This window comes from Mesoplodon bidens, assembly GCF_964165515.1.
Source record: "Mesoplodon bidens genome assembly, chromosome: 15".
In the NCBI taxonomy this organism is placed as follows: domain Eukaryota; kingdom Metazoa; phylum Chordata; class Mammalia; order Artiodactyla; family Ziphiidae; genus Mesoplodon; species Mesoplodon bidens.
Window position 1 is genome coordinate 82,833,688 of NC_138171.1, and position 139,817 is coordinate 82,973,504.

Consider the following 139,817-nt stretch of genomic DNA (forward strand, 5'->3'; position numbering starts at 1 on the left):
AGGGCCTCGCTCCGCCGGTCTCCTGACGCCGAGCCGGCTCCCTCCCACGCCAGACAGTTCCAGGCGCCCGGGAGAGCCTGCGTCCACGGCGCGCGTATCTGCGGGTCCCCGCGCGGCGCAGCCGTCGGAGCTTGAGGACGCACCAGCTGAAACCCCGGCAGCCCGCCCTGGGACCCCTTCCCCAGCTGCTCCCCGTCGCTTCCCGGCCCCGCTCTAGGGTGGGAGAAGAGAGGCGAGGTGGGACGAGGTGGGGTGGGTAGATTCTTCAGACTGCGATCGGCAGGGCCCCGGGGTTGGCCGGAGGGCGGGGTCTGGGGGCGGGGCCTGGCCGGGGCGTTGACCGGAGGGTGGGGCCGGGGCTGGGCGTTGGCCGGAGGGCGGGGCGCGGACACGCGAGGGCACGGCTGTCACAGCCGCGCGGGGCTCTGAGGCGCGATGGCGGCGCGCTGCTTGGGCCGCGGTGTCGTACGGCTCCTGGGCGGCCTTCGCGGGGTGGGCGCGCGGGGCCTGGCGGCCCCCCGGCTCTGGAGCAGCGCCTCCGCCCCCGCCGCGCCGGCCGGCTCCTACCAGGAGCGGATCGCGCTGGCCGCCAGCGAGCCGGCCGCCTTCTGGGGGCCGCTGGCGCGGGATGTGCTCGTGTGGGACACCCCCTACCACACTGTGAGCGACTGCGACTTCCGCAGCGGCAGGATCGGCTGGTTCCTGGGAGGCCAGTTAAACGTGTCCGGTGAGTGGGCCTGGGGGCCGGGGCGCCCCAGCTCACGCGGCCCGAAGGGACCCCGAGCCCAGGCGGCGGGGGCCCCACAAGCTCCCTCCTCAGCGTTCGGGACTCGCCCCCGGCGAGCTGCGCAGTCACCCCGCACCCAACCACTAGCCCCGGGGACTCCCGGCCCGGCCCGACTCCCCAGTCCCGGCTCGGGCACCCGGCGTCCCTCAAGTTTAACTGGGGCCCCCACCGCCCCGCACGGCGAGTGCGCCGGGCCTCGGTGGAGGCGGCGAGGGGCGCCAGGAGCAGGACTACCTGCTCTCGCCCCGGTGCCGCCGGAGACAGAACCGAAAAGCTTCTGGCCGATGTCACCGCCGGGTGCCGGCCGGCGACCCGCCTGCTCGTGTAAACAAATCGAGCCGTGGCGGGCGGCGGGGCGGAGGAAGCCCGGCCGGCAGCGGGAGTCAGCCCGCGGGCGGGAAGGAGGCAATGGTGGGGCCTCCCAATACTCAGTTTCACCCTCGCCCCCAAGACCCACGGGGCTGGCTTTAGACCTCGTGCGACTGAGATCCCAGAAACCAGCTCCACCGCCAGTCAGTCCTCTGGTCTCTGCTGAGATTGGATCCACTACTGTTTTGTCAAGATTTGGGATTGGGGTGGGGTGGGAAAGGGTGCACTGCACCCACCCCCTGCCCAGCAAGTGGAGAAGGCCCAGGAAGTGAGGGAGGACCCAGGCAGGCTAGGCCTGGGGTGTGGGCAGCCAGGTGGGGCGGTCAGAGGGGCAGCCTGTCGAGGAGGAAGGGGGTAACTGGGGATAGGTGGGGTCTAGGGGGTGTTTAAGGAAAGGATCTGTGGGTCTTGGTGGCCAAGGCCTGAACTGGGCAGTGGGGTCTGAATCTCCCAGGCTCCACCATTTACTGGCCCATTTTTTCTGTTCCTCTGAGCCTCAGTCTCCTCCTGTGTAGACCGGAGGCAGTAATGCCCACCTGAGGGACTGGTTGTGAGGCCAAGGCACACACAGAAATGGAACGGGCCCGGCACTTATTGGTGAGCAGTAAGTAGTAGTGATTTCAACTTGTGAAATTCAGAAATAGTCATAGAATTATAGGTAGTATCTTGCAGTTATTTTTCAAACAAAGAAACTTCAGGGAACTTCGGACCAGATTTTTTTTCGTATGGTATATTGCTTTGCTGGTTTAATAAAAATGACTCAGTAGAGAAGTGTTTTCTCTAAACTTGAGTCAGCAGCAAGTGGCCTTGAACTACTGGGAAAAAACCAAACCCTTAGGTTTGCAGGGTTGGCGGAATGCGCCCTGGATGGGGGAGAGCGGAGTGCAGAGGTTCGGCGCAGAAGGATGCAGCTCCTTTGGAAGCTGCCTTGGACTTGGGAGGCCTGAGGCTGCCGGGACATTCAAGGTTGGCTCTGAACATGTGCCGCCTTTCAGTCTCAGATAAGACGGGGTGGGGTGGGGTGGCGGGGGGTGGGTAACGACAGACATATTGGACAGGCAGCAAGGGCCTCCTGAGCCTCACTTGGTCAGGGTCAAGGTCAGGGTCAGGGTGCAGCAGCAAGCAACTCTTGTGCCCCTTTTTCTTCACTTATTTCTCCTTTATGGTTACCTTAGCCAGAAACTGAACTTCAGAAAACTGCCTTGTAGAAAAACAGCTTTTCAGCCGCATTCTCACCTCAGATGTGTATGCAACCCACTCATCTGTCAGGAATATCCCTGCTGTTCGCCAGTGTCTGCAAATCACCGAGGTGATGGTATGAAAAAGGACCAGGCCAAGCCATGGCTGCCCTGGGAGCCACTAGAAAGTTGTGGGCTGGGTAGGGTGTTTTGGCGTGATCTGTCTGTGCGACGATCGTGTGATGATGGCTTGTTCCAAAGGAGCATCGCTTGAAACTCCCTTTACCCCTTCAGGAAGGTCTGTAAATACAGTTCTCAAAGTGTGGTCCCTGGACCAGTAGCATCAGCACGACCTGCACACTTTTTAGAAATACAAGTTCTCAGGTCCCATCCTAGGTGGCCAGAACCAGAAACCCAGGGGTGGGTCCTCCAGGTGCTTCTGATATACACTTGAGGTTGAGAACCACTGACCTATGTCCAACCTGCTAAAGTGGGCAGAATTGGGAACTGTTTAAGAGACAACTCTGTTAAACAAACAAAAAGAGTCTGTGGGTGGTTCTGTACAGTTGAGCCGTTCCAGGTGTGTCTTTGGAGTCACACCTGGGTTTGAATCCTTGTTTTCCCCGACTGTTCTTTTTTTTTTTTTAAGTCTTGCCATGTGCTTTATTTTTTTTTAGTTAATTTTTTATTCGAGTATAGTTGATTTACAATGTTGTGTTAGCTTCTGCTGTACAGCAAAGTAAGTCAGTTATACATATACATATATCCACTCTTTTTAAGATTCTATTCCCGTATAGGTCATTACAGAGTGTTGAGTAGAGTTCCCTGCACTATACAGTAGGTTCTTATTAGTCACCTATTTTATATATAGTAGCATGTGTATGTCAATCCCAATCTCCCAATTTATCCCTCCCTCCCTCCCCTAACTGTTCTTCCGTGCGTCTCCTCTTCTGTAACACGAGAATAGTGCGTAACTGAATTCTGTTCCGGTTCCTCTCGCTGCCATTTGATTAGTCTCACGGATTCCATGGGTCAGGACTTTGGACAGGGCCGGCAGTGGCTTGTCTCTGCTCCCCGTCACCTACATGACTCTAGTCATCTACGTGCTGCTCACTCCCAAGTCTGGGGCCTGAACTGCAGGCTGGGCTCAGCTGGAGCTGTGGCCCAAAGCACCTACAAGGGGCTTCTCACAGGATGGTGACTAGGCCCAGGGTCGTTGGCGGCCAGAGGTCCCAGAGACCAAGGCAGAGGCTGCTAGGCTTCTGACCAGCAGCAGGTGACCTGGGGACACCTGGGGCTGCTATTACCATTGAATGAGAAAACACTTCTAAAGCACTCTGCACTGTCTTTAGAACATTCCTTGCACCCAATCACTGGCCTTTGTTATTTACTAATGAATCCTGGGAGGAGGCTGTGACCTTGAACCTGGTGTTCACCAGTGCTGCTGAGCCTGCTGTGCTTCCTCTGAATGGGACCATGGGGGTTTCCACCTGATCAGCCTGTTCCTGGAAGCAGGCTGGGGAGGGCACACAGGTGGCTGACATGGCTCTGAAAGCCCGTCTTGGATCCTGGGAGAGCCAGGCCGTTGTTGTAGGGGTAGGTAGGTCGTGGTGTCAGAGGCCCTGGGTGGGGGAGGTAAAGCCAACACCCCCTGCAGTGCCACGTTCTGAAAAGGATTCTTTCCAGCTTTTGAAGTTTGGCTCTTTCCCTTGTAGGGCTCAACAGATGTCTTTGCTCCTTGGGTATAAACTCCGAGGTGTCAGGAAGTTGCAAGTGCAGAACTGGAGGGTAGTGACGCATTGCTTTCAAAACACAAAACTAAACTCTCCTTTGAGTCTGATTTTAAAAAACAAGTGTGTTTATTCTTACTTTCAAGCTCGGGTATAGAGACACTGTTGTTAACTAAGCATTGAACACAGAGATTCCTTGGACGCTTTGGGGAACATTCCTTGCAGCAATGGAAACCATTTCGCTGTAGCTCTCTCCTCTTCAGGATGTGCCTCGAATAATTCAGATGGCAGACACGCTGAGATGGCAGGAGCCTGCCTCCTGCGTTGCATTTCCTCCCAGCGACTGAAGTAGCTCTCTCAGGTCCCTCAAGGAACTCTAAGTGGACACGTGACCTCAGGTCTCAGAAGGAGCGTCCCTCAGAAAAGTCTGAATCCTCCCCAGTTGTTAGAGACGCGACTTACTTTAAATACCAGGTGCTTCTGGGAAGTTGGCAAATACAATTTTTGTGACTGCTGTAATACCTCAAATTGTACCGAGGAGGTTTTCTATTTAAAGAAAACCTATTGTGAATTCTTTTGTGAATATTAACTCCCTTATCTCTTTGGATTGAAATTGAACTTCTGTAAAGTGGGGAGGGGCAGGGATGCATTTAAACAACCAGCAGGAGTTCGTTGAATGAAAATACCTGCCTTTGTGTGTACATGTTTATGATGGAAATGATGACCCTCTCGTCACCTTTTCTTAAAAACAAACCCAAACCCACCACACACACCAGCTTACCTGCTTGCAGAGCCGTGCCAGGCCCGGGTGCGGACCTGCCCTTAGGTGAATGAGATGATGCTTCATCTCCCCTCATCCTTGTGACACCAACATGAAGTGTCTGGTGGCCCCCTTGTACAGATGTGGAAATAAAGGCTCCAACTCATGTTTGGTGGTGAACGGTGCAGAAAATGCCCCAGTGCCTCGGAGACTGCATTCTAATGAGACGGACCACAGATCAGTAAAGGAGCAGGTCCACACTGGGGAACGTTCTCAAGGTTTTTACAGCTGCTAAGGGGAGAATTAGGAAGTGTGCTCCACCATCCCCTGCCCCCCTCCCGTGCTGAAGGAATCTTAGGGACGTGGTCTCTGCCTTCGGGGACGTTCTGACCCGGATGGGGGAGGGTTTAGCGAGCTGGGAAGATGAGTGAGCGCTGAATGGTGTGGTGGGAGGGAGAGATCACTGTGTGCTGGGAAATTTGGAAAAGGCTTGAAATAAGAGGTCCGGTTTGAGCCAAGCCTTAAATTGCCCTCTCTTCTTGCCCAACTCTTCTTGGAAATACTTGGAAAGGAAATTTCCTTGTCCCACTGCCCAGTTCTTTGGGTCGAGACTTTTTTAAAAATGGGGGATGTAAGAGTTTCCTTCCCTTCCTCCTTCCTCTTTTGTTTTTCTCTCTTCTGTTGCGGCAATAGCGGGAGCCATGCATACGTGTTAAGAGCCAACATACGTATTGGCATTGTAGAGCCACGTCGCCCCAGACCCTGTACTGTGCTTTTCTCTGGGCGCTGTGTCATCTGAGTGTTGTCCATGGCAGCTGTGAACTGTGTTTCCCTTGGGGACACAGCCACACCAGCTGACCCCATGGCAGGAAAACTCCAGTGGCATCTAATTACTACCGTGACTCCTAGAGTCTGGAACCATTTCCACCGCCATGGATTAGGAGAGTGAGATTTAGCGGTGCTGTTTAGAGATAAACAGGCGAGTCTGCAGTTAGCGGTTAGCGAGTGGTTGGACAGCGGCCTGGCTCTAGAGCATGGTTTTAACCATGACCCCAGGCTGCCATCCAGTGGGGGCGTGGCCAGATGTCTTACAGAGCTCGTAAGAGTCTTTAATTACTCCTGTCCCCACTGGAAAAAGAAAGCCCCCCTGGAATCGGGAATATACATACCAGGTAGACGTGAGTGCATGTGTGCATACGTCCGCCTGTGAGCGTGGTCCTGGACCACAGCATCATGTCAGATCTTGGTAGAAGTGAAATGCTTAGGCCCACCCCTACCTGCTCAGTCAGAGACTTAGGGTGGGGCCTCACTACATGCTCATAAGTCCTCTGAGGATCCTGGGGAATTTAGAAGCCCTAATTTAGACCAAAAAGAAAACTTCTTGAGGGACTAAGCCATGAAGATGAGAAGAGGTGTGTTCCCTCCCCTGGGCATGGGGCCAACCTGGGGTCATTTGGACCCCACATTGCCCTCCAGCTCAGGGACTTGGGAGGTCCATCCGTCATCCAGAGCTTAGGTGCTTCTTCTGCTCTGAGCCCTGGGTCAGGCTGCAGGTGTCCAAACAGGAACAGGGCATCTGGCCCCTGCCCACAGAGGGGCAGCAAGTTGGATATATCGCAGGAAGAGTTAAGAGTCTGGGAGGCACGAGGTCCAAGGGAAGAGAAGTGCTCCATAACAGAGTGAGGCCGTGTAGGCTGGGACCTGTGGGAGGGCGGGCACCAGACGAAGGGCAGGAGTGGTGAGGGTGGGACGGTGCACCCCGGGCAGGGTGAAACTGTGCAAAGGCCCCGAGGCAGGAAGGCCCTCAGCAGACTCGGCACGGCCAGTGAGGGGTGGGGACGGGACCCACCCCTGCTGAGGGTGGTCACCGCCTCAGCTGCCAGGCGAGGGTAGGGCCTCCTCTGCTGCTTGTTCAAGAGAAGCCAGAAATCTGTGGTTTTAGTGTGAAAACTCTTGATTTCTGAACTTTGGACCAGACTGACACACACATTGATGTTGGGTTTACTGTGTAAATCCAGGTTTTGCCACCAAGCCCCTTCTCAGTTTGTCTTCTTGCTTTCCTCTCTTCTATTTTCTTGGTATTTTTTCTCTTCTATTTTTCTAGCAATTCAAAGAACTTTCCTGTGTAAGGAGTCATTTTTCCCATGACATCTATCTTTATTTATTAAAATTTTTGAGGTATAATTTATATACTTGTTAGGAGCCAGAAAGTTGAAATGAAACTTTTTAATTTGTAAGAGTAAATGACAGATAAAATAACCTGAGAGGGAAAAATGTGATACACACACACACACACACACACACAGACACACACACACAAGCTAAAGTTTGTAAATGTTTTCATGTGAGTTCACCCTGTTGAGGATTATGGGGGTCATGTGGTTTGTTATGGGGAGGGCCTCCCATAACTTTTGTCAGAATGGTTTTCCATCAGGAAGTATTTGTAGTAACTCGCAGCAGGGTGACTATCAGGTGGTAGTTGACCTTGTATTCCTGTGGTAGCACCTCAGCGTTGCCTTCCATCTCATTCTGACCCAGCCCTGTGAGTTAGATGCAGCAGTGGGTGCATCTCCCATTTATGTAGGAGGAGATTGATCTGGAGAAGATAGTAACTGCCCCAAAAAGAAACAAAAAAGAAAAATGTATGTACCTGGACATGAGGGTGACCCTGAAGACCAGGTGAGCAGTGGCTGCTGCCCCCAAAGCTGTTTGTGGTATTTATTCCTCTGCTGACGGGGAAGTGTGTAATGAAAACAGGCCACGAGGGCCGGCTGGAAGGGGCTCTGGCACAAACCAGCCACAGCCAAGCTCACCTTGAAGTCCAGCCAGTGGTAGTGAATAGGAGGTTAGCAATGAACATGATCCTACTAATCTTCAGGTTGACGGTAGACCAGCACAACTGACCTGTTTTTGCGGGCAGTCACGTGACCTGAGCTTGGGTAATGGAGGGAAAGGGAGCAGAACCTCCCGGAAAACTAGCAAGGCATTTTGCCATCATCGCATCCCTTCTTGGGGCAGGATGCTGGCTGGGCACCTGAGAAGGGATGTGGGCCCTTGTCCTGGATCGCACCTCCACCACACGAGAGCCCACCCCGCGCACGTGCACTGATTCGGAGCGCCCTGTTTGCATCGAGTCTTCTTTCCCACAGCCCAGCCTGCGGTGCTCATCCCTGGCTGCGCACGTTAGAACCGCCAGGGAGCCTTGAAAACCACGGGGCCAGTCGGGTCAGGGTCCCCTGGGTGGGGACCGGGGTTGGGACTCCTGGTGTGAAGCACCTGCTTCAGAGCATTCCCAGGGGTCACCTGTACCTGCGAGGTCATCTTTGTGTAGTGACCACCTCGTTTCTGCGGGCTCTATCACCCTTCTCCTTGCAAGGAAGTAGAAACCCGCCTCTGATGAGGGAAGGGTCCACCCCAGTGAGAGCAGCGCAAACCACTGCAAACCTGACCCTCCCCTTTCTGACTCCAGTGGCACCAAGTGTAATGTCTATGAACCTGTTTTTGTGCAGTCAACTGCTTGGATCAGCATGTTCGGAAGTCCCCGGAGAGCATCGCTTTGATCTGGGAGCAGGATGAGCCTGGAACTGAAGTGAGGATCACCTACAGGTACCATGTGTCCCCTGAGGGAGGGCACCTCTGTCGCGCTGGACGTCAGCACCAAACGCTGCTGCCGGGCTGTTGAGAGGAGGAGCCCCGGCCTCCTTGCCTACCTGGGCAATATTTGTTGTCTTTCGATTCCCCTGGAAGGAACTGGGTCCTCAGAAACAAATATGACAAACGTTCAAGGCACAGGGCAGACTCTTGGTGCAGTCCCGTGTGACTGTGACCTGTTCTGGGCGGGGGGTTATATGAGTATCAGGGGCCATGTTTCCACTTGGGAAATGTTCTCTGGTCTCAGGAAAAGTAAGCATGAACATGGACTGAATAAAGTACACGCTGGGGTAACTCAAATCAGCCTCTCTTAGTGTGCTTATGACAGTGGCACAACAAATAAAATTGTCTTTAAAAAGGGGCTAAAATAAAACAAACAAAAAGGGGCTACACCTGATATTTGTATCTGTGACTCCTTAAATAAATTCGTCACGTATTCTGTACACCAAGCCTGTGTGTTGGGGGGTTTGAGCGGACCTGGCGTCTGGGGGCAGGTGCTGGCCTTCTCAAAGCCCTGCCCCCTCCCGGGACTGCCTTGCTCCGAGGTCTCTGGTCTGTCACCGCATCCCTGCGGGAAAACCCCTTTGCTCAAGCTTCAACTTACCTTTACAGCGCTATCTCAGGAGGAGGGTTCAGAGGAGCAGGTCCTGACCCCGGAGACCCCCTGGTTTCCTGCTTGTTTTTCAGATGCAGGTTTTATCACAGATCCAGTGCACCAAGCCTGGGGAAGCTGTGTTCAGTTGAACTTCTGGATGGAGCAAAGTGACATTCGTTAATCTCCTGTGGTTCCTAGTGCGCCCTGCCTTGCTCGTCCCTCCCCTGCTCCCAATACCCCTGGGCCGTCACAGTCCCTCCCAGCCTTTACTGCCAGTCACTGCACTGACCTGGGTCCCCTGGACAGATAACCCTCCTGACTCCATGGGGTTCACACATCAGCAGCATTGTGGCCTGGGACCCCCGGGCCCTGCACACTGTAGTTGGGGGCACTGCTCTAATGGACAAGCTGCTCCGCTGTTCTTCACCCTTATTGGCCCGACTTGATCTATGTGTGATTGTCCAGTAGATTAAGTCTCTATGGGTGGGGGTGGAGGAGGTAAGGGGAGTTCAGCTATGGGCTAATTTCCTCCGGTCCTCCTGTGGACCGGGACCCGGAACTGGGGTTGGGCTGAGTCAGGCTTCTGAGAGCCGCTCCAGCTGAGTGTGTGTTTGTAACTCGGGGCGAGTCTCAGGACTGCAGCCAGCTTGTTAAAACAAAGAACAACTTCATTTCCATTGCAGAGCAGCCCCGGGCAAGATATAAACCTATAAGTACAGGCAAAGAATTTATTATTCTCTCTTTAAAAATAAACAAGCTCAGCCTGAAGAAATGGTTTTACAAACTTCAGCCGGTCTTAGTGCCAGGTGACTGTTGTTTTTACTGTTTGAGGGAAAAGAGAAGTGTGTGGACGGGTTGTCTATAATTGCAGCTAGTTTTTTTTTTTTTTTTTTTTTTTTTTGCGGTATGCGGGCCTCTCACTGTTGTGGCCTCTCCTGTTGTGGAACACAGGCTCCAGACGCGCAGGCTCAGCGGCCATGGCTCACGGGCCCAGCCGCTCCGCGGCATGTAGGATCTTCCTGGACCGGGGCACGAACCCGTGTCCCCTGCATCGGCAGGCGGACTCTCAACCACTGCGCCACCAGGGAAGCCCCTGCAGCTAGTCTCTGAGGGACTTGGATTCATCATTTTCCTGGTCATGTTAGGTTTTTGACATGAGATTTTCTTCCTCCTGTCTCAGAGGAGAGCTGCCTACGCTTGGTGCTGGTCATCCTGCCAGCATACAAACTGCCACTAAAATAAAGTGCATTCCTGCCAAGTGTCTTACATGGTGGCACCCAAGGTGCCCCAGGATGGTCACAGGCCTTGGTGACCTGAAGACCAAGTTCCAGACCCATGGTCTGAGCCCTTGAAGGAAACTGCGTGGGGATGTGGTTCTCACGGGCTGGGGTGCTGGAGGTGGATTCCCAGGGACCACGCCTGCCTGTTCTGTCCTAAGCTTGGGGGGCCCATCTCAGTCCTCAGGTGCACAGAGCCTCTCCCTCCTGAGTCTGCTGAATTCTTCTGAAGAGGTGCATTTCTGAAGAATCATCGGAGAGCTTGTGACGTGAACTCACTCCTGTCCCAAGCCCTAGTGATATGTGGGTCCACATGTGTTGCACATGCCCTCGCACACACGCCCTAAACGTGCACGTGTCTACAACCTGCTCTTGGTGTTCAAGGATCCTCCTGAGCTGCTCTCCTGGGTTGCAGGCACCGCCCTGCTCCTGTTCTGGAAGTCGGGCCATTGCCTGGGGGTGGGCTGTCTGCTGTCTTCAAGGTTCTGAGCCCTGGGGTGTATTGGCAGCTGCACCTCCCTAGGGTGGGGGAGGGCTGGCAGGACCAGCTTTGGGAACCCCTGGGCAGCCGAGTGTCCTCATCCCGGCCCCACCCCACCTGCAACTGTTGCTTGGCTGGCGGCAATTCCCAGGCGTACCCTGGCAGACGGGCTGAGGCCTCGGGGGCCCGCTGGGCAGTGCGTGGGGGGCCTCATGCTGGCGCCGGCTGCGTGGCTCTGGGAGAAGGACAGCCTCGTGGGCTGGGGTTCTGTCCGTCCGGCGCGGTGCTCCCTCCCCGATGGGAGGCGAAGGGGCAGGACCTCTGCTGTCTGGGATCAGCCTGGGATGGCCTGCACGTGTCTCCCGGGGAAGAGGGCAGCCTGTGACCTGAGGCCGGAGCCAGGGCCAGAGGGCTGCCCAGCCGATTTCCGGCCTTCCTCTGCCCAGAAGTGTGTTCAGAACCAAACTGAGGGAGCTGTTCTCCCCAGCGAGCCAGCAGGCCTGCAAAGCTGGGCCCCCTGGCACCGCCTGAGGCCTCCGAGGCCAGGGCTGCAGACGCCAGGCAGGCACAGATAATCTGGGTGGCTCCCCGAGGCTGTGCAGCCAGATAGCACTGGGAGCAGTTCCTTCCAGCCGTCCACGTGCTTATTTCGCAAGAGGGTCCTTCACATTCAGTTTAAGCAGACAGATTCTAGAGGCCCTTGGCGATGGGGATGTGGACAAACACAAATCCCTGTCTTCTAGGCAGGTGGTGCGGGGGCTCAAGACCATTGCCTGCCTGGTGCCCGGGCTCTGGGCCAGGGGTTTCCAAGCTGGGGATGGGCAGAGGGCGTGGAGCAGGGCAGACCCTGTGGCTGGTCCTGGCGTCCCTGTGCTCAGGACCTCTCAGTGGCGGGTGCCTGTGCTCGGACAGAGGAGGGAGCAGCCTGAGAGTGTTCACCAGACTCTGAACCGGGATCTCCCGTGTGAGGCTCTCTGAGCAGGGGTCCAGACGTGAGTCCTTTTAAAAAAAAGTTTTTTAAAAATTTATTTTATGGAAGTAGAGTTGATTTACAATGTTGTGCTAATTTCTGCTGTACAGCAGAGTGATTCCGTTATACACATAAATATTCTTTTTCATATTCTTTTCTGTTATGGTTTATCCCAGGATATTGAATATAGTTCCCTGAGCTCTAAAGTAGGCCCTTGTTATTTATCTAAGATGTGACCTTTTAATTAATCTGTAGCAGGTTTTAGCCCTGGCCTGGCCCTCCTCTGTGAACGCGGGTTGCCGTGAGGGCAGCGCTGCTGTGGTCATGGCCAGGCTGTGCAGCTGAGCTGGGCATCTGGGCTGCAGCGGGGAGAGCAGGCCTGGCACCCGCCATGTGACCACACGTGAGCCGAGTGGAGTTTCCACTGTGGGTCCAGCCCTAGAGGCCGGGATTTCTGTAGTTGTTGCAGCTGGGCCTTCTTGTGGTGGGGCGTGCACAGTGGGGAGCCCCTACCCAGAGGCGCAGAGCGGACGGCAGGCCCCCTCCCCGCTGCCTGCCTCAGAGCCCCTCAGCCGGTGCGGAGGATGCCTCCTGCCTGGGCCAGCCGACCAGGCACTGGGTGTTAGTGGTGCCTAGCATGGAGGGCCCACTGAGAATACAGGATGGGGCCCAGCCCCTGGGGCGGCCCTCCGTCTGGGGCAGCCACACCAGCAACCCTGGGCAGAGGGTGCCGCAAGCTCTGAAGCCTGGAGGCACCTCCTGAGAAGCTGGCTTGTGCCCCGGGCCCCGGGTGTCTTTACGTGGCCACTTGTTAAGGTCACGGAAGGGCCCTGTGGGCTCTGGCAGGAGGAAGCAGGAAGTTGCTGGGACGCCGTTGGGGGGTTGGGTTTCGGGAGGCCGAGGAGGGGAGGCCTGAGGATGGAGGCAGAGGGCAGGGCCGGCCAGTGCACTGTGGGGTGAGGCGGCGGGGTGGGCGGAGGCCTGTGTTCCCGCCCGCTTTGTCCCCAGCTGTGTGTGACCTGGAGCAAATCTCCAACTCTCTGACTCTGTTTTCTCCTCCACTGGGTGCTGGGTGTTGAGCAGCACAGGGGAGTGAAAGCCCAGACCTGGGTCTGGGAGGATGCGGGTCTGATTTGGCTGTAGGTCGGGGCAGGTGAGGGGAGGTCAGTAGTGGATTTCAGGTCTGACGAGGGGAGGGGCGCAGGTGGCCCTGCGGCTGCTGCGGCCGGGAGGGCCGGGTGGGGTTTTCAGGGAGAGGTCCTCACCTCAGGAGAACAGTTCGGAGCCCGCTAAAAGGCAGCCCCCCGACCCTTGCACCTGGTGCTTCTCACCCCCAGATTAACTACAGTTTGCAGTGAGCAAACTCCTTTATTAAAATATTGGGGCAACTGAGGGGGAGGATCATTAACGGACATAGTGAGGCTGAGGGTGGGGTGCTTTGGGGTGAACCAGGGCCGGTGACCATGAGGCTCCAGGACAGGGGCCCCTGGCAGGCAGGGTAAGTGGGTTTGTCGGTGGGCTCTCCTCGGTGGAGGCACCAGAAGCTAGTGGCTGCCAGGCTTGTGTGCAGTGTCCCCTGATGACTTCTGAGTAACTCCGATCGCAAAACTTGGTCAGGAATCGCCGTGCTGGCTCCCAGAATCCGGTAGGAGCTCTGGGTTACTTGGATGGAGCTGGTTTTAAACCAGCATTTAACTTTCCTTTAAGACTTGGCTCCAGATTTTGAAGCTGGCAAGTGCTTTGAATCTTTCTATACGTGACACTTATTTTTCTTTCTCATTCTTTGGGGCAAGCTGAGGCTCTTGGAATTTCACATTTTACAATGGCCCTGTCTTGGGACTGCAGCAGGAATGACCTCCACAGAGAGTCGAACCTCCTTGACGGGGCCCTTTCTGGGAACCCTCTGGCGGACGTTTAGCTGGAGGACCACACATAACAGACGCCTCCCTTGGAGCTGGATGCCTGCGTTTTGTGAGCTCCCTTCTGCTGTGCAGGGGATGCTGGAGGGGCTGCACTGTGGGAGGTGGAGGGGCAGCGGCCTGCGGAGGGAAAGGGCGCTGGCCCCTGGGGGACCCGTCTTTAAGGAGGTGCTTCTGTTCCAGCTGTGTGGTTCGGCTTCTGGCAGCTGCAGACCTGGTGGTGGGAGGGGGGCCAACAGCCTTGCTGTGGCTGCGCTGGGTCCCCTCCGGGGCAGCACGGAGGCCTGCTCGGGTGCTTGTCACCCCAGGCCCCTCCTCCGCCCTCCCCACTCCCTCCTTGGCCACTTCCTCTTCCGGCTGAGGTGGAAAATCAAGGCCCCTGGAAGGAGCAGCCCAGCAGGCAGCCCTGAGACCCTGCAGGGCCGCCCTGATGCTCGGCTGACATGTAGCCCCCCGTGCCCACCGTGCTGGACCCTTCCGTCTGCTGCCCAAGACCCGCTTGCAGGAGGGTTCCCTGTAACCAGCCACGGGCTGGCTGTCCTCCAGGTCCCCGGACCCTAACCCTGGCCCTGACCCTAAGGCTGGGGCAGCCCCTGCTGTGTGGGCCACTGGCACTTATGATCTTAGTTTGGATTCCCGGTCACCCTGGGTTGTAAAGTGAGGGACCTGATGCCAGCGACCTTAGGGGGCTCTCAGGCTCACCCAGCTGGAAATGCCAGAAACAGGGTTTGGACCCAGCAGTGTCTGATCTGCGAGATGTGCTGTGGAATCTTGGAGGCGGTGAAGGTGTAAACGGCGGGCTGCCCTGTGGCGCTAACTTGGTGACAGGCCTGTAGGTCCGTGTGCAGACATCGCACCCCTCCACTGACCAGGGCCATGTGTTCCAGGACCTCCAAGACAAGCAGACGCATGTTAACCGCGATTCCAGCTGGGGAGGAGAGGTCAGTGCCTGAGGGCTCCAGGTGGCCTCTAGGAGGGACAAGGGATGGCTGCAGAACAAGGTGGGCCTAAGGACTGTGGAGTCCTGGTGTGACTGCGGGGCCCTGAGGAGCAGAAAGTGCATGTGCTGGAGGGGCTCTGTGGACCTCGGGGCCCTGGAGGCAGGAGGGGTCACTGTGGGTACAAGAGGAGGGGCAGTGGGCCAGGTTGGGGGGCCTGCCTGGCCCTTCATTCTGTCTCCTGACCCCCTGTGTCTGTCTTGGACCTCATCTGAACCTGGGAACAGTGGGGGTCCGGATGGGGTAGAGGCCTGGCAATTTCCCATCAACAGATCCAGTTAAACTTCCTCTGGGAAGCTGGAGCGAGGTTTCTGGGCCACTGGGAGGGTGGATTCTTTTGCTCCATCTGGGCCGACAGCCCCATTCTCCCTGCTGGTTGTCCTTGGACTGGGGCCTCAGACCGCTCTTGCCCAGGGCTACCGGCCCGCGGGAGCCTCTGGGGTTCTTCGTGTGTTGGCACTGGCTGCCTCGATGTGAGCGGGGCTCTGAGTCTGGAAAGGAAAGAACTTCTTTTCTGGAGACAAGACTCGGGCTGAAGGCCAGTGCCAAGGTCCAAGGGAAATCAGGCGTGAATCAGGGAAGAGGGCAGACCTTTTCTCAAGTCTGACCCGTCACTTCTGTTCCACCAGGGCTGCGTCAAGAGTGGGAGAGAAAGACTTAGGATGAGAGGGAGCTGGACCCTGGGGCAGGTGGTTCTGAACGTGGAGCCAAACACTGAAGCGTGAAGAAAAGCACGCCCACCCCGCCCCAGTTCTCCTCCGTCCTGATGAGAGGAAGGCTCGATTCGACCACAGTGAGCGGCTTTGAACACTTCTCTTGCTCATTTAAACCAATCCAAGGAAAGATGTTACATAAATAACGATGGAGTTGGCAGATGGCAAAAAATCCTCAGGTCTGGGAACCTTTGAAATAGGGTGTGAGTTGTTCTGAAGCTGTGGGTTTTGAGAGCTGCCCTTGGAGCCAGGCTTGGGTTTGAATCCTGACCTGATCCTTGACCCTTTCAGCTGAATAGCCTTGAGAAGTCACTTAACTCCTCTGTGCCTCAGTTTCCTCATCTGGAAAATGGGGTCGTGATGGTAGCTCCCGGCCCACGGGCTGTTGTGAGTGCTACACGGATGTGCCTAGGGTTCAGAGCAGTGCTGATCCTGCTGTCACTGAAGGAACTGTGCATGTGGTGGCAGTGGGCGGGCAGGAGGAGGCTTCTCCGGGCAGTAACACGAGCGAGTTGGGGAAGGCTGAGGAGGCAGGAGCCTGTGGGCCTGCAGGTGGCCGAGGCTGGCCTGGAGAGGAGGCTCCTTATGCTTACAGTGGGTGGCAAGCGTGGCTGGAGAAGACGGGGCAGCTGGTGGAGGCGGTGAGGTGACACAGCAGGTGGCGGATCGGCAGGGTGCACAGGCATGGCGGTGGGCCTACCTTCCCTCCAGGCTCCCGGAACCCCAGGCCATGGCCTGGAATCTGTAGCTGGCAGCAGCCCTGACTGTGGATGATGCATCCTCAGACCCACCTCCCACCCCAAACGAGGGCTTCCCCTCAACAACCACGGCAGGGCTCGTGGAGCAGGTGGCCCTTCAGGGGAGGGATTCTCGAACCACATTCAAATACACTGGTGACTCATTCACCCCGAGCCAGTGACACGACTGCCTAAGATTTACACAAAAGCAAACTGGCGTTTTCACTCTCCTTCCTGCTGTTAAGGAACTACTGATTTTCACCAATTTTATTTTTCTGCCATTCTGCAATAATTATAGCTACTGCTTATAGGATGCCTTTATATGTGCCTGGGACTTCACATTTGGTCTTGTCTTAAGTCTGTTTGTTTGGGCTGCTATGACAAAACACCACTGACCGGGGGGAGTGGGGGGTGCTTATAAATAACAGAGACTTATTTCTCACAGTTGTGGAGGCTGGAAATCCAAGATCAAGGTGCCAGCACGGTCACCTGCTGGTAGGGCCCTCCTCCTGGGTCACAGCCAGCGCCTTCCTTTTGTGTCCTCACATGGTGGAAGGAAAAAGGGAGCTCTGTGGGGGTCTCACTTATAAGGGCACTAATCCCATCATGGGGCTCCACCCTCGTGCCCTAATTACCCCCCCAAGGCCCCATCTGCTAATACTATCATCTTATCATCTTTGGGGGTTAGGATTCTGCAGACATTCAGACCACAGGAGTCCTCGAGACCACCTTAGTAGTGGTCCTATTATTAGGCCTTTCTATGGTTGGGACAGTCTAGACCCTGGGTGTATGGGGAGCTGGATGGGAGCCCCAACTCTGATCAGATGTCGTTCACTGAGGCACTCTCCTGAGAGGGAAATTCTCTGAGTCCAGAACCTTCTGCAGAGTGTAGCAAAGCCTCAAGGAGAATACATTTATTTTTTGTAAGAAATTTAGAAAACATTCAGCCTTAGTGATTGCAGGTTCACTGGCTGGCCTGGTGTCAGCTGTGGCCGTTCAGCTCTCGTTTCCTGTGAACGCTGAGTGTGTCCGGGGCCTTCCTTGGCAATGGCAGCTTGGGCGTTTTTGTGTCGACATGTGGCAGCTGCTTCATAGTTCACTGCAGCTTACCTTCGCTCAAGGTCATGGTCACGTGATCAAATCATGACGTGAGAGGAATTCCATACTTGGGGTATGAGCCCGCTCAGCTGAATTTCCTGGGCTTCTGTTCTCTCGGTGGCAGTAAGTAGCAGAGCAAGCACGTCATTACGTTAGATTAGATTTAGTGGCTACAGTAACGTCTGGGCCGGAGGAGTCTGCCAGAGGGAAGGAGTTGGTCCCGAGGCCTGGTGAGCTTCTCCCTGTGAGAAGGGGACCCTCTTGCCGTGCTCCGCTTTCCGAAAGCCAGCCTTTGCTTCTCTCACCACCTCCATCTTCCAGAAATGGCTTGCTGAAGAGAATATCAAAGTCTAGAGCAGTGTACCGAAGAAAGATGTGTCCTGTCCAGTCCTGCATCTGGACCATGGGGTTGACCCCTCCCCTCAGCACCAGGCTTGGAGGAAAGAAGTGACTGTCACAGGTCTTCCACGCACACATCGACCCAGTTCCCTGGGTTCCTTCCCTTATCGGCAGAAGGAAATGCAGAGGACAGTAGCTGTGCGCTGGCCTATCAGTGGGGCGGTCCTGCCCATCGCTCTCTCTGAGGGGCAGGATGCCTCCTGCCAGGGTACAGGAGGTACAGGAGGCTGGGAGGCATTTGCGGGGTGGACCGGCGCTCATGGTTAGAGCTCGGGCTCCAGTTGCCCTGCGCCCGCCAGGGCTCTTGTCCTTTCTTGCTTACCTGCTCTTCCTTTCCAGTCCACAGGTATCTGTCGCATACCTTCTCTGAGCTAGGCCCGGTTCCGGACGCTGGGAGGCAGGCAAAGAACAATCCCTGCCCAAGTAAAGCTCATACTCAGTGGGGCAGGTGGACAAAGAAGGAGGTAGCCTCTTAGCCAGTGTTTAGTTAATGAGCACAAGAGCCAGAGTAATGGTAGCAAGTAAGCAAGGCATGCATTCCGGATGAGTTTCTTAAATACAACAGCACCACACACACACACACACACACACACACACACACACGCACGCACACAAACACACACGGCTTATCTTACTTCCCCTGGGGCTGTCCAGCTGTGTCCTGTTTTGGATTGATCTGGGCCAGAGGTGGCTTTCTTCTGTCTGTGTTTGGGCAGATGTCGTGTTGGTTACGGATTAGCATTGGATGAATGCTCCTCCCACTTGAAGCTTAGAGTTGGCTGTAGAAGGTCTCCTTCCTTCCCCCAAGGCCAGGCAGCATCTTGCTGGTGCTCAGCACCCTGAATATGAGGCCAGTCTGTGCACTTGTGCCTGTCATTTGCAAGCGTCCACATGGAAGGCATGGCCCTGAGGAGTCTACTCACAGACAAACGTAGATATCTTATTCAGAACCTGCATGACGAATGCTATATTTATCCTGGCACTTGAAAATAGAACTCTAACTCATTTTGTTGAGATCATTTCTCAGAAAGCTGCACGTTACTGTCCTTTGGAAAGATCCCGCAGGCAAGGAGGAAGCCAGTGCATCCTGCAGCCACAGCCCAGAGCACCCATCACTGAGTGGCTGCATTATCTTTTTGATACAGAAACAGCATTTCGGTTTGTGAAAGTCTGAGAAGTTATGAGTATCCAAGAACTGCTTTTGAATGATATTTGAGTACCTCGGGTAACAGGATCGCTTGCTTGAATAACACTTACTTTTTTGTGATTTGAAGACCTAGGTTTGCTGACCATATATTCCAGTGGTCTAAATCTGGAGGAGATTGCTAATGAAAAGCAAAAGCTTAAAATGAAAAATCCAAGTTTAAAAAAATAATGGATGAACTGGAAAGATGAGGAGAAATGGAGATGGAATTAAATAGGGACAAATGGATAGTCTGGAAAGTCCAATTTTAAAAATTAATTTGCTGACTGTTAAATGGAGGACCCCGGTTCAGAGTCCTGTTCTGTGTGTGGCGATGGTCAGTGGGTTAGTGACCTCATGTTGAATTTGGGCCACCTTTGTCAGGCATTAGAAAATAAATGTATTCTTCATTTACATGGTTAAATATAGAGTTGGGGTCAAGGGTCTGCGTTCCATATTCTGACCCGGGCAGATACCATGAGAATGCCGGGGTCCGTTTGGTAACCTGGGGTTTTCTAGAGAATGGGAGTGGCATCATGGAGGGCTGGGTGAGAGAACCCGGGAGAGAAAAGACTTTGCGGGGTAGTTGGGGGGGTATTCAGGAATCTGAAGGGCTATCACTGAATGACAGATTTTCCCTGGACATCTTTAAAGGGCTGAGCTGGGACCAAGGGGTGGAAGTGGAACAGCTACAAGTCTTGGCCTCATTCTAAGAAGACTGTTTAGTGCTGTGCGGGGTGATTCCCAGCAACGTGACGTTAAGCAGAGGCTGGACTGCTGTGGCCAGGAACCCCAGGGAGGCTTCAAGGATCTCTTCGACCTTGAGTTTTATGGCCTTGGCAGAGAGGATGGGAAGGGGAGTGAACTCAAGAGATCTACCCAGATCAGATTCTTTATGAGAGACTTCTCTGGATGCAGCAGCAAGAGTGTGGGACCCAGCAGACTCAGTTCCAGGGCCCATGAGAAGGCCCCTCGATCCTCCAGGGAACACCTGGGCAACTTCAGCTTGGTCTCCAGACCTGCCCAGGGCTACAGGTCAGCTGCCCAGCTCTGACCGCCAGGCAACTTCTGCCCCTGAAGGGAGTCCTTTCCCCTTTGCTGCCTTGCTCCTCCCCCCCCACGGCCAACCTTTCCAGAAGGCTCTCCCTCCTGCCTCAGTAATTGTACCAGAAGCTGAGGTGATAAACGCCCATCACACTTTCATGTGCCTTCATTTCCCCAGTGGGAGGTGGGCTGCAGGAGGACCCTTTCCCTCCCATTTCTTTTGTCTGGTGCCCTCCTCACCCCCACGGTGCCTAGAACGGAATTTTCAACATCTTACAAATTCATCAAAATGAATTAGTTGATTTTAGTACTTCTAGAAAGTAATTTCAAACAAAGACGTCTGATGGTAAAGATAATCTCTACTGAATGTTTGGCAGGGTCCTGAGTGGGTGAAGCTTTTCACTAACACTCGCGACAGTTAAACAAGGTGGAAGGGGCCTGCTGTTTCTCAGGTGATCTTGTGGCAGCTGAGAAACGTGAGCTCCCTTGCCCGTGCAGCTCCTATAGAAAGTAACCCAGGCCTCTCTGTCTGGACGGCTCTGTGCCTTCCTCGACTTCAACATGCTGCCTTCCGTCTGCAGAAAAAGGACTGGATTTCATCACCACTGATCTCTGACGCACTTGAGCTTCCATCTCCCCAGCACCGACTCCTTAAGTCCTTAGCGCTGTTGAAAACGGCACCTGCGCTGGGCCAAGGTTATCCGTCTGTGTGACTGACCATGGCTGCCTCTTGAGTGCTGTCACTGACTATCCTAGCCTCCTCCCCGCACGCAGGAGGCGTGTTTCTGGGCCCTGGCTCCGGGGAGTTTGCTCTTGGGGGCTGTCGGGGTGCTCTTTCTTTCATCACAAGCTCAGGTGCGGGGTGGATGGGGTCAGTGGATGGCGCTTTTGTCCTCCTAAAGCCTTAAGGAGAAAGGATAGGGTCCTGCCAGAGGGGCGCTGTGCCAGCCTGGGCAGGAGTCGAGGGGGAGCGCAGGCTGCACTCGTGTTACCCGAACCAAACTTGGGTCCGTCCGCTCGCCCGTGCACAGTAAAGCCAATCTACCGACACCGGCTTGGAGTGAAGGAAAGTGCAGCGTTTATTGCAGGCACCAAGCAAGGAGTCCAGGGCCGCTGGTGCTCAGAACACCCGACTCCCCGATGGGTTTCCGGAAAGCCTTTTTAAAGGCAAAGGTGAGGGAGCGGAGTCCCAGGGTATGCGCATGATCAGCTCACCACCGTTCTCTGGTGGATGGTGACGTAACAGGGCTGTTAACATTATCTATCCTCAGGCTCCAGTAGGTCCAGAGGCTACAAGTAGTTAATTTCTTCGTCTGCTGGGGGTTTTAGCATCTGTAAAACAGCTCAGGAATGTGCATCAGATACTATTATCTAGTTACTTTAGAGAGGAGCTAAAGCAGAGGGCATGGGGGAGGGGTCTGTCCCGGGAAGGCCCCATAAGGTCCTGCTTGGTTACACTAGGGAGCTCTCGTCTGGTCTCCCCCAAGGCCTGTCACTGCCCAGCCTTCATGTCCTGTTGGCCCTTGCTGGGCTGCCCCTTTCTGGGCCTCTGGGCACAGGGCAACCAGAAACACTCCTGGGTCTTGGCCAGGAGGGTGGAGCCACGTGGGTGGGGCGGACTTACCCTGCCCTTCCATGCCAGCTTTCTGTTAAATAACAAACACAATAAAACAAGAGCAGTGAAAACGGGAAATGTCCCTTCCCGTGGGAAGTGGGGTTCAGTGGGACCGCGTGGGAAGCAGTGCCGAACCCAGCGTCCACCTGCTTCTGCCCTCCTGCACTTTCCTCCGTTTCCTGCTCTGGTTTCTGGTAGACTGTCATCCTCTCGGGGTCGTGTTGGGTCACGTGCCAACCCCAAGCCAATCAGCTTGTTCAGCGGGATGCTGCTCTCTGACTGGCTGGCCAAGCCTAAGCCCCTGGAGTGGAGGCAGGGGCCATGTGGGCACAAGAGGCGGGGCACAGTGTCCTGGTCCCTCAACACCCAGCCCTGACCCGGGCTGCGGGCTGCTTTCCTTCCCAAATCACCGAGGCTCCACAGAGTTGGGGTCCCCTTCCTGGGGTCCCCTGCCCAGCAAGGCCTGTGCTGACCCAGAGAACAGGGGCCTCTCGGGGAGGACGTGTCAGAAGACTCCGGGACCGGATGACCCAGGTCTCTGAGAAGCCCTGCTTTCAGTGGATGCAGGGACAGGCGATTTTTCTCAGCAATGTGGCCGTGAATCCGTGTCAGGACAAGCCTACAAAGTTACAGTGTTTTCTGAAAAGAGCCTTCCATGCATCAAGTGTTGGAGTAGCTGCCCTCCCCCTGGCTGGCCGGGGCTCCAGTGCCTGCAGTTTGCAGAATTATTCCAGCCAAATGACTATGCGTTCTGGCCCTCCCCCTTCTCTGACAGCCCTCCCTTCCTTGTGCCGCAGGGAACTGCTGGAGACCACGTGCCGCCTGGCCAACACGCTCAAGAGGCATGGAGTCCACCGAGGGGACCGGGTAGCCATCTACATGCCTGTCTCCCCGCTGGCTGTGGCCGCAATGCTGGCTTGCGCCAGGATTGGAGCCATCCACACTGTTGTCTTTGCTGGCTTCAGTGCGGGGTCCTTGGCTGGGAGGATCAATGATGGTGAGCACGTGGGCAGTGGGAGGGAGGGAGGAACCTGGGTCCCCTGGCCTTCAGGGACTTAGTGTGGTGACAGACATCACAGAAAGTCACACATACAGCTGATGGACACTACCAGGGACAGCGCATGGCTGAATGAACATTTGCTCTATCAGCTGAGATCTGAGTGCGTTGGATTTAACCAGATGAAGGAAGGGAAGATTCCAGGTGGAGGGAATGGCATAGGTACCGGCTGGAGGAGGAGGCTGTGTGGCTGCAGTGGAGGAGGGAAGAAACGTAGGGTGAGGTGAGGCTGGGGAGATATGGGGAAGATTCCACAGGTCAACAGCTGGAAGCCTTCTGTGGTGAGGAATGATGGGGTGGGCCATCTCCTGAGGCTTGGAGTCAGGCGTGGGCCTTGTGGTGTGTCTTTAAGGCCTTCTGTCTGCAGGTAGGTCAGAGCCTCCCAAGCAGGTGTGCAGAGCATATCGTCTCCTTCCTTTTTCTGGTGTCGGAGGGCTGAGTGTCTGAATGGTGGCCTCATGTCTGTGCAGCCTGACCCCTGCTCCCTTGAGATCCTAGAGGGTTCCTTGAGCTGGCTCCCCTGGGGGCTGTTGGGAATTCTTTGTGTCTCACAGAAGACTTGCCTTTGGGTAATGGACAGAGTTGGAGGGTATAGTTCTCAGACCTCTGTTGACCACTCTCTTTAGGAAAGACTGGGGAGCCTTTCTGCTCCCTTTCAACATTTCCCCTCTAATTTCAAGCATTGGTGCTGCTACTCCTTTCTCTCTCTCTCTCAACTCTGTAGCACCTACTGTGTGCCAGGTTTTGTTCTAAGCAGTTTGTGAAGGCCATCTCTCTTCATTTTAACTTAGTCCTCATAAATATTATATGAGATAATACTCCTACTATTTCTACCCTCTCCCTTTTTCTATTACCATTGAATCATTTTAAAGTGTACAGTTCAGAGACATTAAGCACATTCACAATGTTGTGCAACCGCCATCACTATTCCAGAACTTTCCCATCATCCCAAATGGACATCTCATACCCATTAAGCAGGCATTCCTCATTTCCCCTCCATCCAGCCTCTGACAACCACTAATCTGCTTTCTCTCTCTATGATTTGCTTGTTCTGGAGGTTTTGTAAAAATGAACTCCTACAGAAGGTGGCATTCTGTGTTCTCCTTCTTTCACTAAGCATCATGTTTTCAAGGTGCATCTATGTTGTAGTGTGTATCAGTATTTCATTTCTTTTTGTAGATGAATAATATTTCACTGTATGGATAAACCACATTTTGTTTATCCATTTATCTGTTTGTGGGTAGTTTTACTTGTTTCTACTTTTTGGCTATTGTGAATAGAACTGCTATGAACGTTTATGTACAAGAATACCTGCTTTCAATTATTTGGATATATACCTAGGAATGGAATTGCTGGCACATATGGTAAATCTATGTTTAACTTACTGACAAACTGCAAAACTTTCCCAAAGGAGTTATTCTGTTTTACATTTCTACTAGCAATGTATGAGGGTTCCAATTTCTCCAAATCCTCATCAACACTTGTTATTTTCCTTTAAAAAAAAATTATAACCATCCCAATGGGTATGAAGTGGTATTTCATTGTAGTTTTGATTTGCATTTTTCTAATGACTAATATCATTAAATATCTTTTTATGTGCTTGTCCATTTGTGTCTTCTTTGGAGAAATATCTACTTAAGTCCTTTGCCCATTTTTTAAATTGGTCGTTTGTCTTTTTTTTGTCGTTGAGTTGTGAGTTCTCTAGATATTCTGGATACTGTACCTTTATCAGATATATGACTTGCAATTATTTTATCCCATTCTGTGGGTCGTCTTTTTGCTTTCTCAGTATTGTCCTTTGAAGCACAAAAATTTTTAATTGTGATAAAGTCCAGTTCATCTGTTTCTTTTTGCTGTTTGTGTTTCTGGTGTATTATTTAAGACTCCATTGCCAGTACAACATTACAAAGATTTGCCTCTGTGTTTTCTTCTAAGAGTTTTTTATAGTTTTAGCTTTTTCATTTAGGTCTTTGATCCATTTTTAATTTTTTTTAATTTTTATTTTTTTTGTGGTACGCGGGCCTCTCACTGTTGTGGCCTCTCCCGTTGCGGAGCACAGGCTCCGGACACGCAGGCTCAGCGGCCATGGCTCACAGGCCCAGCCGCTCCGCGGCATGTGGGATCTTCCCGGACCAGGGCACGAACCCGTGTCCCCTGCATCGGCAGGTGGACTCTCAACCACTGTGCCACCAGGGAAGCCCTTTGATCCATTTTTAAAAAAATATTTATGTATTTTGGTTGTCCCATGTCTTAGTAGTGGCAGGCGGGCTCCTTAGTTGCAGTTCCAGGGCTCGCCGGCGCCTTAGTTGTGGGATGTGGGCTCCTTAGTTGCAGCAGGCAGGTTCCTTAATTGTGGCATGCAAAGTCTTAGGGCTCCTTAGTAGTTGCAGCTCCAGGGCTCCTTAGTTGCGGCACGTGGGTTTCTTAGTTGTGGCATGCGAACTCTCAGTCGCAGCATGCATATGGGATCTAGTTCCCTGACCAGGGATCAAACCCGGGCCCCCTGCATTGGGAGTGCGGAGTCTTATGCACTGCGCCACCAGGGAAGTCCCAGGCCTTTGATCCATTTTGAGTTAATTTTTGCATATGGTGTGAGGTAAGGGCCCAGCTTCATTTTGTTTGGCCTGTGCATATCCAATGATACCATTTATTGAAGAGACTATTGTTTCCTTTGTTGAATGGTCTTGGAACTCTTGTCAAAAATAACTTGACTGTATATGTGAGTGCTTATTTCTGAGTTCCCTATTCTATTACACTGATCTATATAGCTATCCTTGATTTTCGTACGCTGAACCATCCATGCATTCCAGGAATAAATCCCACTTGGTCATGATGTATAATCTTGTTAATATGCTGCTGGATACAGTTTGTTAGCATTTGTTTGAGGATTTTTGCATCAGTGTTTATAAGGGATATTGGTCCCTAGTTTTCTTTTCTTGTGATCTGTTTGTCTGGTTTTGGTATCAGGGTAAAGCTGGCCACATAGAATGAGTAAGAAAGTGCTTCCTCCTCTGCAATTTTTAGGAAGAGTTTGAGAAAGATTGATGTTAATTTGTCTTTATCTGTTTGGTAGAATTCACCAGTGAAGCCATCTGGTCTTGGAAACTAAGGCACAGAAAGGTTAAGTGACTTGCCTAAGGTCACACTGCTACTTAGTGACAGACCCAGGATTTGAACCCAGGCATTCTACCAATGCTTTTAACATTACATTAGGCTGCTCCTTTCCTCTCTTGCTGATGTGGCCACAGTTACCAAGTGTTTCTGTTAAGATTCTTTGAAACAAGCAAAAGCAATTGACTCTGGAGAATTAGTAGCTGGATGCCAGGCAACTCCCAGAACTCAGGAATTCTAAACAGCCAGGCCATGGGAAGGCAGGGGCCCGGTCAGCTCTGAGGGACTCAGTAGGGGAAAGTCCTATAACTTTTCTCTAGAGCTTTGCCATTAAGCAGCTCTTCCCCAGCACCCTACAGCCTCCATGTCCAGCTATTCAGGTGTCAGTTTCCTGGGGGCAAGACCCTGTTGGGACAAGTGTCTGTGTTCTCTTGGCCCAGTGAGGGTGGTATTTTGGTTATTTATTGCTGTGTTACAAGCTACTCCAAAAGTAAGTACTTAGAACAGTATATTTTCTTATTATGTTTCATGATTCTGTGGGGCAGGAGTCAGGTGGGCATAGTGGGAATGGCTTCCCTCTGCTTTGTGATATCTGGGATATTGGCTGGATTGGTTTGAATGTTTGGGGGTGGCCAGGGGTCTCTTTCTGTTCATGTAGCCTCTTCACATGACTAACTTGGGCTTCCCCATAGCAAGGCAGCCTCAGGTAGTCAGACTTGTTACATGGTGGCTTATGGCTCCAAGAGGAAGCAAGGAAACTGCCACTTGTCCTAAAGGCTGACCCTGGAATATGCATAGCATCATTTTGGCTATACTCCATTGGTCAAACCAGTCTGCAGTCATCCCAAATTTAAGGGGAGGGGGCCTAGACCCGACTTGTCCATGAGAAGTGGCGTGAGACCAGGTCAGAGAATTCACAGCTGTCTTTTGTCCACCACTGGGAAGGAGAGTGTCAGTGTGGCGACCAGGTCTCACCGTGAGGAGGCAGCCACTCCGGGTAGTATGTCCTATTCTACGGCCCCAGCCCCCTGGCCTGGCCTCTGGCCACTGCTCTTCCTTTATCTTCCCTCCTGGTCTAGGCTGTGTGAGGAGTGGAGAGAGGGAGGCGTGGGGAGGGTGGAGAATGGCTCTGCGAGATGCTCTGGGGGCAGAGTAGTGGCCCGAGCCGTTGTCCACGCCCGAATTCCCCAGTACCTGTGAATAGGTACCTTACGCGGCAGAAGGCCTCTGCAGGTGTGATGGGACCCTAAAATGGGGGGACGATGCTGGTCGGCCCGGTGTAACCACCGATCCTTAAGAGCAGAGAACTTTCTCTGGCTGAAGCAGAAAACATGTGGCAGAGAGGGAGGTGAGAGAGATTCAAAGTGACAAGGACTTGACCTGCCTTTGCTGGCTTTGAGGATGAAGGAGGTTGTGTGCAGGGTGTGTAGGTGGCTCTAAAAGCTGAGGACGACCCCTGACTGACAGCAAGGAAATGGGGACCTCAGTCCTACAGCCACACGGACCTGACTTCCGCCAACACCCTGAGCAACCTGAAAGCAGATTCTCCCCAGAGCCTCCAGGTGAGATCTGCCCCCACCCCCACCGGCACCTTGATTTTGGCCGTGAGACTCTAAGCAGAGAACCCAGCTTAGAGTCTCACGGCTGAGCTCACCCAGACTATAGAACCGTGAGCTAAAAAAAAAAAAGGGGGTTCTGAGCCACTAAATTTGTGGTAATTGGCTATGGGAGCAATTAAAAACAAAGACAGAAGCTGAGACCTGATCAAAAGCCGGGGTGAAAGTGAATCCCCCCCAGACCAAAGCGTCTGCTGATCCTGCCTGTGCTGGTGCGCCCCGCTGCCCGCCCTTGGGGACCGCAGAGAGAGGGTGCTCCTCAAGCACCTCCTGGGGACTGGGCGTGTCGGGCCCGGAGTTTCCTGCCCTGGAGAACCACTCGGGCAGGGAGGCCTCACACAGATGGGCACCGGGAGTGGGGCCCGTGTCTCGGAGGCTGAGATTCCAGCACCCAGGTTGGGCAGGGGCCACTGTTTTCTCCAGAGGGTCCTGAGCTTTCTTTGTCTCTCATCCCCTTGAGCAGGGTCCCTTTCTACCTGCTGGGCCATCTCCCTTCCTGCCCCACAGGGAGCTTCCCTGGACAGTCCCAGCTCAGGGATGTAGGCCTGGAGCGTCTCAGGTGGGCTCTGTCCACCTGACTTTGTCTCCCCAAGGTGACCGATTGCCAAGGCTCGAGGAGCAAACAGTGTGTGTGGCCGGGGCCTGGTGTGCAGAGCTGATGACACTGCCCTAGGCGCCCAAAGCAGTCCAGAGTATCTCTGAGCCAGGCAAAGGCGTGTGCTGGCGGGGTCTCAGGTGGCCCGTGGGGCTGTGCCGCCTCTAGGGCCCTTGGGAGGAAGAGAGGCTGTGAGCATGTCTCTAGAAAGCACGCTTCAGACTGGAAAGCTGAGGGAGACTGGCGCCTCAGGTAGGGCCCCCAGGAGCCGCCCTGTGGCGAGAGTTCAAGTGCAGGTAGTTCACTGGGAAGGTGGTCCTGGGAGGTGCTGCGGGCTGCAGGGAGTGAGGCCGGGGAGCTCCCACTGTGGGTGCCCAGGGCTCAGATGGCAGGGAAACCCTGGAAGGCGATGGGGCCGCAGGCGTCAGCATGAACCCCGAGGGGCTGGTTGAGGACTCCTGGGTGGGGTGATTCCTCAACACTTCTGCCTGTGGCTCCAAATCAGGCCTTGGTGCCCACGTCACAGGTCTGAGGGCTGTGCTTGGCCATCAGCATGGCAGCTGGATGGTTGTTCCAGGCTCTTTCTCAGGAGCCAGTTGTACGATAGCCCACCTCAGCCGTGATCCTTCCGGAGGCATCCGGGGGTTGGGGCGTGGTGGGTGGAGGGTAGCCTGGAAAGGCCCCGGGGCAGGTGGGAGGGAGCGGGAGTCTGGCAGAGTTGAGCTTCCGGTTACTTATCTCCAGTTACACCTGCTCCTCCCAGAGCCGGGAAAAGGCTGGCGCTTCTGCTCTGAGCACAAAGATCCCAAAGCAGGTGGAACTTCACTTTTTTGTGTTGACTCTCTTGCTCAAGGATGGACTTTCTTCATTACACCCTTAGGCCTGGGGTGTGTGGCTGTCTGGGCTGTGAAGGTCGGAGTGGGGAGGAAACTGACCAGAAATACCTGCCTTTGACTCCGATAGCCAAGTGCAAGGTGGTTATCACCTTCAACCAAGGACTCCGGGGAGGGCGTGTGGTGGAGCTGAAGAAGATTGTGGACGAAGCCATAAAGCTCTGCCCAACCGTCCAGCATGTCCTCGTGGCTCACAGGACAGACAACAAGGTCCACATGGGGGATCTGGACATCCCCCTTGAGCAGGTGGGTTTATCTCCTTTTGTATAGTTTGAGGAGAAGAGGTTGTCATTGGATTAACTGAGCCTGAGTCTTGTCAGATTGTGGTTCTCAATCTGGGTCCCCCAGAGGTGCCCAGGGTTCCCCTTTGCTATTTGATGGGCTTCCATCCTGGTAGGGGAGATGGAACTCAAATCCCACAAACAGAGGGAAACATTTAACATAACAGAAATGACTGGATCCATCCTTTTATTTGGAATTAAACTAGGGCAGGCTAGAGAAGGTGAACTCTGAACACTGTCTGCCGAGTCCTGAGGCCGAGGGGGAGAGGTGTTCTTGGGGACGCCGGGTGCAGGGGCGAGGTCACTGCCCTTAACGGGCTGTCTGGTCTTCTCCCTCACAGGAAATGGCCAAGGAGGAGCCGGTGTGCGCCCCAGAGAGCATGGGCAGTGAGGACACGCTCTTTCTGCTGTACACCTCGGGGAGCACTGGGACGCCCAAGGGGCTCGTCCACACCCAGGCGGGCTACCTGCTGTACGCCGCTCTGACGCACCGGGTAGGGCGCTGCCCCGGGGGGCTCTGGGCGGGGGGCCAGGAGAGGCTGGATTGGGGCCAGAGCTCCTGCTAACGTCTTCTCCTCATGTGTTCACGAGCAGGGCTGGGAGTCCTGGCATCAGCGTGGTGGAGGGGTGGGCTTGGGGAGCTGAGCTTGTGTCTTTGTCGGAAGGGCCTGGGTCCTGGACCTGTGTCTTCTGCTGGTCTTTAGTCCATCACACGTGTGCCAAGCCCTCCCTAGGCCTGACGTGCTGGCTGGCATGGCTGCTTTCAGGTGCTGGGAGTCCAGGTGCTCTGGCCTTCCTGGACCCTTGTCCTATACAACAAGGTTGGTGTAAATATGAGTACATTATTGTTATTTGTTAAGACGCATTCTTCTACTTAAGAGATCTTTTTTATCTGATTTTAAAAGAAAGTAAAACATTTTTATGGGCCCCTAAAAGTGCTGTGGCCTCTAGGCTCTGCTTACTGGGGCCACATTTTAATAGGAAAATTTTAAAAAAGACTTGATTTTATGAGGAGGCTTAAATTTAGTGTATGGAAATTGTATTACAGGGGACCATCCTTTAAGGATTCTAAAGCAAATGATCTGGCCCAGTTTTATTATAGTAAATGCATTTAAAAATCAGCACTCATTTAAACATGGGTGGGTGGGGGGATTTTGGTTAACATGCATCCCTGGTTGCCTTGGGGAATAGCTGACGCTTCCCAGGTGGGCTGGGGTCTCAGGATATTGTCTGTGGACCAGACTCTCTCTCTGGCCAAAGGCAGAACTCAGCCCCAGGCAGTGCAGGAACAGGGGAGCTGACTGGCCATGTGACCGGGAAGCCCAGGCGCATCCAGGCAGGGCTTGGATGCTGAGAGCACCTACAGTCTGGCTGGGGACCAGGGCCCCGCCCACTCAGTCACTATGGTGCGGGTGGGAGTGGGATATGCTGATTGGCCAGGCCTGGTCATCTGGAGGTGGACCTCACGGATGAGCACAGACGACGAGCGGGTCCTGGGAGGGCAAAGATGAGGCCTGAGAGTGGCAGCCACTTGCAGGCAGCACTGAAGATGTGAAAGTGAGGCAGAAAGATAGATGTGGCACAGAACCAGGCCGGGAAGATGAGGTATTATGCTTGACACAGTCCATGTTAAAGCCGCTGTCTTCTGGCGCTGGGTGACCGTGAGCATCACAGAGCCGTCCTCGTCTGAAAGCCCCTTGCTCAGCTCTGGATGGGCATGTTGCAAAGATTGACACGTTGTGTGAGTCAGAACACTTTGGAAAATATAGCTACCGAGACCGAACACCAAGAAAGTCACAGAATGCGTCAACGTGTTTCCATCAATTTATAACAAAATTAGCATGAGGGGAGCTGTAAATGTGGTGAAAGAGTCTTCATTTTTTGTTTTCAAGCATTACCAGGACACTGTCTACATGAGCAAAAGAAGTGGGGATGTAAGGACGGGACCATCTTTTGAATTTCTCTTCAATACAGTGAGGGCATTTTAAAGCATTAGGAATAGAAACTTTCAGTCTTCTGTACATAAGCGTATGTCTATGAGTGTGTACGTCTGTGTGTGTGTGTGTCCGTCCGTGCACCTGCTGAAGGTATTAGGACTGTTGGTTTCTTCAGGGAAAAGGACAGTTGACTCTGCAGGGACGGTGGGGACGTGGGCAGGTTTCAGGGTGAGCAGTGGGGTCAGGGTGCCCTTTGGAGCGTGGCCAGTCCTGGGCACCTGTTCTCCTTCCAAGAACAGCAGGTAGAGAGGTCGCCAGCCCCTTGAAAGATGTGGCACTGTGGGTCCTCGTATTAAAAATCCCCTCAGTTCCGGGATGCTATGGGCCTTGGGGTGTGGACGTCCTGCTTCACCGGTGCAGTGGGAGTGCAGTTTCCTTGAAAGACCCCTCTGCCTTGGGTCATGGCTCCACAGGACCCTGGCAGACTCGAGACCACTGTGCTGTCTGGAAACTCCTGGGGGACCTCAATGTGTGTCTGTGGCAGCAAGAGACTGGGCCACTCGCCCAAAGGTTAAAAAACATCTTTATTGCAAAACAGAACACAGATATAGAAAACCACCGAAATCAAATGTGTGGCTTAATGAATTATTGTTGGACAAACTCACGTCAGTCAAAAACTGGGACATTGGCAGCCTCACACAGAAGCCCCTTCATGGCCTATAGTGTCCCTGCCCTTTCTAGTTTTGTCACCCAAATGTGCATCCCTAGGTACTGTAGCTTACTCTTGCCCACTGACTGTTCTGGGTAAGCCTCTTAAGCCAAGTTTAGCCAATGGGTTTTCCTCCATCCCTTCATTTCCTTGAACGTTGTCGGTCGTAGCGCCTGGCTGTGTGTCTCTCTGTCCTCAGCGTCTCCTGCAAAAGGGCAAGTGGACCCGCAGACAGGGTCAGGTTCAGGTTTGACTTTTTGGCAAGAATAAGGAGATGCCCGTTTCTCTCAGACTCTTAGAAGCTGATGATGCTTGGTGCATTTCTTCGCCTTTTTGGCTTTTGTTTTTTTGCAGTTTTAAAAGGATTTAAAAAACTATGGTGTAAAATACCGAAAAAACTATGGTGTAACTTAAGGCAGAAAGGTGCCCTTATTTTAGACATAGGACTGGATGGAGTTTTACCTGTGGGTACACGTGTGGCCAGCACCTGTATCAGGACATGGGCGTCTCCAGCTCCTTCAGGCCCTGACATCCGCCTGCTCCCCCAAAACCCCCATCCCCGCCTGCCTCAGGACTAGTACTAGGCGACCTCCAGCGTATGGGTGGGCTTTGTGCTGGGGCTCAGAGAGTGTCCCCTCTGAAGTCCGGCTTCTTTTGCTGTCATCTGCGGGCCTGGCACTACTGTCATCAGTATCCCCTCTCGTCACTGCTGTGGCTGCTCCGCCCTCACTCCTGCCCTCGGGGGCCATAGGAGCAGCTGTGCCTCGGTGACAGAACACGCCCTGTGACGTGTGGGAACGGGTGACAGGCTCCTGACAGCCCCTCCTCCTGTTTCTGCAGTTTGTGTTTGACTACCGGCCAGGTGACGTCTTTGGCTGCGTGGCTGACATCGGCTGGATTACGGGACACAGCTATGTGGTGTACGGGCCTCTCTGCAATGGAGCGACCAGCGTCCTTTTTGAGAGCACCCCGGTTTACCCCGACGCTGGTGCGGACTGCAGCAGGGGCAGGAGGAAGGAGGAGAGGTTGGGGGCTGCGGGCTGCGGGGTGGAGGCTTTGCTCGGGTCGGGCTTGTGGGTTCTTGTGACAAAGCTGCCGGGCGGCAGGGGCCGGGCCAGGTCTGCAGTGGGATCACATGCGCAATGGGAGGGGGTCCAGTCGCTGGAGCCTTCGAGAGACCACCCACCCTAGTGTCCCCCTAACCTCTGCGGCACCTGACCGGATCCTGCCCTTCCTCAAAGCCGAGGCCAGTGGCCAGCCTCCCCGGGTGCCCTGCTGCCTGTGCCTTCAGGCCACTTGGGCCGAGCTCGTGGTGTGTGGCCTGGAGCCGCCACCATGGAGAGGGATCCCTTTGAGGACCCACATCTTGCTCCCCTAGCATCTTCCTCCCTTGCGGCACAGCGCCTTCAAGTATTTGTTCAAACGTGACCGAAGGTTGGCGGCTCTGCCGAGGCTCTTGCCCAGGCTCTTGCCCAGGCTCTTGCCCAGGCGGTCCACAGCGCTGACGGTTTGGTGCCTGGAACTTTGGTCCCCTGCCCCCAGGTCCTCTCCAGCCTCCCGCAGGGGCCAGATGTGCCCCTGGAAGATGTGCAGGGGGCCCGGCTAGGAATGAGAGCCGAGTCTCAGGTGGCCTCAACCTCTTGTGTGCAGAGTGGTGGCGGCGAGTTAGGGGGTTGATGGGGCGCGTGCGTCCTGGGCGCCGCTGCTGCTCCGGGGGAAGCACGGGTCGCCACTAGAGACCATTTAAATGTGCCTGAATGCGGGTTCTGCATTGGTGCTACTTCACGGTAATATCCCTTTGACCCGATTCCTCGCTGTGTCCCGTGGGTCAGGACATGGGCTGTCAGCATGTGGGTCGGCACCCAGGGCCAGGCGGAGGCTCCAGCCTCCGACGCGGGGAGCCCGGGAGGTGGCCCCATGGGGAGCCCCTCCCGTCCCGGAGGTGGATGCAGAGTGCGTTTCGTGGACACCGTGGGTGTCTGCACACGTCTGGCGCCCGGTAACGTGGGCCACCTCTAAGTGAGGCTCGTGGAGGTGACGTGACCCGGGGCCTCTCGTAGGTCGGTACTGGGAGATGGTGCAGAGGTTGAAGATCAATCAGTTCTATGGCGCCCCGACGGCCTTCCGGCTGCTGCTGAAATTCGAGGATTCCTGGGTGAAGAAGTATGACCGCTCCTCCCTGCGGACCCTGGGCTCAGGTGAGCGGCTGCAGGATCCTCCCTGCGGGCCCTGGGCTCAGGTGAGTGGCTGCAGGCGGCATGTGTGTGCCAGAGCCAGCGCAGGCCTCTGGATGGCTTCAGCACAAAGGCTGTGTCTGCGCTGAGTTCACATGATGTGGCTGCAGCCAGTAGAAAGCAGATGTCCCACGTGGAAGCCCCTTCCGGGAGCCCACAGCTGTTAAGGGTCTGGGGCTCAGCATTGTGATGTTGTCTGTGCTCCGTCTTCATTATGAAAACTCACCACCGTTGGAAGGTCAGGCCCAAGCCCTTTCCCTAGTGGCTGCCCAGGATCTCACCCCCTGCTGCTCCCAGCGCTGTCATCAGTGCCATTCTGCCCTTGGGTGCGTGTTTCCAGGCAGGGAGGGAGTTGTGAGATCAAAGGTTATCTCCACTCGTAATCAGGATAGATGTCGCCAAGTCATGTGAGAGCGTTTTGGAAAGGTGACCTGGGTTACCCTGAGTTGAGGTGGTCCTGGGAGGTGGAAGGCGCCAGGCTGTTCTCCTGCAGGGGATTCGGTTACTAAGGAAGCAGGACGCAGGTGACAAGGCAGATGCTCAGAGTGTTCTGCTGCGCGTCCCCCAGGCCAGGGGCGGGCTCCTATGGGCCTCACTCCATAAGGGCTGTGACCAGAGCCACTCTCTGGTCGGACCAGGCAGCAGCGAGCGTGCAGGGACCCCCTACTCCCCCCAGGGAGTCCTCACCAGCTGGCTGGGCTCTGTGTAGCTTGGGGGCACCCCTGCTGCATTACCAGCTCCAACAGCAGAGCCCTGCGGGGGTTTCCTGAGACCAGGGTATTGTCGAGGAAAATAATCAGTAACCAATCTATAATAAGAATAGAAGAGAATTTTATTCAAACCAAGCTGAGGACTATAAGCTCTAAGGGAACTGCTCCAGAGAAGCATGGTTTTCAGCAGTTTTATGTCTTATCAGGACAAAGAACATCAAACAAGTCAGGGATACATTCCTTCAGGGTTTCAAAAAAGCAGATCAGCACGTACACAGAGAGTCAGTATAGCCTTGGCTCTGGGAAGGGAGTCTTATCATCAAAGGAGTCCCAGCACTGGCATCCCAGGGAGGCATTTATCTCTATCTTCAGACATTCTTTACTTCTGGACAGCCTGCCCTTTTCTTTAATGATCAACGCAGATGTGCAGTGTATGTTTGACAGGCCACAGACAGGCTGTTCCAGTTAGCATAAGGTCTGAGTTAAATGGTGTGAGCCAGAATGACTTCCCCTCACCTCGATGTGTGGACGTGTTTCTTCCATCAGGACCAGTGAGCTGTGCTGGCAGGTGGGTGAATAGCACGGCGGCTCCTGCACCTGGGCCAATTCATGCCTTGGCCGGTGGTGGTCCCTCACGAACGTGGCATGATTCATTTCGCCGTTCTCCTCTCCACGGACAGTTTTTAGCTCTTGGCCATGGGAACATCCTCGTCCGTGTCTGCTTCTGGGGGTGGGTGCCTGGAGCGACCTCCTCCAGTCACAGGACGAGTGTGTCTGGCTTTAGTGGGTTCCGTCACCAGCAGGCATCCAAAGCAGTTGCCACGGGCGTGTGCACTTCTAAGCGGGAAGAGAAGCACTCGAAGCGCTCTCCAAACTGCGCTCCTGCAGTGTGCGTGGGGTTGTTTCCTCCACACTCTTACCAACTTCTTGGTTTTTGACCCTCTAATGGTGAAAATATCTCATTGTCATTTGTGTTCTTCCATAGCCAGAAACCTGATGATCTCACTGCTTTTTCAAGTCTCCTTTTGTGTCTTTTGGGAAAATTATAGAGCTGTTTTCGTCGTGAAATCAGCTCCTTTTGGTTTCAGCCTTTCTGAGGTCTCTTAACATCTTCTCTCTCTCGTGTGGTTGCAGTGGGAGAGCCGATCAACCACGAGGCCTGGGAGTGGCTGCACAGGGTGGTGGGGGACAGCCGGTGCACGCTGGTGGACACCTGGTGGCAGACAGGTGAGCACGTCCCCGGGGGAGGGGCAGGGAGCACGGAGCGTCAGCTCAACGGGCGCCTGGCGTGTGGGGAGAGGAGGCTCGGGGCAGCAGCTGCCGCTCTGCAGCTGTGAGACATGGGTGCGAAGGCTTCCCTGAGCCTCGGTTTCCTCGTCTGAAAGGTGGGGCCCGGGAGGGGGCGGAGGGGCGACACAGGGCCCTGCGAAGGTTTCCTTCCTTGGCGGCCCGCCTCCCGAACCCGGTATGGCCCAGTGACGGGTCCTGCTGTTTAGGCGACCTTGAGTCTAGATTTGGATCTAGAGGGAAAGGAGTTTTTTCTGCGCCACTGTGTTTTGATTTGCCCCCCTCCTCTGGGGTGTCTGACTTATCAGGATTTTGGGGGCAAGAGACCACCATTGACGTAATAAACGTGGCTGAGGTCTCCTCCTTCAAGAAGCCAGAAAGTGAGACGTTCCCAGTGGCGCGGGCCTCATGGTTCAGGAAGGCCCCGGATGTTCCCTACAGCAGAGTCTTGGGGGGGCCCTTCCCATGCAGGCTGATGGAGGCCGGAGCCAGAGAAATGCCTGCGGGCAGGACCCGTGGGCGTCCTTTCCCTCCGCCCTCCTTTCTGCTGTCCCCACAACACGGGATGGGGGCCGTGGCTCCTGGGGCTGAACCTGGCCCCCGGCCCGCTCTCATTTCCACAGTGGGGGCGACCGGCACCCAAGCCTGGTTTCTCCTCAGAGGTCCTTTTGTCACTGGGGGCTGTTTCCTTGCCCCGGACGGGCAGGTCTACCCCCCTCCCACTCTGGAGAGCAGCCGTGTGTGTGGACCCTGTGTCCATACGGCGTGGATACACGTGTCAGTAGCCCCAGGCCCACTGGTGTTTCTTCCTGTCCTCCCCGCAGAAACGGGGGGCATCTGCATCTCGCCGCGGCCCTCGGAGGAGGAGGCAGAAATCCTGCCCTGCATGGCGATGAGGCCCTTGTTTGGCATCGTCCCTGTTCTCATGGATGAGAAGGTGAGTCTCCCCGTCCACGTGCCCCGCCCCCCTGGCCTCGGCTGCCCTCCCCCGTCGCGCGGCACCCACCGCAGGGTCTCCTCTCAGAGGAGAAAGCTCTGAGCAGCTCCCTCTAGGGCACTTGTCCTGTTCCTGCGTCGGGCCCGGCAGTTCGGAGAACGCGAGATGGTCACTCCATCTGTCTCCCCATCTCCCGGGTCTGCAGGGAAATGTCCTGGAGGGTGGAGATGTGTCCGGGGCTCTGTGCCTGTCCCAGGCCTGGCCAGGCATGGCCCGGACCATCTTCGGAGATCACCAGCGATTCATGGACGCCTACTTCGAGGCCTACCCGGGTGAGCCTTTCCTGCCGCCACTGGACTCGGTCTCAGAACCGTTTCCGAGGGGCTGGGGGTTGCGTGAACGCTCCCTCCTTTCCTTACCCCTGAGCTAGGAGCGGTCCAGCTTGGGGTTCTCCCAGGGGCTCAGGCCATGGGCTCCCAGGAGAAGAGCAGGACGCCACCTTGGCGACGATCGCGGTGGCTCCAGGCCTCCCCCCGGCCTCCGTGTCGTTGTCTTCCCGGCTTGTGTCATGTCGTTGGGTGGGAGTTCACATACACGTGTGCCCCTGCGAACCGATGCTCTGCAGTCGCAAGCATGCCAGCGACACTCACTTTTGGGGAAGCTCGAGCGGGCTCCTCGCATCTCCTGCTTCCAGACGTTCGCAGCCTCCTGCTGTCTGGCAGCCCCTCTGCCGTTTACTGGCACCAGCTTAGCAGCACCGGAGAGGTGTCTCCATGGGGGGGGTGCGTCGGCAGGGGGGCTTCGGCGCTTCCTCCTGTCCAGGGGGTGTCCCTCATGGAAGGACGGGAGCCCCGCTGGGTCCCAGTTCGGAGCTGGTGCTGAATCCCCCACGGTGGTGCAGGCTACTACTTCACAGGAGACGGGGCTTACCGAACTGAGGACGGTCACTACCAGATCACGGGGCGGATGGACGATGTCATCAACATCAGCGGCCACCGGCTGGGGACGGCGGAGATCGAGGACGCCATGGTGAGCCCAGCCGGGCTCCGTGCCCTGCACCGCCACCGGCTGCCACTGCCTGGGGTCTGGGGTGGTCGTCACTGGCTGAGTCGCTGCCTCACCTCTGCGTTCTCTGTCGTGCCCAGGCTGACCACCCGGCAGTGCCCGAGACCGCCGTCATCGGCTACCCACACGACATCAAGGGAGAAGGTGTGTGTCCCCCGAGGACCCTCCTGGCCCTGGGGCCAGGGCTCCTGTAGGAGAAGCAGACTCGGTGGGCGGGGGCCAGGGCTTTCTCGTGGGTCAGGCTGCTGGTTCACGTCTCTCTCAACTGGAGATTTTGGCTGAGGAGGCTGAACTGGCACAAGTGTTAGAAAAGTCAGGACTCTGAACTGTCCTGGGTCTGCCGTCCTTTAAGGGCACTCACCCACGAGCAGCTGTGACCTGTTGGGCCCAGCTGAGCTTGGGGAGCTTCCTCCCCGTCCACAGGGCCCTGGCAGCCCTGTCAGGGACAGTGTGTGCAAATGCCCTGTGCTGCCCACACGTCCCTCACACGTGCTCCGTCACAGCGCCCCATGCCTTGCAGCGGCTCCTTGACTGGCCTGAGACTCTTTGGAGGAGTCTGACCTGTGGTTCCCCCTGCACAGCGATGGGCCAGGGGAGCACAGAGCCAGTGATCGGACTGGTCCTCACTGGGGACACACTTTGTTCCAAAGTCTGCCAGTTCCTAAGCGGTGGGTCTGGGAAGCGGTAGGGTCACCTGAGTGTTGTAATGCCAGGCATGTAGCAGTCACACTGGCCTGGGCTGGCCTGGCCTGGCCTGGCCTGGCGTGACCCAGACACTCTCTGACCTTATGCTGCGCTGCTGGGCAGACTGACTTCTTCTGCCCGGCTGAATGGCCTGGGCACCCTCCCTCCTGCTGTCAGGATGCACGATGACCCAGTGTCACCTGCCTCCCAGCCACGTCTGTGTGCTCTTCTTCTGTTACATACTGTCTCTAAGCCAACCTGTTGGAAAACTGAACACTTATGTAAGTGCTTTAAAAAAGCGTTTTCAGTTGCCACCGAAGGATGTGCCTGTGAGGATGTCACCCATGATAACAGGGGCGGGGCTGTGGGGGGCTGTTGGGGGTCGAGGGGATGAGACAGGACAGGTCCTCGAGTGTGCGTCTCAGGGGCCTCGGGCCACATCACGCTCCCGCCAGCAGCCCTTCCCTGCATCCTAAGCGACTCCGGCGTTGCCTGCCAGACTTTGGGGGAGGATTTGTGTATCGGGCACGATGAGGATGTGCACTTTCCTGATTTCTAATGAATATGAGCATTTGTCCACTTGTAAAACATGAACAACAGCCAAAGCTGTGGGTGTGTATTCGTCCCCACTCTCTCTGTTTGCACTCGATCTGACGGAGGGGAGCCCCCAGGTCTCGTGTGATTAGGACGCAGACCTGGAGAGCGACCTAAGTCCCTGCCCCGGGGGCTCATGTGCTGGAGGGGCTGGGGGAGAGGGGAGAGGCAGACGGACAGGACCAGTGGGGGTTAGGTGGTGCGCGGGGCGTGTAGATCAGGACGGGGTGGGCTCAGTGCAGGAACGGACAGGCCACTGAGCAAGGAGGCTGTGGAGAGAGGCTTGGAGGCTTGGAGGAGGGACAGTGCGGGTCAGCGGGGGAAGGACAGACCGTCCTAAGTGGCGCTGGGACAGCGATTGCTCACGTGGAGAGAAATGGAGTTGGAGTTGGGTCCGTGTGCGAGATCATCCCCGGTGGGTTAAGGAGAAACGTGCTGGACACCCGTGGGAGCCACTCTGATCCTCGCTGGAGTATTGAAAACAAAACCTGGTGTTTGTGCTAAAATACTGGTTGACCAGCGCAGCCCAACAGAACTTCCTGCCTCGACGGAGCCATTCTTCGTCCGTGCTGTCCACACGGTGGGCCCCGGCTACACGTGGCCTTCGTGACTGGGGAGCTGCATTTTACATTTAACTTACCTTTAAATAGCCACGTGGCTGGTGCCCACAGGCTGGACACGTGCCCAGAGACTACTGCCTGGGCAGTGTTTCCACACCTGTCGCACGGGGTGGAGAGTGAGTCTTCTACAGCCCACGTCACGGCTGTGTCACGGGTGTGCAGACAGAGGTGAGTCACGGCTCCAGGGTCTCTCCACACGTGCCCGCCACCCGGGGCGCTCAGAGGAGCCAATGGAGTCACTTCCACCTTGAATGAAAATGGAAATGCCCCGGGCTGCAGCTAAAGAGACCAGTTGCCACAGGGTCACCAGCCTATGATTTAAAGCCCCTTTGGATTTATGGCGATTTGTGTGAAACATGCTGCCCCGGGAGGTGGGTTGTGGTCTGATGTTTCTGAACCTCTGGTCTCCTTCCAGCTGCGTTTGCCTTCATCGTGTTGAAAGATGACGCGGGTGACGCAGACATGGTGGTGAAGGAGCTCCGGTCGGTGGTGGCCTCCAAAATCGCCAAGTATGCGGTGCCCGACCAGGTCCTGGTGAGTGGACACGCCTCAGGGGCCACAGCAATGCTCCTCCTCGCTTCCCACCATTGACGGGGGACGGTGACAGGAGGTGGGCAAGGGCGGTGGGCTGCTGCGTCCTCAGACGGAGGGAGACACAGCCACCTGTGCAGGGAATGGGCTGGGCTGGGCTGTGGAGCATCGTGGATTGTAAACAGAAGCCTGGAGTGGGACCAGAGGTCCCCGGGACGGTGAGGAGACACTGCCAGACCCTGCCTGGGAGCCTGTGCTGGGGTCAGTTTCAAGGAGGAACTGGGCCACCTTCTCAGCCCTGCTGGCTTTTCACTCCTTCCTTGGCTGGGGGCTGGGCCTCGGTGGCAGGAGGGCCCAGCTTCACTCGGTGCCATACAAGGTCAGACTGTCGGCCTGGTGACCAGAGCTTCATCTGAACTCCCCGTAAGTTAACTGGACTCTTGCAAAAGACAGGCCACTGCTACAGGCCCCAAACGCAGCCCTTAACATATCGCCTTGACGTTGGATGCCTGTAGTTGGAAAATGTCAAAGGCTAAGTTTCAAACACTAAGCAAGACATTTTCCTCTTGAGTACCCCTTGCTTCTTATGTTAGAAAAAGCCAACTACAGCCCCGGCTGGGGGAGGAGACAAGGTGCCCAGAGAATGCCTGGCTCTGCTGCCATCTGGGAGCCCCCCAGTGTAGTGGGCAGGAGAAACGCATGTCGGCAGTGAGGTCCACCTGGGTAGGGGAGAGCCTCCTGGTGGAGGCTCAACTAAACCCCTGACCATGGCTGATTTCAGCTTTAGGTCCAGATGGAGGATAAAACCAGAGGCCACGGCCCCGCTCTTCTCTGGGGTGGGCTGCACGTCAGCCATTCCTGTCAGGTCCCCGGAGAGGGGCGTCCTCCCTTGAGCAGTACCCTCCTCATCTCAACGCCGTCGGATATAGGCTGGGAGTCTGGGCACCACCCAAAGTCTAATGCTGCGCCTTCCCTGCCAGGTAGTGAAACGTCTTCCAAAAACGCGGTCTGGAAAAGTCATGCGGAGGCTCCTGAGGAAGATCGTCACAGGCAGAGCTCAGGACCTGGGGGACACCACCACACTGGAGGACCCCGCTGTCATCACGGAGATACTGAGCGCCTACCAGGAGTACAAAGACAAGTGGGGGGCCGCCCAGTGACGATGGCTCTGCCGAGACCCCGAGCCAGGCCCCGAATTTACGCTCCTAGAACACAGCTCCCGAGTCGGCTTGTTCCTAGACGCCCCAGCGGAACCCATGTTGCCCTCCCCACGAAGCCCCAAGCCCCTGCCTTCCCTCTACGTGGGGACCCATGACAGGTCCTCACACAGGGTGAGCTTTCTCCCACTTGCCCTGAATTGGTTTCCCGGTGAAAAGTCTGTCACCTCCGTTCCCGAGTCTTCCCGACAGCACAGGGAGGTGGAGCCCCTGTGCCTGCTCAGGTGACTGGAAACTACAAGCAGTCATGTTTCCTCCAGGTGTTTCTAGAAACGAAAGGTGGAAATTTTATTTTTATACTTTTATATATTAGAAGAAAAATGGTGCAAACACATATGTGCAATGTGTGGTTTACTTGTACGCACTCTTCTTAACACTTACGAAAAGCTCCTTCTTTGCCTCCGCTCTTGGGGAAATGTGGAGGCTTGGAGGGTGCACTTTTGGGTACCGTTTGGCCTACTTGAAATCCGAATGGAAATGTTTGTGCCTCCGTCTGAACACAGCCATCTTGAAATCTCTCAAGCCCACAGCATCTGTTTTTGGTGTATGTTTCCACTTCTCTTGGTTTGTGTGTGATGAAACCTAACTGCTAAAAGCACCTGTGGGGATGGGCTCACTTTTCAGCTCTGAAGGGCTCCGGTCACATGTTGTTCTGCAGCTTGCAGTCTGGAAACATTCCCCTCCCCCCGGCCTTGGACACTCAGCAGCCAGTTGGTGCGCTCCATGCCTAGGGCTGTTCAGGGAAGCCAGGGACTCAGTAATGCAGCCGGAACTGGGTCCCTGAAAACTGCCCTACCGCCCTACTCTGAGCCAGGTCTCTCCCTTTTCCAATGTGCCTTGGGTTCTCTGGACCTAGCAAGACAACGTCGACCATTAGGTTGCAAAGTGCCTATTGATAGCCAAGCACGAGAGGGACCACTTGTGGAGTGCTGGGAGGGTGGCCTGCTGAGCTGGGTCCTGGAGGACAGGGAGGGCTGCCTCAACCTGCACCCCACAGAGGGCGGTACCCTGCAGCTGTGCAGGTGTTCACGGGGACCTGGAGTGCTCAATACCCGCCATACGTGGCTGTGCTGGCCCCTCGGTGACAAGGTGAGGACGGGTGGCCTTGGCTGTAGCACACAGACTGGTAGCTCTCACCGCCTGTACCGGTAGCAGTTTGCTGGACTTGGCGGATTATGGTTAGGGCGCTACTTATGAAATGACAGCTATGAACTGGGACAGCGACCAGTGCCTCAAAATGATCTGCAGGGCTGTTCAAATAAAGCTTTATTTTGTTCATTCTCTTCTTTTTTTGTGGTGATGTTTTTTGATCAAATAATGCTATTTTTTGTTGTTGAATATAATCCTTGGAACAGAACTGGAAGAGACCTATTCACTCAAAAGAGAACACTTAAAAAATTCACTGTCTTATGGGGAGGAAATACACAACAAGCGCTCAGCTATCTTAGACTGTTATTCGGTAAACTTACCTGTCTCTAGGCCGCTGTGCTGACCAATCACTAATCACAGGTAGCTAGTTAGATATAAGTAAAAAAACCAATAAAATAAAATACTTAGTCCCTTGGTGGCAGTGGCCATAGTTAAATACTCAGGTGCCACATGGCCAGGAGCTACCACACTGGACGACACAAGACCCCCTTGTCACATGGAGCCCTGGCCGTGGGTGCTGGTCTAGAGTACAGAGAACAAGGATGCAAAACCACAACCAGGAAGCGCTGCCCTTGCAGACCCCACAGGTGAGCAGCTCAGCCTGCCTGCGACCCACCCCCTGCCCAGGGGTGGGCAGGGTTTCTGTGTCCTTCAGTGGATGAGATGCAGGCTTTAGAGAACGCACTGAACTGGTGCCCTGAGAGGTGGGACAAGAAATGCTCCTCCAGAGCAGGAGCTGGACTGTCCCGGGGAGAGTGTCCATCCCGAGCCCCAGGTGTGGGGAGGGAGGCTGTGGAGGATGCTGAATTTACAAAGGCGGCTCACCGGGGAACAACCCAGATCTGCACCTCTGGATGCCTGGGAAGTCACAGCAGGACTTTCCTCTTATCAGAATAGTCTGGCCCAGGGCAGGGCAGCAGGAGAGGGTTATAGAAGCTTTTAACAAGTTCAATTGTGCAGCACCCCCCTTCTGGTGAAGCCACCCTGATCTTGTCTCCTGGCTGCTGGGGGCTTGTGAAGGTCATTCCCAGCATCACAGTCCCTGGCCATGTGATGCATCAGGCCACTAAGAGAGGACAGGACGCGGAGGTGAGCCTCGAGCAGGGCCTGCCTGGGGCCCAGCTGCCACTGCCCACCCCGGCCCCAGGCTTCACTTCCTGCTTCGGATCTTCTGTCAAGGCCGAAAAGTCCTGACAAAGACCCAACTCGGAGTGGCCAAGAAGCAGAATGCAGAGCAGAGACGGATGTCGGATGGTGTGGAAGCAGCGAAGGGACCAGGCGGAACTCAGAGACCGTCGTCATGTGACCGCACATTTACCTAAGGGTAAATCTCGACGTGATTCAGGCACATGCTGGTCCCGGCTCACCCACGGCGGCTGAGCTTGTGGTGCAGGAAAGGTAGTGTGAATTCTCACCCCGCTGCCTTGGCCTGACTCGAGTGAAATTAACTCGAGTCCTCGCAGACTGACCTGCCCCCACCTCCAGCCCTCACGATACCCAATGTCGGAACAGAAATGCTTCTGCTGCCGAGCACAGTGGGCAAGGGGGCCCTGCCCGGTGCTCCACTGCCCAGCCCACTTCATCCCCACGGCGCCTCCTGAGCAGACACTTGGCCCCACTTGGTAGAGGAGGCGGGAAGGTGGCGGAGCTGGGTTTGGATGGAGCTGACTCCATCTTTGAGACCCATGCTCAGATCCCCTCCTGGGAGAGCTTAGGGGAACATCTACATTTAATTTAATTTTATAATTTTTAAGGCATCTTACTGTTGGCCTCTGTATTGGTCTCTGGGCCGGGGACAGCGGCACCCAGGTGCAGGCCCAGAGAAAGCCTTCCCAGAGGTGGTGACTCTGGGGTGGGGGTGGGGTAGGAGGCAGGGTGGTGACCTCCAATCTGAGTTAGAGGCTTTTCCTTCATCACTGGGAATTTCTGCTGTGTAACAGGGTGAAACCAAGCAAACAGATCCTTTCTGGTCTGTGAAAACCATTTGTCTTTGGTTCCACAGTATTATTTTTCACTGACTTGTTTTTATTTATCCTGCCTGGGCTCCATAGGGCTTCTTGGGTCTGTGGCTTGATGTCCACCTGAATCAATTTTGGGAATATCTCCATCATTCATTATATCTTTAAATATAGTTTTTGTCATTCTCGCTTCTTTTCTGAGGACGCAGACATCCCATATGTTGGAACTTCTCATGTTCTGGTCTCTCTTCCTGCCTTGGTCTCGACTGCCCTGAAAGCAGAGCCTGAGATAAAGGCTTCTATGCAGCCCTCCCTGTTCTTACTTAGGAATGTGATTCCAGGAACAAGTGTGAGGGATGGGTGAGAAACAGGGAAGGAGGGAAACTAACACCGTGGCAACCGTTGCCGACCTCGCAGGACTCACGAGGAATCCTATACATGTGTCTCGGGACTGGCTGGCCTCTCAACTTCTTCCTCTGGACCTGCGAATGCACTCGGGGAAAAAGTGGCTCCCGACCCTGGGCTCACCTTCCTGGGCCTCTCTCTGTCCTTTCTGTTACCTGATCACCATGCTGGGCTTGCCAGTGTCTTCACGCGGATGTTTCAAGTATTTCGTTCATCATTGTTCTCACTGCCAGTGTGAATCTCAGTTATCTAATCTGCCGTCACACGAACAGAAAGTCATGCATAATGTTCCTTAAATGTGAAAGGTTCTCAATTCCAACATCCACTTCGCCCAAGCATTTCCCATAAGTGACTGAGGCCCTTTACCTATTACTTTGTACTTGTTTGTTCCCTCCCAGTATAATGCAAGTATCTCCCCATCTTATTCCTTGTATTGATTGCATATGGCAAACCACTGAATTTGAGCGTTTGTTTAACCATTATTAATGGACACCTGAGGTGATTCCAATTTGTCTACATTAGAAACAAGACTGAAATGGACATCCATGCCCATCTTTGCACCATGGGATCAAAAGGAATGCTCGGCCCCTGCAATGGCGTGAATGTCTGCCCCCCTCCCCTCCTATTCACATGTTGAAATCCTATCTTTCAAGGTGATGGTGTCAGGATGTGGTGTCTTTGGGAGGTTGGGGTCTGGGAATCTGGACTTTCAACAATTCCCAGGTGTTTTGCACAGTTGGCCAGGCCCTGGTCCAGTTTCGGGGATCACTGACCAAGCCCAGCACTAAATGCATTTCCTTCTATTTCAATTTAAGAAAGTGATCTGGACAAAGACAGCTTTCAAACTAGTTAACAGCTTTCTTTCAGACATTTTTTGGGGATGAAATATAACAAACATGTATAGAAAGGCATACAAAACATAAATGTACAGCTTAACAAACTGACATAAACAAACACCCAGGTAACTCCCGTCAAGGTCATGATAGGAAGCACTGCCTGTGTGTGGGAAGCCACCCAGCCCGTTCCTCATCATAATCTGTGTTCCCCCTGACAAGTCACAGCCCCTCCGGTCCCAAGCCCTCAGGGTCATGCCTGAGTCCCCCCAGCCCCTCGTGGCGCAGAGCTGCCTGTCCCATGTTTCCCGCAGGCAGTCTCCGAGGCTCCCAAAGCAAAGCGGTGGTGGGGTGATTCTCTTGGTCTCCAATCTTAGGGACACTGGACTCAGACCCATGTCCCCCCCAAACTGGAATGCTGTATATATGTCTCTATTTCTTATTTCTTCTCTAAGCAGTGATGCTCAACTTCGCCTTTTAAAAGTGTCTGGGGAGGGACTTCCCTGGTAGTAAAGAATTCGCCTTCTAATGCAGGGGAAGAAGGTTCAATCCCTGGTCGGGGAACTAAGATCCCACATGCCGCGGGGCAACTAAGGGCGCGCGCCTCAACTAGAGAGCCCATGCGCCTCAACTAGAAAGCCTGCGTGCTCTGGAGCCCGTGCACCACAACTAGAGGGAAGCCCGCGCGCCTCAGTGAAAGATCTCACATGCCGCAATGAAGATCCTGCGTGCTGCAACTAAGACCCAACGCAGCCAAAAAAAAAAAAAAAGAAAAAGTGTCTGGGGACCCTTTAAAACTACCCATGCCCAAGCCACACCCCAGACCGACTGCATTGGAATTTCTGGGATAGGACTGAGGCATCAGGATATTTCAAAGCTTCCTGGATGATTCTAACGTGCAGCTACAGTTGAGAACCCCTGTCTTTAACAGTGACAGTATCCTGGGGCAACACGAATCACAGTGACCAGCTGGGGCACTTGCCACTGCTGCCTGGCAAACGTGTTTATTTTCACCCTCATGTCATGCCTTTCAGTCCAGTTGCCGACACTGTGAAGGCCTCAAGACTCTGATTATGGCGTCTAACCCCTGGGACGGTCCTCCTGGAGCAGGTGACTTAAAAACAAGTGGCTGGGAAGCAGCACCGCTGGAACAGGCTCAGGGTGAGGGGAGTGGGTTCTCGTTGGTCTAACCCATGGGACACTTGGTAAGGCCTGGAGACATTACTGATTATCATGACTAGGTGGGATGCTGCTGGCATCTAGTGGGTGGAGGCCAGGGATGCTGCTAAACATCCTACAGTGCACAGGACAGCTCCCTCCCTCTCCCTTCCCTCCAGGGAATTATCTGGCCCAAACTGTCAACACCACTGAGGTTGAGGGACCTGATCTAACCAATCATAGTGGCCCCACCCCCCTGCCAGGAACGGGGTGTTAGCTATGCTGGAGGGTGGGTGGGGGGACTGAGAAGGAAAGAAACCACAGCTAGCAAAGTGGGCCTGACCATGACACGCAAACAGAAAAACAGGACTAAACCATGCCGTGCAACACACGTGACTCAGCTCATGCAGAGTACGTGCTCCAAGACAAAACCACTGACCCCCGCAGTGGCTCTCCTGATTACAAATTATTATTATTATTATTTTTTTGCGGTACGCGGGCCTCTCACTGTTGTGGCCTCTCCCGTTGTGGAGCACAGGCTCCGGACGTGCAGGCTCAGCGGCCATGGCTCACGGGCCCAGCCGCTCCGCGGCATGTGGGATCCTCCCGGACCGGGACACAAACCCGTGGCCCCTGCATCGGGAGGCGGACTCTCAACCACTGCGCCACCAGGGAAGCCCCCTGATTACAAATTCCGACCCATCCTTGCCAAGACCATCTATGGCCAACTACAGCGCCACACCCCTCGAGGACCCTTCCATAACACCCCTGTTTTGAGGAGACTCACGTGTCCTCTGGTGCATTCCTTTGCTGCAGCAAGTTGAATAAACCTTTTATTATTTTCTTGTACAGCCATGTTCCTGGCTGTTTTCAGTTGCCATGGAACACAAATAACTCCAGTGAAAGTGCCTTAGACACAAGGAAGATGTCCTGCTTGTGAAATTAGGGGAAGGATTTTCAGCAAATGAAGTGGGTCCTGAGTGATAAAGCCGGTCTGACCAAGTGGAGGTGAAGGAAAGCATTATCACAGAGAGAAGCAACAATAAGGACCAAGGCAGGGAGGCGCAGAATTAGAAATAGCAAGCAATCCTGAGTGTGTGAAACACAGGATTCAGGGCAGGGATATTCCAGACAGGCAGGAAGGGGCCGACCATGCAGCGCTGTTAAAACCATCCCTGGCAGAGCAGCTGTACTGGCTGCATCCCGCGCGGAATGAAGTAAGATGCTGCCAAGGCCTGAACTATAATCCGGGGCCCTGCCGACCTGGATTCACACAAGGAATCTTCATTCCCCCACGCTGGGTCTTCCGAGCTTTTCCTGGAGACAGCTGGGTGGGAGTCCGGTGCCCTCGAGCACCCAGAAAGGCCGTGGCACACTGGCCTGGGGACCGCCTTGCCTAGTAGCAAGAAAATCGATTCTCAGGGTTTCATTTTGAGTGGCCTTTTCTGGAGACGCTGCACAGTAACAGGAGCCGGTTTCCTCTGCCAGGAAAGCCTCCTCCCAGTGTCTTCCCATACAACTTCAGCTGCGTCATCTGCTGGACGCCCTTACGAGCCCGTTGGTCTCCTTCGGCAAAATTCCTCATTAAAACACCAAAGTGTCTCACGACGACCGGCTAGAGTCGGCTCTTCCGGGAGGAGATCGCGCGGGTCCGTCGGCGGGCGCGGCCCTCGGCTTGTCCGCCGCTCCTGGCGACAGCTCCGTCCACACGCTTACAAACCGCCGAACGTCGCTGTGACCGACACAACGGCGAACACGGCCGGCTGCCCTTTTCCGGCGCGTTTTCCGCTTAACCCCATCGGTTAGGAAACGGCCACGGGATTCTTCGTGGGCCCCGCCTCGAGGTCAGACCGGACGTGAAAGGCTGGGACGGCGGGCGAGGACGCGGCGATGCAGACACCGGAAGCCGCTGCCGGGATGGCTCGCTGGCTCGCACTCGCTGGGAAGCGCCTTGCAGCAATTCCCGCCCCGGCAGCCAGAAGGGGCGGGGCCCCCGTCACTTCCGCGCGCGGCCGAGGAGGGAGGCGGGGCCTGTTCGTCACTTCCGCGCGCCGGGCTGTAGGTAGGGGGAACGGCGCTCAGGCAGCAGGCGCACGGGCGCTATGAGCGAGGCGGATGGGCTGCGGCAGCGCCGGCCCGTGCGGCCGCAGGTCGTCACGGACGATGCCCGGGTCCCGGAGGCCAAGGGCGGCAGGTAGGCCGGGCCCGGAGCGGGACCGCGACCCCGAGGCGGTGACAGCGGCGAGCGCCTCGTTTAGTCCCCGGGGGCTTCGCTTCACGGGAGGAAGTGGGCTCTCGCCGCGCGGTGCACCTGCGGCCCTTCGGTCATTGCCCGGCTCCCGGGCCCCCCTTGCCCCGGCCCGGCCGCACCTTCCCGTGGGGACGTCTGCGGAGCAGCCCGGGGCGCGCGGAGAGGGCCTCCGCACCTGCCTTTCTTGCCGCGCCTTCAGGAAGAACGGGGAGCCGAAGGGACGTTGTTGGGCAGGTTTTGTGAGGGTCCAGGCTTGCACATTTTCCTGGTAGGGACGGAGATGCATAGGGACCTTCCTGAATTTAAATATACTTTGCTTTGTTAGCTAAAAACTGAAGCATAAGCCTTTAAAATTCTTAAAGTTCTCCTCTTAACTTTATGCTCTGAGTGTCCTAACTTTGGATTTTTAGGAAGAACCAAGAGGCCCCACACAGACCAAGCTCAAAGTGTGGAACTGATTGACTTATATGTTGATAGAAATATTGGGAATATTTCTTGGAGTGCCAGCGGGTGTGGTACATACTGAATGCGGGACAGCTTTTGCCGAGAGAGACCGAATTTATTCCCTGATGATAATGAGAGGAACACATTTGAAGAAGAGACAGAGCAGAGAGGAGCGTTTGGGCTCTAGAAAGGAGATTCATGGAGAGTTTTTAATAATATGTCTCGAGGTCAGTGGAAAGGTTGGATTTATGTTTCGTATATAGTCCTTATTGTAGGGTGATCAGCTATCCTGGTTTGTCCTGGACTTTAGGACGTGGGACTCTAAGTGCTGACCCTGGGCAAACCAGGATAGGTTGGACACCTTTTTGACTGTGGGTGTTGTGCAATCATCTGGTGATGACTTAGGAGCCTTTAGAGCACACATGATCGGACTGGCAGTGCTGTGCTCCAGAAACTGTGCCAACACCGAGTCTCTACACACTCATGCCCAGGAGACCAGGAAGCAGCCGGCCTGGGTCTGTCTGGAGGTGCAGGGCATAGAGTGCCCGAGGGCACTCGTTCGATGGGCCCAACTCTCAGCTGGGCTCCCCCAGGCACTCCAGGCCCCAGGGCAGGGGGCAGAGTTAATTCAACTGTTTTTCAGTTTCTCCCTTAATGGTAGGGTTAATTGAATGTTCCAAAGTTCTCACCTGTTGCTGGTCTTACCCTGGGTGCCTTTTGCACTGTGTTGATTTAAGACATTTTCTTGGCTTTCCTGTGTTTCCCTCTTTCTCTTCTTTGCTCTTCTTCTGTATCTTTGTAACAGTCTCTTTCCCGTCACCCACTTTCTTTCGTATGTGTATATTGTAATTCTTTAGTTCTTTCTTATTTTTATCATGCAGTTCTTTTCTATTTTTCACTTCTTTTGTGGTGGTTTCTAGTAGTTCATCTGATTGTCGTCTTGGACTACCTTAAAAGTTGAGGGTTCACCTTAAGACGGGAAAACGTTGTGTATAATGGGTGAAGTAAAGGAATCTGAAGGAAGTAGAAACGTGATGATGATAGAGTAAACTTTAGACGTGCTGAACAGAATAAAGGAAGCCTTGAAGGACATACTGTTCAGTTAACAGAACAGGACAGTAGATTTCGGTGGACAGGACACTGAACGATACCTTGCTCAGTCTCCTGACTCTTGGCATGAAAGGTGGCATTAGCTCTGTTTTCCTGGTGAGGTCGTTGAGGTCTCTGTGAGTGACGTGGTTTATGTAAAGTTACAGAGGAATGGAGTCACAAGTGACATGAAAACGAGTGAAGGAGAGAATTGGCCGCTGGGCCATGAGAAGCATTGAGAAGAGTTGTGTGTGACTCTCAGGTTCCAGGTATACTTGGCACCTTGGGTTCCAGTCTCCCCTGGATTTGGGCCTAACAGGTTTTCCATAAAAATTACAGGTCTTTTTTTTTTTTCTTTTGCGGTACGTGGGCCTCTCACTGTTGTGGCCTCTCCCGTTGCGGAGCACAGGCTCCGGACGCGCAGGCTCAGCGGCCATGGCTCACGGGCCCAGCCGCTCCGCGGCATGTGGGATCTTCCCGGACCGCGGCACGAACCCATGTCCCCTGCATCAGCAGGCGGACTCTCAACCACTGCGCCACCAGGGAAGCCCCACAGGTCTTTTTTGATCTGACTGAATCTGTTGGTCAGGACTTCTGTCCGGGACTCAAGGCCCTGATGTCCTGTGTGCAGAAGGGGTTAGAGAATGCCCTCTGCCGCATTTGGCTGGTGCCGCAACAGGATTTTGTAAGTCGTGGCTGAGCCGAGGGTAGTTGTCAAATCCTGTTGCGTCACTGTGATCGCTCTCTTGCCTTAAGAGACTGTAGGAGGTTTCAGGGTGCAGGTGTAGAGGTTGGGGCAAACAAGTCGGTTTCCCAGGTGGCACCTGGGAGGGAAGTTGCTGGCCTTCTGGGATGTGTCAGCCCAGATTGGGAAGGAGAGTAGGATGGGCACGTGCAGCGCTTTGTCGGTGAAAACGGTACGGATGAGTGCAGGGTCCTTTATTGGAGTGGACGCAGGGCAGGTGTGCGGTGGGGGCAGCCGTGCAGGAGAGGCAGAACTGTGGCTGACTGTGAGTTCACAGGAGTTGGCAGTGAGGTGGGCCTGCCAGAGAGTTAATGAACCTTGGGCCAAAATAACCATGTGCCCAGAGCCTGGGTGGGAAGCCCTCCGACCTCACCCCCAGGACCTGTGCGCCCAGCAGTTACAGGCTCCGTGCCCAGGGGAGTGCAGCTCTCGTCTGTGCCGAGAGCTCGTTGAGTCCTGTGTTTCCTCGGCTGCATGGCTCTGCTCAGTGGTTTCTCCTGAAGTTTCTGGGCAGAGCTCATGGGTTTCGAGCCCTCCCCACCCTCTGCCCGACCTGTGTGCTTGTCACTCCCTGGCGGGCCGTGTTTACACCAGGATGCACGGAGGGCGGGAACTTGATGGGGCCTGGCATGCCTGCCGTGTGTGGAGGTGGTCATTAAATGCTTGTGGGCTCCCAGGCGGTGCTGTCTGATGTGGCAGCCACTTGGCCACATGTAGCTACTTAAGTCTAAATTAATTAAAATGAACCAAAATTAAACATTCAGTCCCTTTTTGGTGTTACGTAGCGGGTTTGAGGGATGCTGGGGCTGATGAAGGAAAGTGATGTGACTGTGGGGCGGCGGCAGCAGCCACGTGAGCTTCGTGGGTGACACTGACGGGTTTGCGTGTGGGGGAATCTCACGGGGGAGGGGATGAGACAGGCTCCTGGGTCAAGGCAGGTGGTCAGAGAGCTCCAAGGGCAGGAGTGGGGTGGGAGTGGCGAGGCTGTTTTATCAATGGGTAATAGCTGTCTGGTGAGGTTTCACAGAGAATGCAAAGCAGGAAGGCTCTAAATGGCTAATATTTTGTTTGGGCTATTTTTAAAGTAATCGGATATGTAAAGTTGGAGTTTGGCGCTGATGGGCCTTTTGAGCTAATGTGTCTCAGCCTGCAGTGAGGAAGTAAACAGCCTGGGGCCGAGCTGCTGTTTCTAAATAAAACTTGACCCTGTGCAGAACTTTCCAAAGGGGCTGGCCGGCGGTCAGCCAGGGTGTTGATGGACTTCGTTCACTGGGGAGGGGTTTGGATCAGGTCAGCGGTGTCCGGCCGCACATCAGACACAACTGGGGTCCTTGAACCTGCCAGACAGAATCTTGGGCCTTGTTTACAGGTGCCCCCTTCAGGAGCACTGGGCTTGGTGGCCTCCAAGTTCTTCTCCAGTTCTTTATACTCTGATTGTAAGAGGGGGCTGGCTGGGTCCCAGGCAAGGATGGGCCGTGTGGACACAGGCCTTTGTTTGAGTTCCGGCCGCCTTTCTAGCTGTATGCAGTTGCCTTCTGTCCTGGCTGGACTCCTCGTTTTCCCCGTCGTAGGAAGGGGCAACCAGGTCTTCAAGCACGCTGCCACCGGCTCTAAATCACATTCCTAAATTAAGATTTTCAAATGTACACAACAGTGTAGAAAAGGAGAGTTAACAACATAGAGTCCGAGCCAGATGGGAAGGATCTGTTTTATGTGGAATCGTGTTCGGCAAGGAAAAGGGAAAGGGGCGCTTTGGCCAGTGTCACCATTTTCGTCGGTGAGTTTGCACAAGGCAGCTTCCCCTGAGGAGCAGGGGCCGGGGGTAGGGGGATTACATCAGCCCCCTTTGCAGGACGGCCCGTCCTTCTTTGTGGGGGCCCTGCAGAAGGAAGGGTCTGTGCGGTGCCGTGTGGCCCGCCCTTTGGGACTCCACTGTTAAAGGAACCGCAGGACCAAGTCATTCCTGCCCTGCGCCCTTGCAGATGCCCTCTTGCTGTGCAGACACTGGCTGTGGCCACCACGCTGACAGACTGGGCACCGAGTCAGTGATGCATGTCCCAGCCTGTGGACGGGCGGTTTGCAGAGTTGGTCACTGACTTTGTTTACTTTCTTGACATCTTTGTTGAGATGTAATTCACACACCATCATTCACCAGTTTAGAATGTCCAGTTCAGGGGTTTTTAGTTTATTCAGAGAGATTTGCAACAGTCATCACAGTCTAAGTTAGGAATATTTTCATCACCCGTTAACTTTTTTTGAGATGAAATTCACATAAAATAAAGGGAAACACCTCAGAGTGTACAGTTCAGTGATGTTTAGTGTTGGGCAACCACCACTGTGGTTTCAAAACTTTTCCTCATCCTATGAAACTCCTTGTTCCCATTAAGTAATCACTCCCTGTCTCCCCTCCCACCAAGTGTCCGTTAGCAGACGAGTGGATAAACGTTGGTGGTGTTGAGCTGCAGAGGGCAGGAGGTGCGGACACGTGCTGCAGCTTGGATGAAGCTCGACACGTCGTGTTGAGCGCAGGGGGAGGCTCACAGAGGCCACACCGGTAGCTCCATTTACCCGCAACGCCGAGAAGGGCAGACACAGTCAGCTTGTGCAGTGTTTCAAACGCTACTCCAGGCTCCAGGTCCAGGCGTCTCCTCCTGTCCTTGGCAGGTGGCGTTGCTAGCAGGGACTGTGGGCTTGGGGTCAGACCTGGCCCTCGGTCTCGTCCTTCTGGCAGTGGGCCGTGCGCCGGCCACCGTGCCCCATCCGCTTCCCTTGTCCTGGAGCAGACGGTCCAGTTCCGCCCGGTCACCCTCCTGAGCACGTTGCATGGCACCTCTTGTTTTCACCGTCTTTGTCATCACCCTTTTCGGGGCCCTTGCTCCTTGCCCCTCGCAGGACTCTCAGGTCGTGCCTGCCTGCTGTGTTGTCTGGTGGTCAGTGCTGATCTGTGCCACGTGTGCACTGCATGTTCTCTGTTCTTGTACCCTTGACCACGTGAGTCAGTCATGGTAGAAGAAGGCTAATGGGGTTTGGAGACCGGCCTGGGAGGGAGGGGTTGCCTGATTTTCCCTTCCTGGTCACCTGTCTTCTGCCAGGAGCCTGGCAACTCGGCGTTTCATCTGCTGGGGGTGCGTCCTCAACCCCATGTGAAAAGGGGGTTAGGAACAAAACTCGCTTTTTGGAGGTTATTAGAGGGAAAATAGGTGCAGTTTGGGATACTCATTAGCAAAAGGGAAGTGTCAAAGGTCAGCACTGTCCCCTGTGCGTGAAGGTACAGGTGCACCTCAGTTTGCTTGGAGGTGTCCCGGCTCATCAGGTACAGGTGTGCTGTCCCCCTCACTGTGGGATACAGTCAGCCCGGCTCTCTGCTGCCGCATGACAAGGTCTGCTTTCCTCCAGGTCTGGTCCTTGTCCTGGCATCCTCCTGAGGTCTCACCAGCAGTGCCTTCCGGGTCCGTGTTTCAGCTCACAGTCTGTTCTCACTTCATCCTGAGCCCTTGCCAGCAGAGTCTTTAAGGTCCGTGTTTCTAACAACAGTCAGTTCGAGGAAATCTAGACCTTTTCTATCCTGATCCTCACGATTCTTTGATCCTCCACCTACAGCTCGATTCCAGAGCTACTTCCTCATTTTTAGGTATTTGTTATAGCAGCGCCCCACTTCCAGGTAACAGATTTAGTTTAATTAGAAAACTGTATTAGGACTTCCCTGGTGGCTCAGTGGTTAAGAATCCACCTGCCAATGCAGGGGACACGGGTTCGAGCTGTGGTCCGGGAGGATCCCATATGCCACGGAACAACTAAGCCGTGTGCCACAACTACTGAGCCTGCGCTCTAGAGCTGGCGAGCTGCAGCTGCTGAGCCTACGTGCCACAACTACTGAAGCCCGCACGCCTAGAGCCTGTGCTCCGTAACAAAGACAGGCCACAGCAACGAGAAGCCTGTGCACCACAATGAAGAGTAGCACCCGCTCTCCACAACTAGAGAAAGCCCGCATGCAGCAACAAAGACCCAATGCAGCCAAAAATAAATAATAAAGTAAAATAAATAAATTCTAAAAAAACTGTATTAGTTTTCTGTGGCCGCCATGACAAGCAACCACACACGTAATGTAAACAACACAAGTTGATTCTCTCACAGTTTCGGGCTCAGGAGTCATGCACAGTCTCACTTTGCTGAAACCAGGGTATCAGCAGGGCCACCACATTCCTCCTGGCAGCTCTAAGGACGGTCTGTTCCTCCTGTTTAGACTGAGGGCAGGATTCAAGCACTTCAGCATGCTGTCCATGTGTCTGCAGGGGGCACTGTGTCATTCTTTCATTTCCACCTACCCCCAGTAGAAGCAGAACGATTTGTTTTCTGCTTTATTTGCTTATTAAAATCGTGAGTGTTCAGAACCGGGTAGGACTTTGAGGTTACTCTGCCGCAAACCCGAGTCACAGTGGGGAACCGTGGGCTTCGGGGTGCAACAGCTCACCTGAAGTGGCGTGGCTGTAGTTGGGACAGTTGGGGCTGGCCCCCAGGCCCCCACATTTCTGCATTCTTCATTGAAACCATCTTGTCAAAAGTCAAGTGAAACATTGCTCTCACGTCAAGTTGCTTTGTTAAGTGTGAGTCCTGATTTTTTTCAAGTCAACTTTTTTTGATAGAAAAAGATTCTCCACTTTAGGAGCTCATGATTTAAATTTGCTGTAAGTTACTCTTGATTGCAGGTGTTCAGTGAATTTGAATACGATGATGCAAGGAAACAGTGATCCTGGGCAGTTTATTTCTTAGCAGGAGGCCTCACGTGCTCCCTGGTCCATGGGTGAGTGAGGATGTGTGTGAAGATTGTTGGAGAGGAGTCTCAGCCCCCCGTGGTCATTTGTCCACACGCTTCGCTAGAGGTCCCAGGGCACTGTCAGGTCCCCCCACGGCTTTCGCAGTGACGGCCTGGAGGTGTGATCTTGTAGGTTCTCTAACTGTCTGTATCTGTCAGGCTTCTCCCAGGCAGAAGAGCTGGGGTCACCTCTTGAGCTCTTAGAGGTGCGATGCCCGAAATGGTTGGGGTTGGATGCTCAGGACGTTCTGCTTCTGTTTCCTTCTTTTTTTAAAAAAATTAATTTTATTTCTTTCTTTCTTTATTTTTGGCTGTGTTGGGTCTTCGTTGCTGCACACGGGCTTTCTCTAGTTGCAGCGAGGGAGGGCTGTTGGCGGTGTGTGGGCTTCTCACTGCAGTGGCTTCTCGTTGCAGAGCACGGGCTCTAGGCGCGTGGGCTTTAGTAGTTGTGGCACGTGGGCTCAGTCGTTGTGGCGCGTGGGCTCTAGAGTGCAGGCTCAGTAGTTGTGGCGCACGGGCTTAGTTGCTCTGTGGCACGTGGGATCTTCCCGGACTAGGGCTCGAACCTGTGTCCCCTGCATTGGCAGGCGGATTCTTAAATTAATTTTTATTTTATTTTATTTTTTTTTTTGTGGTACGCGGGCCTCTCACTGTTGTGGCCTCTCCCGTTGTGGAGCACAGGCTCCGGACGCGCAGGCTCAGCGGCCATGACTCACGGGCCCAGCCGCTCCGCGGCATGTGGTATCTTCCCAGACCGAGGCACGAACCCGTGTCCCCTGCATCGGCAGGCGGACTCTCAACCACTGCGCCACCAGGGAAGCCGGCAGGCGGATTCTTAACCACTGCGCCACCAGGGAAGCCCTATTTCCTTCTTGAGTTTGTCTCTGAGCGTTGCTTCTTTGAGTCCAGGCGGCCAGAGGTGGCGGCTGAGAGATGCTGTCTTCCCCATGGATGAGGGTGGCTCCTGGCCTCAGCGCCACTCTCTCCTCTGTCACTTTGTGCCCATCAGTTCTTTGGGTTTGCCCACTTTTAACCTCTGCTAGAGGATCCAAGATACAGCCTAGCAGACTACCTTGGAAATAACCGAGAAGAGTGTCCCACACGCTGAAAGGTTAACAAAGGAGCAAGGGCATGGAGTGCACAGTGCTGACCTTTAGTCACTGACATGGAGGTGGTGGCGGGCAGGCCAGGCGGGAGGGCTGCCCCTGCCCAGAGGGCCGAGACTGCGGCCACTCCGCCTGAGCCCTGTCCAGCGCCTTCCTGTGCTTTGTCTCTGGCAGCTCCTTCAGTGGCAGAGTGTTCCGAGCCACCTTCCTGATGCTGGCTGTGTTCCTCACCGTCCCCCTGCTTGGTGCCATGATGCTGCTGGACTCTCCCATAGACCCACAGCCTCTCAGGTGAGCTGCTGCACAACTTGGGGGGCTGGGGGTGCTGCTTGACAAAATATAGTAAACGGGCTGAAATGACTTCTCGACTGATAAACCCACCTGCTCTGAAAGGTAGGTTATTATGGGAAATAGAGATCTGTGATTTCTTTAGTGCCTGTGTTTCATGTTAAGTTAGATGTTGTACAGTGTTATCGATATTACTGTTTCAAAAACAAAACTGTACAAAGCAAAATTAAAAACCAGAAAAATCGCAAACGAGAGCTTAAGTATTAGAGATGATTAACCTGAATTCATTTGAAGTGTCAAAAGCACACATAAACGAAGGTTAAGTTCAAGTTGCCTTCTTTACATTTTTTAAGTAACTGATTTTTTTTTTATTGATAAGTGCTATTTGTTCAGCAGCCACAAATATGTTTGCTGGAATAAGGATTTATAAGTAGCTGATTTTTAGTAAACCTTGTAATTACTGTTCTGTTTTTCCTAAGTTACCCTATATCAGTGGGGATCTGTGGGTAATGCAGTCCGTTATAACTTGAAAAAATAGTATACACCTCAGGGTCTTGTGAATGTGTTCACATTTGTAATTACAGTCACGCAGAGCCAGGCTCCTCTTGGTGTGATTATTTATGACATCAAGGGCCGTGCAGTGTGGTTCAGTAAGTTCCTGTTTCCCCTCAGAACCGCCCAGGGTGATGAGGCTGTGTGCAGTTTACTATGAGTGAGTTCATGTAAGACTTAAAAGCTTCAGATAAGAACCCTGTTTCAGTATAGAGAGAATCTAACAGGTACAACTGAATAACACGTTGGTGGTCTGTGAGTGAGAGTTGAGGCTTCATAGTGGGTGGTGTGTTGGGCGTCCTCTCCAAGGGGCTCCCTCCTGCCGACCCCCTCACTGTGTAGAAGGATGCGGCTAAGCCTGCCCCAAATGCAAACTGCCTGGGCCTTTCTGGATAATCCAGTTGGCCAGGCAGGAGCATGAATTGTGTCCACAGCTGGGGATCCACACCTGGGCTGGGGAGCTGGCCTTGGAGAGAGGAGGCAGCGGGGACCAGGTGAGCATCTGGCATCTGGGGCACTGGGAGGGTTCGAGCTTCCATGACCGAAGACCTGTGATCTCAGTGGAGGTCCTTTATCGTGCAGCGTGGTGAAGAAATCCGGGGAAAGGAGGTGTGGAGTCCTGACAGCCTGGGGGGGAGCGAGGTCAGGAAGGCTTTGAGGTTGTGCAGCGTGAGCCCTGTCTGTGGAGTAGGTGTGCCGGGTGAGGAGGAACCCAGAGAAAGCGGTGTGGCTGGCGGGCCTCTCCTGGGCTCAGAGGTAGGGAATGACTGGCTCCCGCATTGGGGGCGTGGGCCCCCAAAGCCAGAACGAAGGCAGGAGGCCGGCAGATGGTGAGAACGGGAACGATCGGGGGTTTGGGGAAAGTGCTGATAACAGCAGCAAACAGGACTTTTGTAAAACTCCCTTCAGAGCAAAATGAACAAGGAAGGGGGAGACCCACCGACGAGGGCGAGCGGTGCAGTCTCAGGGCTGGTGGGGCTCGGCTGGCGGAGGTGCCCTGGGGGCTCTGTCTGCAGGGGATGCAGGAAAACAGAGGACAGACAGACCCAGAGGGCGCGAGACCAGGGGCGACCCTTCCAGCGTGGCTTGTTATGCAGTTGGTGGCAGTCCTTAGGGAGCAGGGTCACCGGGAAGGCTGCCAGACTTGGCCAGATCCTGCTGTGCAGAGCAGCCTTCTTTTCTTTGTTAGGAAGATTGGGGACTAGTGGACACGACATACGTGACATCCCGATTCCTGGAGGGTGTTGCCCAGTGTACGCCAGGATACATTTTACATGTGGAGAGATGGGAGCACAGCGGTGTGGTCACCTGTGGTTGGCACGGGCGCAGGAAACGTGCGTCAGCTTAGTGGTCCTCACTGCACAGGAGCGTCCGCTCATGGAACCAGAGGGGTGGGGTGGCTCAAAGGTTTCCTGGGCATCTCCGAGGACCCCAGTGTGTCTCCCTCCCGAAGGGGTCAGGGGGCATGGGACACTGTGTCTCTCCTTCCCCTGCAGGTCTCCCATGGGCCTTGCCTGAGTTTTATTTTTTGTGTTTCTATGTGCTCCTCACATCCCTGACCACCTGTAGCACTTCGTTGCTACTATTTGTTTATTATCTTTGAGTTTTACAGTTTCACTCTGCTAATAAAATGCATACTTTTGACAGTAATGGTAATAGCTTTCAGTTGCTAGAAGAATTACTATTCCTGTTGTTTTTTTAAATCATAGCCACAAAAATCTCTTCTTTAAAACTTTTTTATGTTAAATTTTACAGTAACTGAAAAATATGGTTTAAATATGGCAGAAACAGTCCTATCCTTTTATGAAAAATAATGTTTCTGTTCCTTTCTGGATGGAAGCTGAGTCCTTCCACAAAATGGTGGGTGGAGGCTGCGGTGACCACTGCTGAATTTGGGGCCCATGGGCCGTGTCCTGGCCACATGCTTGTGAGACACATTCACAGCTCACAGTCGGGGGGGCATTTCCTCAGTTCCACCTCAGAAGGAAGACTAAAGAGTGATCCTGATCAGATGGAACCATGGGGAGAAACAGGATAAAATTGGAAACAGCATAAGTGGTGACTGAAGTTAGGGGGAGCAGCACGAGTGAATAAGAGTTAACAATTAACGAGTTCATGCGAGTCCATGGGACCTGGGCCGGCCCGAGGTGCTGGGCTGGGCCTCCTGGGCTGCTGTTCCCTGATGCTTCTGCGCCCAGCGGCGGGCCTGGGGACCCTTTTTGCATGTCCTTTGCATTTTCTCCTATGTTTTCTTGTCTCCCCGCGGAGATTGCTCAGGCTCCTTGGGGGCAGGGACAGCGCCTGATACACTGACTAGTTTGATGCTGCAGCCGTTCCCTGAGGACTTCCTGAGTGTAGGGAAACCGGCAGCGTCCACGTGGGCAGAGGGAGCTTGAGTCTCAGGGGAGGCTCCCCTCCCCCTGCTCTGTGTGCTCATCTGTTGTTCTGTTTACACATGTACCTGCACCTCGGGAGGTGTGACCTTCCCGGGCAGAGTTTGAACCCAGGTGTGTTGCAGGTCATGGTCCTGCTCTCCCCTTTTGGAAATAAAACTCCTTAGTTAACCCAAGAGTGTGTTTTTGAAAAGCAGGTAGAAAGCCATAATTGGAAGGCAGCAGAGGGTGAAGCGGGGGGATTCAATCTGGGGGGAGTTGTGCTGTGTCTTGAGTAGGGGGCGGAGGGGAGTGAAGAGTTCTGCCTGGAGGGGGATGGGGGTGGAGAGTTCCCACATCATCACCCCCCAGCCACCCACCCCGCCTTGGTCGTCCCACTCTGGTGGGCAAAGGGGGGGGGAAGTGGGAGCTCTCCCCCCTTCCTCCCTCCCTCCCACGGTACTCCCCGGGAGCCTCCTGGGTGCCAGGTGTTCAGGATACAACGGGGAAAAAACACAGCAAATCCCTGATCTCGTGTGTTCTTGTGGGGACACACAGTCGACATAGAGAAGTGAGAGCTGAAAAGTGCTGCCAACAAAGTCGAGTGGGGTGGGGTCTGTGCTTCTGGGGGTGGCGTTGGACGCTGAACTGGGTGGTGGGAGCAGGCTTCACAGAGAAGGTGATGGGGAGGAGGCAGCAGGCTTAGGATGGGAGGCGCCTGGTGCCCTCAGGGACCAGCAGGGAGGCGGAGTGAGGGGAGGAGAGGGGGCTGTGGCCGGACTCGAGGGCGAGGAGCTCATGGAAGACCGTGGCTCCGGGGAAGAGGGCCCGTGGCAGGGGTTTGAGGGGCGGATGCCGTGATCTGACTGTGTTTCCCAAGGTGCAGGTGGGCTGCTGGGTTGCGAGCAGACTGTGGGGGACCAGGGAGGGAAGATGGTGGCGTGGAGCAGGCTGGCAGCAGAGGACCTGACGTGTACAGGTGGCATCAGCAGGAGTTGCTGACGGGTTGGGAGAAATGGCGTATTTGCCTGTGGATGGAGAGGGGAGAGCTCCTGGGGCTGCTTCTGCGTGCGGGGAGGGGTCCGGGCCAGAGGGAGCTGGGGGGCCCCCGAGAGTGACAGGCGGGAGACAGGTGCGCGTGTGCGGACGCTGGGGCTGTGGCGCCAGGCCCAGCCGTCTTCTGTCCCCTCTGGAGCGGGGGGTGAGGCTGTCACTGTGAAATGTCCACTCCGCTCCCTCCGTCTCAGCTGGACCCGGATGGCCTGGCAACCCGGGGGAGAATAAAGGCCTGGGTGTGTGAACCGCAGGGTGGAGCAGGTTGGATGGGTGGGCGGAGGCCCGGTGGCCTCGGGTGGCTGCGCGTGCGGAGTTCTTGCGTCAGCCACGCTTACGTTCTCAGTTCTCTTTTGTGCTGTGACCTTTCCTGATATCCCAGGAAGTTCTTTTTCTTAACTTGTGCTTCTGGCAACTAAGGATGTTATTGGAACATGTGCGCTTTGTCAAAGAATGGGGAGTTATGCGTGTAGGTCCTTGTAGGTCCTCCGTAAATACTTTCTTCATGTACTTTTATAGACAAATCCCTATAATTGCGTTATTTTACAGCTTCAAAGAACCCCCGCTCTTGCTTGGTGTCCTGCAACCAAATACGAAGTTACGACAGGCGGAAAGGCTTTTTGAAAATCAGCTTGTTGGGCCAGAGTCCATAGCACATATCGGGGGTAAGTAGACCCCTGGGACTTGGCGCTGTCTGTTGCCTGAGTGGGGTCCTGTGGGGGCAGCTCCGTGGGGAGCCCCGGGCAGCCTTCTTGGCTGCGGTCGTGCGCGTGTTTGTCTACCAGATGCCCTGCGGGAGCCTCTCACCTCTCCGAGTTGCAGGCCATTTTAGTGCTGGGTGATTTTGAGTTCATGTCTGTGAAGCATTTTATTCTGCTCAAACTGTTGGACCCTTTAAAATGAAAGGAGGAAGGAAAAAATGTGGACAAACATTGGTGTTCAGTTCATTTATCACATTGGGTAGGTGTTACTTGATAGGACGTTCCTAGCACAGATTGTCTTTGTGTAGATTTCATTTTTGAAAGAAACAGGAAGTATTCTCAATATTTCCACTTTTTTTTTTAAAGCTCACTTTGGTGGGTACATCTAAGGGTAACCATCTGCTTCAAACTTGCCCAAACCTAAGAACTGGAATAGGGTCTGGTTCTAATTCTTGAGTCTGTAGCAACCTGGAACAGGTCTTTTCTGTCTGTTAGAATGAGAATTAAGCTCAGGAGTCAAAAAATATAGTTAATGAAAAGGTTGCCGAGGGTTGAGATGTGAGGATTTCCCAGCCACTTCTTACCTCTGCTCACTGGCCGTCTTTCCAAAGCACGGGGGAACGGCTGTGGGCATGGGCGGCCAGTGTGCTTCTGTTGCCTTCCGAAGGCCTGTCAGGCCCACGCCTCCACCTCTGTTGCCGTGGACCAGCCCCTCTTTCCCAGCCCTACTGTTGGGCTGGCCCGAGGACTGGGTGTTTCTGCAGTTGGTGGTTGCTCTTTGGCAAAGTCAGAATTGTTCAGGAGGGATGGGCACTTCGTGATAGAGCTTCATGTTTCTCTTAAAAAGATTTTGATGTTTATTAATTTCACAGATTTTGTGTTTTTGGTTAAAAAAAGCCAGTATTCACATTTAAAACTGGAACTTTGAGGAGTTATAGTGATTTTTTAAAAAAATCTCTCAGAGGATGCTTTTCTTGCCTTTTCTACTTGGCCTGATGCCTCATCTTGCTCTGTCATCACGCCTCCCTTTCCTCTCTTAAAGGAGCTGCTTGTCCTTTGGTGATGTTCCTGGTTACCCCCTGCAGGTGTGAACCGCACAAAGGCCCCGGGGACCCACTGCTGCTGACAGTGGAGGGAGGCACTAGCCTCAGGAGGTGCCGATGAACATCCTTTAAGTTTTTAAATAGACTTTACGTTTTAGAGCAGTTTTGCAGTCACAGCAAAATTGAGGGGAAGGTACAGAGATTTACCGTATATCCCCTACCCCCTACTTGCCCCATTATTATTGCTTTTAAAAATTTATTTTATTTGTTTATTTTTGGCTGCATTGGGTCTTCGGTTGCTGTGCGCGGGCTTTCTCTAGTTGCGTTGAGTGGGGGCTACTCTTCGTGCGGTATGTGGGCTTCTCATCCCAGTGGCTTCTCTTGTGGAGCACGGGCTCTAGGCGCAGGGGCTTCAGTAGTTGTAGCACGCAGGCTCAGTCGTTGTGGCTCGCAGGCTCTAGAGCGCAGGCTCAAGTTGTGGCGCACGGGCTTAGTTGCTCCGTGGCATGTGGGATCTTCCTGGACCAGGGCTTGAACCTGTGTCCTGTGCATTGGCAGGCGGATTCTTAACCACTGTGCCACCAGGGAAGCCCCTTGCCCCGTTATTAACATCTCCCATAAGATGGTACGTTTGTTATAATTGATGACCCTCCATTGACACATCATCATCACCAGATTCCACAGTTTACATTAGGGTTCACTCTTGGTGTGTACGTTCTATGGGTCTGGACCAATGTTTGGTGACATGCATCCATCATTATAGTATCATACAGAGAATGTTTACTGCCTCTGCATAAATCCTCTGTGCTCCACCTCTTCATCCCTCTCTGCCCCCAGCCTCTGGCAACCACTGATCTGTTTTCTGTCTCCTTAGTTTTGCCTTTTCCAAATGTCTTAGAGTTAGAATTATACAGCATATAGTCTTTTCAGATTGACTTCTTTCACTTGCTGATATGCATTTAAGGTTCCTCCATGTCTTTTCATGGCTTTATAGCTCATTCCTTTTTATTGCTGAATAATATTCCATTGTCTGGATGTAGCATAATTTATTTTTCCATTCACCTACTGGAGGACATTTTGGTTGCCTCCAAGGTTTGGAAATTATAAATAAACCTGCTGTAAACATCTGTGTGCAAATTATTTCGTGGACTTAAGTTTTCAGTTCATTTGGGCAAATACCAAAATAATTGCTGGATCATATGATAAGAGTATGTTTAGTTTCATAAGAAACTGCCAAACTGTCTTTCAAAGTGGCTGTACCATTTTTTATTACCCCCGAGCAATGAATGAGAGTTCCTTTTGCTCCACATCCTCGCCAGCATTTGGTGTTGTCAGTGTTCTGGCTTTTGGCCATTTTAATAGGTGTGAAGTGGTATCTCATGGTTGTTTTAATTTGCAATTTCCTGCTGACATATGATGTGGAGCATCTTTTCATGTGCTTATTTGCCATCTGTATATCTTCTGTGGTGAGGTGCCTCTTTAAGTCTTTGGGATATTTTTAAAATTGGATTGTTCATTTTCTTATTGTTGAGTTTTAAGAGTTCTTCATATATTTTGGATATAAGTTCTTTGTCAGATGCATCATTTGCAGATATTTTCTCCCAGTCTGTGGCTTGTCTTCTTATTCTCTAGATGGTGTCTTTCTCAGAGCAGAAGTTTTTAGTTTTAATGAAGTCCAGCTTATCAGTTCTTTCTTTCATGGATCGTGTCTTTGGTGTTATATTTAAAATGTCATCACCACACCCAAAGTCAACTAAGTTTTCTCCTTTTTTATCTTCCAGGAGTTTTGTAGTTTTGTGTTTTACTTGATCTAGGTCTGTGATCCATTTTGAGTTAATTTTTGTGAAGGGTGTAAGGTCTGTGTCTAGGTTCATCTTTTTGCAGGTGAATGTCCAGTTGTTCCAGCAACATTTGTTTGAAGAGACCATCTGTACCTCATTATATTGCCTTTGCTTTGTTAGAGATGAGTTGTGGATCTATTTCTGGGCTCTGTATTCTGTTACTTTGATCTATTTGTCTCTTCTTTTGCTATTACCACACTGCCTTCATTATTATAGCTTTTTGTAAGTCTTGAAGTCAGGTAGTGTCAGTCCTCCAGCTTTTTGTGTTGGCTATTCTGGATCTTTTGCTTTTCCATATAAGCATTAGAATCATTTTGTGGATATCTACAAAATAGCTGCTTGGGATTGCTTTGAATCTATAGATCAAGTTGGGAAGAACCTCTTGACAATGTTGAATCTCCCAGTCCATGAACATGGCATATCTCTCCTTTTATTTAGTTCTTTGATTTCTGTTATCAGAGTTCCATGGTTTTCCTCATCTAGATCTTGTACATATTTTGTTATATCTAAACCAAATACTTCATTCTTTTGGAAGCTAGTGTAAAAGGTATTCTGATTTTAATTTCAAATTTCACTTGTTCATTGCTGGTTTGTAGCAAACTGATTGACTTCTGTATATTATCTTTGTATCCTGCAACCTTGCTATAATTGCTTATTAGTTCCAGGAGTTTTTTGTTGTTGTTGTTGATCCTTTGGGATTTTCGACATAGACAATCATGTCATCTACAAGTGAAGGTAGATTTATTTCCTCCTTCCCAATAAGTATACCTTTCATGTCCTTTTCTGGTCTTACTGCTTTAGCTAGAACTTTCAGTCCAGTATTGTAAAGGAGTGGTGAGAGCAGACATCCTTGCTTTGTTCCTGATTTTCGTGGGAAAGCGTCTAGTTCTCACCATTGAGTACGCTGTTAACTGTAGGTTTTTTGTAGATATTCTTTATCAAGGGGAGGAAGTTCCCCTCGACTCCTAATTTGCTAAAAGTTTTTATCATGAAATGAGTGTTGGGTTTTTGTCAATGCTTTGTCTGCATCTATTGATATGTTCATGTAGTTTTTCTTTAGTCTGTTGATATTGTGGATTACTTAACCGATTTTCAAATGCTAAACTAGCCTCGCGTACTTGGGATAAATCCCACTTGGTTGGGGTGTATAATTCTTTTTATACATCGTTGGATTTGACTTGCTAATATTTTCTTGAGGATTTTTGCATCTTTGTACATGAGAGATGTTGGTCTGTAGTTTTCTTTTTTTTTTAATTTATTTTTATTAATTTATTTTTGGCTGCGTTGGGTCTTCGTTGCTGCGTGAGGGCTTTCTCTAGTTGCGGCGAGCGGGGGCTACTCTTCATTGCAGTGCGCGGGCTTCTCATTGCGGTGGCTCCTCTTGTTGCGGAGCATGGGCTCTAGGTGCGCGGACTTCAGTAGTTGTGGCATGCGGGCTCAGAAGTTGTGGCTCGTGAGCTCTAGAGCACAGGCTCAGTAGTTGTGGCGCACGGGCTTAGTTGCTCCGCAGCACGTGGGATCTTCCTGGACCAGGGCTCGAACCCGTGTCCCCTGCATTGGCAGGCAGATTCTTAACCACTGCGCCACCAGGGAAGTCGGGTCTGTAGTTTTCTTGAAATGACTTTTTCTGGGTTTGGTATTAGGGTGATGCTGGCTTCATAGAATGAGTTAAGAAGTATTTCCTCTGCTTCTGTTTTCTGGAAAAGATTATAGAAAATTGGTATCATTTCTTCCTTAAATGTTTAGTAGAATTCATCAGTGAACCCATCTCAGCCTGGTACTGTTTTGGAAGGTTATTAATTATTGATTGATTTCCTCAATAGATACAGACGTATTCAAATTGTCTCTTTTCTTCTTGTGTGAGTTTTGGCAGATTGTGTCTTTCAAGGGATTGGACCATTTCATCTGCATTATCAAATTTGTGGACATAGGGTTGTTCATAGTGTTCCTTTATTATCCTTTTAATGTCCATGGGGTCTATAGTGATGTTCCCGCTTTCATTTCTGATATTGGTAATTTCTATCTTTTCTCTTTTTTGTTAGCATGGCTAGAGGATTATTTATTGGGTTGGCCAAAAAGTGTGTTTGGGTTTTCTGTAGCATCTTACGGAAAAACCCAAACGAACTTTTGGGCCAACCCAGTATTTTATTGATCTTTTCAAAGAACCAGCTTTTGTTTTGGTGATTTTTCTCTATTGATTTCCTGTTTCCAATTTCATTGATATCTGCTCTAATTTTTATTATTTCTTTCTTCTGCTTACCTGGGGTTTCATTTGCTCTTCTTTTTCTAGTTTCCTAAGATGGAAGCTTAGATGATTGATATTAGGTCTTTTTTCTTTTCTAATATATGCCTTCGATGCTACAACTTTCTTTCTAAGCACTGCTTTCTCTGAAGCCAGAAAATTTTGATAAGTTGTATTTTCATTTTGTGCAAAATGTTTTCTAATTTCTCTTGAGGTTTCTTCTTTGAATTATGTGTTATTTAGAAGCGCACGTTGTTTAATCTCCAAGTATTTTGTGATTTTCCATCTCTCTTTCTGTTATTGATTTCTAGTTTAATTTCATATTGGTCTGAGAGCAGACGTTGTATGATTTTTATTCTTTTAAATTTGTTAAGGTGTGTGTTGTGGCCCAGAATATGGTCTGTCTTGGTGCATGTTCCATGTGAACTTGAGAAACATATATATTATGCTGTTGTTTGGATGAGGTAGTTGATATCCAGTTAATCAGTGATGCTGTTGAGTTCAACTGTGTCTTCACTAATTTTCTGTCTGCAGAATCTTTCCGTTTCGTTTTTCTTTTTATTTTTTTATATCGAAGTATAGCTGATTTTCCGTGTTGTGTTAATTTCTGCTGTACAGCCAAGTGACTCAGTCACACATAGGTATACGTTCTTTTTCATTCTGGCTTTTATCCCAGGACATTGAATATAGTTCCCTGTGCGGTACAGTCAGACCTTGTTGTCCATCAGTGTCTGTCCATTTCTGAGAGAGGTATGCTGAGGTCTCCTCCCCTAAGCATGGATTCATCTGCTTCCTTGCAGTTCTGTCAGTTTTGCCTCATGTATTTTGATGATTGTTTTTAGGCACATACATGTTAAGGACTGTTACGTCTTCTCGACAGTTGACCCTTTGTCATTACGCGGAGGCCTTCTTTATCCCTGATTGTGTTCCTAGGTCTGCAGCTGCTCTGAGGTTAATAGAACTACTCCAGCTTTCTGTTGATTAGTGTTAGTGTAGTATATCTTTCTCTTCATTTTTAATCTGTATGTGTCTGTATATCTAAAGAGGGTTTCTTGTAGACTGCATATAGTTGGGTCTTGTTTTTTGATACACTCTGACAGTCTCTGTTTTTTAATTGGGGTTTTTATACCATTGATGTTGAAAATGATAATTGATACACAGTTGACCCTTGAACAAGTCGGGTTTGAACTGCGTGGGTCCACTTACACGTGGACTTTTTTCCAATAAATACATTCTGCAGCACTACTCGATCCACAGTTGCTTAAATCCACGGGTGCAGAACCTTGCGATACAGAACCTCCTGAATGCAGGACCTGGAGGATGTGAGGGCTGACCATAAAGTTATACACAGACTTTCGACTGTGTGCAGGGTTGACACCCCTAACTCCCAGGTTGTTCAAGGGTTAACTGTAGTTGGATTTCTATCTCCCATATTTGTTACTGTTTTCTATTCATTGCCTTTGTTTTTTTATTTCTTATTTTCTCTTCCACTCTCCTTCTGACTTTGTAGTTTCAGCTGAACATTTATGATTCTATTTTCTCTCCTTTCTTCGCATATCAGTTATACTTATTTTAAAAACTTTTTTTAGTGGTTGCCCTAGAGTTTGCAATATACATTTAAAAATATGGAGCATTTCATGAATTTGCACATCATCTTTGTGGTTCCAGTTCTAGTGTATGTGCTGCTGAAGTGAGCACTTAATTTTACACCGAGGGCCTTCCTAGCAGTTCTTTCCCTTTGGTTGGGTGTAATCGGCTTCAGCAGCAGACACTGACATGAAGCAGACGTGAACAGCCCTGAGTGCTGAGTGTCAGCCCGAGGGTCCCCACTTCTTTGAGGGTAGAAAATCCTGTTTTTATCCCTGACTGGTGTCTGCTGTGCCCTGGATCCAGCCTCAGGGTCATGGCCATGCTGGTTCTGAGGCCCCCGTGGGGTTTATCACTGCACGTGTTAAGACTTTTGTCCCCAGACACCACTTGCCTTCATCTTCAAAACTGCCATTTCCTCTCTGGAGATAAAAAGCACAGACTGGCTGCCTCTGTTGCAGAAGGTTGTGAGAGCACAGTTCTTAGGCTAACCCAGTAATACCCTTATTCCCTCCTGTCTTTAAACAGATGTAATGTTCACTGGTACAGCAGATGGCCGAGTCGTAAAACTTGAAAACGGTGAAGTAGAGACCATCGCCCGGTTTGGCTCAGGCCCATGCAGTAAGTCAGTGACCCCTGACGTGTGTCTCTTCCAGGCACCCAGGAGGGTGCCAGGAGGAGCTGTGTTCCCCAGAAGTTGGGTCCTTGGAGGAGGAGAGCCTGATGGCCCAGCTAGAGGCTGCCTGGGCTCCTCATTTGCCACCTGTGCTTGCAGTTTCCCATCCAGCTGTGGCCGTGGCCCTGCCGGGCCCCCACACCCCAGAGCTGCTGCAGGAGGTGCTGGGCTTTGTTCCTCACATGCTGGAGCGCATTCCTGCACTAGCCCCTCAGGAACCTCAGCCCTGCATCCAGAGTGAAATACCCTTAGGTCGCTCAGCTTTTAGAAACTCACTGTTTAAAAACTGGTAGCTCCCAGACTTATTTGTTATCTTTTTTTGAGAGCTAGAATGTTTTTCTAAAAATGATGCATTTTTGTGGTGAAATGCAAAAAACGCGGAAAAGAAAGTAAAAATCACCTCAGAGAGTCTTCTCAGGTGTAACTGTTAACAATTTAATGAATAACTTTTCAGATTTCTTTCTGTTCATGGGTACTCACACCCACACATGGTTTTATGTGAGGGACTCATACTCTATATTTGGATATTTAACCTGCTTTTTCCCACTCCGTATTTGGCCTGTAAGTGCCTCTGCGGTAAGTGCCCTGCAGTATACACCTTGAGGAGCACACCCTGCTGTGAGCACCCTATAGTAAGCACACTGCAGTAAGCACCCTGCAGTAAACACCCTGTGGTAAGCACCCTATAGTAAGTGCCCTGCAGTAAGCACCCTGCAGTAAGCACTCTGTGATAGGTGCCCTGCAGTGAGTGCCCAGCGATAAATATGCTCTGCCACAGGTTTAAAAAGAGTATAGGTAGTAGAACAGGAGAATGGATCTAAGCAGTAAAATAGGAGCTTTCCCTTTATGACGGGTGGAGGGACCCTGCCATGTCCCTGGATGGGCACAGCATTCAGGTCCAGCTGTTGGGCTTAAATCCCACTCCTGAGGTTCTGGGGGATTTGGGAGTGGGGCCTGTGTCTGCTGACGTCCCTGAGTTAACTGTTTGAGTCTCAGGATGCTGATGTGAACTTGCTTCTTGGGTATCAGTTGCTGTGCTTATGTCCACATCCAGATTCTCGGGTGGTCCCTCTAGACATGCTGGACAATTGTCCTAAGCTCTAGGGGGGCTGGAACACAGAAGGCTGAGTCTGTCTCTGATGCCATGGTCTGTTTTGTTCTCTGCAGCGTGATGCGGGTTTAGGACGGGGTGGAGGAGCTGTTTGGACACTGAGGGGCCACAAATCTTGGACCAACCACTGATTCCTGTCTGTTTGTTTCCCTAGAAACCCGAGATGATGAGCCTGCTTGTGGGAGACCCCTGGGCATCCGGGCCGGGCCCAACGGGACCCTTTTTGTGGCTGATGCATACAAAGGGCTATTTGAAGTAAATCCCTGGAAACGTAAGTGACAGTAACTTGTTTCCTTCTATGATGATGACCGATCTTTTAAACAATATGTGCATTTATTTATAAATGGATTTAGTAGAATTTGTTCAGTACAGTCTACTGGAGACGCTGATGTTTTTCTTACTCACTGAATGGAACTGAAAATATTCCCTGCAGATACCAGCCAGTATTCACACCGTGTGGCTCCTCACTTATGCCTGCTTCTGGCCCATTCCCTCCTTTCCCCTGGCCTTTGTGTTTGAGCCACAGGATCTCAGAAGGACTCATTTTGAGAATGTTAGGCTCCTCTTCCTATCTTTACTTCTCTGTGTATTTCTCTGCATCTGGTCTTGCTGTTTGTTTTCTGCCTCTCTGTCTTTTCCTTCCTCCAGCTCCTTCTCCTCTTTCTCTCCCCTGACTGAGCACGATGTCACCTCGATCAGCGCTACAACATTGCTGTATGCGCTTCAGCGGGAGGTTCACGCTGAGGGAGGGGTTGCCATCGTGGCCCCCGGGCGGCCCCCGCTCTGCTGGGTGCTGGCTGTGTGAGAGTTACTCAGCCTCTCTGTGCCTGCTTTCCTCACCCACGGGGCAGGGATGACGGGAGTGCCTGCCTTGTGGGATAGTTGTGGGGGGTTCAAATGGGATTACACGTGGGAGGCTCTGAGCGCTCCTTGAACGTTTGTGCTACAATCTAAAAAGATTTACTACGATTCCTGCTTTTTAAATTTAAAAGCAGATGAGGTGAACATTCTATATTTCTCTCAAGCGGACAAACAGAAAATTGCCTTTTTAGCCTAAGATTCTTACCAGATTTTTAAGTCAGTTGGTCTTGATAAAAGGAGTTCCTCATCCTTAGAGGGGGGATTCTGCCTTTAGTGGAGCTGGTCTAAAAAAATTCATCACCTAATAGAAAGAAAGGAAAACACTGATTTTTACTGTAAGAAGGAATAAATCTTCTGTCAGGACACGGAGAAGCTCATTCAGTTTTTCCTTGTAAATCAGTTAGGCCGACGGATATTTTGAAATTACTGAGTTACACGTTCTCAGAATACAAGCAAGTCCCTCCCCCTCTTTCTTCTTTCTTCCTTCCCTTCTTTCCTCCCCCCCCCCCGCCCCTTCCCTCAGGTGAAGTAAAACTGCTGCTGTCCTCCGAGACACCCATTGAGGGGAGGAAAATGTCCTTCGTGAACGATCTTACAGTGACTCGGGACGGGAGGAAGATTTATTTTACGGATTCTAGCAGCAAATGGCAAAGACGAGATTATCTGCTGCTGGTGATGGAGGGGACGGATGATGGCCGGTGAGTGTTCCTTCTGGGTCTTCTCCTCAGGGAGGCCGTAGACAGGCAGGGTGACTTCGCAGAGCTTATTACATCCAGGAATTGTTGGGGTGTTTCTGAGCATAGTACTCAGCTTTTAAGGGAGGATCTTACTGTCTCCTGGAAACGGGGGGCGGACACAGTGAAACAGCGAGATGTTCTCACTTTGTTCTTTGGAGAAATGAAGGTAGAATGGCCAGGCTGTCTGAGGGTGTGGTCTCGCAGCGGGGGGAGACCTCACAGGCGACCTCTGAAGGGGACTCCTGTGAGGCTGCAGCCATGGTGGCCCTCCCTGGTGCTGAACCAGTGCTCAGGTCAGCGAGAGAGCTGACCGTGGGCTTGTCTGGAGGAGGGTGCCTGGGTCTGCCCCAGACAGGGATGGGCCTGCAGGGCCAGCCTGGAACTGGTCTGAGCGGAGGATGGGGGCCCTGCTACTCCCTTGGAGGACGAGGCCCCCTCCATAGGCCCTGGCCCGAGGGCCCAGACCGGAAGCAGGGCTCCAGCCCAGCAGGGGCCCCCAGACACCCCGTGTGACCTCTGCTGTTGGTGCCCGCAGCCTGCTGGAGTACGACACCGAGACCAAGGAGGTGAAGGTTTTGCTGGACCACTTGCGGTTCCCCAACGGGGTACAGCTCTCTCCTGCGGAGGACTTTGTCCTGGTGGCAGAATTGACCATGGCGAGGATCAGGAGGTGCGTGAGCTGATGTCAGGTCCACCGAGCTGTGGGCTGGGCGGCTGTGAGGTGTCAGCTCAGAGCCTGGGACGCAGCGGGTGCCTGTCCTGTGTGATGAGAGAGTCACCTTCCCTCTGCCTTCCTCAGCCTTCTTGCGTGTTAAGGGCTGGGAGAGTCTTGATGGAATGCTGACCGCGATCCCGGCCCTTTTCCCTGCTGGTGGGCCTGGTCCGGCCCTGCTTCCCGCACCTGCTTCTCGCGGGGTGGGCCCAGGGCTCTGAGGGCTTCTTGGAGCAGCCGTGCCAGCGTTCATGATGGACGGGTTTACAGTTGTGTCCATTTGGTTATTGGGACCAAGACCAATTTGGTGCTCGGCTAAAATCTTTCCTTCAGTTGGGGGGCTGCCACTCATTGCCTGCTTGGGCGAATTTTTCAGGTTCTACGTGTCTGGCCTGATGAAGGGAGGGGCCGACCTGTTTGTGGAGAACTTGCCTGGATTCCCAGACAACATCCGAGCCAGCAGCTCCGGGGGTTACTGGGTTGGCATGTCGGCCATTCGCTCCAATCCTGGGTTTTCCATGTTGGATTTCTTATCTGAGAGACCGTATCTTAAAAGAATGATTTTTAAGGTAACTATGAGAGCAATTAATTTCAAAAAACAAAATGAAAATGCATCTAATTACGGGTTTTTTGACCTTTATGGAAGCTCTGGAAATTCTAGTTCTGCTTATAGTATTTGGTGCTTTGAATGACTTCTTTAAAACGTATTTTTTTCTTTGCCTTGTAACGTAAATGTAAACATTTGAGCCCTCTGATTTTTTTCTCCTGGTTTCCTTGTCTGGGTATTTTATCGTCACCCTCCCCGTCGTGACCTGTTGGGGCCTCTGCCCTGCCTGTCCCTCTTGCTCTCCGCTCTCCCCCAGACCCCATCCCCGGCAAGCTTAGCTCTTCCCTGAGTGGTTGCAGGTGCCGCTTCCTCCCGCCCCGCTTCCTCCTGCCTCCTCGGAGCCTCCTCACCCCCTTCATGGGATTCTGCCCATGTCCTTAGCCGCAAATACTAAACTGTTTGAGACTTAAGGTCGTGGAAGGTGCTGCGCAGCAGTTGCTGAGTCTGTGTGGCACGTAGCCCTGTGTCTGGGCCCCGCCAAGGGCTGCGGGCACCTTCTCAGTGAGGCTGGCCCACGGCCTTCAGTGTTGTTCCGAGTTCGGCAGGTCACTGTTCAGACGTGACACATCGTCGGCTGCAGAGTTACATCTGTTCGCTGGGGCCTGGAGGGGGCAGAATGGCAGGGTGGGCAAGGAGAAGGGTTTTGAGGAAGGCCTGACCAGCTGTGGGGCCCTGGGCAGGGGACGTGGTCTCTCTGCCTCAGTTTCTCCATCTGTCAAGTGGGAAGAATAATAGCACTTCATCAGGTGATGGAAAAATTTAATGAGAATATGCAGATGCTGCCCTTAGCTGAGTATAGTGAGTGCTCGAAGCTGGTACCCGTCAGAGGATGTGCTCTGTCCGTGGTGATCGCATCTCCCCTGGTTGATAGGATGCATCTCTGCCCTGGTGGGACGTGTGCTCCATCAGAGCAGGTGCTTTTTCTGTTGAGTTCTCTCCTTTATCCTCAGCACCTAGAACAGTGTCTGCATCAGGAGCCAAGACCGTGCGTGAGAAAGGGCCAGCGGGGTGGGCGTGTTCCCGGACATGGGCGTCCTGGGCAGGAGTGGCCCGGCGTCTTCATGTGGCTGGGAGATAGATGGTGGGTCTGGGGCAGGGGGGAGGTGGGAGGTGGGAGAGGACCACAGGCCTTGCAGACTTGAAAAGGAGGTTAGATTTTCTTCACAATGTTGTTGAAGTCTTTGAGGATTTTCTTTTTTTAGTTTTGAGACAACACCAGACCTAAAAAGCAGCAGGAAGGGAACAGAGAACGTCTTTCCCTCAGCTGTTTGCAGGCAGGTGGCTGACCTGTCGCCCCCGGATGCTCCAAGCGCTGTTCCTATAGCAGGGATGACCCCCTTGGGACAGGATGTCCTGCGGATACGGGTGACCCTCCGGTGCACAGACCCAGCTCAGGCTCGTCAGTGGCCCAGGGGTGTCCTTTGTAATGGGACTGTGCCCAGGGTCGGGCTGGCTTAGTCGCCACCTCTCCTTGTCCCCTTCAGCCTGGAGCGGCTCCCAGACCTGACCTTCAGGATCCCAGGTCAGCTCTGCTGCAGAACGTCCCTGCCTCGGGCTGCCTGGTGTTTCTCACGGTCAGGTTCAGGCTGTGCCTCTCCGGTGCCCTCAACATGACCTGTCGGGAGGTGCGTGGTGTCCACTTGTCCCTGCAGTGCCCGTCACCCCATCCACTGGTGGCTGCCGGGTTTCCACTGTGAAGTTATTCTTTATCATTTGTAATTAATAAGTATTTTGTGGGGATAGTTAGTAAGTGTCATTATGATCTCGGGGTTGATGGTTTTATCAGTGATTATGATCTGTTAACATCGTTGCTTACTTTGACGCTCACGTTGTCCGGCTGTGGCCAGTGGGAGCCCCTTCCGTGTGGCCCCTTGACCTTTGCATGTGTCCCGGTCGTTCTTGGAGTAGTTCCTGCTTCCCGGCCCCGCCCATTGTTCAGGCTCCTCTCGTTCTTTCCCTGCCCTGCTCTGGGATCAGCCGTTTCTCAGGGAGCCCGGCTTCTCCTAGAGGGGACAGGTGCTAAGTGTGCTTACTGACAGGGGGTCGCTGCTCCCAGGCCCTCGTGACAGAGCTGGGGGTGTATGCACACGTGTTCGTGCACAGACCCTCACACCTACATTTATGTGTCTTCATCTGTTTCTTTAAATTGAAAACCATAAGTAAGGCTGTGTCTCTGCTTCCGGTCCAGTACCACAGGATTTATGCCAGTTTTCTTACCGTCTGTGTTTGTACTTCCCTTCTGTAAGGGTGAGAAACCTGGGTCTCATGCTTCTTCACACCTATGTGATCAGATTCCCCAGTTGTACCTGTCTGTAGCCATTGTCCCCTGTCATGTGGCCTCAGCTGTTATGTGGCTCGGCTGTCATGTGGCCCCAGCATCACATGGCCCCGGCTAGGGCTCTAGCACCCATGCTAGCCCTTTTCCCTCCTCCCAGCCGTGTGCAGGGGCCTTACTGCTCAAGGGCTCATGGCCTGTGCTAGGTCACCCTGCTGCAGGACACCATCTCCCCTGCTTGGGCCCTGACACCCTGCTTGGAGCCATGGCCCTCTCTCTTCTCCAGCGTGGACTCTCCCTGCTCAGACCGACTCTCTGGTCTGGGCCGCCCCTGCACGCACCTACCCTGCTTGGCTCCACAAGCTACTACTTGACTGAATTGTTCAGGTGTGGGGTGTGCTGGTATTTTAAAAAGGCAGCTGCAGTGCCGTGTAGAAGCGAGCCAGTGGGGAGGTGGGGGGCAGGGTGGGTGGGACGTGCACAGCAGGTGACAAGAGCCACGGTGCCCGGCCTGCGGGACTCCACGTGGCCCGTGTCACGCTCTCCTCTCACTGTGCTTCCCTTTCAGCTGTTCAGCCAGGAGACGGTGATGAAGTTCGTGCCGCGGTACAGCCTCGTCCTGGAGCTCAGTGACAGCGGGGCCTTCCGGAGGAGCCTGCACGACCCCGATGGGCAGGTGGCCGCTTACGTGAGCGAGGTGCACGAGCGTGACGGGCACCTGTACCTGGGCTCCTTTAGGTCCCCTTTCCTCTGCAGACTCAGCCTGCAGTCTGCTTAGGCCCATCGTTGCCCTGCGCGCCACCCCTGGGCCAGGAGGTGCGTGGACACACCCTTCCCACCGGCACCTGCCGGTCCGCGGAGGTGTGGTGCGGCCTCTTGGGGCACCCTTACCTGGACTTGGCCTTGCATCTGCCGTGGGGAAGATGAGTCCACGTAAAGCCCTGTTCTCTTAAAAACCTTCCCAAGTGCAGTGATTCTTTAGGCCCCGGGGACTTGGTGCGCTTAACAGGCTTCAGGTGTGGGGATGGAGCTGTGGGTGAGTCGGCTGGCGTCTCGCTTTTGCTGCTGGCTGTGTCCCGCCAGCCTCGATGTCTTTGTTGTTAAATGCGTGATACCTGTCTTTGTGGGAGGGGCTCCGGGAGGGCGCGGAGAGCTCAGAGCAAACGTGTGTGAAGCCGCGGATGGGCTGTGCAGGCGAAGAGGGCACGGCTATGTTCCCCAGAGTCAAGTGAGACCCGAGCCTCGGCCCTGGGCGTCCCTCCCGTGGCGCCCACCCTCCCGTGGCGCCCACCCTCCTGCTGCGCCCGGCCCCTCCCTGCCCGGGTCCCCGCCAGCGCTCTGAAGGCAAGGACCTGGGTGTGTGTGGAGGAAGAGCACGTTGATTCCAGCAGCTCAGAGGACTCACCGGCTTCTCCGTGGACAGCCTGCCGTGTGGATCAGAGGATGGGGAGTGAAGGTGGGCGCTGGGCACCAGGAGTCCTGTTCACACACCTGGTTCCTCACCCCAGACCCAGGTGTGAATTGTGCATGTGCTGGGGTTGCGTCTGCTCTAGTGTTACAAGCCTGACGCTGCTCTGTATCCTCATGGGTGTGTCCACACATGGTCCCGGTTGTGGGGTGATCCATGTGATTATGATAATTAAATGGACTTTTCTGCAGATGAACCTCTTGATGGTGTTGCCTGGGAATTTCTTCTGTGCTTTCCATCTACTTTAACAGTGAGTGAGGTCTTGTCCTCCACCTGTCGTGAGAGCCGATCTGCTGGGGTCATGTTTAGATTTGCTCGGGGCCTCCCCTGTGGCCGCCTGCCCCCCACGCTGACTCAGTCCACATGACACTGCTCTCCTGTTTCCATTCTCTAAGATGGAGCTGATGTCTGCTCCTTCCTTTTCTGCGTATTTGTGAGAACACATCAGGGATTGTGTCTCTGGAATTGTCTTTGTAACTTGAAAAGACAGTATTTTGACTAGGGGATGACATTGAACGTCAAGGATGGCCGACATCGTGGTGAGACTTGAACCGTTTGTGTCTTGTACTGGTTCATAGCTCCTTTCCCCTCCCTGCTCCCAGCCATTTTAGGGGAGAGAGTCAGGGTCTGATGGGGGCTCATTCCGAGTTGCCTGCTCGGGGCCAGCTTTACGCATAGCCGCGTACAGCAGAGTCAGACTGGCTGCATGGCCGTGATGTGACCCGTGTCCTGTCAGGTGATGTAACTTCATAGGAAATGCTTTTTAACAGGCAACTGTGCACCCATGTATCGGGTCTGCAGGAATAGTAAGGTGAAACCTGACCATTCTGCCTCGAAAACACACAGCCCAAGCGTGCTGACCCTGAACGTTTCTTCTTGGTTGGGAACTGAGGGCTGTGCTCTCAGTGCAGAGAAGCTGGTAGCTTTTCACACTTTTCAGCAAAGGTGGCTTGTTTTTGTTTTGACTCAGATGTTTATTTTCTGTCTCAAAGTGTCATTTCCTGTGTTTTATCTGGTAACTTGCCATGATAAGGTGCAAAATACAGCCTCATTAGGCTTAAATATATGATAGGTTTTTGTTGTAAACATGAAACGGATTTGCTCTAATGGGAATTACTAACATGATCTTAAAATTAAATCAAGTGATTCATTCACTGTGTGCTGCTTTGTCATCATTACAAAAACTCCATCAGGACTCAGTTGCTGCCTTTTATAGGACAGAGGCCCCGCGTTGAGGTTTTTGTCATCAGCCTTTGCCATGTTGAGTTTTCATGTGCACTGACCTCTTTGTGATATAAGGAGACGTGGCCGCGTCTCATGGGGGAACCGCGGCTGGGGAGGGACCTGCCTAGGGTCACAGGTGGCTGGGGGCGAGAAGGCAGGGTGGCTGCCCAGTCCAGGGGTCAGGCTTGTGGGTGCCTATGTCCCCGGGCACCGAGGTGGGACAGCAACGGGGCTAAGCCTTGCAGGTGGTCCTCTGGGTGGCTGCGTTCCTCAGGGCCTGGCCCGTCTGCAACCCAGGGCGGGCTGGGCTGCATCTGGAGTGGAGGCCCCGAAGCTGGATCCCAGAGTCTGCACGGCTGGTGAGCAGGGGCGGAGGGCCTGGCGGGGAGGCTCTGGAACACAGAGCAGGGCAGGCCTGTCTGTCGGGAGTTTGACTGGTTTTGGTCAGTTTGAGACCTCACGTGTTTCTTCTTCCTGGTCATAATTCTGGTACTGTATGTCTTAGAATCCTGTGTCCTGAACTCGACCTTTTCCCAGGGACAGTGACTGAGATGCAGGTGCAGCTTCCCACTGTCAGAATCCTTCCCTCTTAGAGCAAAGCTGGGAAGTGTTAAAAAACAGGTAGAATCGGGTGGCAGCATGGGACTGCAGGCCACCACTGGTTGACATCCACTCCCTGTGGTAAGCGACGCTGTCACGGGCACAGGGGGAGTTGGGGGCAGGGGTGCCAGGCTGCTCCCCCCCCATACCTCTCTTTCTCACACCATGTGAGGCCTGTGGGGCAGCGTCCGGTTGGTCTCACAGTTGTCAGGAGACACTTGGCCTTGTGCTCTGGTGCGTGTTTGAAAGTGAGGATTGAGGGGACCTCAGAGCTTGTGTCCCCTGCGTCAGTCACGGGGGCCCCACAGGTGTGTCCTGAAGCGTCTGGCCCTGGTGCTGGACCCCGGTGTGCCTGCCGTCCTGCCGACGGACGGGGTCAAGCAGGGACTGAACTTGCTTGTGTTCACGAGAGGGCTGCCTTCAGGGGCCTTCAGAGTCTCGAACGAGTCCAGCATCGCGTGGCATAGTGGCCACCACTGCCCCTGAATTAGTGACCAGGAGGTGAGTCAGGGCCGCAGAAATGGAGGCGGCTGTGGAATTATCGTGACTCTTATTGCCGCAGGAGCCAGAGGAGCTTCACTTGGGGGTTCGCGTTTGTCACATTTATGACAGCGAGCTAAGTCGCCGTTCGAATCGAATGCACGTTTTCTGTTTGCTGTGAGTTACCGAGTCGTTCTTTTAAAGGTGATAGCACGTTTTGCGCCAATCCGTAGTTGGACGAGGACGCCCGGGCTCACGGTGCAGGCGTCTGGGTCCCCTGCTCCCGCTCGCCTTGTGCCACCTCCACTGCGAAGGCCTTCCCGCCTTCCCGCCTTCCCACCCACGGCGGTGCCCCCGCCCAGCAAGTCCCCCACCCTGCCTCCCTCTCCGGGCCGGGCCGTGGGATCTGCTCCGTCCCTGCCCACCTACCTGCCCAGGCGCAGCTGCCGAGCCTCAGGCAGCAGAGAACGTGGGGGTGGGATGCGCAGAGGACAGTGCAGCTGGAGGTGGGGGGGCCTTGGGGGTTCAGTGGCGAGGCCCCCCAGGGCTTTGTGGGGGGAAGGGGGGCCTCCTGACTTGCCCATTCTCCCCTTAGCAGGTCAAGCAGCAGGCATTGCTTCGAGGTGATGAGTTCTTTATTCAGGTTTATTCCTAACTATTCACCCAAGACGTCACTGATGCCTGGTCCCTGCCCAGTGCTGGGACGGTTATTCAGATGGAAAGATGGCCCTCTGGGCTTTCCTCGGGGGCCTGGGACCCCAGGGCAGTGAGGTGGGAGGGCCCCTCGGGGTTGAGAACCCGTGTAATCCCCATTGGAGGACTCGCCCTGTCTGTGCAGACCCTGAATCTAGGTGCACAGCGTCGGGGAGACTAGTTAAGTTTGGAAGGAGACTTGATGTGTTCAATCCAGCCGTGGGGTTGCTCTGCGCTGACCCCTGGCACCGCCGTTCTGCTCTCAGGAGATGCTGCTTCCCAGGGCCCACGACTGCAGGGTTGGAGCTGGGAGGCGGGAGTCAGTGACAGCGGAGGACAGGCACCTTGACGGTCTGGAGCCAGGGGACGAGCCAGACTTCAGAGTAGCAGCTGAGAGTCTGAAACGAGGGTGGCCTGAGGGTCCCCGTTCATGGAGGCTTTCCACCCCGCCAGGGCGACCTCACCCGCCGCAGAGGGGGGTTCCCAGTGCCACTGCTTTGGGCGGGTGTGTTGTGTGTGTTTGTACACGTGTGTGCTTGTGTGCTCACGTGTGTGCGTGTCTGTGTGCACCCACACATGTGCATGTTTGTTTTCTTTACTGAAGAATTCGCTCCCTGCCCTGACTTTATTTTGAAAAATTTCAAACCTACAGAAAAGTTGAAAGAGAATTCAAAAATATATACTCAACACATGTATTTACAAATTACCAAATTTTGCCACATCTGCTCTCCCTGTGTGTGTATATAAAATTTCTCAATTATGTACAAGTTTTCTTTTGCTCTCCCCCCAACCCCCAAACCTGCAGTGTTTACTCCCTGGAGATGTGCCTGTGGGAGCGAGGAGGGGTGTCGTTTGGGAAGTCCTGGGGGGCTGCCTCTCGCTCTCCCGTGTCGGGGGTGGACGTGGGTGCTGCTCAAGGGTGGGATCAGGAACCTCGCAGGTAGAGCAGTGCCGAGGGTGATTTCCGAGGCTGCGGAGGTGGCTGGGGGGTGGTGAGCGGTGGGGAGGCCAGAGCCCTCTTACCTGCTTCAGGGTGCGGTTGGTCTGGAAGCCGCAGTCGTCCAGGCTCGAGTGCCTGTTCTTCTTGCAGCTGGTTCTGCTGATGTCCAGGTCCAGCATGAACTTCAGGCCCTTCACTATCTGAGGGCATAGAGGGTGGGCCTGGGTCACTGGGTCCAGGACACGGTGAGAGGTGGGGTGAGCTGGGGGCCCACCGCCCTCCCCCAGGCTCGGGCACGCGCTCCTGCAGACGGTGGAGGCTGAGGACCTCAGTCCCCGGGTCTGGGCCCCTGGAGTCCTGACACTGGCTACTTACACCCACGCAGATCACCCTCCATGATAGGGACAGCATCCTGCTCTGAGAGTTTGCAGTTACCAAAGAGAAGAGAGATAATAAAGTCACCCCTCAATCCTGCACCCAGGGGTGACTGTTATCGTGAGTCAGTATGTGGGGTGGTGTCAGGCAGCACACATCCTCGGGGCTGTGGGTCTCTCTCCCCAGGGCCAGCTCCCCGGTCAGTGACCACGAAGCTTGCTGACTGGCTGCACCGGGCCCCTGCTTTTCGAGAGTGGCTGCGTCCTGTCACTGACTGTGTCCTGTACCCTCATTGACCTGTGTTCTCGGGACCCAGGATGAGCCAGGCCTGGCTGCCCTGTGGTGTCCCCGTGGGAGGGGGAGCACTGAGCTGCTCGTATGGGGCCGCTGAGAAGCCTGGGGACCTCACAGGGTGTGACACTCCTGCAGGGACGGGGCAGTGGTTGGGGGATGTGGCCGGAAGTGCTTTGGGGCCGTGGAGCAGTGGCCTGCGGGCAGCCCGGCAGGCAGGCAGCCCTGAAGGTGGGCGGCGGGGCAGCTTGTGGCCTGTGGTAGCCACCCTCGCCCGCCCTCCTCCCTGTGTGCTGCCTGGGAGGAGCCTGGTTCAGTGAGAGACGGCGCCGGCCTCGGTGCCCGACGCTGGTGGCCCCGGTCCGGTTCTGGCCGCCTTGGGCAGTCCTGAGCCCGGACCCCACCTGGACGAGGGCTCTGCTGATGTGCGACTCCCGGAACAGGAAGGCGTCGTTGCTGCAGTTGTTGAAGCTCTCGGCGCTGTGTCTGGCTGCCCTGAGGACGTCCGGGTCGTTGGTCTTGATAGTCTTGGGAAATCCTGGCTTCACACCCGAGTTAAGGATCTGGGAACAAAAATCTGGACGAGAAACAGAACCAGACAAGAACGTTACTGTTGGAGGGGCGGTCCTTGGTCCAGGGATCATGCCTCCTGCCTCTGCTCCCAGTGTGGCGCCTGGCCCATCCGCCCACCCGGCCTGTTCTCCCCTCCCTTGGCCGTGTACCCTGCCAGCCCGTCCATCTCTCGCCCCCCAGTGCGTCTGCCCTCCATCCCCGTGGTTGCCCCGTCCTCAGCCAAGGGCCAGTGCGGTGGGCGGCGCAGAGGTGTGGTCCCGTCCTGTCCCTGCCCGCGTGTGTCCCTGGGTTCTGTCCTTTCAGAACCCAGGTTGTTTCCAACAGTTCCAGGAGCCTGGACACCCCTGCCCGCCCTCAGGCCTAGAGCCTCTGTCAGGATGAGCCTGGTGTTCCGAGGAGTCGGCCCTGGCCTTTGAGGCCACCCTCTGGCTTCGACCCCTCAGCTTGTCCCCAGCAAGTGGCCGAGGGGAAGTGCTCGAAGGCTGTCCTCCGCCCCCAGGACTCTCGACCGAATCCGCCCAACTGCCAGGTCCCCGCGGCGCCCGTGTGCTACCTCCTTTGGGGCGTTTGGGCAGCAGGTGGGTGGTGGCTTTTCTAGTTGGTGGCTCAGGGGTGACTTGATTTCAAATTTGTGTTTCTCAGTTTTGCTGCAGTGGTCACGGACTACTTCTATGTTAAAATTTAAAGTGAGGGGGAGGGAGAACGGGAAGAGGGTTTAGGGTTGTGGATTACTTCTCTTTTCTAAGAATTCCCCGGATTTTCCTGAAATCATCTTGTGCCGGAAGTGACCCGGAGCTGACCCACCCCCTGGTGCCAGCTCAGCTGTTTTCTTGCACTGAGTCGCGTGGAGCGTGGGGTCCGCGCCTCGTGCACGGCCTGCATCGGGGATCAGCTGCGTCCTGGCCGGTGTGGAGGGTCCGCTGCCGTGTGGTTCCCTGGAAGGCCACTCTGCCTCCCTTGGCTGTGACCTTGGGGAGCACCTGTGGTGCATTCAGTGGGGGTGGGGTCAGCACGTGGTGGACCTGCTGGAGCCACAGCAAGTAGAGACTCGTGGACGAGCTTCCGGGCGTTGCGTGCGGAAAGGAGGGGTCAGTGCTGCCTGGGTCCCCTCCTCACGGGGGACTCGCTGGGACTGCAGACGCAGGGTGCTGGGTGTGGGCCCCGCCGTCTTGAGGACACATGGTTCCCTGGTTGTGAAGAAGTCTCGACTCGTGGGAGGAAAACAGTGGTGTGAGGTCGGCAGTGCTTGGGGGCTTTGTTCCTCAGGGGCTGGACGGGGTTGTCCCGCTGGAGACAGGGCCCCCCAGCCACAGGGCTGATGGACTGAGAGGACCTTCACCTCAGCTGGGGGTGGGGGTCAGAGTCAGTGGGCTTGCTGGGTCAGGACCCAGGCACCTGGCAGGATGGCCTGTGTGCGGTTTTGTGTCCAGGAGCCTGGGCCGGGGTCAGTCCAGTACGCTGGGACCTCTTCTGGGGGCCGGCCTGTATGCGGGTCACAGCAGAGGGTGAGACACGGCGGATGCCAGCTCAGCTCAACTCAGTGGGGAGGTCTTGCCAGGGTGTCAGTGAGCCCATCAGCCTAGAGCGAGGTTTTCAGAGGAGGCTGGTTCCTCCACCGCCTGAGGTCTGCACAGAGCTCTCCTTAGAACTGGACATCTGCTGTGGCAGTGGGCACACGAGACCCCCACTGGGTGCGAGAACCAGGACGGCCAGAGCCGGCCCTATGCGGCCTCGCTGAGGGGTCTCCTCTCCAGGTGGGTGGAACGGTGGAGGGGGCTCTGGCAGTGAGCAGAGGAGGTGTGGGTCCGGTCTGGGTAGGATCTGCGGAGGGCCCGTGACCCTGCGGGTGAGCCGCTGGCGCTCGTGACAGCCTCTTTGTAAGGGGGGCTGGCAGTGCCCGCCCAAGCGGGACCCCTCCTGGCAGGTGGGCGCCAGCTGGGTCCCTGGGTCGAGATGGAGCTCTGGAGCTCTGTGAGGCCCCCCTCAGCTGGGAGGCCTGCTCCACTCCCATGAGAGCTTCCCAGCAGGTGAGGTGGTTGCTCGTCCCCCATGAAACTCTGTCCCCAACGTCTCTGAGAGTCTCCTTTGCCATAATCCGGCCCTCACACGATGTCCCCACAGACTCTGGGCTGGGCCGTGGCTGAGGTCTCTGGACGCGGCAGCTGGGTTGGTCGGCTGGCTGGGCCCTGAGCCCGTGGCTCTGACTCTGGTGCTGGGAGGGCTGCTGGCCTGCTGCTGACGACAGGAAGTCCAGTGTGGTTTTCTGTTTGGAAAACAGCTTGATTTCTGCTTGTCAGCATAGTCCGAACAGCAGACGGGAAGGACCACCTGGCGGCCGGTCCAGTCTCCCGTGTGTTTGTGGGTCTATATCCACGGCTATTTTTTCTTTGTACAAATTATATACGTTGCTTTTTCTGATTATAAGCTTACTTGTTTGGTAGGAAACGAGAAACACAGAAAAGTACAACAGAAACATTAGAGCTCACTCTCAGTGTTGCAAAGGTAACCACTGCTACCTGTTTTTTAAATAAAGTATACTACATTTAATTTCTCTTGAACTTAACATGATTGTAATAACGAAGTGAAACTAGGTGAGGCCAAACCTCCGATGAATGCCTCTGCCAAACGTGTGATGTCAATTCCTAAGCGATTTTGGTAAAGTTACAAAGAGGTTGTAGGAAACTTGAGGTTGGTTTATTTTTAACTACATTTCCTGAAATATAGGCCTTCAGTTAAGTGAGGCTTCATCAGCAGAGTTATCTAAACAAACAGTAAAACCCCATTTTTAATTTAAAAAAGTTGAAAAGTCAAACCTATTTTCAGAGTGATTCTTCAGAACATCCACAGGGCAAGGTTGGTGCAGAATAAGCCCAAAGAGGGGCTCTCCTTCTGGAAGAAGACAGGCAGCCAGGGGCCCTGGGCCCCAGCCAGCTAGCCCCCTCCCACCACTGCCAAGGGGTGCCCCCCGGGCTGGCCGTGGTCCCATCTACAGGGAGGGAACGAACAGGCCTCAAAGGAGTGCAGGGCGGGTTAAACCTAGGTGTGAAAGCCGTGCTCTTTTTCTCTCAAGAAGTATTTCTCGATGGGTGCTGTGGGCAACTCCAGGTTGGGGGCGGGACAGTGATCCGGCAGAAGGGGCTCAAAGAGGGAGCTGGGGGTGGGGACCAGTTAGAAGGCGCGGAGATGGGCCGGGGGAGCAGAGAGCAGAACACGAGGGAGACCTGACCGCCCTTAGCTGCAGGCTGGGTGCGGGGGCCACGGGGGGATCGTGAGTCACACTGGTGGCAGGTGGTGGCCTGGTGACGTGGACTGAAAGGACAACCAGAAGGAGTGGTGACGTGGACTGAAAGGACAACCAGAAGGAGAGGTTGTGAGGAGGAACAGGCACTCTTTATCACACACGCTGGGGTGGGGAGGGGCCAGGCAGCGCAGAGAAGTGAGATTTCCAAATGAGCCGGACTCCCTCCCCCATCCCCTGCCTGGCGGGGCTTGGAGGCTTTGGCCCAGAAAGGCACTGGGAAGAGGGAGGCAGGCAGACCCCTTGGTGAGGGCGGGCTGAGTCAGGAAGGAGAGAAGAGGGCCCCTTACTGCTCTTGGGAGAGAAGTAGCTCTTCAGCTGGTCTTGAAAAAAATGACTCAAGATGGCAAGAGATTGGGCAAGAGATGAGGGGCTGGAGACTTGGGAAGATTAGGGTGACAGCGCTGTGCTGGGTACTGAGCGGGGGCTCCTGCCGCGCCTGTATGCACAGTTGTAAGAGCACCGGGCGAGCACAGTGTGCAGGGGCGCAAGGCTTGGAGGGAGGACAGCAGAGGCCCAGCTTTCCTGGGGCCAGAGCAGACTCTCCGGGGCAGAAATGCGAGCCCCTGTCGTCTCAGACCTGGGCGGTGGAGCTGGCCCTGGGACCGAGAGCGTGGGCAGGAGCCAGTGCGGGACCTGCCTCTGGCAGATCCTTCCCACCTGCCCTGGCACAGCCGGGACCTGCTCCAGGAGCCAACATGGCTGGGGATCCCGCAGGCCCCTGGGCTGCTCAGGCTGCACCAGTGGACTCCCGGCCACCCCCTTCTGTGAAATCACCCCAGGCCCCTTTTGACACCCCCTGATTCAACCTGATTCAAGGGAGTCAAGGAGTCTCTCCTCTCCCGTGATCAGAATGGGAAGCAAAACGTCAAGGAAACATTCTGACGTTTCTTGCTGAAGGGCGTAACTTTCCATCTAAATCACAAGTGATTGCTACTCCAGCTCCTGTCCTGTCCTGTCCCTACACCCTCTTCTTCAGAACTAACACCGGCCGCACTGATTTCGGTGGCCAGGCTCTGCGCTTGCCCTCACCAGTTGGGGCACTCGGTTCCCTCCACCAGTGTGTGGGCACTTCACAAACATCGAGGGGTTCAAGGCAGATCCACAGTTGGGCAAGTGGGGCTGGAGCTTGGGGGGCATGGTCAGCAGCCCTTTGGGTTGCGGCAACAGTTAACTGTTTCTATGCAGGTTAAAGAGGATGGAGTCTGCCCTCCAGTTACCACCAAACATGCAGCAAACGTCCCAGCAGAGGACGGCCACTTCCTGACAAAGAGCAGCTGGTAAAATGAACCAGCAGCAAATGTGTTTGGTAAACGTCCCTCAGCGTGCTTTCCTGAAAAAGGAAGACGTGGGATGATGTCCCGTAGGAGGCGCTGGAGCCTGGGGCGCTGGCTGTGCGTCCATGGATGCACCGAAGCTGGGTAGGGGTGCTGGGCCCTTCGGAGAGTCCAGTGCCTCCGGCCACGCAGCCCCTCCTTCCCTGGTGTGGAAGGGAGAGGGGGCTGCTCAGGCAGCTGGGGCTCCCCACCCCTTCCTGTTTCAGGAGGGTCCTGTGTGTGGCTGGGAGGTGGGGGGACCCTAGAAGGGAACCGGGGTGCCCAGGAGCCAAACACTGAGGTCCCCACTGGAGGCCGCCCCACCGTGTCCCCGGTGGTCTCGTGGTGGCTGCTTCCCTGCCAGCATCACGGGGCCCTTGTCATGTCACGGGCGGGGTCCTGGAGCGCACACTAGGAGGGCTGTGCCCAGAGGGCGGGCTGCTGGTGTCCACTGCCCACCTGGAGGTTCACTCCCAGCCTCGCCCCCTCACGTGACACCGGAACTCAGTGTGCCGGTGGTTGCCCTTAATTCCGTGGGGCCACACCCAGCCGGCTGTGCTCTGGGGGCTCTGACTGATGAGTAGCCCCGTTGTTTTGAGAGCATAGGTGTCCCCTGGCACAAACAAGATGCTGGTTAGTCCCCACCTTAATCCACTGGGACATGCCCAGAGTGAGTCCCAAGTCTGCCTCTCAAAGTCTGTACAGCCTTGGGGAAACTGCTTGACCTTTCTGAGCCTCCATGTCCTCATCTGTATAATGGGGTGATGATGGCACCAACCCCACAGGTTTGTGGTGGAAATACAGGAGACCATCCATAGGAAGATCTTGTCGATAGAGGACATGCCATAGTGTCATGATTATCAAATATGTGAAATGGCTGCAGTGGGGCTCTGAGGGCAAATGGGTGTCCCCACTGGAAAAAAGAAACTTCAAAATGCAGAGGGTGGTCAGTGGCCCACACGCCAAGATGCAGCAGTTCCCCCCCATCCCTCGCCCTGGGATGCAGGCCGGCGTGGGCCTCCCTTGTGGTGGGTGGTCTCTGGGTCCTGCCACTGGTGGTGATGGCTGCTGGACCCCAGACCCTGCCAGGCAGCATGTGATGGGAAGATGGGCCCCTGTGAGCCCGACTGGGAGGGCTTCCCAGGAGAGATGAGAGTCAGGTTGAAAAAGGGCTTCCATTTTCAACCGAACGAAAAGTGGCAGAAGAAATCGATGTAGCAATTTCCTAGGTTCTGAAGGGCTTGGGGAGGGAGGCTGCCGGGCTCAGGTCAGCGTAGTTGAGCGCCAGGGGTGGGGAGAAGCCAGGTGCCCAGGTGGTGACACTCGGGGCCCCTGGCCTCCCACCACGGAAGGCTCTAGGATCTGTTCTCAGAGGAAGGCCGTGGGGCTGAGGGGCGGACTCGGGTCTGGGGCCGAGCTGTCTCTTCTCGACTCCCAGACGGGGGCCTCCAAGCCACTCACTCGAGCCCGAGGCCCTCGCTGGGGCCGTCACCTGTCACCTGAAGGGGGCAGCGGAAAGGATCTGTGTGGCACAGGGGCTGCTGCCAGCAGAGGCTCAGGAGCAGGGGCGCGGGCGGGCGGCGGCCCCCCTCCCCAGGCCCGGGGCATTGCCTTCCGTGGGCCACCGCAGCCAGGCGCCTCCAGGGCCTGAGGGGTGCAGTGGTTTACCCATTTCATGGACAGTGAGACTGAGGCTCAGAGAGGCTCCAGGTCCCAAGGCCTCTGCATGTGGCTTGGACTCTGGACCCTCCTCCATCTGGGCTGTGGGGCTGAGAGCAGGCCTGACGGGGGAGGGCCAGGCCAGCCAGAGGGCTGGCTGTGTCAAGGGCAGGCCGTCTTCCACCTCCCGAGGGGGCAGGTGCGGGACTGGGTTGGAGGGGGTTTGGTCCAGCACCAAACCCCAGCAGAGGGGAGGCAGTCCTGCCAAGGAAAGGAGGCCAGCGTCCAGCGCCTCCTGGGCCAGGATTCCCCACACAATCCTGCTTCCCCGCTTATTAGGGGAGGAAACGCGGCCGGCAGAAGCAGCTTAGGAGAGCGGCACAGAGGGCACGAACGTTCCATCCCAGTGCAGTGGGGACGGCGGGCCCCTCACTCAGGCTTTCAGGGGGAGTCACTTCCCAGGTCTGAACGTCCAGCCACTTCCCTGGCCTGGCCTCCTTGGTTGGGCACTAAGGGGGCCCAGGAGGACAGACAGCTCCCGGAGGAGAGGACCCGTGAGGCTTCATGGTGTGAGCCAAGACCGCGGCTGGGGGAGGGGCAGAGGCAGGATGTCCCGTCCCCATGGTGCCTGAGATGGTCCAGAGCCCCAGGCGGTGTCACCCACTCCCGAGCCTGTGACCTCCAGGGACTGAGAGGCTCAGGCTGTCCCCTGGGCACCTGCCTGGGCACCCCCGACCTGGTCACCCGTGGCCCGGCTCCAGACCTCTTCAAAGAGGGAGGAGGGCAGAGACCAGCTGCTACCTGGGGGCTGTACCCTCCACCTCCCGCTGGGCATTTCAGCCCCGGCTACCAGCTTCCTCGTGCGCAGGGGGGCAGGTGCTCACGGGCTGTGTTACTGGGCAAGTCGCCTAACCTCTCCGTGCCTCATTTCCTGGCCTACAGGTGGCGGCTCCCCTCGCCCTCCCCCCAGCTCTGGCCTGGCTGGGAGGATGAAGACTTAGGTTCCCCGGAGCTAAGTCACAGGGCAGCAGCGGAGGCAGGAAGGGTGCACCATCAAATAGAAACGGCCTGACCGCTACCCTGTGCGCTGTCTCCGCGGAGGGGCCGTGGCGGGCCTCCCTTGGGTACTTGCAGAGCGGCCAGTGACAGAAGGCACTTCCCCGGTCCCCAGATCCCCCCCAGTCCCCCTCTTTGCCGAAGCCTGCTCCCCACAAAGGCAGCTGCTGTGAGGTCCCCTGGAACGTGCCTTGGGAACGGGGTTGGGGGGCAAGCTTACGGCGCCTGGACAGTGGGGAGGCCCCCTCTTACCTCGGGAAGGGTCCCCTGTGGCACCCAGGACGAGGCCACAGACGACCAGCAGAATCCCGGCAGGACGCATGGCTGCACGCAGGGCTGTGCTGAGCAGGGGCGCCGGCAGCGAGGTGCTGGGGGAGCCCCGCCCCGCGAACCGCCTGCCTGGGGTGCGGGTGGTGGTTTCTCGCTCTTCATCTCCACATCTTGCAGCTACAAACTCAACCGCTTCCTTTGTAAAAGTTTCCAAACAGCGATTATTGGCAGGGGAGGGGAGGAAGAGGTGAGAGCTGTAAGCAAAACTTTTGCGATTTTCTACCCTTGAAACACATGGAAGAGACACTGCAGCAGAAAAATGAGCAGGGATTTTCAGAAGCACACGCACTTGGGGTTCCTTCTCCAAAGGGTACACTCCTCAGGCCTAGGTTCTGGGGTCTGAGTGGCCCACTGCAGGAGTCTGTCCTCCTGCTGGCATGAATTAGGCAACTCTCCCTGGGAAGTAGCAGGAAAACAGGGTGCAGACTGCAGTCCAGAGGATGACCATCGCCAGGCCTGGAACCGGGTGAGGAACAGCATTTGCTGTTGAGTGATGGATCCTTGAACCTTTTTGGCTCAGAGCTGGCAAAGGAGAGGAACAGTGTCTGGCCTAGAGGTCCCGGCGCACTGCCCAACCTCTAGGCCAGGCCCACGGTTAGGAGTGGGAGCTCTGGAGCCAAAAGGCTTGAGGCTCTACCTCTGAACACCTGGCTGACCTTGGGTGGGGGTCTCCAAGCCTCAGTTCCTCAGGTTATGCTGAGGATTTGGGGATGTCGTGAATGTCAACGGCCACTGTGCCTGTGCCCTCCACCAGGCATGGCAAGGAGTTGGGCTTCCCCCGTGCGCACGGCCTTGACCTTGCAGTACCTCGGGAGCCGGCGGTCACTCCTGCATGTCCTCGGTGCGGTGGCTCATTCCCACTTTCAGAAGCTCCGGGGGTTGGGGAGCTCAGAGCGGTTATGGGACCTGCCTGTCACTGCATTGTCTCCGGCCCTCGGCCCTGTTGTCTGTGAATGTGGGTGATGGTCCACCTCGCCGCCCAGGCCTGGGGGCGAGCAGAGGCCCAGAGAGGAGGAAGGAACTGGGGTTAGAGCAGTGTTACGGGCCCCCGGGGAAGTGTGCATGTGTGCACTGTGTACATGTGTCCTGTGTATGCGTGTGCATCCAGTCTTTACATGTGTCTGTGAACACGTGGAAGTGTGTTTTTCTGAGTGTGAATGAAAGGTGTATATGTGCTTACACGCAGATGTGTATAAGTCTGTGTGAGTGTGTTTTGTATGTATGTTGTGATGTTGATTTTTGTGTCCACTGGGCCACTGAGGGCCCGGACGTTTGGTCAAACATCCCATGTGTGTCCACGAGGAGTGTTTCTGGAGGAGATCAGTGCTGGAGCCAATAAACTGACTAACGCACCTGGCCCTCCTGCGTGGTGGGCCTTGTCCAATCAGTCGAAGGCCTGAATAGAACTAAGGCCAGGAACTAAGAATCCTCTCTGCCTGCCTGTCTTCCAGCTGGGACATCGGTCTTCTCCAGCCTTCGGACTCAGACTCGGACTGTCCTGGGTCTGGACTTCTCAGCCTCCTTAATCCCATGAGCCAATTCCTTGTGATAAATCTCTTCATACATACACACACCCTACTGCCTTTGATTTTCTGGAGACCACTGACCCATACGTTTGTGCAGGTGTCTGTGCCTGTATGTATGTGTGTGTGAGAGTGTACGTTGCTTTCGAGTCTGTGTGTTCATATGTGTCTGTGTGTCTGTGTCTCTGTGCATGCGTGTGACTGTGTAGGTGTGTACGTGCACTATTTCTGCCCCATCCTCGGCCTGCTGGGGGTCGTGGGCTTTGCACTGAGCCCCACTCACTCATTGGTGGGTCTGTTCATCACTCACCCCTCCTGCCACCCTTTCCTGCTTGAAGTGTGGTCCCCTGCCCGGTGCCCAGTCAGCACTCCCTGGGCCCTTGATGGAAATGCAGCTGCTCAGGCCCTGCCCGTGATCAGGCTCTATGAGTGGGGCCCAGGAATCTGTTTTCACAAACCCCCCAGGAGACTTTTTGTCTTTCGGCCTTCACGCTGTGCCCCCTGCTGGTTGGCCGGAGCCGTCCAGTTCTCAGGCTGTCCTCCGCTGGCCGAGGAGCGAACCAGACACCTGAGCCGTCCTGCTGCTTCCAGGTCCCGAGCTTCCTGCCTCGTGCAACCTGTCTTGGCCACAGCTGGGCCCAGGGAGCCTGGGGCTCCGCCAGAAGTGTTGCTGTATTCGTTCTGATGACAGCCGCGGTGATGGTGAGAGGGCATGTTCCAGCACTTGCTGTGTGTCAAATCCCCACACCATTTGATAGTCGAGGAAACTGAGGCACAAGGGGGTGAGAAATTGCGGGAAGTTCTGCAGAGTTGGGGCCCAGGCCCAGCGCTGTGGTCCCGGCCGCTGCCCTGCACTCCCTGCCCCCTGTCCCCCAAACCCCCCACGCCCCCCTGCCCCCGGCCTGGGGCTGTCTGTGCCGGCCACACTGGCACTGGCCAGCCTGCAGATGCCAGCTTGGCCATGGGGGTCCCTGACGGTGGCCCGAGTGAGCCGACATCCTGTCCAGCACGACTGTTGGCAAAAGCATCACCAAGCCCTGCAGAGCAGGAGCGTGGGGGGCCTTGGAAGGAGTCTAGGGTTGTGTGTGTGTGACTTTTGTGCACCCAAACAATGTACAGAAGAAGCACAAAAACTGGTTGTCCCGGTAGAGGATTATCCGATGGGCTTCTGAGACCTTACGCCCTGCGTGTACTTTATTTTCTAAAGTCCACGGTGGTTGAGTGGAGGGGCAGGAGTGTGCTTTTTTGGTCTGGCAAGAGCTGCTGGGTGGCGAGCAGACTTTGTCCACACGGTGGCGCCGTGATCCAAGAAACGAGCAGGCCTCGCCCGGCGTTTCCCACGCTGGGGGCTGGGGCTTCCTCTGCTCTGGGACCCCTGCACCCCTGTTTCCGTCCCTACATCTGCTGTCCTGGTGATGGATTTCAGCAGTCCTGGGCCCTCTCTGGGGAAATGCAGTTCTCAGTGAGGGTGGGAGGGACCCTGCAAATCTTCGGCCTGGGGGCTCTTCACTCTCCCCAGGCTGGGCCTCCTCCTGGGGGATCTTGGTGCTTCTGCGGGTGGGGTTCCTGCGCCCAGTGCCGCCCGCAGCCATCCGTCATGATCGCACATTCTGCACGTGGGGGGCTGCATGTGTTGGCATGTCCATCTCCATGGGGTCTGGGGCGTCCCTGGGAAGAGCCACAGGCTGGGCCTGGAATCACCCTAAGATGCTGGTGCCGTGTCTGGACTTGGTCTCAGTGGGGCTGTCGGTGTGGTGGCCCCTGGAGTGGCAGGGAACAAACCCCTGGATCAAACCTACCCTGAAGCTCATGTGCTGCTGGATTTTCCAGTTATGAGCTCCCATCCAGTCTCTTGCTGCTTAAGACCATTCTAGTTGGATTTTCTAGGTTTGTTTTCCTTTCCCTCAGCATAAAAGGCCCCAACTGACAGATGGGAAACAAGTCTATGGCTGGGTTGGTATCAGGGGTATGTGCTTGCCAGCTGGGAGGCTGGAGAAGTTGGTAATGCTATTGACCAGGAGAGCTGAGAACCTTTCCAGTGGTGACGGGAGCCTGGATCCACAGGTGGAGCTGAACTCACGTGCCACAGGCACAGTGGGGCTTGGTTCCTGGATACTGCACACAACCTGCCTTACCTGTCTCAGTGCTGTGGCTTCTGCCCACAGGTCACGTAAAGGCCTGGCCTGGCTTCTGACACCCGTTACCTAAGGTTGCCAGTTAAAATACAGGGCACCCTGTAAACATGAATTTCAGAGAAACAACAAATAAATTTGTAGTGTAAGTATATCCTAAATATCGCATGGGATATATTTATACTGAAATCATTCATTCTATAAATTCCAAATTTTCTGTATTTTTATGTGCTAAACCTGGCAGTCCAACCCTTGCTTGGTCTGCTAACCTGGCTGGAAGGACAGAGTTGCCAGCTCTTTACATGTGATTCTTCTGTGTGGATCCGGGGGCTCTCAGCTCAGGGCCCCGGTGGGTCAGCCTGGTCAGCTGACCACACCGGCCAGCCCCGGGTCCTGGTTTGGAGCAGCACCTGGTGTGACGGGACGAGATTCCGCTGCTCCTCTTGCCCTTACGCTGTGCGGGTAAGAAGCGTCCCCAGGGGCCCTGATACTTGCTCGCCTGGGTGGGCTGCATGCTGTCCCTCCCCTGGGGACTCCACGAGGGCTGGGCTGCTTGGCCTCCCGCTGTGTCACCCAGACAGCGACTCACGACATCATGTTGCGGCAGTGGCTTCTCGTGGAGACTGGAGCTCAGCCTGCACAGCTGTCTCTACCGCCCTGAGGGTGGCTGAGGCCCGGGCCTGGGACCAGGGGGCTAGCCCGCAGGGGCTGAGGGCGGGGCTTCCCCCTCTGCTGACTGCTTGGTGGGCACAGGGCACCGCCGGCCCCACGGCGGGACCTTGGTGCTCATCCTCCAGCCGAGGGGAGGGTCACGCCCTTTCCCAGGGGCAGCCTGAACCCCCGGGGCTCTAGGCAGCACCTCTCTGCAGGCCCATCGCCGCTCCAGAGTTCGGCTGCCCTCACGCCCCAGCAGGCCCACCGCTCTTCCAGCACCATCTTGTTTGCTCTCCAGGGACTCATCCCTCCTATCTCCACAGAAGGGATATTTAAGTTGAGCTCTGATGACGGGGTAGGAGTTTTATTGGCAGGAAAGGAGGGGGTGAAAGCAGAGGGAGCATCGTGAGCAGAGGCTGGTGGGGGTCGGGCTCCTCGCCAGGACAGCTGTGCTGTGCCGGCCCAGCCTCATCGTGTGGTCCTCGACCTCTGGGTCCTTCTTGGGGCCACCTGAGCCTAGGAAGGTTTGCTCAAGAGGAGCAAGTGCTGGTGCCGACAGCGAACTTGGCTCTGCCGCTGCCAGCCAGGCCCTTGTCCAGTGGCCCTGTAAGCCTCACGCTGCAGGACAGTGGCAGTAGAGTGACCTATGACCTGGCACTGGAGAGCCAAGGGCTGTGTGCAGATTTAGACTCTGTGTCTACCTGGATCGTCCCCACCCACCTGCTGAGTTTCCATGGGCCGCATTCTCTTCGAGTTGGTTTTACAGCCAAGGGCTGTCAGGGTCTGGAGTTGGGGCTCTGGAAACTCCTGGAAATTCTGGAACCAGAGGATGAGGAGGGAAAGGCTCAGGGCAGCACGTCGGGTGCTGGAACCTGCTGGGACCCCAGCACAGGGACACGGGCTGCTGATCGCTGAGGCGAGGCAGCTCTCTGACCTGTTTTCCCCCTTCACATCTTTCTTTCCGACTAAAGCTGCGTTTTCTGCTCTTAAGGCTTCACGTGATTACATTTAGCCCCCTGCCATACCCCTGTATTCTGGGTAATCACCCCACCTCGAGGTCCTTCCTCACATCTGCAGCGTCCCTTTTCCCTGAAGAGTACCATAGTCACAGGTTTCAGGCTTAGGATGTGGGCATCTCTGGGGCCATTGTTGCGTCTGCTCCAGGGGGTGTCAGGAAGAGGCTGGCCCTGCAAGGTGGTGGGCCAAGAGCTGCTGAGGCCTCTGGGGGCCTCGGCTCAGCTATCTCACAGACCGCCTACCTTCATCCTCCTCAGGAAGGTCTCACGCTAAGTACCGCCCCTCCAGCAGACCTGAGACAGTGGCTGGAGCACTTGGCATATGGGGGGGTCCCAGTGAGACACGTGCACTCGTGGGCAACAGCCAGACCACACGTGACCATGGCACTCCCTGCTGCACCTGCCCAGGAAGCCAGACCACAGCCTCTGCTGCAATCGTCCCAACGGTCAGGCTTGGTCAGGAACTGCCAGCTTCCCTAATTCTTGTCCCCGTGTTCAACTTAGCATCAACCGGAGAAGAAAGCCGAATGTGCCCCCAGCCAGGCCCGCGGGATGCCCCGCTTCTAGTTGCCTGCCTCCAGCCTCCCCCGTCCCCCTCCCTGGCCTGCACGTCCGTCTCTTGCCACGTGCCAGTGGCTGAGTTCCCTTGCTGTCTCACGCTCTGAATAGGGGAGATAGCTTTTGCTTGTTCTCCTCTGGGTGGTCCTTGTTTGTTTCCACGCCGGGAGACGGTGGGGACACAGACTGTACAGGTGGGCTAACGCACAGGTTCTTGCTGGGCAGCTGGGGATCTCAGAGCCAGGCCCCTGGAGGTTGGGGAGGTGCTGGGTGGTGGGCTGAGAGCAGCCCTCAGGGCGGCTGGAGAGAGCCCTCAGGCAGAGGTGGCGCTCACAGTGTCCCCCCAGTAGCACGGCCACCCCGCCAGCCACTGCGATGTGGGCCGGGCACTGAGAGCACCTGCCTCCGGCCGCCGGCAGCTTCCAGGTGGGGTCCTGGTTCCTACGGGGGCCTCTCATTAGAATAGCCCCACAAACTCGGCAAAAATGCAGACCATTTGTTCCTGAGTGAACACTCACTCTGTGGATCTGGGTGTGGGGCTGGGAATGAGCATCTTCAAAGCTCCTGGGGGCCCAGCTAGACCTTGGAGCACAGCTGGGTCTCCACGAGAGCTCAGGCAGACACACCGCCCGCCCCACGGCCCAGGCTTGTCTTCCTCCCTGCGTCCCTCCTCGTTTCACGGAATGATTGCGGATTTAAATGCACGAAGATGGTATCAACTACAAATTGGCACTTGCTGTTGGCGCTTGCCACCTACTTCTACAAGGATTACATCAGGTGCTGCTGCAGCTGCTGACTTTCAACACCCCCTGAAAGGAGCTCAGGTGGAGAGCAGAAAGGAGGCCCTCTGTGATCTGGGAAAAACTGGCAGAACAGGTCTGCAGATACATATTTTCAGGAGCAGATTTTATGAGCCCAATTCTTGTATCTCCTCATATCTAGAAAAGCACTAAAATCCTTCCTGGTGACGACTGCTTCTCGTGCCTAGCAGAAACCTTCTGTAAAAAAAATATGTGCTTGATTGCATGTACTCCCCTTGAGTGAAAATCACACATATACTGACCTTCCCCCCACCTCTTTGGAGCAGTTTCTCAGAGCTATCTGAAATGCTGTCTCCCGGGCTGCAGTCCTCATTTTGCCCCAAATAAAACTTAGCTCGCAACTCTCACATTGTGCATTTTTTTTTAAGTCGACTGTGGCTTCTCTGCCTCGGTCCCCCTTGGCATCTGACGTCCCATTTATTGCTGTTAATTAGGCACCCGGGCGTACCTTCCCTCGGGCGTCTGTAACTCTTGGGCCTCGTTCGTTTGGCTCCACGCTGATGCGGATAACCCATTTCACTGGCTTTCCTTCTGCCATTAGTTTCCGTAGCCCTCGTGTAAAATTTCCAGATTGTAATTTCCCGACTCCAAGTTGTGTGGTGAGCTAGGGTTGGTTTCACTGCCTCCCTTGCCTTTGTCCCATCCTTGGTGAATTTTTAATTGTGCAGGTGAATCTGCTGAGGTGTTTACCCTCCTGAAACCCCTGGGACCAGCCCGAACCAGGGCTGGCTGGACTTACATGTCGTGTGTGTGGTGGGTGCAGGTGTCACAGAACCATGAATCCAGGGTGAAAGGGACAGTCATGAAAGTCGGTTCTCACTTGATTTCTTCCACAACATTTTAGTAGAAAAATTTTCAAGCTTTTTCAGAAAAGTTGAATGAATTGTTCTGTGAACATTTACAAGCCACCCCCTAGATGCCACAGTTAACTTTTTCTACATTGGCTCCATCCATCCATCATCCATCCATCCATCATCTATCCATCTATCCATCCATTATCCATCATCCATCCATCCATCATCCATCTATCCATCATCCATCCATCCATCCATCCATCCATCCATCCATCCATCCATCATCCATCCACCATCCATCATCCATCTATCCATCCATCCATCCATCCATCCATCCATCCATCATCCTTCATCCATCCATCCATCCATCATCCATCATCCATCATCCATCCATCTATCCATCCATCCATCCATCCATCCATCCATCATCCATCATCCATCATCCATCCATCTATCCATCCATCCACCATCCATCTATCCATCCATCCATCCATCATCCATCCATCATCCATCCATCCATCCATCCATCCATCATCCATCATCCATCCATCCATCCATCCACCATCCATCATCCATCGATCATCCATCTGTCCATTCATCCATCATCTATCATCCATCCATCCATCCATCATCCATCCATCATCCATCCATCCATCCATCATCCATCCATCCCTCCATCCATCCATCCATCATCCATCCATCATCCATCCATCCATCATCCATCCATCATCCATCCATCCATCATCCGTCCCTCCATCATCATCCATCCATCCATCCATCCATCCATCCATCATCCATCCATCCATCCATCCATCCATCCATCCATCCATCATCCATCATCCATCCATTCATCCACCCATCATCCCTCAGTTCGTCTTGCTGTTTTTGCACATTAATTACAAAGTAGCTGCACTTCAGTTGATGTTGAATCCTGGGGACCCCATACTGCCCAGTGACCATGTGGCCTCAGTTTAAATTCCCCTGGAAACAGGAAACCTGCTGCCTGCTGCAGCCCAGTTCCACTGCTCCAGCTGAACCAGGTTCCCTTCTGTGCCAGGGGCCCAGTGACAGGCTCCCTTTCTCCCAGGTGTGACTCTTCAAAAGAAGGCATTGAAGGGAAGCAAGAGGTGGAACCCATGGGGAGGTTAGAGCCCGAGGCCGGGCCCTTCCCAGCCTCTGGCAGGCCCGGAATGTGTGGGTCTAACAAGCCCGTAGGCGAGGCTGATGCAGCTCATCCAGGCTCCATTTTGAGAACTACTGATTTAAGCTTGCACGGCTCAGTGGAAATCCAGTTATCCCTAAAATAACTGCTTAGTTAGAGTCTTGGGTGTCCTTTTGGAATAGGTATGGAAACATGCTTCTGGCCTGAGGGTACCACTGTTTGACCCCCGAGGGAGGCCAGGCCAGCCCCTCTCCTGGGCCCCCGGACACGCCCAGGCTGCTGGTCGTGGGGCGGGCACCTTCAGGGTGGCGACTTACTACTGTCTGGGTGTGTTTCAGGCTGCATGTCTCTGCAGGTCTGCCGCCGGCCGCCCCAGTGGCCTCTGTGCCTCTCCTCAATGCCTGGCTGTCCATGGCTCCACCGACCGGCAGGAGATGGGATCCTGGCTGAGTCCCCACAGAGAGGCATCATCATCACAGCTGGATGGGCCTTGGCACCAATAACCTTTCTTTGCTTAATTTATTTTCTCACCACCCAAAGTAAAATGTTCTGTAAGCAGGCAAGTGTGTGTCTCTGAGAACGCCTTTGCCTTCTTCTGCGGACTGCACAATGCTGTCTTTCACACTCTGCTGTTGCAAGTTAAGTCATTAAAGAAAGAGTAAACTTGTGCTAATTGTTGATAGCTTATTACTACCTAGGAGGACGGCCAGGCTGGGGATGTGTGTGAATTTCATTAATTTCTCCAGGCTTTTGGGGTTTGGCTTGAACTCAAAGGCCCTCCATGAGCAAACTCTTGTAAAAGCTTTAATTAACTCTTGCCAGTGTCAATATGTTTTATTACCTTCTGCAGCCCACAGGCTCCCCCGTGACTAATTTACACAGATGTTCCCAGCCGCCGTCATGAAGGCTGGTGGTCTGGGAAGACGGGAGTGGATTGAGTTGCTTTATGGGCTTCAGCTCAAGGGCAGTTCCTCTCCATCAGAGATGATGGCGGGGGCGAGTGGGGGGTGTCTTCTGTTCTGGGGAGTCAGAACTTGTTGCATCAGAAACCAAAGGGCTGAGCTTAGACTGACATATACACACTACTATATATAGAATAGATAACTAATAAGGACCTACTGTGTAGCACAGGGAACTCTACTCAATACTCTGTAATGACCTATATGGGAAAAGACCCTAAAAAAGAGTGGACATATGTATATGTATAACTGATTCACTTTACTGTGCAGCAGAAACTAACACAACATTGTAAATCAACTATACTCCAATAAAAATTAATTTAAAAAAAGAAGCCAAGGTGCTGAGCTTGGAGATATAACCTTGGCCATGCCCTTGAAGGCTACGTGGGGTCTGGGACTCAAGTTCGAGTCTTGATCTAAGTTTGGAAGCTGTGGGGTGGAGGGCGAGTCACGCCCGCCTCCGGCTCCCTTTCCCTCCATTTGAAGGTGAGGGCAGGAATCTTACCCCTAGATGGCCAGGTGCGGGGGCATCTTCACGGCCATAGGTGTATGCAGAGCCGCTGACTTCCACTGGCTCGTGGTCTGGGGTCCGTGGCTGCCTGGCCTCTCAGGGTGGGAGCCAGGGGACAGACATTGTCAGCCTGTGGCCCCTGCAGCACCCACCTGCCACATTCCCCCCACACCCGCAGCCCCTGCCTCTCTGCCCACAGAACCAGAAGGACTTGGGGGGATGACAAGCCCAACCTCACCATGACTCCTGGGGGTAGAGGGGGTGGAGGTCTGCACGATGGGGGCACCCCAGCCTGCCAGACCTGCATCCCCGTGCCACTGGCTTCCCCTTGGCTCCAAATCCGAATTTATCCAAACATTGATCTTTGAGGCTTGCTACTTTGATTTGATTGAGGTAATATTTACATGCAGTGAATGTAAGATCGTAAGCGGATGATTCCATGAGCTTCCGCAGATACACACAAGCGGGTACGGAGCCCCGGGTTCCCTCGAGCCCTGGCACCAGTCTGCCGGCTCCCCAGGCACCGTGTTCTGATTTGGTCCCCAGAGACTGGCCACCTTGAGCTCTGCACGAGGGACTTTTCCATCCCCCTTCTTCTGTGTCAGGTGATGTCCCTGGGGTTGAACCCTGTGGTTTGTGTGTCAGCATCTCCTTTCCTTTTACTGAGGAGTAGGGTTCCCCTCTGTTTGTCCATTACTTGTTGACGTGTGTTACATTTTGTCCAGGTTTTGGCCACCATGAAAAATGCTGCTATAACTGTTCTTGCGTAATGCCCTTGTGTGGTGGTGGTTTTTGTTTCTCTTGGAGGGTATTGTTGAGTCGTTGGGTAGTGTGTGTTCAATTCCATGAGAAACTGCCAGGCTGTTTTCTGGCCGGACCGTTCTTCACCCCCAGCAGCACTGCTGTCAGCACTTGATACTGTCAACCCTGAACTTTAGCCATCATGGTGGGTGCACAGCAGCGTCTCCTTGAGATTCTCATTTGCATTTTCCTGAAAACTGATGATGTTGGGCTTCTTCTCATCTACTTACTGGACAACTGTGTAATTCACTTTGTGAAGTATTTGTTCATGTTGTTTGCTCATGCTTAAATTGGCGTGTCTTCTTATTGATTTGTATTTCTTTATATCTTCTGGGTAGAAATCAACAGTCAGGTATACACATTACACAACTTTCTCCTGGTCTGGGGCTTGTCTTCATAAGCAGACGTTCTTCATCTTGATGAGTGCTTTCTACTTTTGTAATTGAGATGTACATAGACTCTCTGAGCTGGGATTGTAAATTTAGTTTTTGCAATTAGAAAATTTCATTATTCCCTGAAATATGACACAAGTGAACCTATCTATGAAACAGAAACAGAATCATGGACATAGAGAACAGACTGGTGGTTGCCAAGGGGGAAGGGGTTGGGGAAGGGATGGAGTGGGAAGTTGGGGTTAGCAGATGTAAGCCAGCATATATAGGATGGATAAACAACAAGGTCCTACTGTAGAGCAGAGGGAACTATATTCAATATCCTGTGATAAACCAGAATGGAAAAGAATATAAAAAATAATGTATATATATGTATAACTGAATCACTTTGCTGTACAGCAGTAATTAACACAACATTGTAAATCAACTGTACTGCAATTAAAAAGTAAAAAATTTCATTATTCCCATGATACATCCCCCGCTCACCCCAAGGTAACTGGCGTTGGCAGCCTCACCTGTATCCTCCTTCACCTTTCTCCACGCTGCAAACACACCCATGTGAGATTGCCCTTTTTTTTTTTCACTTAGATGGGCCTGGACTCCACACTCAGGGACTGGCCTTCTCACGTCACAGCACAGTGGTTCATCCACGGAGGCAACACAGATGGAGATCTGACACCTTCTTTTTCGTTGCTGCTTAATATTGCAGAGAATGGATGTGCCATGGTTTATTTAACTCCTCTTTTTAAAGACGTTTATCATTTTATGTTGCTGGGAATTCAGGTTGTTTCCAGTTTCTTGCTGCCTCAAACAATGCTGGGATCCGAGCACACAGTTATCACACCACCTCACCATGTCGCAGGCCTTGGAAGCTGCTGCCCTTTTCCTGTGGGATAAATTCCCAGTGAGAGATCGTTGGGTCATTGAGTGTGTGGTTTTGAGACTCGACAGGTCTGGCAGACTCTTCCCCCAGAGACTTTGGGAATTCACAGCAGTGGGTGAGGTTCTGTGTCCCGTTCACAAGCACTGGCTGTTGTCACTTAACGTGTATGTCAGTCTGATGGGCGATGACACTCTTACTCATCCCCCTGCAGCCCAGTTGTGCTTTTCTATGAACTCATCTTAAAAACTGACTTGCGGGGGCTTCCCTGGTGGCACAGTGGTTGAGAGTCCGCCTGCCGATGCAGGGGACACGGGTTCGTGCCCCAGTCCGGGAAGATCCCACATGCCGCAGAGCGGCTGGGCCCGTGAGCCATGGCCGTTGAGCCTGCGCGTCCGGAGCCTGTGCTCCGCAACGGGAGGGGCCACAACAGTGAGAGGCCCGCGTACTGCAAAAAACCAAAAGACCAAACAAACAAAAAAAACCTGACTTGCACAGATTATCTACAGATTTCTTTGCTGTTCAGAAATGTTCTTTTTCTCTCTTTCTCCCCATTTTGTCTTCAACACTCTCCCTTGCTCTTCACCTTGTCCTTCTCAAATGACGTGTTTCAAACCAATTCCTAGGAGATCTTTGGTTCTCATTCAGTGATTTCCCATCTTTTGAAATGGATGTGACTCTCCCCACATGTTTTCTTCCAGGCTCAGGCCCTGCCGACAGGCCTTGTAGCCGCTTGAGCTCCCTGGGAATCCAGTGCGCAGCTTCTGGGTAAGACTTTGATTACGGCTGGCTTTATAGGAACCGTCTCAGTTTTGTAATTGTGCCCTAGTGTCCTGGACGTGGTTTCTTCTTAGAGGACTGATCCTACCCGTGCCAGGATCAGATTCATCCTGACTGAATCTGAACCTCCCTCCATGGTGACTGAGCTTGTTTCTGAGCCTTTCTTCCTGAGAGTGGGTTTTGTGGCTGGAGAACCAACTCCTGGCCTCTGTGGAACCGGCACTGCTGGCCTCGGTGTGGCATGGTTCCATCCCGACCACCGGCAGGGCATCTGCATCCCGGGAAGGAGGGTGCCCTTAGAGCCTAGGAAGTGGTGTGCATGCAGGGGCCATAGCCTTGTCCAGAGCAGGAGAAGCACGCCCAGCCCCTCTAGCCTCCTCCACTCTGCGGCGCTTTGTGGAGACTGGGGCCAGGCAACCAAAGCACGGAAATGCTTTTCAAAGCATCAAAACCTATTTGACTAGGGTTTGAGCCTTTCAGCATTTCAACTGTCCATACATGTCCACGTGTCAAGTGAAAGGGCCTCCATGAAGTCAATTTCTTTCTCTCTCTTTTTTTTTCTTTTAAATATTACCTAGAGCACAGGGCCTGCACAAGTACAGCACTTTGTTATTATTATTTTTTAAAATATTTATTTATTTATTTATTTATTTATTTATTTTGGCTGTGCCAGGCCTTAGTTGTGGCACACAGGATCTTTAGTTGCGGCATGTGGGATCTAGTTCCCCGACCAGGGATGGAACCCGGGCCCCCTGCATTGGGAGCTCAGAGTCTTACCCACTGGACCACCAAGGAAGTCCCTCTTTCTCTTTCTTTCTCTCTCCCTCCCTCCCCCTTCCTTCCTTCCTTCCCTCCTTCCTCTCTCTTCTTTCTTTTCCTTCTCCTTCCCTCCTTCCCTCCCTCCCTCCCTCTCTCCATCTAATAATGCTCTATGTAGAACATTTGAATGATTATACCACAGAGTATAATGACCAAAAGAAAGCTTGCAGACTTCCCTGGTGGTCCAGTGGTTAAGACTCTGTGCTTCCACTACAGGGGGCACAAGTTTGATCCCTGGTCAGGGAACTAAGATCCTGCATGTCCCGTGGTGCGGCCAAAGGAATAAAAAAAGAAAAAGAAACAAAGTTTGCAAACTTGCACATAATCTCACTATCCTCAGATAATTTCCCACACTAGCTTTGTGAATTTTTTTCAGTGATACACATACATTTATAAGCATATAATATATATATTAAATTTTATATGTATTTAAAATTTGGCTCCTATCATGTATGCAATTCTCTCTTACTTAACATTATATTATCTGCATTTAACTATGTCATTAAGTATTCTTTAAAAATGTAATTTTTGGATAAACTTTTTATTGAAGCATAATATACACAAAAGAGTGCACGCACCATAAATGTGTAGCTCAACTGATTTTTCACATGAAAATGTGATTTTTACACTACAGAGTAATCTGTTGCATGTAACTTATCTGAGCAGCCTGTTTGTAATTTTGCATGATGATAAGTAGCTCTGTAACAGACCTCCTTGTGCACAAATCTTTGGGTGCATCCTGGGTGACTGATTTTTAATTAAACATACACGTTTGTAGGAATCATCCTCCCAGACTTCAGACTATACTACTCAGCTACAGTCATCAAAACCACATGGGCCTGGCACAAAAACAGATACATGGATCAATGGAACAGAATAGCGAGCCCAGAAATAAACTCACACATGTATGGTCAATTAATCTACGACAAAGGAGGTAAGAATATACAATGGAGAAAAGACAGTCTCTTTAGCAAGTGGTGCTGGGAAAGCTGGACAGCCGCATGTAAAACAACGAAATTAGAACATTCTCTAACACCGTATACAAAAATAAACTTAAAATGGATTAAAGACCTACATGTAAGACCTGAAATCATAAAACTCCTAGAAGAAAACATAGGCAGAACACTCTTTGACATAAATCATAGCAATATTTTTTGGATCTGTCTCTGAAGGCAAAAGAAATAGAAGCAAAAATAAACAAATGGGACCTCATTAAATTTAAAAGCTTTTGCACAGCAAAGGAAACCATCAACAAAACAAAAAGAAACCTATGGAATAGGAGAATATATTTACAAATGATGATCAACAAGGGGTTAATATCCAAAATACATAAACAGCTCATACAACTCGACCTCAAAAAACAAAACCAACCCAATCAAATATGGGCAGAAAACCTGAATAGAAATTTTTTTTCCCAAAGAAGACATAGAGATGGCCAGCAGGCACAAGAAAAAATGCTCATCATTGCTAATTATTAGAAGAATGCAAATCAAAAACCACAATGAGGTATCACTTCACACCTGTCAGAATGGCTGTCATGCTTCGTATGTGAGAAGATTTTAACTTCTTATTTAATTTCTTTAATTGTTTTGAGAAAATTTGGGCCACAATTCTTAGTAAGGTTTTCAAATTGAGTGTAACTTACATTTGGAAACGTGCCCAGTTTGTGTTACAACTTGATGGGTCTTCCATGTCACCATCACCCAGGTCAGCCCCACTATGGTCCCTTGTGTCCCCCCACCTGTGTGTGGCTGTTTGACCAAATACTTATCTGCACCTGCTGAAATGGCCTTGTACTTTTCCATTATTCTTTTAATGTGGTGAAACACAGTAAGTGATTTTCAATGATAGGTTAACCTTGCATTTCTGGAATAAACCCAACTTGGACGTGCTATTACCCTTTACATATATTGCTGGATTGGATTTGCTAATGTTTTCTTTAAGATATTTGTGTCTATGCTTATGAAAAAGATTGACCTCTAATTTTCCGTTCTCAAAATATCCCTTTGATGCAAAACCAATTTTGTCAGACAGAAGGTAAAAGGTTTAGCCCTCTGGAAGGCAGCTGGTGGGGAGGGGAGGGAGTTGGTGGTGGCTCAAGAGCTACAGATTCTGACAATTTTCACTGAGATTTAGTAGGTTTTCTTGCACAAATATTTTTTCAGTTGCTCTCTGCCCTTAGGGCGGTTTCCAGAGACTTCGAAACGGTTATTATTCTTTAAAAATACTTTTCACCGGTTGTGGCTGTCTCACTGCAGAACGTGGACTATTTCGTTATCTTTGTTGGTAGGATTTCCACTATTAGTGCTTTTCTTTATTTTGCATTTCTTTTCTCTCAGGTGAGACTTCTGTGTAATTTTGTCAGCTCTGCTCTGCAATTGACTATTTCTCTCTCCAGCTAAATCTATTCTGCTGTTCAACCCATGGAGTTTTAAATTTCAATTATTATATTTTTCATTTTCAGAAATTCCACTTTGTACTTTATTAAAACCAAATGGCCAATTTTGAGAGTCTCTTGTTCCTTTGGTTTTTATCCATTTCAGCATATTAAGCATCTTTATATTTTTGAATTTGATAATTCCCTTTCATTTTCTCAGTGAATCCTCTCTCCTCACTTTTTGTTGTTGTTGTTGATTCTAGATTGAAATGGTTTGTTTCCTCATACATATCACGATTAAAAAAATTCAAGTTTATCTGTGGGGATTCTTTGTGGCCTGAATTTAAAATACCTCCAGAAAGGATATACGTTTGCTTCTGTCAGGAGCCTGGAGATTGTGAATCTAGGTCTGTTGTAACCTGGATTTTCAGCTTTTATTTTCCACACAGAGGCAGTGTGACTTCCATCCCCAAAGCCCTGGGCGTGTTGTCTTCTTGGGGGAGATTCCTTCCCTTTTCAAAGCTCCCAAGTCTCTGTCCAGCATCAGGGAGGCTCAGTGCCCCCTTGCGGGAAGGCAGACCTCCGGCCTTGTTCTCTGGCAGGTTCTGTGTTGGACAGGCCAACTCCTCTGCCCGCTGGGTGCCTGTGGGTGACCCTCCACCTCAGTAGACCCGGGGTCCAGTCCGCTTCACCCCCTCTGCCGATGCACAGGCTTGCATCCTGGCATCAAAGCTCAGCAGCTCTGTGACCTTGGGTTAGTTTTTAAAAAACGCCTCTGAACCTCAGTTTCCTCATCTGTAACATGGCCACATAGCAGTACTCTAATGGCAGTTAAATTATTTCTTTCCTTCCCTTTCTCTCTTCTTTTATACTCATTTTCCCTCACTTAGAGTAACTATTAAGCCAAGACCACCAGAAACCCTGAACTGTGTATTAAATTAGATTGAAGCTCTCCTTGCAATATAATAAAAGTTCTTTGAAAATATTTCACCTCTTAATCTGTTCCGCTGGTGTCTTCTTGCCTCTCTGATTTGCCAGGAGGGCAGAAAACCCAACAAAGAGCTTTGACGTAAAAAGTCTCTTGGTAGCTGGTGTAATAAATCTTCAACCGGAATTCAGGTAACTCTCACCTTTGAGCCACGATGAGGAAGAGGGGAAGAGCAGGGCAGAGGGGCATCCCACGCGGCTGCCACCCTTGGAAGGCGTTCTCAAACGTGGCGTTTAAGGTCTGCCGGGGTGTCTTCAGGTAGCTGGAGCTCCCAAGACGGGGGTGTCATGTCCTTTGAATATTTCTCGGAAGATAAAATACTCTGACTGCCCGTGTATTTCAAGTCTTGTGCGTGTAATGAGAACCTTTGCTTCCATTGCCAGGGGCTCTGAAAGGGGGTAAGATGTTAATTCACAGTCAGTAAAGTTCCCTCCTACTTTCACTGTGAAGGATCTGGGATCCCACCCAGCTGAACTGTCGGGGCTGCGTGGCAGTCACAGCTGTGAAGGGTTCAGGAGGTTTGTTTGTCACCTCTTCTGGGTGGCAGGCCCCTTGCTCCCTTTTCCATCAAGGCCTTGTGTTCCTACAAGAGATGACACACATGACGACTCCTCTCTGGTCCTGGGTTCACTTGCCTGTCCAGAAAGGCCCCCTTCTCCTCTGGCTGGTGGTGCCTCAGCTCCAGAAGCAGCCCCTCCGGAGGCTGTGTTGCTGTGCCCAGAGGCTTCTCTGCTTCACGAGTCTTATTGGAAACCCTCCCCAAGGCACACTCGCACATGAGGGGGCCGTGGGCTGGCCTTGGAAGGACAGTCCTGCTGCTGTAAATGGCACCCGAGAAGTATGCCTGGTGTAGGCAGCAGGGGGAGACGCAATATGCAAAGGGATGGAGGGGGGGTGGGACCCATCTATCCATCCATCCATCCATCCATGCACTTAGGTATGGATGTATTAATTTCTTTTCTTTTCTTCAGCAGGCATTTGAAGGCTCTAAGCCTGGTGCTGGAGCTACAAACACAGGACACTCTCGTGTCCTGCTCTCTCGTGGCCAAGAGTGACATGTAAACAGAGATTCATTACACAGTGTGAAAATCACCACGGTGAAGTGCATGCGGTTGGAGAGGAGGGCAGAGATCTGGGAGCGGGGCTGGGTGACCAGGGGACGCTCCAGAGTTCACCTTCAGGCCAGGTCTTGAACTACGGGGCTGAAAGGGCTGAGTTACTGTCCGCATGAGAGTCCGGCATGGACGAAAGTGTGGCCCGTGGCAGGACGTCCTCCAGGTGGACGAGATGACAGGTGCAGGTGCTGATCACCCGGGGCCCCGGGGACCTGGCTACGGGATTTTCACTTTATTCTACAGGAGCTGGGTCCTTACGAAGGGATATGTGATAACAGTCAGAGGTGCATTTTGTAAACTCGTTCTGCAAGGCTCTTTGGTGGACGAGGAAAAGAGGCCAGATGGGAAGCAAGTGTCCAGGCAGGAGGTGCCGGTGCTGAGCCGAGGGGAGGTGGAGGGCGGTGGCAGCCGCTCCCTGGGAAGAGGCTTTGGCAGGAGGTGAGGGAGAGACATGGACGGAGGTGAGACAAGGCTCAGGGGCTGATGCCGCGGCCACCAGGAGATCCGGAGAACAGGCCGCAGGTGTGACGGGCGTGCTGGGTGGGTAATGGATGTTGGTGAGTATTGTTCGGGTTTAGGGGTCTGTGCACATTCAGGTGGGGAGGTCTCACAGACAGTTGTAAACCCGTCAGAGCTCAGGAGGGAGGAGGGAGAGACACGGGGGTGAGTGGCCATAGAAATTCTCTGGAAGCCCTCTGACGAGGTCCTAGCTTATTAATTAGCATCTCTACAGCACATCACAGTGTTGGTTCATATTAAGCTTGTGATGAGCTCAAAATGTAGGACTTTTCCATCAGAACTGCCGACAATTCAAATCTCTGCCGTCTCATTCCTGGATGACTGATCCTTTGAGTTCAAATGCACGACCTCACGTCTGGTTATCTGTAGTCTGACTCTGGCCTACGGGCCCGGGCTGATGTGCTGCCCTCTGCGTCCTGTGGCCCCTGCTGCCATGGTGCGGTCCCACTGGCGGGGCTGTTGACCAAGCAGGGCCCTGCGGCTCCTCCGGGTGTGGCCCTGACCCCTGGGAGCTCCTGCCTGCAGCTCAGCGCCCCCCAGTTCTGTGCGTGGGGCACAAAGACGCCACCTGCTCGAGGGGCAGTGCTCGTTGTCATGAGGTCCCTGAATGAGTGTATCGGCAGAGGTCACAGGTCATGTGCCTTGGCCGTCCTGGACGCACCCACCTGACTGTGGTTTCGGGCCCCCTTTCCTGTCCCTGGAAGAGTTTTAAACTGGAAGGAAGCTTAGACGACCCACTGTGTTGAGGGGAAAACAGGAGTCAGAAAAACCCCCGCTCTCTGCCAGGGACTGTCTCAACCCAAATCACAGGACAATTTCTTTGTTATTTGTGGAAAGATGGTGAGGAATTTAGAGAAATGGTATAAGTGGTTAAAATCTTTTACTTCCTCTTTCTTAAACATTACATTTTCAAAGACTGGCAGGCAAATTAGAAGGGAAGAGAAGGAGTGTGGGTGGCGTGTGGGAGCCCAGTCTGAAGCTCTGATGTCTGTTGCCCAGCAGCACATTGGTTCCAGGTTTAGATGCTCCCCAAGATTTGCCCCAGTTTGGGGCGTTTGACCTCGCCAGTCCTGGCCTGGTTGTCGGGGGCAGGGTGTGCGGCCAGGGTGGCCCGGAACCAAGAAGGCTGTGGAAATCCAACCGCCTCTGCACTGAGCAGCTAACTTCTTTTACATTAGCCAGGGGCAAGGAAAAGTTTGTTCTTTTAAAAATTGGGGTAGAGTTGTTTTACAATGTTGCGTTCGTTTCTACTGTACAGCGAAGTGGAGCTCCCTGTGCTGTATGGCAGGTTCTTATTACTTATCCATTTTATACATATTAGTGTATACATGTCTATCTCAATCTCCCAATTCATCCCACCTCCCTCCACCCCCCCCCCCGCTTTCCCCCTTGGTGTCCATGTGTTTGTTCTCTATATCTGTGTCTCTATTTCTGCCTCGCAAACCAGTTCATCTGTACCATTTTTCTAGATTCCACATATATGCGTTAGCATACGGTATTTGTTTTTCTCTTTCTGACTTACTTCACTCTGTATGACAGTCTCTAGGTCCATCCATGTCTCTACAAATGACCCAACAAGGAAACGTTTTGTTGACAAGGAAAATCTCCTATGGTTGGTTTGCAGGTTAAAAAGCTGTGAGTCAGGCATAAACAATTTCTCCTTCAGTTTGCGTGTCACGCAGACCGTGAGATGGGCAGACGAGGCCAAAATTGATCAGAAGTGAGGAGCAGCTGCCCCTGTGTGGATCCTCAGTGTGTCCTTCCTGGGACTTACACCCCCTCCCCCCGGCCCTGCCCCCCCCCCCCACCAAACCCCATCCCATCCCATCGCCTCTGGCTGCCGGTCCACTCACCTTGTCTTGCTCCGTCCACCAGGACCCGGACAGCGGTGCAGCATCAGTGCCCTGGCCCTGGGGGGGGGGCACGCCCCTCCTCCTCCTCCTGCAGGTGAGGGTGGTCATGATGGCCCCCTCCCCCAACAAAGCTGTCGATGCCCCCCGCCGAGCCGTGGTCCCCTGTGGTCAGAAGGCCGCTCAGCCTCGGGCTGCCTTTTTGAAGGGACCTGAGCTCCCGATGGACACTCTGACCCAGTGCAGGCAGGGAGGGGCTTCGGGAGGGCCTTGGAGAGAGGGCTCTGGAGAGAGGTGCTGCCTGGGAGTGGGGTGGGTGGGTGGGGAAGGTTCCAAGAGGTGCTCCTGTGGTCAGAGGGGAGGCATGCAGCGTGGGCCCCGATGGACCAGCGTCTCCTCCGTCGTGCCAGCCGGGTTGGTTCTGTGCGGCCTCCACCCCATCACTCGGTGCAGGTCCTTCCTGAGGGGTTGGCTCAAAACAATAAACACTAAGTCAGTGTGCTCGGGGCATTTTCACCTTTCTTGGTCTCCAGCTTTGTGAAACAGAAAGACGGCCTTGGCTCTTCGACAGCTCAGGCTTTCCCTGGGAACAGGAAGCCGTCTGGGTTTCGGCGCTGGAGGGGTGCTGGGCGAGGTCCCACGCCAGTCCACACTGTCTTTATTTCTGTAGCTCTACAGTAATGCTTATCATTGAAAATAACTGTATTGTAAAGATGAAGTGCTTTTTTTTTTTTTTTTGCGGTACGTGGGCCTCTCACTGTTGTGGCCTCTCCCATTGTGGAGCACAGGCTCCGGACGCGCAGGCCCAGCGGCCATGGCTCACGGGCCTAGCCACTCTGTGGCATGTGGGATCTTCCTGGACCAGGGCACGAACCCGTGTCCCCTGCATCGGCAGGCGGACTCTCAACCACTGCACCACCAGGGAAGCCCTGAAGTGCATTTTAAAGCATGTTCTGCTCTGGAGACGCTAAAGACACCCCTGACAAGAAGATGACTAGGAAGCCAGTGAGAGACTTCTGAGTGGGAGATCTGAGCCCGATTCCTTCCTGTGGTTCCCTGAGCAAGAACCAGGGGTTCCCCAGCCTGGGGAGAAGGAGTGTGGTCCCCACACAGCAGGAGGCTCGGCCAGGAGCCAAGTCTGCTGGAGCTTGGTGCCAGGGACGACCCTGGGGACCTGGGGGCGGCGGTAGAGAGAGACCTGGCTGGAGTTTCTGCCAAGGTGGGGTGCCCTGCAAGAGACACTCCACGTGACACTCCCTACCACAAAATCGGTGGAAGAGCAGGGTCTCGATGAGCTGCTGGGCGGGGCTTGTCCCGCACCTGTCCGTGGAGTGAGCCCTCTCTGCTCTCAGACACTGGTGGCTGTCTCCAAGGCACTGTCTTGAGATGGGGGACATTACATCGGTAGCTCATTCGGCAAACCCCCCTGTAATTAGCTTGGGTCACTTAGTGAGGAGAGAGATCCGTCTGGGTTGCGGGTCCCCTGGGCTTGCGTGACATCTCAGAGGAAGGCAGTTCATTTCTCCTTGAGCGTTTTCGTTGACCCAGTGCTTCGTGTGCGGGGAGCTCAGCATGGTTGGCGAGGGCACAGCTGCAAGCCCAGCTGGCCAGAGCCAGGAGCCCATGTGGTGGCGGCCATGGTTTCTATTCCTGGGCTGTTGGAGCTCCTTGTGAGCCCTGGTCTGCAGAAGAGCAGGAACATTTGCAGTGAGAGGCAGATGGTTAGATGGCCACAGCCCCGATCCACTCCAGAGAGTCTGGTTTATGCCTGTTGTCCTGTGTTATTATCTGTTGCAACCCTTTTACTTACTCAGTGCCCTGATTTGGACAATAAGTCACATGGTATCCTCCAGATGGGTAATATGTGTCGTACATGAAGAGTCCTTCTGTGTTAAATAGGTGAACACCCAGATAGGAATGTGGAGTAAAGCCACAAAACGTACTGTGTATGTGCAGATTAAAACAGACAGTCAGGGGCTTCCCTGGTGGCGCAGTGGTTGAGAATCTGCCTGCTAATGCAGGGGACATGGGTTCGAGCCCTGGTCTGGGAGGATCCCACATGCCATGGAGCAACTAGGCCCGTGAGCCACAACTGCTAAGCCTGCGCGTCTGGAGCCTGTGCTCCGCAACAAGAGAGGCCGCGATGGTGAGAGGCCTGCGCACCGCGATGAAGAGTGGCCCCCGCTTGCCACAACTAGAGAAAGCCCTCACACAGAAACGAAGACCCAACACAGCAAAAAATAAATTAATAAATTAATAAACTCCTACCCACAACATCTTAAAAAAAAAAAAAAAACCAGACAGTCAGTTCATGATGGAAAACACCGTTAACGAAAAGGAAGGCAGCATGAGGAAGTATTTTTTGCCAACAATTGGAAAGCTTTGCAAACAAGTATTAACACACAGAGTCGGGACTTCCCTGGTGGTCCAGTGGTTAAGACTCTGTGCTCCCAATGCAGGGGGTGCGGGTTCAGTCCCTGGTCGGGGAACTAAGATCCCGCATGCCGCATGACACAGCCAAAATAAATAAATAAATAAACACACAAAGTCTTGCATGGGTATGGGGAACGGGACCTGTCTCATCTTCCTGTTCGTAGCAGAACTTGGAAGACTCCTTCTGGAAGGTGGCTTTGCACCTTGTGGGAGAGCGTTTCCACTTCCAGGAATGTGTCTTTAGAGAATATTTTAGAACAAGTAAAATCACAGTTGTTCACTGCAGCCTTGTTTATAGAAACTTGGGAAGACACGAAGTGCCCAGCAGGGAGGAAACACTTAAATGTCACTGGCTGATGGTTAGCAAGACCCACTAAGCACTCGGCAGAAATGGTCCCCTTTGGCCCCCACCACAGCCTTGTGAGGCAGGTACCCACATTGTCCCCACCTTACAGATGAGGACACCGAGGCACAGAGCAGTGAAGGGGCCTCAGCCAGGGAGCAGCAGAGCTGCCTCTGGATGTGGGCAGCGTGGCCTCTAGACCCTGATCCAGACCATCTCCCCCAGCACAGGGTGCCGCCTGTCCAGTGGGATGGACGGTCCTGCCATCAGACCTGGGGTCGATACTTAACGACTTGGAAAGTTCAGTATGAAATGGGTGGGAGCATTTATAAAGCAGGGTGGGGCTGAATCCAGGGAATGCCGTGACCCTGACTTTGTTTATTCACACAGTAACTGAAGCTGCTGCTCTGGGACCTGAGACAGACGGGCAAACACCACGCAAACCTCCCTGCCTTGTCGGCAGGACCCAGTCCAGGGGCCTGGCATGTCTGTGCCTGTGGAAGGGAGCCAGCACTGTTGGGCTGGGGCCCACATTTATCATCGTTTTTTAAACATAATTTACACAGAGTAAAATACACAGATCTTTCAGTCTGATGCGTTTTGTAATTTCATACATCTGTGTAAGCATCGTCCAGACAAGACAGAGGAGGTTTTCCTCATTTCGGGAGTCTCCTGTGACCCTTCCCACTCAGACCCCCAAACCCTCTCCCCACCCCGGGGACACCCGTTCTGATCTTTCAGCACAGGTTGCTTTCCTGTTCTTGGCCTCACAGGTGGTGGTGTTTTTTGTACTCCGCCTCATCCACGCTGGGACCTGGGTCCGAACCGTCCTTCCAGTTTCTGAGTTGCCTCCGTGGTGATGAAGAACCTGTGCACATTTGTTTGTGGACACAGGTTTTCTCTTCTCTTGGGTAAACGCCCAGGTGTGGGATGTCAGGTTGCAGCCTTGAAAGGGGGTCGACTTTATCAGAAAGTGTCAGTTTCCAGGTGGTGCTGTTATCACACGTTCCCAATGACACACGCTCCCCTCGGTCGGCACTTTGCCAGCGTTTGACAATGTCAGTCTGTTTTTCTGTGCTGGGGGTGTGTGGTGTGTGGTGGAATCTTGCTGTGTTTTTTTTTTTTTTGCGGTACGCGGGGCTCTCACCGCTGTGGCCTCTCCCGTTGCGGAGCACAGGCTCCGGACGCGCAGGCTCAGCGGCCATGGCTCACGGGCCCAGCCGCTCCACGGCATGTGGGATCTTCCCGGACCGGGGCACGAACCCGCGTCCCCTGCATCGGCAGGCGGACTCTCAACCACTGCGCCACCAGGGAAGCCCCTTGCTGTGGTTTTAACTTGCGCTTCCTGGCCATGACGACGCCCAGCTTCTCTACTGTGCTTTTGCCATTTTCCACGTAATCTCCTTCAACTCTCTGCTCAAGTCTTTTGCTCTCTCTTTCTTAACGTCCCTGTTCAACCCCTCGTCCTGCTCTTCACTGGATGAGGTAGGTGGACGCAGAAATCAGTGGTGAATTGGTACTGATGGCAAGAAAAATTTGGAGAAATATGTTAATTCCAGAAGCTGGGGAAGCTCTGGTCCAACGCTGTCTTTACCTCTCTTTAGTCGTTTCTGGTTTTTCGAGGCCTCTCTCAGTCGGGAGTTATTGTGTCCTCTTCATGCTTCTACAATCCACCTGGGACCTCTGTCTGTCCACCCACACATCTGCCCACTCGGTGGCCTGCTCGGGGAGAGGCAGTGCCTGGGCTCTCTCCCTGTCCCCGCTGGTCTTGGGATGGGACCCTCCTGGGCACCCCTTTGGTCCTCCCGGCCCCTGTCCTACCACAGGCTGTGACCAGCCTCATACAGCCCGACACGGCCTGGCTCTGTCTTCTCGCTCCAGGGTCCCCTACCCCCGGGCCGTGGACTGGTACCGGTCCGCGGCCTGTTAGGAACCGGGCTGCACAGCAGGAGGTGAGCGGTGGGCGAGTGAGTGAAGCTTCCTCTGCCGCCCCCATCGCTCCCCACCGCTCACGTTACCGCCTGAGCCATGCCCACACCCTGTCCATGGAAAAATTGTCTTCCACGAAACTGGTCCCTGGTGCCAAAAAGGTTGGGGACCGCTGTCCTGCTCGGTCCTTCTCTGATAACTCAGTGAGGGACATCCTGGACCCATGTGGCCCCCACACATCCCACCTGGACATCTGGGGCAGGTCAGCCTTCCAGGGAGCCGAGGGGTAGATGAGGGGGGTCGTTAGACTTCTCACCCAGTGCCCCCCCCGATTGAGTGTCTGGGGGCCTGAGCTGCGGCCAGGCTGCGAGGTGGACTTTCCCTTCCCTCTCTCTCCCCGTCCCTCACCCCTGCTCCTGGGATCACAGCCCCACACGCCCTTGACTCAGACTCTGCTTTTGGAGGCTGCAGACTGAGGGAGTCCAGAATGTGGTGCCTGATCCTGCTTCCATGTGGAAAGCCCTGCAGTGGCTGACCTTTAGAACAAGATGCTGTGTTACAGTGCGGCTGCGGGGCTCCCCCGGGGCCAGCCCCTGCCTCCCTCCACCACCCCTACTTCTCCAGCAGAACCCAAACTCCCCTCAGAAGGGATGCACACTGAATTCTGCTTGGGCTGCGGGTGGCAGGGAGCTCAGGGAAGTCTTCCCAGGAGAAGGATGCTTGAGCAGCCTCTTGATTTGTGTCTGTGGAGTTGTAGGGGTTATAGTGTAGAGGTCATGGTATAGGGGTCATAGTGTAGCGGTTAGGGTGTAGGGGTCATGTTTTAGGGGTTAAGGTGTAGGGGTCACAGTGTAGGGGGGTCACAGTATAGGGGTCAGAGTGTAGGGGTCATGGTGTAGGGGTTATAGTGTAGAGGTCATAGTGTAGGGGTCATGGTGTAGGGGCCAGAGTGTAGTGGTCATGGTGTAGGGGTTAGCATGTAGAGGTCATGGTGTAGGGGTTATAGTATAGAGGTCATGGTGTACGGATCATGGTGTAGGGGTCATGGTGTAGGAGTCATAGTGTAGAGGTCATGGTGTAGGGGGTTAAGGTGTAGAGGTCATGTAGAGGGGTAGGGTCTAGAGGTCATGGAGTAGGGGTCAGAGTATAAGGGTTAGTGTGTAAGGGTTATGAGTACAAGCTTGGAAGTCAGACTGTTGATTTCAGCTCCAATTCGGCCCCCCTCCTAGCTCTGTCAAATTACTTACCTTGGTCAAATTACTTACCTCTCTGAGACACAGTTCCTTCATCTGTGATAACAGGGTGTTGCTCACATCTACGGTGTAGGATTGCTGTGGGGTTTAAGGGATGGCTGGTGTACGGTGCCTGGCACTTGGTGACTGGTCAGTCAGTGCTCTTTGTATGTGCTAAGTGTGTTTTCTGAGTGGGTCCCCCCAGGGCCTGGGTGTTGAAGCCATTCACTCACTCAGTAGAGTATGTCCTCCTAAGGTTGGAGACCTGTGTTAAACACCCAGGAATTTCTGCTCTGCTCAGGAAGCCTGAGGATTGAGCAGATAATAAGAGTCATGGGCTGTGATGAACGGTACTCCAGGTGGGGTCTACAAGGGTGTCTGGTGTAGCCCAGAGGTTCTCAAAGTAGGGCCCCCAGAACAGCTTCAGCATCACCTGGATATTTGTTAGAAATGCAGATTCTTGGAGCCCATCCCAGACTTGCTAGATCAGAGGCTCTGGGCTGAGGTCTCCCAATCTGTGTTTTAACCAGCCCTCTGGGTGTTCTGGTGGCCTAGAAAACCCCTGGGGGGCAGGACAATGCAGCATCCTGCCCTAAGGACCCAAATAAGATGAGATGAGGCTTGCTTCCCCAGTAAACCAAGTGTTCCTGCCCTGCGCCCATCCTGATTTCCACCCTTACTCTTGGGATGGCCATTGACTAGGCACATCTCTCAGGCTGACCTGGATACTCTCTCCACTCTCTGCCTCTGTCCTGTGTCTGCCATGTCACCCTCGCTGGAGGGAACGCACTGGAATTTCCAGGGGCTGATAAAGATGACAAGACAGCTGTTGCTACTCTTTGGACAGAAAAGCTCGTCCCCATAACCAGCAGGGCCAAACTAAGAGAGAGGATTTATATCTGTGTCTGTCCATGGGTGCAACGCCCCTAACGCAGATACAGTTTCTGGAAGTCTCCATAAGCTTCGTCAGCCCAGGCTGACCCTCAGTGGCTGAGGAGAGAGGAGGCCCCGGAACCAGACCCTAAGATGGTTCATGGGCAGGTGATTTCTAAGGAAGTGCTCCCAGGTGAGACTGGCAGGGAGTGGGGGAGGCGGGTGGGAGGGGAGAGGCTGCCAATGAGGGCTGACCCCACGGGGAGATCTCTGTCTTGCCTGGGTGCCACCTGTCTTTGGCCACGGGAACACAGTAAAGAGGTGACCCTGGTCTTCTCTAGGGAGACGCTGATCATCTCTTATCTAATTGTTGCCCATCCACCTCACCTGCCACAGTGACACAGGCTAGTGGACAACTGTGAGGATGGTCCCCAAGGCTGAGTTGATTGATGCTCATACTTGATTCTTGGGGAAGATAAACCAATAGCAGGCACAAAGATTTAGGTGGATGATGTCTTAAACAATAAAGAGGAGGGATACTTCATTCCCTTGTGAGGCGCCCCAAACAGACACACTTACCTGCTCTTTACATACAAACCACCGGTGGGTGTTTGTCCAGTAGAAGGACCTTATTGCATGTTGGTCACGACCCAGAGCACGTGCTTCTGGAAGCCCCCATAGCCAGGTGGCATTAGCAGATGGCTGGAATCGTTTCTGAGTTGGGAGGCGGCCAGCCCTGGGCTCCTGTGGCTGCACCATGTGTGATTTCAAAAGGAAAACCCAACAAGGATCTATGCAGTCACTGGAGCCGGGGCTCGTGGCCGTTCAAGCAGCATGTTTTCCGGAGAGGTTTTATCATTAACCTTTGATTTTGCGTGTACATTCAGGCTGTCTCGTTCAAACAAGGGCAGTAAAAGACATATTTCCAAAGAAATCGAGGACTGTGTCTGGGGGAGAGGACAGACGGGCAGATGGGAAAACTGCTGGTTGGGGTCACATATGCCCAGATTTTCTGCAGCAGGAAAGCACCCCCGAGGGTCATCTCGCTCGGGTATTTTGGATGTGTTCCCGGGTCCTGGGAGGGCGACACCGAAGGGGCCGGGCTAGGGTGGGTGGGGGAAAGGTCTCACTGTATCAGAGGTGCCCATTTACAATTTCTGCATGTGTGCCTGCTGTGGACAAGCCGTTTTGACTTCAGTGCGTGCAGGGCTTTGCTTGAAAACATAGTTCTGCTATGAAAACGTTAGAAAAGCACCGGGCTCATTTCCTCCTCTCCCTTTGCACCGACGAACAAGAGGCACAAGAGGCTCAGCAAAGCACATCGCTGGTTGCCCTGCGAGACGGTGACAGACACCAGCCTTATCAAGGCCAGTCTGGCTTTTACTCCACGGAACGATTATCTGATTAAAAACTTGGCAGGTTCACTTGAAATGGCACATTGGACCTCCAGAGACGTACTGTCCTGAGGGGGGGCAGTCATGGGCTGGCGTGGAGCCGGGCTCTTCCTAAATACAGGGTCTGGTCTTTTCCCTGAATCTTCCCTACATCGAAATCTGTCCTGTCTCTGTCTTTTTGGACTTAAGCCTTTATTTGTTTGAAATCGGCTTGAAACACCTGCTGTGCCTTTTCCATCATCGTCACCAGCTCATTTGCACAACATGTTAGGGTTTACAACAGCTTTTCCAGGGATGATCCACACTAGGTTAACAGTAGTGCCATGAAGCAGGTTGTTATGTCCCTAATGGATTCAAGGTGACTTGTCTAACTTTTCTCCACCCGTAGGTACCGGTGGCGGGGGACGTGCGCCCCAGAATTGTCTGCTACTCATTCCACGGCAGGCAGAAGGCTTGCTCCTGTAGGGTCGGCTGCTTCTGTTGGCTCCTTATTTAGCAAATACCTCTGGCATGTCTGCTCTGTTGCAGGCACTGTTCCAGACACTGGGGGACGGCAGAGGACAGAGTCCCTGAACCCAAGGGTCTGGACGCTGGGGGGGCTGGTCTTCAGAGTCCCTGGGCCGCCTGCGTTGATACCCACTTGCGTTTAACCACCGAGTTCTAGGCTCCAGGGGTGTCCTGCAGTCTTCTCTCCTCCACTTACCTGGCACAGGAAGGTCCCTAGGGCCAGATGTCCAGACCATCCTTCGCTTCCGCCTTCCTGGTTTATCTCTGCCGGCCTCTTCTCTCGAGAAGGGAATCCACAATTTCTTATGCCTTTGGGCTCATTGCCTGTTTGTTTTACTTGAATTTTAGAAACCAGAGAGGGTAAAACAGCCCTTACTTTCTTCACCAGCTCCCCCATTGCCGACCCCGAGCACCGTTTCAGAGGGAAGTACGTCCTGTCCGTCTCTGGAAGACAGTCCCCCGGCTGGACCCCTGTCAGTGGCCGAGCCCCCATCTGTGGGCCTGTGGTGCTGTGGGGACGCCTCGCTGCTGCAGGACGTGTGGCCAGCGGCTCCCAGGCCAGGGGCTCCGGAGCCCAGCGTGGAGGGGACACGTGGGGCCGGGCGGAGGAGGGGCACCAGTTTCTCTCTGGAGGATGAGGCAGCTGAGCGGGGACCAGGACAGCGGCTGGGGGATACAAGGTCCTGTAATATTGCGTTAACTCAGCCTTCAGTCTGATGGGTGAGGCCCTCTTGGTGAAACGTGTGTGGCTTAAAACCGAGACCGTAAACCAAATAGGAATTTGGTTTGCTTCACGAGTCAAGATAATTGTACTTTGAAAAATGTTTTCAACATAACATTAATTTTGACCTTTATGTGAAGTGTGACATGTGTGTTTTTAAAACGGGTATTCATGCGTGACACATTTTCCATTATCACCTTATCAGATTTTCTGAGTTGCTGCCGCAGTGGATTGGTCAGGTGTTTAAAATAAGCAGTTATTTTTATGCTCCAGGTTATAGTGGGGATTGAACGGAATTTTATGTTTTTTTCCTTTTTTCCTTCCAGGAGCCTCAAGAACAAAGGCCCCGGGAGGGTGGTGGGTCCTGACACCAGGACCCGCCGGCTGGGATGGAGGGATGGGAAGTGAGGGAGGGGACAGCAAGGCATCGGCCCGTCAGCGCAGCCCTCACTCCTGCCCCTGGAGGGACTTGTGACGGGACCTGGCAGCGCTTTCCCGTCCCCTTTGATCTAAGATCTCCTTGTGAAATACCTAAAACGCAGGTTGAAGATTTCTGTGGATGCCCGCTGGAGCCACTGGCTTCCTGAGCTGCCTTTCCCTTCTGCCAGAGCTGTCCCAGCCCAGGGACTGAGGGGCCCAGAAGCTGGGCTATCTCCCTCCAATCCCCATTTCTGGGCGGCTAAGGGCTCCTTCTGGGGACCCACCCTCTGTCACCTCCCGCCGGACCCCACGATAGGAAAGCCCTCAGCAGGGTCTCCAGGGCCTGCAGGGGGAGCTGTGGATGTGCCAGGAGCCAGCAGAGCTGGGCTTTGTGGCCAGGGCACCCTAGGTGCCATCGTTTTTATGGGGCAGTTTGGGAACATGGTGACGGGTGTAAAACCTGTGGGAATTAGTATGGAGCAGGGTCTGTTTAGATGGGAAAAAAGCATATTGTCTGTGCTTCAAGTTAACTGGGGGACTCAGGGACTAGAGGATTGGGATAAAGCCATGTGATCTGCATTCCCATCGAATAGGACAAGCACAAGCTCTGCATTGTTCTAGCCTTCCACACTCACTTTTCAAAATCACTTGGCAGCAGTAGCGGCCTTAGCTGCTGAATAAATATGGTTCCTGAAAATCTAAAATAATACATTATAAACTATTTAAAGCAGTAAGAGAATTCACACTATTAGGAGCTTGGAGGAAATTAGCCATCTTTAAATACCTCAGTAAACAAAGACTGTATTACACTTTGTAAGCACAAAAATTGCAGGAACTGCTTTGTTCATTTCAGAGGCGAGACACCAAGCACTGTTTGGCATTCGGATATTTGCCCACAAGTGTTTAGGTGCTTCGTTGGGGAAGAGATCCCGAGATCTTTCCACGGAGAGGTGGTCTGGGCCTGGCGCGGGGGAGGTGGTGGTGTGTCTGGGGGGTGTGGGGCAGGAAGAACGGAGCTGGAATCCAGCGGGAATTTCCTTCCGTATCATCTCACTGTGTGCACTTGCATCCCTTTCCCCGTCCTTTCACAGCCTGGTTTCCTTTTCGGGAATTACATTTTCTCCAAGGGACCAGCGTAGGGGCCAGTTCAGGCCAAGCTGCCAGTTATTCCCTCCACAGTGTTTGCATCTTGAGTCAACAGTGGCTGCTATATCCACCCCAGTGATGGCAGCCGGGAGAGATCACCCGCTGCAGTGAGTAGTCTTCTTTCTCCTTGTCTCCGGGGGTCCTGTCCCCAGCCTCGCCCCTGGACCTATGGGCTTCTGATAACTTCCAGTGAATTCTCTGGGTCGGAGCAATTCTTACGAGCACTGAATTCTGGCTGATATACTTCCCCACCACCAGCTGCTCTATAACTCGCGGCTGTGACGGTCCTTCCATCCTTCTCACGTCTCGTCGATGCGATGCACGCGGTCTGTGATTTAGGTTTGAGGACTCACATCATAGCAGATGTTGCCAGGGGCCTTCCCTTACCTCTGAAGCTCATGCCAGCCAGACTCCACTGCCAGCACCTATGACTCTCGGCCCCCCGGGCTCAGGAGCCCCAGACATTGTAGGGCAGAGACAACTGTCCCTGCCGTGCCCTTTCTGAAGTCCAGTTACTAATGCAGCACAGCAGCCATCCTGAAATTAATGGTGTGAAGCATGATGCAGCAGTGCTTCGCACCATTAATTTCTGGATGGCTGCTGCGCTGCATTGGCAACTGGAACGGGGTGGGGTGGGGTGAGAGCTGGGAGCAGGGAGGGCACCCCCGGTCATCCCAGGACGAGCAAGGCCAAGGGTACATGGGACAGAGCAGAGGCCCCTGGGTGGGAAGGGGCCAGGCTGGGCTGGGGCTCAGAAGCCACCCTAGGGCCTCTGGACATTTCTGTCTTTTCTGCAGCGGGGAGGGGGGTGGCAGGTGGAAGCCAGCCTGTGGCGGAGCTCCATGGTCTGTTACAAAAGTGCCAACGTAAACAACTGCACCCAAGGAGCCTACGTTTGGTGTAAACCCTGGAGCAACTGAATTCCTGCGGTTCAACTCCTGAAGTTCAAATCCACAGAGATGCACGCGTTCTCCCCAGATCTGCCCCGTCACTGGGATGGAAGCTGCACGGCCGCCCTGGGCTCTGCCACATCTCAAAGGGGGGAATTGTCCACCGGGAGAAACCACGATCTGAGGGCATGTGCCTGGATGCCCTTCAGGTGTCGTGCTCAGCCCTGGGTGGGCGCACCAGCTCTCACACGGGGAGAGGTGTGTGTGGGGGGGCGTCCATGCCCCTGGCAGGGATCGCAGACGCTGTGACCCGTCCGAGCCAGGGCGGGAACAGACCCCAGAGCAGAGTCCCTGGTAGGGCCAGTGCCGTGCTGGACTCCAGGCCCCATGGGCCAGTCAGGGGCCCAGTGGGACATGGAGGGTCTTGACGGTCACAAGCGTCGGCCCTGGGATCCAACAGGAGTGGTTGCGAGGCCAGCTCTCCTTGCGTTTGGGGTGTAGAGTAAGACTCTTGAGACCTTATTCTCATGAGCAAGTGGGGTGATAATTGTCCCCAAACCACAGGGTTGTTGTGGGGCTACCCGGGGACCTGTGACGTGCCCTCAGGTGCACAGCGTGTGATGGGTGCAGCCGTCCTCACTAGTGGTTCTGTTCCTGCTCCTTCAGTGATGACAGCGGCTTGAGGGCAGGATGTCTGGACACTCCCTGCAGAGGAGCTCCATAGACCCCGGGGCTCCTGGAAGCAGTTTGGAGAACAAGGCTTTGCCTGACTCCCTTGTGGACAAGGGTGGTGGCTGGAGCCCAGAGGTGAGGGACTGTCCCCACCGCTGGGCTAGGGACCGAGGCTGTGGGTGTTTCTGAGGCAAGGGCTTGTTCATACCGTACTGTGCATGGAGAGACCCTCAGAGGCTGGGACGCGACATGCCTTCGCTGGGCTGCAGCTGGTGTTGAAACGCATCCCTATGGTTTCCTCCTTTGGGCTAAAGAGTTGGCCTTTGATAATGTGCAAATTCAGCTGCCTTCTTTTGTTTGGATCTAGTTCATCCATTCGTTCAAATATATGTTGGGTAGCTCCTGTGTGCTAGGGAATTTTCTGGATGCTGGGAGAGAAAGTGGTGAGATAAATGGACAAAATCCTTGTCTATGAAGAGTTTCATCCCAGTGGGAAAGGAGGAAGACTGTGGACAAGACAAATAAGAACAGGGTACAGGTTGTTGGGAACTGCTGAGTTCTAGGAAGAAGAATAAGGAAGGAGATAAGAATTGATGAGGGAGGGAGGGAGGGTGGGGGAGGGACAGGGGTGCCGTCCAGGCAGAGCAACAGCAAATGCAGACGCCTCCCCGGCTCCGTGCTCCGTGGTCCTGGTATGGGCTGACGTGTGGGGGGAAACAGCGGCCGAGAGTTCAGGGCAGTGGACGGCGGTGCTCTGGGCGGCGGGTCTGGATGGGGTCCTGCCCTGGCCGTGGTGAGCGCGGTGGGAATGGCTGCTTTGCCCAGGAGAGCGACTGCTATGTTGCCCAACCTCCCCTGCAGAACAGGGCCAGGAAGCATGAGGCCACCCACGTCCCCTCCCTGACCACTCAGTGCCACAGCCTGGTGGGCTGCTGTCCTCCCCGTCCCGCCTCCCATCTGCTCCGGCTGCGTCTCTGGCGTGTCTTCCCAAACAAGCCTCTTGCCCTCACGTCCTGCCTCAGGGTCTGGTTCTGGGGAGACCCAGCCCGGGCGCTGCGAGCGTCACCCTCATGGCTCTGTGCACGCACACAGTGTGGTGACTGTGGCCTCGGGTTGAGGGCCCCTCCGCCACGCAGGTGGGCGCTGGGGGGCTGGGAACACAGCCCGTCCTCACAGAGCGAGGAGCCCTCTGTGCTCCTTGCTGGCATCACACTTGGGAGTGTGAACTGGGCCGGTGTGGACCGGGAGCCCTCAGCACCCCCGTCTCTGCGCTGAGCTGCGGTCTGCTGGGCGCGGGTGGTGGCTCTCATGCGCTGTCCCCAGGCATGGGGACTTGGTTAAGTACACACACTCGGTCACCTCACTGTGCAAACAGGTACTCCTGAGGGAAATACCTTAGGGAATTTTGCTTTAGGCCACAGAGAGCGATCCGGTTTAAGTGGCGTGAGCAGAGGGTTGTTTAGAACAAGAACCTTGTGAAACGGGCTCTTTGGTGGGACCCTCGCCCCTCACTTGGGACGTTTCCGTCCAGGAAAGCAACACCTCTGGCCTCTCATTTCCCCCTTGCTCCTTCCTCCCCCGGTGATGAGGGGCGCTTTATGGGGTTGGACAGTGTAGGGAGAAGGAATCCGGCTCCTTCTTGCCTTGGTTTTAGGGCTGTGCTTCCCTGCAGGGAGGGGCTGGTAAGCACAGGGCACCCTGCCCAGGCCGAGGGCTGTGCGCTCAGCGCTCCTGTCACTGGTGGTGAAGGGCCTCTTCCAAGGCTCAGGACGCGGAAGCTTGTCTGCACACCTCGCATCTTGGCTGCACCTCCAGGATGGGTGGTGCTGGTTTCTGACGACTAGATTGGCAGTTGATGTGTCTCAGTTGGTTTTGAAATTGGTAATTAGTGTGACTCTGTTGGTTCTGAACTTGAGTGGGAAACAGAGGCACACGATCCACGGACCCCTCTGAATGTGAGCACGTGAGCTTTTCTTGTGGCTGCTGCACACGGTGGCAGCCTGGCTGGCTTCTTGTGACAGGAGAACACTGGTGGGCGACCTTCATTTCCCCCAGCAATGTGCGCTGTGGCGGGAACATGGCAGCGGGTCCTGCCAGCCCTGCCGAGGCCAGGCCACCTCCGGGTGACCAGGCGGCCCCCTCCATCAGCCTCAAAGTGTCGCTCCTGGTCCACAGCTGCAGGGGGTGCTGGGCGTTACTGTCAGCCCCAAGGTGTGAACAACCAGAATTTTTGGAAACTTTTCCAAGGAACTCCTCCAGGGTATGGACAGTTCCTCCCATTCATGGGTGGAGCTGCCCCAGGAAGCCAGGAGATGGGCTCCAAGTCACCCATGGCATCCTCCCCTCACCCAGCCTGGAGGAGATAAACTGTAACAGCTAAGACAGAAACTCAACAAAAGCAAGCAAAATTTTGATGTAAATGCCATTTTGGAGAACTGATTAATATGTCAAAATATTCAGCTCCCAAGGTTATGTCATAAAAATAACCAGAGTTCTCTGCAATTTCGTGATTTAACATTCAAATGAATGATCTAAATTCCATTTCATCAACTCCTTTTCAAACCTGTCTCCTCTTTCCTGGGGTTTTGGGCAGCTTCTTTGCTGGACCCTGAACTGGTGTGGGCTGGAATTCCGGGGGGTGGGGGGAACAATGGGTTCTGGAGAAACGGAGTGGGGGGGACAGGCCATATGTTATCCTAACAGGAGAGATTTGCCTTTGTACAGTCCTGTCCTTTGTTTCCAGCACAGAGAAGAGGACAGGGACAGGGTTGCCAGGCAGTCACAGCCCCTGCTCCTGGTGGGAGTGGGATGGTGACCAGTGTGAGGTCATCCTCCTGGTTCATGCATCCTGGCCAAGTCTCCCCAGCAGGCAGTGCCTGAGACATACAGAGCCTGCTCTCACCTTTTATGGGGGTTGGAGGTGTGATCCCAGCGATACGAGGCAGTGGGGGTAGGGAGGGAAAGGGGGGCAAAGGTGAGGGCCTAGGCACTGGGTGTGTCGGCCCCTCAGAGAGGCCTTAGGACCCACGGTGGAGGGGCAGGTGCCCCACCTCCCATTGCCCGTGGCTCCGGTTACCGTTCTGCCTCTGCGTGTTCAAAGAGCTGTGAGTCTGGGCATCAGACGCCCCTAACCCTAACCCCCCGTCCCTTCCAGCCCGGCAGCTGCAGGGAACCTGGGGAGGGCAGGGTGGCGAGGGACAGAGGCCCCCGCGGCAGCCGAGACCCAGCTCCACGGTCGGGAGACCCCAGTCGGGGGCCTTCTGGCGCCGCGCTGCTTACACGTGGCTCTAGAAGGACGCCGATGGGGACTGGTTGGGAAGCAGTCAACCCACAGGACGGAAGGAACCCTTGAGAATCAGCAGCTCGCGGGCGCCGCTCAGGGATGGAGTTGACGCGGGTACCGTGACCCTGGCGTCCCTGCTCGTGGAGTCCGGGGGTGGGGGGAAGGGAAGGGGCCTCGTGGTCCCTTCACTTCGGGGAAGCAAGGGGCGCTTTCGCTGCATTCGAGCCGAGGGGGAGTCCTGGGGGCGGGGCGCCCTCCGCCCACAGCGCCCTCACACCCGCACCCACGCAAGGCAGAGTCAGCTCGGATTCCTTATTTATTTATTTTTTTTGCGGTATGCGGGCCTCTCACTGTTGTGGCCTCTCCCGTTGCGGAGCACAGGCTCCGGACGCGCAGGCCCAGCGGCCATGGCTCACGGGCCCAGCCGCTCCGCGGCACGTGGGATCCTCCCGGACCGGGGCACGAACCCGCGTCCCCCGCATCGGCAGGCGGACTCTCAACCACTGCGCCACCAGGGAAGCCCAGAATTCCTTATTTGATCAGCCAAGGGCACGACATTTCCCCAGGAGCGTTGGGGCTGAGGGGTGGGAGGGGTAAGGTGCTCCATGTAGACCAGCACCCACCCCGCCCCCCACCCTGGCCTGCACCGGGGTGGGGGGCGGCTGCAGGAATCCCGAGGGGTCCTCAGAGAGTCCAGGGGTGGCAGCTGAAAAGACCAGCGGAGGCCACACTGGGAGAAGAAGTCTGGGGCTGAGCTAGGGGCTCTGATGCCAGGCCAGAGCCTAGTGATGTTGCCCTCCGGACCCCGGACCCTGGCTGGTGGATGGACACCCCCATCCCCGCCTCACCAGACCGCCAGGCCCCAGGCCGGGGGGTTTGCTAATCTTTCACTCTATGTTCTTGGCGCACGGGCGGCCTCAGAACCCTTCCCCACAGCACTCCAGGTGGCCGGCGTTGGTGTGGCCGTCACGAGCTGCCCTGCTGTCGTTCAGGGGTGCTCTTGTTGTCTCTCAGCAGAGGAAAAAGCATCCATGAGCTAGAAATAGAAATTGAGGCCACTAAGCAAATGTCCAATTATCTTTCGAGATAGTGCCCAAGTGCCGTCTGCCTGCTGATCTGCAGCCTTTTGGAGTGGCCAGCTGCCTGGCTGGGCAGTGACTGTCTGGGGATGGCAGCTGAGGGATAGCCGGGCTTAGTGTCCTGGCTGGTGTACATTTCAGTGCATTGATGTGAATAAAGCACGCTTGCTTCCACGTGCAGCCAGACACATTTTGTCAGTATCTCTCTTTCCTGGGACAGGAATATTCCTGTGCTTGTCTCACCCCAGTGCCCCAGCCTGCACATTGCAACGTGAATGGCGGAATCTGTACAAAGCCCTGTGACCTGCCTGCATCTGGCTGTGACGCTGCTTCTCTCCTTTAGACACAGCCATTAAATTGCCATTTTGTGGCGAGGGAGCACTCTCCCAGGAAAATTAGCGGAGAAAATAGGCAGCATTGTCCTCACTATACTCGCGAGATGAGGATGGGGTTGCACAGCGGGGCCAGTACTGGGGAACCAGCGCCGTTGCTTTGTGTTCACTGAGAACGGGAGCTTTCGGGCTGTGTCTCATCCGCTGGCCCTGCAGCGTTAGGATTCGGGCTCCGCGCCCTCGCAGTAAGGGACCCGGGGCTGGGCTCCTTCCTCACCTGCTCAGAGAGGCTTTGCCCTCACCAAGCGACTTCCCGAATATCTGCTGTAACAGCAGGTGGTCAGCTGTGGTGGCTGCCCCAAGGAACGTGACTCTATTGCTGGGGTCCTGACCCCAGCCCTGGAACATGTCTTATAAAGGTTTTTGTGTGGCTCCCCAGTTCAAAGGTCTTCTCTGAAGGATGCTGTTTGGATTTCAAAATATTGGATTAAAATTTCTGGGACAGCTAAATGGAAGATTTGACACGGGGCCTGTTTTCAAAGTCTGAGCTGATTGCTGCTATGGACACATGATCCCTGTCATCATTGTTACAAATACCTGGTAAAGCGAATAGGCAATATTTGTTAAGTACACACGGGCCAGCCTGGGTCACAGAACTGGCAGAGGTGGCCTCATCTGGCCCCACCAGACAGCTCTCTAAACAAGGCGTTAACTGTGTAGATGATGAAGCTGAGGCGTGGATGTTAACTCACGATTCAAATTCAAACATACATGAGAGGAAGACTCGGAATATAACCCAAGTGTCTGGCTCTAAACCCAGATTCTTAATCACCCCATCACATGCGCCCCTTCCCTTCCAAGAGTTGAAGGTTAAAGGAGTCAATACACACAGCACCTAGATTGCTGCCCAGCGTACCCTGACCACTGAATAGATGTCAGCTCTTTCAGCATCACTGCCACCACTGTTATCCCTGGAGTAGCTAAGGGGGCAGAGAGTTAAACCTGGTCATTTGGCCATACGTGGGGAGAGCCTGGCTGAGAAAATGCCAACACAGAGGGAATCATAACCCTCCCCCATCCAAAAAGGAGAGAACACAAGAAGAGCTTCCCAGTGACACTGAGTTCCTGGAGGCAGCCGTGCCTGATATCCACTCCTGGAGTTTTCAGTGCTATGTGCCCATAGCACCTTTGATTTCTTTCTGTTTAAGCCAACTCGAATTGGGGAGCCCTCGCTTGCAATCAAAAGAGTTCTAACATGTTCAAGCAGAGACATCCTCATCTTCCCTGCAATTCCCACAGCCTGTGTCTATCATTTATTCCCTTAAGAGCCATGTTTTCTAAGTCCAAAATCATGATTAATGCCTTGACAAAGAGTTTCTTTTCCTGACCTGAAAATTTCATTACAGGAATTTAGTGGTGTATTAAAGGGTCACCTTGGTAAAAGAGCCACCATCCCCTGATTACATGCACCATGAATCTGGAGCAGCTCAGCCCCCTGGCCACGGCCATTGTCTCTGTCTACTTCCTACTGCAGGGACCCATGTGCTGGCCGATTTTATCTTCCTGGCTGCAGGCATAAAGTCGGGGTCTGCATCTGACTCATTTTTGTGTCCCCAAAGGTGGCTTACATGTAGTCCCATATAAAGCAGGTTTTTCAGTAAATGTTGATACACAACGTTGGTGTGGTTTTCTGGGAACTTCTCTTAAACCACCAAATCCCAAGACATCAGTAGATTTTTTAATCTGCTTTTCCAGACCCCAGAAACACTGCAAAATTAATTAAAGGGACACAGTTCATGCTTCCCCAACACACAACTTAAGCATCTGATTTGGAGCCAAAAAACATTAACCTCTAATTAACTATATGCTCCTGACACCCATAATGTTGCAAAGATGCTAATGCATGAGGTTATTAATTATATCTAATTATTCAATTAACGAATAGCAAATACCAGTGGAGATGAAAGTCTGTGAGTGATTAACGAGAAGACTCCAGTTTGACAGGCTTGGAGCTGCTTAGCAGCAAGAGAGAGGATTTCTGGGGCACTGAGTGGCCTTCACGGAGGGGGAGGGTACTCACCTGGCCTCCCCAGAGACGGAGACTCGAGGCCTGGAGATCCAGGCTGTTTGTGGGCTCAGAGCTTGCCCTGCCGGGTGGGGGTGTGCCCACCTCTCTTTCCCAAAGCTGGGGGGCCCCGGGCCCCAAGCCCAGACCTGCCCATGGTGGACGGGGCTGTCCTGGCCTCTTAGCAGGTGGGGGCTTAATACACAGTGACTCAGGAGTTCCTGGATGCTGCCTGGGCCTTGAGTAAGATACTGAGAAAGTCATGGGCCGGAGGGAAATGTGGACTCAATGTTAATTTGGGGATAAGCAGCAGATGTGAATTCTCACCTGGGCGCTTGCTCCCTGGGGTACACAGACCAAGGGGAGAGATTTCCAGATCTTCGGTGTCCACATGCTGGCCTCCTTAGTCAATCAGGGGACATGCAGGACCCGTGTCCCTTTCCCCCCTAATGGTGCCCACTGGCCCCTCATCTCTCCTATTCTGGAAAGCAGGGCCGCCGGAAGACGGCAGGTGAGCGCAGGGACCCTTCCCACATGAAACCCTCTCGGTCCGGAGATGTGCTGGGAGGGTCTGCATCCAGAGATGTAGGCAGTGGGGTGCAGGGCTGGTGCAGACTACAGCCAAAGGCAGCATTGCCCTTGGGGGACAGTCCCGTGGGCCTGAAGCAGAGAGAATGTCAGTAAGAAACATTGAAATCAATTTTTTTCATGAATTTAAAAGTATCAGCTTTCTCCCTGATTTTGGCAATGCTTGTCATCTGGATATGTCATTTGGCCAGAAAGAAAAGTATCTTTGAACAGCCAGAGCAGTGATGCTTACAGCTTAATAAGATTATGTTTTTCAATGTATTTCGAATTTGGGGTGGGGAATAACCATTTTTTTCAATATAAACATAAGCTAAATCTTGCTAATTACAATTTAAAAATTTTTAAATTTTATTTATTTATTTTTTATACAGCAGGTTCTTATTATCTATTTTATACATATTCGTGTATATATGTCAATCCCAATCTCCCAGTTCATCCCACCATCCACCTCCCACCCCCCTCCCCCCTTGGTGTCCATACGTTTGTTCTCTACATCTGTGGCTGATTACAATTTTGTGTGCATTATTCTAAAGGAAGCTGAAACCCATTTTTTCAAATCATAGAGTGAAATATTTATTCAAATTATAGTCAGTCCTCATTTTATCAAAACAAGTATTTACTAAATTTACTGATTCCTATTCTCATTAACAAAAAATAAACTTGTAAGCAACCACCAAAAACCTAACCATCAAACCCTTAGGTTTTTAGCATTTTCACCTTCTCTTTTTCTTAAATATAAAAAGAAACTTTGGTCATTATGTCTCAAAGTAGATAAGGCTGTTTATGATTTTAATAGATTATTCTTAATTATTCTCAAGGCTTTTATCACATGTACTATTTCATAAATAATAATGTTTCCTACATTTGGCATTATGACACTGCATAATGACAAATCCAATAATGAGAAACAGGCTTTAGGCTTATTTTCACAATCTATTATAAAATAAATATGAGTTGATTATATTAGTAGTTTTTACAATGTTTTTAAATATACTTTCAAAATATTATAAATTATACCTAAAATACACATTATTATTTTTTTAAAAATAAATTTATTATTATTTTTTTGGCTGCATTGGGTCTTGCTGCACGTGGCTTCCTCTAGTTGTGGCGAGTGGGGGCTACTCTTCCTTGCGGTGTGCGAGCTCCTCCTTGTGGTGGCTTCTCTTGCGGAGCTCGGGCTCTGGGCATGTGGGCTTCAGTAGTGGTGGCTTGCGGGCTTCAGTGGTTGTGGCTCGCTGGCTCTAGAGCACAGGCTCAGTAGTCGTGGCGCATGGGCTTAGTTGCTCCGCGGCATGTGGGATCTTCCCAGACCAGGGCTCGAACCCGTGTCCCCTGCGTTGGCAGGCGGATTCTTAACCACTGCGCCACCAGGGAAGCCCTCCAACTTCTTATTTTACAGAGGAGGAAGCTGAGCCCAGAGAGGTAACGTGATGGTCAACGTTACTTCCCTTGAAGATACCTTGTCAAGGAATAGAATGAGAGATTGTTTGTGGTTCGTGGGTAGAAGGTAAAGTAAGGATTCTCCTCCCGTTAATCCAGTGGGGAAGGCGGGATTGTAAATGGACCAGACTTTCCAATTAAAAGGCAGAGAATGGAAGAACAGGTCAAAAACCATGATCCACTGATATGATGACTAAAAAAGACATATTTGAGATTTCAAGACACAAATCGATTGAAAGGGAAAGGATGAAAAAAGATATTGCCTGCAAATAGCCACCCAAAGAGAGTTGGAGTAACTGTACTAACAGCAGACAAGATAGAATTTAAGTCAAAAATTGTTGCTAGGGAAAATTGTACATTTTATAATGAAATAGAAGATCCATCAAAACGATGTAACAGTGATAACAACAGAGTCCCAAAAATATGAAGCAAAACAGGCAGATTTTCAATACCTCATTTTCAATAACATATAGAACAGCTAGACAGACATCAGCAAATAAACTTCCAGTGCCATGAAACAATGTTATCTCAACACGGCACCCAACAACAGCAGAAGACACATCCTTCCCAAGCACATGGAACATTCCACAGAGTAGACAATATATAAGGCCACAAAAGAAGTCTTAGTGCAGTTAAAAGGGTTAAAGTCATACAAAGTATGTTCTCTGACCACAATAGAACAAAATTAGGAAGCGATACCAGACGGAAATTTGAAAATTTCACAGAAGTGTGGGAAATAAACAGTACACTCCTAAATGACCAATAGGTCAAAAACAACCAAAAGGAATTGAGAAATATTTTGAGATGAATGAAAATGAAAACACAACATACCAGAATTTATGGACACCATGAAAGCAGTGTCAGAGGGAAAATTATACCCATAAATGCGTACATTAAAAAAGAAGAAATATCTGAAGTCAATGACCTAGCCATTCATCTCAAGAAACTAGAAAAGGCAGAGCAGCAGCAGGAAGTAAATAATAAAGATAGATGGAAATACATGAAATAGAGGACAGAGAAACGGCAGAGAAAATGAGGCACGAAACCCAAAATTGGTTCTTTGAAAAGAGGAACATAATTGACAAACCTGTAACTAGAATGATCAAGAAAGGACAAGAGAGACACAAAGTACTAAATCAGGAATGAAAAGGGGACATTATTGTGGGCCACACAGAATAAAAAGGGCTGTAAGGGGACACTGTGAGTAAGTGTGTGACAACATGTTAGATGATCTCTATGAAATGGACACATTCCTAGAAAGACACTAACTGCCCAAACTCACTCAAGAAGAAATAGAAGATCAATAAATTTATATAACAAGAGATTGAATTGGTAATGCAAAAGCTTCCCACAAAGAAAAACCCAGAACGAGAAGGCTTTCCTGGTGAATTGTTGACAAGTATGAAGAAAAATAAAGTGAGCGTTCAGTTTGGGCAAAGAGGAGAAAACAAAGTTGTCCTTAGAAAAGGCAAGACAGGAAATTAAGGACAATAAAAGCAGGACCTGGTGAACTTGAAAACAGAAAATGAGAAGTAAAAAATAATCTCAAGTTGACTTGAAGACACACGTGTGTGGATACTGACAAGCTCCCATGTGTGCGTTGCCACACACACATGTATGTACACGCACAGACGTGCAGTAAACTCAGCCTCATAAGAGGACAATTCAAAATGAGAAAGTGGAGAAACCACAGATGCAGAAAAAACATTCAGATTCAGATGGAAAAGGATACTTTGCTTAGCTCTATGTAAATAAACTTGAAAACTCACGGGGACTGGATGATTGATTCCAGAAGACCCAGGAAACTAACAGGTCGGTGGCCATGTCCAAAGCTGAGCAGTGGTTCAAATGACCCTCAAGAAGCATCGGCTGTGAGAGGGGCAATGGCACACCAGTGCACGCCTGCATTTAGTGTGTGGAGCTGCTGCCGTAAGCTGTGTACGTATGCGCACAAGGCACCACTGTTTTCTGGGCACTTGGGCATGCAGGTGGGAAGAAGCTGAGTTTCCACTGCACATCCTTTTGATCCATCTGGCTGATTTTTACCATGCGCTTGTCATTTTCTAATAAAAAATATGGGGGAAAATAGTTTCACAAATGCCAAAGAGGTCTCCGCGTGCCTATTATTAAAAACACCCCCAGATACAAGGCTGAGGAAAACTTGAGATGTCATCTGAGGGTGCTGAGTGTCCTGCCTGGTGTGTAGATGTTGGTCTCCTGTAGGGACCCCGCATGTCCCACTGGCCAAGTACTCTGCTGGCAGTGATAATACCCCGGGCTTGTGGCCCAAAGTCTCTTTTTGCCAGTGGCGGTCCTAACCCATTCTTTTACCACGAAATAATAAAGTTGGCTTGGCAGAATGGCTTCTGAAATGGGAACAATGATGCATGCCCACAGCTGTCAGTCTTTAGCAGAAATTTGTCATATTTCTGCTAAGAATTAAATTCATCCTCCATTAAAAAATACAACAAAGAGAATTAATTAATTTTCAATGTAATGACTGAAGCAAGCAAATCTTGCACAACAGTGAGGGTGTCTGAACTTCTGATGAACTGTTTAAAGTGTTTGAGTATAGTTGAATTCTATTCTCTGATGATAACTGCAAAGATCCGAGACTCCCCTAAAGGAGCCGTTTGGTGAAATACTCTCCAAGGGAACTGATCTGGAGACTAGTGAACAAGGGCCTCAGAGTCAGAGGCCATAGCAGACTGTTGCCTCTGTGGCCCCCATGGTGACCTCACGCCCCATTAACCTGGGGCTTGGCCAGGCGGTTGTTTAGGGTGGGACATTAGCAAGTGTGAGCTTGGTAAGTGCTTGCATGTTGGGGTTTGTCTTCCTGGGACTCTGTGTCGTGGAAGCCAGCTGCCATGTATGAGGGACAATGGCTCGAGGCCACCTGTCATCAGGAAGCCCAAGCTGCCCAGTAGAAGGTCAGATGGAGAGAGCTCTGTGCCATCCACTCCCAGCCATGTCAGCTGTCCTGGCTGAAGCCCCGCGGCCCAAGTGTGCACTAATTGGAAGGAAGAAGTGTCCAGCTGAGCCCTGACTCAAATTCTTTATTGTTGTGTAAGCCGCTAAGTTTTGAAGTGTCTTGTGCAGCTTAGACAAGGGCCAGAGGTCCAAGCTGAGACGCACCTTGAGGAAAGGGAGAAGATGCAGGAAATAAATACACCGAGAGTGATGACGCTGTCATTGTAATGCAGTCAGAGCTCCTACTGCTTCACAAGGACTCTGAGGTACAGTGTAGCAAAGATGCTTATGATTCAAGTGTGGTCCCCATGCCAGCAACACTGACATGCCGGGGCGGCTTGTTCATTTGTTAAAAACCCCAAACCTTGGGCCCTGCCCCAGCCCTGCCGAATCAGAACCTGCCTCTCCACGCGATTTCCAGGTGCTCCACGAGCACGTTCACGTCTCGGGTTCTGGGTCGTGAGTCCCGGGGATGCCATGCTCTGGGCTGCGAGCAGGTCGTGACCGTCTGCACGCAAACGTATTTCGAGATGTCGGTCTCCCTGGAGACGTTTGCAAGGGAGTGATTCATCCACTGAAGGTCTCACTGCCCCCACGCACGGAATAACCAGCCCTCATGTTCCCAACTACCGGCGTACGTTTCCAGGCCATGTGGCAGTCATCAGAAAAAAGTCAGTCAAAGAGGTCTTTGTTCACTGTCAACGCAGAGGCACTGTATTCACCAGGAAAGTGACTGCCTGAGAGGAGCCTTGGGGAGGGGGGACAATGGCAAGGGCGCAATGTCTCTGAGCCGCTGGATCCAGCAACTGAAAGGCTGGCCCAGTGCCTCCTTGAAGACTGCACAGAACTGACCCCCATCGTGGGTCAGAACACAAGCCCAGGCCCTGCCCTTCCGACCCTGAGCCAGGGACCGGGGTGCGCCAGAGACTCTGCACGTCTCAGGACACCACAGCGTCTGCAGTCTTGGCAAGTGGTTCCAGGCCCACCCTTCCTACTTTAATCTGAGAAGTAAAGACATTTGATGGTACCAAGCAGCGGTGTGCTGTGAGCCAGCAACGTGGAACAGAAATAACCCACAAAACCCCCTGATTTGCAGCGTCTCCTCATTTCTGCAGTGTAGACACTCTGACCACCGCAGACTCCAAGCCAACAACAGTTTAACACCCAGCTCCCTAAATGGAGCCTGTCCGAGCCCTAGAAGCCCGGTCGGGGAGCGGGGTTCTTGTGCGGTGCCTCTGCGGAAGGGGATGCTGCCGCTCCTCCAGGCAGGTGCCTGCTCACGGGGCGGCTGGCACACCCCCCCTCCCCTCCTGATGACAACCCCCGGGCAGGTGGGATGAAGGAATTCAGGGCTAAACTCCCGCCCAGGGCCAGGATGGGTCCTATGTCACGGATGGCGCCCAGGGTCTCTGTGGGGCGTCTGGCCCTAGGGAAGATCCCTGGCGCCAGCATCTTTTCACAGAGCGATGAGCCTGGGTCTCTCCCTGGAGCTCTATCGCCACCTGGCGGCGGGGTCCCCCTGTGTGGGTGCAGGCGAGGGCGCAGTTGCTTCTGGGTTCCAGATGGTGCGACCTGGGCACGTGGCGGGTGACCTTTGATCCACAGGAGATGGAAGCCACGTGGTCCCGAAGAAGTCCCAGGAGGCCTGTGCCCTGTGCCCAGCCGCCGGCCCCTGGCCTGGTCTCCGGCTCCGCTGCCTCACGGCTGCGTCCTTGAGGTGCATTTGTGTCAGAGCGATGCTGTTGTCCCAGGCTGTGCTTTATAGGGACCAAAATTGAGACCAGTCCCAGTTCCCGCTTGTGCCGCTGTGCTGCCTTCCTCTCTCTCTGGTGGTGATGTGGGATGTCACAGGGTCAAGTGTTCCTGCCCTGGCCGGGCATCCGGGCTGGAGGGCCTGAGTGCCCTGTCTAGCAGCCTGACCTGCCTTGGGCAGGATGAACTCCAGGAGCCGGACAATAACAGTCCTGCTCCTCCTGAGATTCTGGGGTTGGAAAAGGGACCAAAACAGGGGAGTCTTTCTTTCTAAAAGCCTCTTAATACCTTCTCAGAACCCCAGCTTTCCAAATAAATATATAATACACAATATTATAACATTAATATATTATATAAAGCAATATGTAATATACAGTCCCAGCTTTCCAAATATATAAATAATAAAATATAGTATATTATGTTATATTATTCGATATATTAATATATTGCATATATTATTATTTATATATATTTGGGAAGCTGGGATTTTGGGAATATTTTAAAGGCTTTTAGAAAGGCAGACTGCCCTGCTTAGGGAGAAATTTCCTAAGTTATAAGAAGAATGTTCTCTGTAATTTTGCCCAGAAAGGATCACATTAGCGGTTTGGTACCTACTTCTCTACAGCTGTTCTCTCCTTAAGGACTAACGTGTGCCCGTGTCCGATAAAGTGGCGGGACTCCTGCAGCCTCGGGTGCCCTTGGCCACGAGTCTCAAACCGCTTCCCAGAGGCGTTTGGGCTCGGACACCTCCAGGCTTTGAAGGGCCGGCGGCCCTGTCGGATGGATACTCTGCAATGTGTTTACAGGGTATCCTGTCTGATGAATCCCTGCTGGGAGACCTTCTGCATCTCATTTCTCACTCACACGTGCCTTGCTACTTGCCGAGCTCACCCCCAAATCCAGAGGGCCTTATGGTGGGTCGGCGGGAGGTGCCGGGTCACAGGCTGGCTCCAGGGTTTCCCTGGGGGGCACACCCGCCTGGAGGAGATCGGGGGACAGTGCTCTGTGCCCCATCACCTGCCACCACAGGGACGCTCTCTCCTGCCCTTTGTTCAGTTTTGCACATTTGCTGTTCTGCTGTTGTTGACCATCGGGGACTCTAAAGCCACCCAAGAAAAGCCCCAGTTATGTTTGGACCAAGAGATGTGATGTAAGGGGAACCAGCTGAGCCTGGGATGAGCTGCACCCCCGCGCCCCCCACCTGTAATCACATCCTCATCCAGTGCATCCCCAAAGGCCCCAAGCCCAAGCAGAGCCATCCTTGGAGACACACCTGTTATTTCAGTTACCATAGCTTCACAACAAACCAGCCCAGACTTTAGCAGCTTTACACAATGGTGTTTATTGACCGTGCGGGTGTGGGTCAGGAATTTGGATGAGCACAGCCCTCTCCACGTGGTCTCCAGCTCCTTAGTGGCAGGCAGCTGGCCCCCTGTGGAGGCCATGCCCCAGGAGAGAGAGGCGGCTTAGCCTCCGTCGTCAGCATCGCATCCTGTGAAGGGCACGTGGGACAGACGCATCTCAGGGCTGTCACGTTTAGAAATTCATCGTCCAGGCCACCGTTTTACAGAGGTGACCTCAGCGGTTGTACAAGCTGGACGCTCAGGGACAATTTTGCTGGGCCGGGACTGAACAGGCTGGGGCTGGGGACTGTCCCATGGAGGACTCGGGGTGTCCTGGACGATCCTTGGCCCACCTGGGCCCTGGCAATACCCCGGGTGGAGGGGGACGGCTGGAGGCTCCAGGCAGGGGAGGGAGTGGATTTGGCAACAAAGGGCCCCCTGTTGCTGGTGGGTCATCAGTTCCTTCTGACCAGGAGCCCAGCCGGTGGCAGAGGATGAAGAAAGTGGGGGGTGGGGTAGGGGGGAGCCACGCAGCCAGGACTGCAGCCAGGGTTCTGGTGTCAGGCTCCATCGTGCTGCTGGAACCAGGCAAGGGGCAAGGCTCCCTTCAACTCCGTCCCTTAGCCAAGGGGGCCTCCCTTAGCCAAGGGCCTTCCAACAGCGAGCCTGAGGCCTTTCTGCTGGGAGGACAGGCCGGGGCCTCTAGCAGCCCTGCTGGGTGGGGAAGGCTGAGGCCCGCCTCTGCTTCCTATGTCCAAGGAGCCGGTCATGTCTCCGACGAAACTCGGGGGTGGAGGAGGGGCTTCTGTGACTGCAGCTCCCCAATGCCTCGCTCAGACGTGGCTCCCAAGGCCAGGGTTCAGTGGTATGCCCTGAGCCAGGCTGTAAAACGCCCCAAGAGTCTTCCTCCGATTTCCCCTTCCTTCAGGAAACCCTCCGTGACTTCCTGCAAACAGGGTTCCGGCATCTGCCCTGAGCACCCACTGTTCCAAGGTGAGCGTGAGGCCAAGTCCTCCAGGCACAAAGTGCCGTCTGGTCCACAGCGGAGGCCAGACCACGTCGCAGGCCTTACTGGGCGGAGAAAACAGGACCGTGGTTCTGATGGGGGTGGGGACTGGGCATGAAGGGTGTTGTGCCCTGCACTCCCCAAGGGAATGGGAAACAGCCGTGTCGGGAGCCCATCTGAGCTCTCAGCCCCTGGCTCTGGTCATGTCGGCAGAAATACGCTCACCCGCGTTCACCGCAGGACAGCCGGGC

General features: G+C 53.6%; 3 protein-coding genes and 1 long non-coding RNA gene across 4 annotated transcripts; 2 read left to right on the forward strand and 2 right to left on the reverse strand.

Moving 5' to 3' along the window:
- The first annotated feature begins 429 nt into the window (after nt 1–429).
- On the forward strand, nt 430–42,863 carry ACSS1 (acyl-CoA synthetase short chain family member 1). The gene is made up of 14 exons (XM_081257475.1): nt 430–727; nt 8,334–8,430; nt 22,302–22,501; nt 28,847–29,022; nt 29,399–29,551; nt 32,544–32,691; nt 33,764–33,901; nt 35,782–35,874; nt 36,759–36,871; nt 37,077–37,203; nt 37,773–37,900; nt 38,017–38,080; nt 40,250–40,368; nt 41,346–42,863. The coding sequence occupies exons 1-14, from the start codon at nt 436–438 to the stop codon at nt 41,523–41,525; spliced, it is 2,028 nt and encodes a 675-aa protein (XP_081113601.1). The 5' UTR covers nt 430–435; the 3' UTR covers nt 41,526–42,863.
- Nucleotides 41,790–49,078, reverse strand: LOC308629524. Its single transcript, XR_014017687.1, has 3 exons — nt 47,873–49,078; nt 45,218–45,348; nt 41,790–41,848 (listed from the first exon to the last, which is right to left on the reverse strand). It is a non-coding gene; the product is annotated as an uncharacterized lncRNA (long non-coding RNA).
- A 41-nt stretch (nt 49,079–49,119) lies between these two features.
- Nucleotides 49,120–77,855, forward strand: APMAP (adipocyte plasma membrane associated protein). Its single transcript, XM_081257476.1, has 9 exons — nt 49,120–49,279; nt 57,708–57,824; nt 62,348–62,463; nt 69,741–69,833; nt 71,154–71,270; nt 72,384–72,558; nt 73,133–73,267; nt 73,686–73,878; nt 76,760–77,855. The coding sequence occupies exons 1-9, from the start codon at nt 49,188–49,190 to the stop codon at nt 76,967–76,969; spliced, it is 1,248 nt and encodes a 415-aa protein (XP_081113602.1). The 5' UTR covers nt 49,120–49,187; the 3' UTR covers nt 76,970–77,855.
- A 2,562-nt stretch (nt 77,856–80,417) lies between these two features.
- Nucleotides 80,418–90,807, reverse strand: CST7 (cystatin F). The gene is made up of 4 exons (XM_081256705.1): nt 90,417–90,807; nt 82,667–82,839; nt 81,680–81,796; nt 80,418–81,054 (listed from the first exon to the last, which is right to left on the reverse strand). Exons 1-4 carry the CDS (start codon nt 90,484–90,486, stop codon nt 80,977–80,979), a joined length of 438 nt encoding a protein of 145 aa, XP_081112831.1. The 5' UTR covers nt 90,487–90,807; the 3' UTR covers nt 80,418–80,976.
- Between the last annotated feature and the right edge of the window lie 49,010 nt (nt 90,808–139,817).

Bases quoted from the DNA above. Each gene is read 5' to 3' on its own strand.
- APMAP (XM_081257476.1), top strand. From the start codon at position 49,188: ATGAGCGAGGCGGATGGGCTGCGGCAGCGCCGGCCCGTGCGGCCGCAG. The intron at 73,268-73,685 runs GTGCGTGAGCTG...CGAATTTTTCAG, and splicing joins ACCATGGCGAGGATCAGGAG to GTTCTACGTGTCTGGCCTGA. The intron at 73,879-76,759 runs GTAACTATGAGA...CTTCCCTTTCAG, and splicing joins TTAAAAGAATGATTTTTAAG to CTGTTCAGCCAGGAGACGGT.
- CST7 (XM_081256705.1), bottom strand. From the start codon at position 90,486: ATGCGTCCTGCCGGGATTCTGCTGGTCGTCTGTGGCCTCGTCCTGGGT. The intron at 82,840-90,416 runs GTAAGAGGGGGC...TTTCTCGTCCAG, and splicing joins CACAGGGGACCCTTCCCGAG to ATTTTTGTTCCCAGATCCTT. The intron at 81,797-82,666 runs GTGGGGTCCGGG...CTATGCCCTCAG, and splicing joins TCAGCAGAGCCCTCGTCCAG to ATAGTGAAGGGCCTGAAGTT.
- ACSS1 (XM_081257475.1), top strand. From the start codon at position 436: ATGGCGGCGCGCTGCTTGGGCCGCGGTGTCGTACGGCTCCTGGGCGGC. The intron at 8,431-22,301 runs GTACCATGTGTC...CTTGTGCCGCAG, and splicing joins GAAGTGAGGATCACCTACAG to GGAACTGCTGGAGACCACGT. The intron at 37,204-37,772 runs GTGAGCCTTTCC...ACGGTGGTGCAG, and splicing joins CTACTTCGAGGCCTACCCGG to GCTACTACTTCACAGGAGAC.